The sequence below is a fragment of the Anopheles marshallii genome, chromosome X, assembly GCF_943734725.1.
Source record: "Anopheles marshallii chromosome X, idAnoMarsDA_429_01, whole genome shotgun sequence".
Classification (NCBI taxonomy): domain Eukaryota; kingdom Metazoa; phylum Arthropoda; class Insecta; order Diptera; family Culicidae; genus Anopheles; species Anopheles marshallii.
The window spans coordinates 18,322,054-18,466,232 of NC_071325.1; the positions used below are offsets into that span (position 1 = coordinate 18,322,054).

General features: G+C 40.4%; 3 protein-coding genes and 1 pseudogene across 3 annotated transcripts; all 4 read right to left on the reverse strand.

Annotated features, from left to right (window-relative positions):
- Positions 1-24,921: 24,921 nt before the first annotated feature.
- Positions 24,922-27,501, reverse strand: LOC128711178 (uncharacterized). The gene has a single exon (XM_053806045.1). It carries the CDS (start codon positions 27,499-27,501, stop codon positions 24,922-24,924), a length of 2,580 nt encoding a protein of 859 aa, XP_053662020.1.
- Positions 27,502-34,947: 7,446 nt separating this feature from the next.
- LOC128711189 (uncharacterized) lies at positions 34,948-39,137 on the reverse strand (annotated as a pseudogene).
- Positions 39,138-53,218: 14,081 nt separating this feature from the next.
- LOC128714578 (lachesin) lies at positions 53,219-108,590 on the reverse strand. The gene is made up of 9 exons (XM_053809454.1): positions 108,530-108,590; positions 106,146-106,255; positions 86,516-86,701; positions 80,514-80,614; positions 76,804-76,895; positions 55,094-55,222; positions 54,631-54,750; positions 53,794-53,964; positions 53,219-53,733 (listed from the first exon to the last, which is right to left on the reverse strand). The coding sequence occupies exons 1-9, from the start codon at positions 108,588-108,590 to the stop codon at positions 53,219-53,221; spliced, it is 1,485 nt and encodes a 494-aa protein (XP_053665429.1).
- Positions 108,591-113,719: 5,129 nt separating this feature from the next.
- Positions 113,720-116,517, reverse strand: LOC128711198 (uncharacterized protein K02A2.6-like). The gene is made up of 2 exons (XM_053806067.1): positions 113,791-116,517; positions 113,720-113,740 (listed from the first exon to the last, which is right to left on the reverse strand). The coding sequence occupies exons 1-2, from the start codon at positions 116,515-116,517 to the stop codon at positions 113,720-113,722; spliced, it is 2,748 nt and encodes a 915-aa protein (XP_053662042.1).
- Positions 116,518-144,179: the final 27,662 nt, after the last annotated feature.

Sequence of the window (144,179 nt, forward strand, 5' to 3'; positions counted from 1 at the left end):
TGCTTGTCAAATCAACGTGACCACATCTTCCCAACGAAACTACCGACGCTGAATTGAAGTCCCGTACTGCAGCAGTTTTGTCGTCACAGGCATCGACACCTGACAGCATATTCCAAACTGCCTCTCCATTTACATCGCTAATTCGTATAGTGGGTTACATGTTGCGATTCTACAACAACACCAAGATCAAGGCTGAACTTCGAATTATAAATAGGAATTTATCCGTGGATGAAATGCAGTTCGCCAAGTATACCTTAGCGAAGCTGGTTCAATTTGAAGCATTCAATGAAGAGCTAAAATACTCACGCAAGAATCAATCTATACCTAAAGCTTCATCTCTTCGTTTGCTAGCACCATTTATCGACAAAGAAGGATTGATACGCGTTGGTGGAAGATTGAAACGTTCGAGTTATCCATACGACGTCAAACATCCAATTGTACTTCCGGGTTTCCATCCTTTTACCCGACTTATGTTGAAGTTCCATCATCTGAAGTTGATCCACGGGGGAATATCTGTGACACTTTCTTCGGTTCGTGACGAGTTTTGGGCTTTACAAGGGAAACGAGCAGTCCGAAGTGTTATTCGATGCTGCTTTCGCTGCAACCGAGCCAGTCCCACGCCGATACAACAGCCTGAAGGACAGCTACCTCCAGTAAGTGTAAATTCCAGCAGCGCATTCGCTTCTACCGGATTGGACTATTGTGGACCGTTATTTTTAAGTGTGGATTTTATTTGTGGACCGTTTTTTTTTTTTTTTATTTTATGTACATCGTAAGGCTGCTTCACGAAAGTGCTATATTTGCGTATTCGTCTGTATGACCACCAAGGCGGTGCACCTCGAGTTAGTGCCGGATCTCAGCACGATGTCATTCCTTATGGCACTCGATCGATTTGTTTCCAGAAGAAATAAGCCATCGCACCTTTATTCGGACAACGGTACCAATTTCATCGACGCCAACAACTCTTTACATCGCATCTACGAAATGCTACAGAAGGATGAAGGCATGATTTATCGGCATTCGGCGGATCAGAATATTCAGTGGCACTTCATACCTCCGTTCACCTAATTTCGGAGGGTTATGGGAGGCCTCGGTTAAAGTGGCCAAGAAGCAATTGGTTCGTCAACTGGGATCCGCAATGCTTTCGGAGGAAGAAATGGTCACCGTTCTTGCTAAAATAGAGTCTTGCCTGAACTCACGCCCGTTAATGGCATTATCGGAGGATCCCAACGATTTCTCCGCGTTAACTCCATCCCACTTTCTCTTTCAAGAAGGTTTCACACCTCTTCCTGAACTGGATATGACGGCACTGCCATTCAACAGATTAGGTCACCACCAGCTTCTTTTACGGCATTCGCAAGGCTTTTGGCAGAGATGGCGCAACGAGTACTTAAAGACGTTGAACAAACAGCATTATTCTCCAGGAAAAATACAACGTTTGGATGTGGGAGACATGGTGATCTTGAGAGATGACCCGCCGCACGCTGGCCCTTAGCTCGCGTTCATGAGCTACATCCAGGAGAAGACGGAATCATTCGTGTAGTTACAGTTCGTACTGCCACCGGTCTTGTGAAGTGAGCGATATCGAAACTATGTGTTCTGGAATGCGCTAAAGAACTTGAAAACAAAGTTGTTCAAGGGGGCCGGGATGTTTGACACTGAAGTGTCAAATGCAAAATGATAGAACCTGGCGAGAGAGAGGCGTCAGTTTGACAGAAAGAAAAGTAACTGTACTTGGTTGACGCGTTTGTGTGACTGAACTTTGGTTGAGGCCAGATCGTTTTTGTGCAAGATCAGCGAATTTTAATTAAAATAATAAATTGTTAAACACAACGTAGGGTCGAAAGACATTTCTTTTTTCACGGTACAAAACAGCACCTGTTTACCAAAAAAGCTATCCCTATCCTATTGCGTACAAAAATCTCGCGTTCTGCTTGGAATTCTCCTGTTTGGATTGTTCCTAAAAAAGCTGACCATTCGGGTGAGCAAAAGTTTAGACTAGTTGTTGATTACCGTAAACTAAATAAAAAAACAGTCTCGGAAAAATATCCTATGCCAGAAATTCAAAATATTCTCCACCAATTAGGTGGAAACACATACTTTACCACATTGGACCTAGCCTCTGGTTTTCACCAGATTAAAGTAAACGAAGCTGACGTAGAAGAACTGCATTTTCGGTCAATATCGGAAAATATGGGTTTTTGCGAATGCCGTTTGGCTTAAAGAATTCGCCGGCAATTTTTCAACGTGCGATCGATGATATTGGTTTCTTGGTGGAAGAAATATCGGTGCGATCAAGGTCGCGGAGAACCTGGGTTGATTTAAGTCTATTTGCACGCCGTTAGATTTACGTAACTAATTACGGACACAGTGGTAACCGGAGGCTTCACGCAACTTTCGTAGTAATCTTAGTGTGCGATCCTTCGTGAAGATTTATCAGTGCGAATAAGTTTGCGAACTTAACCCGTATCAAAAACCGTTTAAACAATGGAAAATGAATCGAAGAGTGATGCGAGCGAGGACAAAATGCAACAAACTGTGTGTGAGCGAGAGGGAAGAAGTGAAGCTTCCGATAAAGACAAAGGCGATTTGAAAGTGGCTTCATCGGAAAAAATGTGGCTTGAAGAGTTCAGCTTACAAAAGCGCCAGCTCGAACTCGATCGAATGGAGTTGGAAGTGGAAAGGAAGAAGGTAGACCTCGAGAAACGTGCGCTTGAGTTAGAGACAAAATTTAGTAGAATTTCGCCGCGCAAAGAGGACAATATTAGCGCATGTGGTAGTGAACGCGTTCTAACGCGCACAGCTCTCGATAGTGTCATGGACAAAGGCGGTAAATTCGAACGCATGAGTGTGTGTAATGGCGGTGGTAACAACGAAGAGCGTTCCAATCCCCAAGTGACAAAATTCGAATGCACGGAAGACCCCCCGTTGACAAAACGACAAATTGCTGCTCGCCAGGTGACAGGTCGTGAGTTGCCGATATTTTCGAGTACCACACAGGAATGGGCCGTATTTATAGACGCTTATGAGAATTCATCTGTAATTTGTGGCTATACGGATAAAGAGAATCGTCTTCGGCTGCAAAGAGCGAAGAAACGACCGGCGAAGCTAGCTGTAGAACATTTGCTGTTGCTTCATGCGAAACCAGCGTATGTCATCGCAGTGTTGCAAAAGGAGTTTGGGCGACCTGAGCTTATGCTCGATGCACAGATAGAACGTGTACGTATGATGTCGTCTCCAAAAGCCAACAAGTTCGAATCAATGGCATCATTTGGGACTGCTGTGCGAAATATGGTAGCGGCAATAAAAGCGTCCGGTATGAGTGTGTATTTTTACAATGTAACTCTGCTGAAAGAACTAAGTGCAAAGCTGCCATCGACAACACGACAAGATTGGACACTGCATAAAACTAAATTACCCAAGGTAACACTTTTGGAATTTGGTAACTGGATCGGAGACATTGCTGATGATTTAAAGCAAGAGGTTCCACCGAGGCTCACGTAACAGTTTCAACAAGATGGAGCAGAACGGCAGCAAAAAGTACGCGGAGTGGCGTAGTGTAATGTTCATTCAGCGGAAACTACCCCTCTTGCTTGTGCGTTGTGCAAAGGAACCTGTGCTAGGTTGATTACCTGTCGTAAGCTTCTGGATATAAATGTCACTGCCCGTTGCAATTTAGTACGCGAAAGGAAACTTTTAAGCGGTGTCTGACGTCACATAGGAATTGGTGTCGGATCAAGACGCCATGCGGTAAAGACAATTGTCGAGCCCTGCATCATGGTCTGCTACACGAAGAAAAAGTTAGTGGTTCCAACTCAAATGTACAACACTCTCCCACTCCTTTAAACGCACATTCGGGAACAAATGAGCAGGTACTATTTCGTTACGTACCAGTTCTAGTACACGGAATAAATAAAACAATAAAAACCTTCGCGTTTCTAGATGATGGCTCTTCATCAACTTTCAAAAGGAAGAACTTGCGCTTGTAGGTGAGCCACATCCCCTACACTTGGAATGGACGGGAAACACCACGAGGGAAGAGAAAGAGTCAGAACTGCTGAGAAAGGTTCGAATATCACGCCAGGGTATCAATGCGAAAACGTTTGAATTGACAAAGGTACATACGCTACGTGATCTAGCATTACCAGCCCAGACCGTTACAGCTGAATTGTCAACTATCCCCATCTTAAAGGTGTGCCCTTAATCCCCTTTACAAACGGCAGACCCAGAATTTTGATCGGCATTGATAACTGTAAGTTTGGGAATCACTAAAGATAAAGAAAGGTGGAGGTCAGCCAATCATTTGTAAAACTCGACTAGGATGGGCAGTGTTTGGACCATGTCCATTAGTTAAATGCGCATCACAAAGTGTACGAAAAAGTCTTGTGGGACTACATATCTGCGCATGTAGTGGGTGTGGGGGCACTTAAGATACTTGCTACAGAAACTCATTTGAAAGATGGGCATTACACGACAGGGTTATTGTGGAGACATGATATTTGGAAACCGCTTCCGAACAAAGATATGGCAATACGACGACATGCTGGTTTGAAAAGAAGGATGGAACAAGATCCTGATCTGGCAAAGGCTGTGCATGAGAAAATGGAGTATTATGAATCACAGGGATATATAAGACGTCTCTCAAAACAAGAAATGTCCCAAGATCATGAGAGGGATTGTTTCATGCCAATTTTCCCTGTTACAAACGCTAATAAACCAGGGAAAATCCGAATGGTATTCGATGCAGCGGTCGAAATGAAAGGAGTGAGTTTAAACAATATGCTTCTTACGGGACCAGATCAGCTGACAAACCTTCTATCGGTCCTGTTTAAATTTCGTGAAAATCGAGTAGCAGTTGTGGGCGAAATTAAAGAAATGTTCTTTCAAATACGTATGAAACGAGAAGATCTACGAAGCCAGCTTATACTTTGGGAAAATGAACGCTCTGCCCGAGGTCCAGAGGTGTATGCGGTGGCTGTGATGACGTTTGGAGCAGCTTGTTCTCCAAGCACTGCCCAGTACGTTAAAAACATCAATGCTGAAAGATTTAAGGAAAACTATCCTCGAGCGGTTGAATGTATTCAACAGAAACATTACGTAGATGCCATGTTAGTGAGCGTTGAAACCGAGCTTGAAGCCGTTACACTCGTAGATCAGGTACGCACTATACATGCGCAAGGAGGTTTCGAGATAAGAAATTGGTTATTGGTATTTTCTCAGAAACGATTCATTTTTTACCGCCTTTCACAAGCTCGGCATGGTATTAGTGTCTTTCGTACACGGTACGTTGTACGCTTTTATCATCACCCATCATTTTAGAAAAGTTGGGTGATGTGGCCCCCTTAGAAGTGCTTCTATCACCCACGAAATGGGTGATGTGGCAGTCAACGTGTTAATGGATTCATACCACATTACCGATTCATTCGACTTTCGAGATTATCTTTGTATCGAAAAAGGTAACCGATATATTTTTGCTTTGCAATTCACGTAATGTTCTAACACACCTGCAACAGAAGCAGCCAGGTATCCATGGCAAAGATATATGTTTTGAACAAGGGACGGATAAAGTTTTGGGCATGTGGTGGAACACAATCACCGACGTCTTTACGTTTCAAGTTTCCTCGCAAATGCTACAGCAACTATTAACTGGAGACAAAATTCCAACAAAAAGGGAGGTTTTTGGAACCTTAATGAGTGTTAATGACTCTATGGGATTAATTTTCTCATGTATCTTAAGATATTGTTGCTGGACATCTGGCGAGATGGATACGATTGGGAGGATGCAATCCGAGGCGATCTGGCTGAGAAATGGATGAAGTGGATAACTGCACTAAAGAACGTAAAAAGTGTAAGTGTCCCACGGTGTTATAGAACGTCAACATCAGTCGAATTCGCCAGTATCCAAGTGCATATCTTCTGTGACGCGAGCGAAAAAGGTATGGCAGCTGTGGTATACATAAGGTTTGAGGAGAAAGATCAAATAGAGTGTGCACTTGAAACAACTAACTCCGATAATTGGCGTTGGATCTCCACGAAGGAATACGTTGCTGATGAGCACAAAATGGACCAAAATTTCCAACATGTACCCATCGAGCAGATGGTTTCATAGACCACATTTTCGCTGGCAACCCGAAGATAGATGGCCAGTACCTGTAAATGATCCAGGAGAGACTGTTGAAGAAATTCGAAAGAATGTACATCATCACGAGGTGACAGAGCCTCTGATTCGTCTTGATCGCTTTTCCAGCTGGAAGCAAAGATATATCGGTTACCTTTTTCGATACAAAGACAATCTCGAAAGTCGAATAAATCGGTAATGTGGTATGAATCCATTAACACGTTGACTGCCACATCACCCATTTCGTGGGTGATAGAAGCACTTCCAAGGGGGCCACATCACCCAACTTTTCTAAAATGATGGGTGATGATAAAAGCGCACAACGTACCGTGTACGAAAGACACTAATACCATGCCGAGCTTGCGAAAGGCGGTAAAAAAAGAATCGTTTCTGAGAAAATACGGACACATCACCCAACGTAAGGGTGATGACAAAAGCACTCAACGTACCGTGTACGAAAGACACTAGTACTATGCACTGCTTGCAAAAGACGGAAAAAACAAATCGATTCTGATAAAATACGGTAGGCAAAAATTAGTTGCAAATTGATAACCACTTTCAGTTTCGATTTGATCTTGTCGAATTCACACGTTATTCTGTTTTGGGAACAAAAATATAATCGTCTAAACATTTTACCGACCACCAACAAACATGGAAAAATTATTCATTTGTAATGCAGACAGTAGCGACGAAGATGTTTTTGGAGCTATCCAAAACATCGATAAAACCACAGGTTCTAGAGAGGAAGATATCATACCGCAAAAAAAAGAATGCGTCGCAATCTTATATCGTCAGATTCGGTTTCAAATTGTGCTGAAGACCAGTGTCATGACGTCGAAGATATTTTCCGTGAGCTAGTGCTTGAAGAAGAACAAATTCTGCATAGCATTGAGGGATCAAGTATCGAAAGTGTTGAATGGAAAGAATTTAGTGGTCGACAGAAGTCATTTTTGTGTGAGCGTACGAATTGCCTCAATGTGCAGTTACCCGACGATATAAGTCCATATGATGTTTTTTCATTGTTCGTAGATGACGATATCATCAATTTAGTCGTTCAAGAAACAAATCGTTATGCACAACAAAAGTTGAGTTAATTGAAGCTGTTACCAAACGCCCGTATGCAGTAGTGGAAAGAAACTAATCCACAAGATATTAAACATTTTCTTGGATTACTATTGTGGATGGGGTTAGTAAATGTTAGCCCTATGGCCAATTATTAGTCCAAAAATCATTTATATAATTTCCAACTACCTTCGAGCATAATGTAGCGCAACCGATTTGAATTATTGCTGAGATAAATTCATTTTGCTGATAATACAAGTATCACTCACGAAGATCGGCTTGGAAAAATACTGCCTTTATTCAGCAAACTTCAAGTAAAATGAAAAATGAAAAAAATTATACACCTGGCGAGCATATAGTTATCGATGAATCGTTGATTCCTTGGCGTGGAAGACTCATCTTCAAACAGTATATACCCAGCAAAGCTCACAAACATGGAATAAATATGTTCAAACTTTGTTCGAACGACGATTACACATGGGGAATGAATATATACTCAGGAAAATCAGCCGAAGGCATTCAAGAAACTGGGTTAGCGCATAATGTCTGTTTGCAACTTGCAAATAAGTTCTTCGACCAGAGGCGTACTCTATACATTGATAACTTTTATGCAAGTTATGAGTTAGCAAAATCATGCCTAAACAGGCAGACTCATGTTGTTGGTACGTTGAGATATAATAAAAAACACTTCCCAAAAGTCGTCATGGACAGTAAACTAAAAAAGGGAGAAATGGTAGCCAAAGAGGATAGTAATGGCATTGTAGTGCTGAAATGGAGGGATACCAGAGATGTTAGATTGCTATCCACAAAATACGCGCCTATCATGGTGCAAATAGACAAAAACATTGGTGCTTCTTCAAGTGTTTCAGTTACAAAATTAAAACGATTAGCCACTACGGAATATAACAAGGGAAAATGGTATCTTATGCGTCAGCTTTGAGAAAAGGAATTAAATGGTAACGTAAACTGGGAATACATTTGTTGCTAGGAATTTCTGTGGTTAATGCATTAGTGGTTTACAAAACAGCTACTGGCAAAGGAATGAAAATTAGAAAATTTAAGGAAATCATAGCGGAACAACTATTAGGGCTGGCTGCCAGCAATATTACCAAATCTTCTGATAAAAAGCATACTTTCGCCATCCGGAAGAATGATTTGGGTAAACCGATACACCGTGCTTGTAAGCGATGTTATTCCTTACGAAGAAATATAATGGACTATTCGAAGGCTCAATGTAAAAAAACTACAACATATTGTGCTCGTTGTCCGCATCAGCCACAAATGAGCGAGGATTGCTTCAAATTTCTTCACCGCAATGAATCTCAATGAACTATGTTTTGAATAAAAAATTGAATTGAAATGTTGAACGGAATGTAGTATACCAATAGTAGATATTTTTGAAACAAAAATATAAACCATGGTAAACCAAGCGCTGGGTACCTTGGTTCCTTTTGCAACCTTGGGTATCTAAGAACCTTGCAGGAATGTGACATAGGAAAATAAAGAGAAGGTGGTCGTTAACAGACGAAAGAGCAGTGCTTTGTGCTTTGGGAGAAATATAAAAGGGATTTACACAATAAAGATTTTTTTATCGTCCAACACAACTTATAAGAACGAAAATAACATAACAGGGCTAGCCTTTTCTCTACTGAGCACAATAAATTTGTCTTTCTTAGAACCATTGCTGTAAATTTACGATGCGCCGCGCACCAACACATACGCTTGAACCGTGGCATCACGAAGATTTTCGCTCAAAATTGCTTGGCAGTCAACGTGTTAAACCATAACGAGCTTCGTCGAGCAGAAAGGCTGATAATCACAGAAATTCAACAAAGTGCGTTTTTTAATGAGATACGATCGCTGAAGGAGAATTCGTCAAACGCTTGTTGGAAGCACGTAATTGGTAAAAACAGTTTGTCAAAGAAATTGTCACCGGTGATTGACGATGATGGACTGCTCAGGGTACGTGGACGACTGGCTAATTGTCCTTGGATTGATGGAACGGTGAAACAACCGATTACACTACCCAGAAATCATGCTGGTACTGACCTTTTGATTATGTACTATCACGTAAAGTACAGACATTGCAATCACGCAACTATAATCAATGAAATACGTGCTATTACATCCCACGTATACGGTCAGAATATAATCGAGTCCGAAAAGCATGCCAATACTGCAAAATTGATCTAGCAAGACCAGAGCCACCAGCAATGGGAGACATACCATATCAGAGGCTTGCTGTATATCAACGCCCGTTTTCATATACTGGGATAGACTACTTTGGTCCTATATCAGTAGTTGTTGGAAGGCGAGTAGAAAAACGCTGGGGGGTTATATTCACGTGTCTAACCACCCGAGCCATTCATCTTGAAGTTGCCAACTCGTTGAACACAAGTTCATGTATACTAGCCATACAAAGATTCATAGCAAGAAGAGGAACACCTTTGGAATTCATAAGTGACTGCGGCACTAATTTTATTGGGGCTTCACGGGAGCTTGCTGCTGCTGCAAAGGAGATTGACCGGAATGCCCTGATTAAAGAATTCTGCACCGCTGAACTGAAATGGAGTTTCAATCCACCAAGTGCTCCCCATTTCGGTGGGTGTTGGGAGCGCCTGATCCGATCAGTGATGAAGGTGTTGAGCCATTTCAATCTACCTCGACTGCCCAGCGACCAAGTTCTACAGTCAGCGCTCGCGAAAATTGAACTGATGATTAATTCGAGGCCGCTTACTTATGTACCTCTAGACGGTGAGTTTGATGAGCCTGTGACACCTTATCATCTACTTTTAGGTAATTCAACCGGAATCAAACCAAGTGCACCGCTGGATGATTCCCCAGTGGCCGTTAAGAATTCCTAGAAGACTTCGCAGGCCATTGCGGACCAACGTTGACGAAGATGGGTGACGGACTATCTATCCACCCTCAAAAGACAAAATGGTTTCAACCAGTACGACCGATCAATGAAGGGGACATCATTGTCATAATAGACGGAAATTTACCGCGTAATTGCTGGCCAAAAGGTCGTGTAGTATCAGTTGTTTGTGCTAAAGACGGACAAGTAAGACGTGCTACAGTGCAAACGGCACATGGCGTATTAGAAAGACCGGCTACTAGACTCGCGGTGTTGGATATCTCGAAGAGATCCACGTCAATAGGGGTAAGCGAAAAGATCATAAGTTAGGAAGGAATTAGAAACGGCGCTAGATATTAGTGAAGCACCACTAAGGGGTATTCACTGTGGGGAAAATGTTGCAACAAAGCGCCTATTCATTACAATACGAAGTTGACTTTGGAAACGGGCGAGAATAGGGAAGACATAAAACGAGAGCAAAACGCAGGAACTGACAAACGTGAGACTGGACGGAAGATACTCTTTTCAGCCACCGTAATCAATACCCGTATCCAGTACCTCGCGCCCCGTGTATTGTAGTAAAACTTGAAATATATCTTCAATTTCAAAAATCTTTCGCGTGTCGACTGCTAAATGGATAGAAAGAATTCTTATCCAAAAAGACATAACAAGTATTTTCAACCAATTCTTTGTTCCAAACAAATTGACCGGATTACACACAACAGAAAAAATCTTGGGAGAATTTCAATGAATGTACCAAGAATATTATAGATCATTAAAAACGTACAAGATCAGGTTCACACAGAATATTCTAAACGATGTTAGGGACGTCGAAAAACAAGAACAAATTATAAAAAATGAACAAGAAAGAGCCCATCGAGGCATTGATGAAAACAAGAGACAGATATTAAGGAAGTATTATTTTCCGAAGATAACCGAAAAGGTCAGGAACTACATTAAAACATGCGATGCATGTAATACGTGCAAATACGATCGACACCCATTCAAAATACACCAACAAGAAACGCCTATACCGAAACACCCATTCGAAATACTCCACGTAGACATCTACCAGATAGACGGGGAAAGTTTCCTCTCAAGTATAGACAAATTTTCGAAATTTGTAAAAATGCTACTTATTAAAATCTAGACAAATAGTAGATATTCGAAAAGCGTTTGAAAAAACGATCACGTCATATCTGAAACCTTCAATGATTGTCACCGATAACGAAAAAAACTTTTCTATCAGCAGAAATTCGAGCAATTATGCTGGACCTAAACATAAGAGCCACTATATAACGCCAAGTAATAAATCAGAGGTTAATGGCCAGGTAGTGGTCAGAGTTTAATGGCTCAGTTACTCGACAAAGAGAAGGATGACGATCGTGATTGGAAAGTACAACGACACACACGTAATTCACATAAAAAACACAAAACACATAAAAACACAAAAAGTAATTCTTTTAGGAATTTCTTGTAATCCCACTACAGAGGAAGACATCGAAACAGTGCGACAAAAAGTGTACGATGTAGTGATAGTTCAGCTGAAAGAAGCTCAACAGAAGCAACAGAAACATCACAACAAAGTAGTGATGGGAAATGATCCCAAAGTTGGGATCGGATCGTGTAAATTTACACGATACCGGGATATCGGATATCGATATCGGATGGGATCGAATGATACCTGATCTCTGGTGGAATGGTTGGCGGGGGGGGGGGGTCGCTAGGGATCACAATCCCCATGAATCGCTAGGGATCACAATCCCCATAGCAGGGATCACTTTTTCTATATAACGATGATCCCGGATCGATAGGGATCAACAGCGCTATTCAACAGTGATCCCGGATCATTCGATTCCATATTATAGGATTGGATCAGATTTTTCAAGCCTGGATCGGATCCGATCAACCGATCCACCTCCAACTTCTCATCACTACAACAAAGGCAGAAGGGCACCTCCAGAGCTAAGGGCGGGCCAAGAAATATTTGTAAAAGACAAAATATTTAAAGGTAAATGTAGAGTATAATGAGAGGACTCAGAGAGAGCTGGCAGGATCGAGAGAGTGAACTCAAGAGTTTAGAACCTACAGGGAACTAACGCCGAATACCGGCAGTACCAATATAACGGTCGAAGGGTGCGGAGCTAAAACACGAATCAATTACTTAATTGAGCATGAGTGGATTCTACAATTGGCGCAGCCGGTAGGATAGTGAAAAGAGGTACCTTTTTATTTTCTGTTAAGGAAATAGTAGAAACCCTAATAACCGTGTGCAAGGGGAAGTGTGACCGCTAGGAACGTATTAAAACCTTAACAAACATGAGAAAAATTTGCGTTAAGAAAGTAAACCGAGCAGAGAAGTTTTAATTTGACATTAAAGTGAGGCCGGCAAAGCCGAAGCATATAAATTGCCTCTTCGGGAAGGAAATGGAAACAATTGTTAAATTGTGGTTACACGTGGGTAACGGCGGTCAATACTCAAAGTTTCAAAATTTTAACAGTAATGAATCAAAGTGAGTATACCGATTTTTTTTTATAGAAAGTGAAAAAACAGTTTGACTGTGAGGCCGGCTCAGCCGTAGCACGCAGAATGAGTCTGGAGAATTCCGTAGCGTCTTGGGATAACAATGTAAAACTGCGGGGCCACGAGCGTTGAGACTGCGTCTCAAACCTCCTCAGTCACTCATTTACCTCAAAAAGTCACTCAAAACCAAAGTCTTCGTTGTTCAATTTCAATTTCAGTTCAGTGAATTTCAGTTCAGTGGGCGACCTTAGTGAATTTGACGTTGACAACACACAGTGTGTGACGAGTAAAATGTTTTTCATGTATTTTTATTTCTTGTTTCTACTGTATTTTTGTTTCAATGTTATGGAAAATATGGCCAAAAAAAACTGTGGTTTGTTGATCAAAACCTAAATCATCATTTTCTTAATACCGGGAGCTTCATCGATCAATCATATTGCAGTTGAAAAGTATCAATTTAATTATAAAACATGTTCACAACTTTTGTCACACATTGTTCCAAAAAGTACGTTGCGGAGACATAAAAACATCATACCGTACGCCAAAACATTGTGCTTGTACAATCCTAATTACGCATAAAACACTTCAGAATGTAGTTACATTCATAATAGTATGCAAAAATTGTACTTGTATAAAAAAATAAACTGTGGCGAACCGACCACAAACACTACCCCAACAACTACAACACACGGCATCAGAGCCAACAGCAACAACATAGCGTCTTCCCAGGAAATTCACCAACGTAGCAATAGCCATCCGAGCAGCAATTCCCTGAATTTAGTTCCCCAACCTGCAAGGCGTCAGCGCATGCAGTAGCGCTGAAGACAATGCACGGGATTGTATTCAGTAATACAGCACACACACACACGTTCCTGTGCAAAGCAGTTCTGCACACACATCAGCCAGTCTACGATCATCTGCCCACGAGTAAGGACTGCTCTCCCGGATGCGTTCAGTGTTTATACTGCGAATACAAAGCTACACTCATTCCATGATACACAGCACTATAATATCCGTACCAAATAAATATATGATAGCCTACAAAACCCTTAAACATACACTGGCTACAAACCATTATTCTTTCGACATACCATCGGCAGATACAACAGGTTTTGTTAACATTTTGAGTTGCTGACTGGCCGAATCTGTCAAAAAAGTCTCAAATTTTTTTGAGACTTCTGTAGATGAACCAGGTTTTCCTCAAAACTCAATTCACTCAATGTTTAGAGTTTTGAGGGAATTCTCATCGCTCGTGGCCCCGTGGCTTAAACCCATAAAGGTGAGACTGGTAGAGCCATTGCACACAACGAATTCGATGAATCCCGAGTGTGATAGTGGGGCCGGCACAGCCGTAGCACACCGAGCGAGTCCGGAGAATTCCGTAGCGTGCGAAGTATAACAATGGAAACACACTAATGCGTGATTTGCACAGCCATAGCACACAACGAATTCGGTGAAATGCATTGTCGAAATTATGGGAAGGAAATTGTGGAAGTGAGACCGACGTAGCCGTAGCACGAAGAATGAGTCCGGAAGATTATGTAGCGTAAGAAATAAACATACAACAATAAGTGAGACCGGTAAAGCCGAAGCATAGAAAAAAAACAAGGAATATTTTGAGAAAGAGAATTCAAGTGAGACCAGCACAGCTGCAGCACACTAAACGAGTCCGGATAACCCGGTAGCGTCGAATGATAGGAAAATCGACTAAAGTAATATAAAGTTAGACAAGGTCTCCAGTAGCAAAAACGTCATGTTTTCTCGTTTTGACAAATTTGTTTCTTAGTGAGGCAGAGAGTGGAAGTTTTAAGATTTTGTTTGTTGGGATGCCTAACACCATAGGGGATGTGCGAACATTTATGTTACTTCTTCATCACAAATTAATTTAATGGAATCCTTTCAGATGGAATCGGAGAAATTTCCGTTAGAACCGTTCAACAGCGGAGCCAACTGTTAGGACCTTCGAACAGAATGGGAGGAGTGGCTTAGAGCCCTCACATTAATACTCGAACTTAAAGGAACGAGAAATCAGCACGAGAAATTTATATACATACTGGCACGAGGAGGAAGAGGCCTACAACGTATATATTACAATTTGGGACAATCCAAAGACGAAATTCACCCGCCACAACAAGTACCTTATATTAACAAAGAGATACCCAAATTCGACAACGCGATTAAGCGACTTAATTGTTTTTTCGTTGGCAAGCGGAATGAAAGGATTGAATTGGAAGTGTTCCGTAACATCAAACAGACTGATGAATCCTTCAATCAATTTGTACTAAAACTTAGAACATAAGCATCCAAATGCGTCTTCGGATCTCGAGAAGAGAAAGAAATCTTACACCAAATAACAGCAGGTGCCAGAGACGTTAAAGTTCGCGACAAAGGATTAGAAAATACGATGAAACTAGATGAGCTGATGAACTACGCGTTGAACCGCGAGATACTGGATAAGCAGAAAAATGCGATGAAAAGCTCAGACAACCTCGAAGCTGCAGCAATATCATATGTTAGCCGCGGAAACAGCAAGAAAGAGTGGAATGGGCCGTTTAAGAAGAGACAGGCGGTGGAGTGTGATCGATGTGGGTCTAGAGATCACACTAAAGACGCACCCAATTGCGCCGCAGGCAGAGCTCGTTGCAATGGTTGCGGACGCATAGGCCATTTCGCGAGGAAATGTGAATCCAGCAACGGTGTGGTAAAACGGCGGCAGCCAACCACGGCTTATACATGGAAGCGCCCCGCTTCAACTAACGCTATACAATAACGAGAACAAAATATTCAACAAACTGACGTAAGTATTAACTATACAAATAGTTATAACCTATTTGATGGATAGTAGCATTCACTATAAAATGGACCACCATAAAGCGGTCTGCACTGCAACTGGCAAAATAAGACAATCCACAATTAACATTTTATATTCCACTGTAGGTTGGATCAGAAAATAATGGAATTATTGTGTGCAAAATCGATACTTTTCCTATTAAATTTTTAATTGACTTGGGAGCAGCCGTAAATACTGTCACGGAAACAATTTGAAACACACTCCAAGCAGCCGGCATAAAAATCTATAAAAAGAAACGCTGCGATCGCAAAATAACAGGCTATGCAAGCCATCAGCCCCTAGAAGTGATTCTCATGTTTGAGGCATGGATTTCGGTGAATGAAATCAAACCAAAGACATATGCAGAGTTTTTTGTTGTCCTAGGAGCACATAAATCACTTTTAAGTAAAAATACTACAGAAGAACTCAAACTTTTAAAGGTTGGCCTTAGTGTAAACAACTTATGTGCCAAGCATTGACCATTTCCTAAATTTCCAATGTGCAGGTTAGGTTTTCAGTAGACAAATCCATCGTACCTAATTTTACATGTACTTATTTGGTACTGAATTTACAATCTTCACAGACCACAAAAGCTTGGAGTACATATTCGAGGGGGAACACCAAGATGGGAAAAGAGCATGCTCGAGAGCTGAAGGCTGGGCACTTCACTTACAACCATACAAATACCAAATTAAACATGTACCAGGAAAGACGAACGTAGCGGATAGCCTTTCGCGTCTATGCTCTGGATCACCAGAGATGGTAAAACCTTTCGATGAAAATTCGGAACACAATCTATGGTGATATTGGTGATATTGATATTGGTGAATATTGGTGATAGCATGTCTGCAATTACGCTTAGAGAAATTCGTGAAGCATCTACCAAAGATGACACGTTAGTCGCAGTTATGAAAGCTATTGAGGATAACTATTGGCCTCCGTCCCTAGTACGCTATCAGGCCTTTGCTAAAGAATTAGGTATAATTAGCGGAATTGTTGTTAGAAACGACAGAATAATGCTTCCAACTGGGTTGAGAAACAAAGTTCTCGATATAGCGCATCCGGGACACCCAGGGACAGTGAACGTGAGTAGAAATTTGAGGGAAAAGGTATGGTGGCCGTATATGGACCGGGACATTAACGACCGAGTTCAAGAGTGTGTGGGATGTTCTGCAGCTAGTACTCAAACCCCGGCAGAGCCCATGGTAAGGAAAGGAATGCCTGAACGCACGTGGCAGGTCCTAGCTATAGATTTCTTTTCAGTAAAAGAATGTGCAACTTTTCTTGTGATCGCTGATTACTACAGTCGATATATAAAATTAATTGAGATGAAATCTACAAATGCAGCTGTAACATTTAGGTTTGCAACCTTTGATAAATAACACATAACAATTTAAAGTAGCTAAGACACAAAGATTAGTGAAACGTCTTAGGCATTAAAGCCACATGAATTTTCGATCATCCTAGACACGAACCACTTAGGATCAAAGTAAATTAATGCAGTCAGGATTAGAACAAGATAGCTAATGAGATAGCATGAGAAGTGGCGTCCTCAATTCAAACAAAGTTATTTTTCTGTTAATAAAAACTTAGATCAGAAGTTATCACAACATAAAATACCACCAAAAGATGCGCAGGAATTTTAGACACAGCTAGGTAATATTTTTATAGCACACTCGATTATGCAAATGATGTAAATTAGAGAGAGTTCATCCAATTGCGCAGCAGGACAATAGGAATTGTTATCAACATTAAAATATGTACAAACGCACCTGTGAAAAATCACGTACGCATGACACACTCGTTAGAAGGGATAGTTAATTATGTTCTTGCATAACAGAAGTAGAGGGTCAAATACGCCCATAAGGACAATGTAATTATTTCATATAAAAGGAGGCTCGCGCGGAGCCAAAAATCAGTCGCAAATCGCAGTCGCAGTCACAGTCATAGTCAGAACTAAATATAAGTGTACAGTTAAAGTCTAAAAGTAATAAAGTTTAAAAGTGAAAAAAATGAATACATCTATCCACATCCTATCCGTCTGAGATGACATCGAAAGGAAGTCCGCTACATGGCGACCGTGACATCGGAGACAATGAAGAATTCGAACCGATGAACTATCAGAAGGAGGATATCGTAGACGACGAAATTTTACAGTGGGCTGGGGACTGGGGACGCAGAGCACATGATCAAGGAAAACTTGGTTGGCCACCAACAACAACTTGGTTGGAAAACTTGGTTGGCCAAAGAACAAGACGTACTAAACGTTATAGACAAAAAAGTGCAATCGTCCATAATCAAAGTACTACAGTTACTACGATATACCATCGAAGCAGGATCGACAAATGAGAAAAACTTGGTAAGATTGTTGTGTACACTACACTATATAGAACTTAGCACCGATCACAGTATTAACGACGAACCGGACCGTTAAGCGCTTAAACACAATAGAAAGTGGTCAGGAATACGCAACGCGACACGTACACGAATAGTGAAGCACCGTTAAAACGAAATACGAGCATACGCATAGTGTCGTGAAATTACCACTACAGTGAAAAACTCACCTCGGAACTAAAGTGCACACGTAATATCCCAGTAATAAGTGCATCACAAGCTAAAAGAGAAACAATAATAAGAAGATAGCAACTGTTGCGGACGCGGGCTGCGTCGCACGAATTCGACACTCCTGGCTGTCGCTTCATGCGACAGCCTGTGGATGGGGTCGTGTTGGCGGCGACGTACGCTGCCAACGAAGTTTACCGACGGAGCGGGGGTCATCGCCTCGAGATGATCCCGGTGACGCTCCCAGACGGAATTTGGTTCTCGATCGTACTGGTCTATGTTTTAATAAAATATTGTGATAAGTTTTATTCTAATGAGTGTTTATGTCTTGTGTGTGTGTGTGCTGATTAACGATCCGAAACTATTCCCCCGCACCAGGACGTAACAGCAACAACACAACGTATACAGTGATACGCAAATAACATTGTACTCAGCCGTTTAAGTGCACAGAAACTATTTGTGACACCGAAAATAAAGTGAATAACTGAACCAGTGCAAAATAAGTGCATCGCAGAGCATCTTTACTACACATCACCATACACTACACGAGGAAAGTGTAACGAACGAGAACAACACGCATAGCAGCAGTAGCAGCACACAAGCTGTAGACGCCATTGCAGTATACGAGAAGCTGCTGTCAAGCGGCACAACGAGGATCCCGCAGGACACGAAAACGATAAATAGCTGTCAGTAAGGTATTTTAATCATAACTATGGGATATATACGTAGATAATTTGAAAAAAAGAGATTAACAAAAAAAAGTAATTTCATTGGAATGTAGAAACTAATTTATGTTATTTATTTATTGAATGATTAAATTTTAAATTATTGATTAACGAGTCAAATAGAGGATAAACTTTTTCAATTACGATTAATAGAACATAAGTTGGAGTATTTGCCCAAAAATTTTAGAATTTCCACTGTTACCAAGTACAGAATTTTGGCTACGGAACTTTTAACTTCCATCCAAGCAGGTTTGATTGAACTCGAAGAAACAATTACAATTACCAAATGCCAAATGCTAACGATTCAAAATTAAGCGAAACAAAAATCGACAAAATGGCGCATTTTGATATTAAAACTGCTACATCTCTTGTATAAATATACAATGGGTCATCTGAGAATCTGGATATATTCATAGATTCAGTAAACTTATTAAAAGAAATTACTCCAGCTGATCAAATGGTAATGCTAGTTAAATTTAATAAAACACGAATCACAGGCAAAGCTAGAATAGGATTACCAAAAGACATTGAAAAAGTTGATGAAATTCTAGAAAATATTAAATCTAGATGTGAAGAATAAACAAACCCTGATAAAATCACTAATCAATTAAAAACAATAAAGACAAGAGAAACCACGAAAATCTGTGAAGAAGTCGAAATTTTTACAAGTAAATTGAAAGGACTACACCTGGAGCAGAAGATTCCAGAAAAAGTAGTGAACGATATGGCCGTCAAAGTAGGAGTGGATACACTCATAGACAAAATTAACAATTCAGAAACTAAAATCTTACTTAAAGTAGGACAATTTTCAACAATTACTGCAGCCACTCAAAAAGTCTTGGAAAATGAGACAAGCATCAATAGTTCTGCTCAAATATTAACATTTCAGAGGAATAATAAAAATAAAAATTATTCTTCTGGTAGTTATAATAGTTTTCAAAACAATACACTCAATGACAAACACCCAACGAATAGAAACTTCCAGAACTATAATAGAACCCAAACAAATCAATTCACATATAGGAATAATCGAAACAAATGTACCCCAAATAGAAATACAAACAGAAATTTTTATGGAAATTTTAGGCAGCAAAACCAATATAGGAGACAAAACATTCAGCCTGATAGACAACAAGCACGAAGAATTTTAACTGCCGAAGCAGAAACAGAAGAAGAAGAAGAAGAAAATCATTTTTAGAGCTATCCCGGCAGGAATAAAACTACTACCGGTAATGACTGTCAATTTATCAGCCGAAAATTCAACTACTATCAAAGTAGAAAAGGCTAATAGTACATATAGTACATTGTTCATTGATACTGGAGCAGCAGTATCATTATTTAAAATTGGAAAAATTAAATCTCAAGATGAGATTAATAGCAAAAACAGAGTTAAGCTAACTGGAATCACAAATAATTTGTGGCGACCAGAGCGTCGTAATTAGCCAAGACACAAAAAAGCGCCACCTATGCAAAAAAGAGGGTACTAACCAAATTGCTAGTTGGGAAGTTTTGCCTGGACAAGACGAATACAATGAGTTCTTTGTTCCTATGTAAACCCAAACTAACAACCGGTAAAGCTAGGACAATAGGACAGGGAATCGAAACGAATATGACAAGGAAAACGAAAAGAACGAATACCAAAACATACGGACGAAAATTGATATAAAAACGGCACCATGTCCGTACCCAAAATCAGTCATCGCTCCGCTCTCCGACGAGGAAGACCTTCTGCTAGTTATCATTTCCTCGTCAACCGACGAACATCTCGCTGCAACCTCAAGGAGGATCGAAGAGTGGCAAAGTCCCAACAAAGAAGGAAGGAGGAATAAAATAAGGGCTCCGAACTACGGAAAACCCCCTAAAAACTCTTTTATTACTTATGGAACAATTATTACCAATCAATACCAATACCAAATACCAATGATAACACATTTTTGGTACCAGCAAGAAGTGAAGTTATTCATAAAATTTCACCAAAACTTATTAAAGCAGATTCAGTAATACATGCACAGAAAGTAAAACCTGGAATGTTTTGTGCTAATACAATAGTTTCTAAAGAAAAACCTTATGTTAAATTTATCAATACTACTGAAAAAGATACAATATAATGAAATATGAAATATAAATATGAAATTCTTCAATCCTATCATAGAACCAGTCAATAACTATGTAATTTACAAATCTAAAGACAGTAGCGGTGTTCAGACGTATGTAGAAACAGACGTGAACTAGGCGCGAACGCTGTCAAACGGGCCGTTCATGCTCCGAAACGTTCAACGTACGTGTGAACACCTTCATTTGGTCGCCGTTTCAAATGGGTGGATTTTGATTCAATTTTAATTATAGGATGCCATTTCTGAGGCAAACAAAAGTATACACTAGTTATTTACAGATTTCCATGGAATAAATAAAATATTAAAACAATATTATATTTGAAAAAGCAACCGATGACACTGTTTTCCTTTTATAATTTTAAACGAATTGAGAAAAACTATTTATAGATTTAAAAAGATATATTTTTTTCTTAATTTTCACTAGGATATTTCATCCGATTTGGATCACGCATTAAAAAGTTATTTAATTTTAAAGTTGGCCGTTAACGGTTCGATGGCAGCGTCGCGCTTCATTTTTCCTGCATTGCAGGATATGGCATGACGTCGCGCTAGCGTGAAATCTGACAGCGTTCACGCTCGATCACGCCTGTTTCTACATATTTTTGAACACCGCTAGTAAGCATAACAAATATAGAACTCAAGAAATATTAAATAAAATGAATTTGACAAGTTATCCAAATTATATTACAGAACAAATAAGTGAGTTAGTTCACAAGTATTCAGTTTTATTTTGCCTGGATCAAGATTCAATAACAACTCATAACTTTTATAAACAATCAATTACTCCTAAAGGTAATGTTCATTCCTATATTCCGAACTATAAACAAATACATTCTCAGAGTGAAGAAATAGATAGGCAAGTTAAAAAAATGTTAGATAATAAAATAATCGAAAATTCCATTTCCTCCAATAACTCACCAACTCTTCTTGTACCCAAAAGAACAGGTAATGACAAAAAATGGAGATTAGTAGTAGACTTTAGACAATTAAATAAAAAGATATTACCTGATAAATTCCCACTTCCAAGAATAGATACAAAACTGGATCAACTTGGAAAAGCAAAATATTTTAGAACATTAGATCTGATGTCAGGATTCCATCAGATACTGTTGCAAGCGCAACTTGTCGGCTCTTCGACGACCGTAATTAACTGTTCTTAATAACGACACTTATTTTTGGTTGAAATATACTACGTTTATTTCTAATCGTATATTTATATAGTATTGGGTGTGTTTTAAAAAACGCGGTACTTTTCACGGCTGTTTGTAGATAAGAGACCGAGATTGCCCTACGCGCGTGCTATATATCACTTTTCTCCCGCGAGACCGTTGCGCCATCGGCTTGACGCGATCATTGCCCTTTATTTTCGATTTTTGAAATATGCGCTACTGTCACCTTGGTGCTCAATGTTCTTACAAGTAAATATTCCTGACAGCTGATTGTTTATGTCAATCTGGTATAATGTTGTATAGCCATGCGTTTCGTCGGCACGGTTACAACGTAACATTCTCCTCACCGGTATGCCGCTTTAGTGGCCTGCCTCCGTTGTGCCGACATCTAATAACGCAATGTTAACAGCTGGTCGCTCTAACAATCCGCTTTTCGTTTGCACCGTCACGCGCCGCATCTGATTGTCGGTCGTACGACACACCTTTACGATCCGTCCCCTAGGCCTGCAGTTTCTTGGGTTGTTGCCATCTGCAATCAACACCAGATCACCCTCTTCCAGCGGCTTCGTCGGTTGGTACCACTTGGTCCGTCTAGTCAGCGTCGGTAGGTATTCGTTCACCCATCTTTTCCAGAATATATCTGCAAATTGTTATGCTGCCTTCCAGGACCTACGAATGGACGGAATGGAATTGTCGAATGGTAGCGGTGGCTTGCTCCCATTTGAGCTACCTAGAATGAAGTAGTTTGGCGTTAGTGGTGGGTCAGTTTCGTCTTCAACCGGAACGTCTGTCAATGGTCGCGAATTTACTATCAATTCCACTTCACTCAACCTAGCACGTAGTAGCTCGTCGACGGGATGATGGGGAAGATCGAAGGAGGAAAGCGTCTTCTTTACCGATTGTATGAGTCTTTCCCATGACCCACCAAAATGGGGTGAGGCCGGAGGGTTAAACACCCATTTCGTTCCTGGTTGCACAAATTCCGCCATTAGCCGATCAGTATCTACTAGCACAGACGCTTCCTAAAGCTCACGTGATGCGCCCACAAAGTTGGTGCCCCGATCGCTCACGAACTCCAGAGGCGTTCCTTTCCTGGCTATAAAATTGCGAATCGCAAATATACACGAGTCAGTAGATAGACTGCTGGCAACCTCAATGTGAATGCCTCTGGTCGTAAGGCAGGTGAACATCACTCTCCACCGTTTTTTGGTTCTCCTGCCCACTGCGACTATCATCGGTCCGAAATAGTCGATTCCGGTATAGGAGAAGGGCCGCTGATAGGCAGCCAGTCGTTGATACGGGAGGTTTCCCATCGCAGGATTCTGTGGAATCGCATGACGCACCTTGCAGTACTAGCAGCTGCGTCTTACTCGGCTGTAAGTATTTTTTAGTCGTGAGAGATAATACTTCAGCCTTATCTCGTTCATCGCAGCTTGGTGGTTCGCGTGTCGATACTTTTCGTGGTACCAGTTGATCAACAGATCGGTCACGTAGTAGTGATTGGGGATGATAATGGGTCTTTTTGTTAAAATACAAATGTGCCAATGTGTCATACCTCTACTGTATACACCTCAACTGTCAACACACAATAAAAGTCAAGTTAGTACACATCCATCAGCCACCGCGTGTGCACACAATTCTTTACCGGCTCTAACACTTTTTGCGTCATCGCCTACCCACACGCACTTGTCGATCCTTCCCATCATACGGAGGACTCCTCGTTTGTCGATTACATGGCTCAGCTTGTACAACGGGCTCGATTTTTTAAGTAGTTGCCGCCACGGATGTTTTTGCAGCTCACTATCGCTCTCGCTTTAGAATTTCCTGTGCGGGAGTTGCGTATAAATCGGTAAATATATGCAACCGTTCTTTGTAACCTCTTCCACTTAGAAAAACGAGTGAAATCTATATTCGGTGCATTAAGTGCTGGGTGTAGTAGATGGCGACGCACTTCTTCGTCCGTTTCACTTGGCTCTATTTTCGTGTCCGGCCACTCTCTGGATGGGTTCCATAGGAAGTCAGGTCCACGGAACCATCTACTACTTGGGCTGAGGTCTGGTAGTTTCTGCCATTTCGTACCCTCATCGGCTACATTTGTTTTGGTGGATATCCAGTTCCAATCAGCAGCTTTGGTGGTTTCTACGATCTCGCTTACCCGTACTGCAACAAATTGACTGTATCTTCGGTGGTCTACATTTATCCAGCACATGACAGTCTTGGAGTCGGTCCAGAATACTTCTCGCGCAAAATGTAGACGATGTGATGCCTTTATTATGTTTGCCAAACGCGCTCCTATTACTGCAGCTCGAACTCACCAGCGCGCACTCTATCAACCCGCTTCCTTCAAACCTAGGATAGGCGATAGCAACAATTCCGTTTTCGCTGGCGTCACAAAAAACATGTAGTTCTACGCTCGCGTATTTATCCGTCGTGGCTTGTCGGTAACATCTAGGAATGCTCACTGCCTGTATGTTAGGTAAGACAGATAACCAAACATGCCACTTATCGAGAAGAGTACCGAGAGTATCTTAGTGCGCCAAACTTCCTGCAGCAGGATCTTCAGGTACATTAGAAGGTGGCCGATTAATCCCATGGGATCGTATATGGACATTAGGATCCGCAATATTTCTCTCTTTGTTAGTGCTTTCCCGTTGAGTAATTGTTGTGGTTGGTATCGCGGAGAGATTTCCGTTCATCACACTCTTCACCCTTGTGGAATTAGACAACCAGTTGCGGATCTCAAACCCGCCTTGTGAATGGACGAAACGGACATCACGTGCTAGTTTTATGGCTTCCTCCTCTGTCTCTTCGCTGACGAGCATGTTATCCACATAATGCTCGTATTTGATACACTCGACGGCTCGAGGGTATTCTTTAAGAAAACGGTCGGCATTTATGTTTTTAATGTGCTGCATAATGTGCTGTGCTTGGCGAACATGCAGCTCCGAATGTCATCACACTTAGTACGTACTGTTCTGATGGGCTACCGATCTTACCATCGTTCCAGAAAAAAACATCTGGCTACGTTGGTCGCGCTCGTTCATTCGGACCTGAAAAAACATTTCACGAATGTCACCGGTTACGGCAATCTTATACTCGCGGAACTTGTAGAGGACAGTCAGAAGTCCAACGAGTTGGTCCGGTCCAGTAAGTAAAACCGAATTCAAGCTCAGTCCATTCACCTTCGCAGCAGCATCAAACACAACTCGAACCTTTCCCGGCTTATTTGGGTTGATGACGGGAAAGATAGGCAAGTACCAATCGTTTGGGTCTTTGGTACTTCGCTCAGTAGGGGTAAGCTTTCTTATGTACCCTCGCTCTTCGTATTCTATAATCTTGGTGTGCATTGCCTTAGCCAGGTGTGGGTCACGGCGCAGCTTCCTCTCCAGGCAGTCATGACGTCTCAATGCCATAGCACGGCTATCTGGTAGCTTAATCGTTTCGTACTTCCATAAGAGGCCAGCCTCATACCGACCATCTATCAACCGAACTTTGGAGGCAAGAATGTTGAGTGCACGCTCTTCATCACCTGAACGAAGCTGTTTAACGGGATGGTACACTCCCAGTGACTCAAAAGAGAAGTATTTCCTTAATGCCAGATCCATCTCACTATCTCTATTTTCACTGCAGGGGCAAATATGCAAGTTCATGGATTTAACGCGCTTCGTTATCGCATCCTTCGATGTCTGTTGATATGGACCATACACCACCCAACCAAGTCGAGTTTTCGAAGCGGCCGGCTCGTCCGCTCTTCCTTCAACGGTCTTCAGTATTTGGCTCAAGAAACAGTTATCAACCCCAATCAGAATCCTAGCGGAAATATTGTGATACGATGGCAAGGGTAACCCTCTAAGATGATCGTATTCGACGGCCAGCTGGGACGGTGCTAATGACTGCTTACTCAACCCGAGAGTACGTACAGTGTGTACAGCACGCATATTGTAGATACCTGGTATGCCTACACCTGATATCCTTACGGATAGCTCGACAGACTTGTCCTCAACCCTGCTCTGGTTACCGGTCCACGAAATGCACAAGGGGCGAGGCTTGCCACTAATACCCAGCTCTTTCAATAGATCGTGCTCCATGAAGGTGGCCGAGGATCCATCATCCAGAAGCGCCATCGTATCCACCTGCGTACCGTTGCCGTACAGCGTAACCGGAATGTATTTCAGCATTACACCTCCGGGCGGAACAGAGTGTACGTTGCAATTAGTAGTGACAGGACCTCCTTCTTGGCTGGTATTGGGTTGAACCTGATTACTACCAGGAGAATGTAGCAAACGATGATGTCGACGCTCGCATCCATTTATACCGCACAAAACACCAACGGGACAAGCACTTGAGTGCTTGCAAAGACACGTTCTGCAAAGGCCCTCACGCTTAATTAGGGTCCAACGAGCGTTAACACTCATAGCCTGGAATTTACCGCAGTCGGACAAATTTACACACTTCTCCTGACACGCAACACACCGCTTGATGTCAACCTCAACCACCGGTGACTTCGATACTGGTTTTACGGACAAACCTGTGGAATGAACATTTTGGTGAGCGTACTTACGGTCGTGCTGACGATTGTTACCGTCATGTTTCACCTCTCTACGACCGCTAGTATGTTTCACTCCCCGGCTAGCTGCGCGGACTAGTTCCTTCACCCAATCGTTGAATGTCGCCAGCGTGACATGCGTGCAGTCGTTTTGGTAGTAATACCAGTTCAGCCTCACGTAAGTCGGCAGCTTGTCTACGAGTTCTTCCAGCAACGGACCTCCGTCGAAGTAGCTATGCAGACCGGAACCCGCTATCGATGCACAGAAGTTCCGCACTGCTACGCCATAGTTCACCAACGCGTCGAAACTGTCATCCTTCGGGGGCGGCATGCGTCTTATGTTGGCCATCAGAGTGTTCACCACTATTTCCGGGCGGCTATAACACTCTTTCAGGATCTCGATGGCTTCGGGAATGCTATCAGGATACAACAGGCAACTTCCAACTGCTTCACGCGCCTTCCCTTTCAGGCACGCTTGTAACCGCAACATGTTCTCACCGTTTGTATAGCCACATATCGCGGTAGAGTGCTCATAATATGATATGAAAGCCATCCACTCTTTAGGGTCGCCACCGAATATTGGCAACTCTTTACTCGTGCACTTTCGTGCGGAGATTTGACTCTGGTTAAACGACGGAAATATGGTCGAGTTGTTGCGAATCGATCGATGCATCGTTCGTTCGGGTTGCACTGGAACGAAACTAACGGATGGTCTATACGGCTCTGCTCTATACGTTTCTTCATGCTGCCTTGCAATGCTCGTAGAAGCGTGTACAGAGTCTTCCAGCAATCGTTTCTTTTCGGCCATTCGTCGTAGCTCACATCGCTCAATTGCACGCAACCTTTCTTCAAGCAACTGATCCTCACACTGCTTGTCTATTCTCTTCAACTCTTCCTCGATCGTAGTAGATCGCGCTGCGGGAATCCTTACGGACGGATACCCGAGCGGTGCCTCGGTTGTATAAGGCGGCAGAGCATAATTCTGCTGGTGCATCGTCCTGTTAGTGGGTGCTTGAGTACGAACCCCAGGATAATGTGGATTTACTTCTCCCATACGATCAGTATCGTGTAACCACTGACTTATCTCTTTCTCCTTTACAGCAATCGATGACGTTGAATCCACCATAACGTCAGCTATTTCACGTTCGATTGCTCGCAGCTCGCGTTTGGCTTCGCGAGCTCTCGTCACTAACTCGTTCAGGGTCTCGTTTCGCGTGCTTGATGCTCTCGAGGATGGCCGTCCAGCTTCCATAGGCCTGATTGTAGAGTTGGCCAATGGGTCTGTGCTGTTTCTGCCGGATCCACGGATGCTGCTTGGCCTATTGTCTACGGAGGGGGGAAGCGGTTCCAGCCCTTCGCAAATAGGCTCTCCTTGATGCGAGATCGGTGTACGAGACATCCTATTCACAAGCTTCACTATACACTCGCGATACTTTAACGATGCCTGTGGGCTGGTTCAATGCGCGTCGTAATCACGAATTATACGCGTTTTTTTTTTAAATGTTGCAAGCGCAACTTGTCGGCTCCTCGACGACCGTGATTAACCGTTCTTAATAACTACACTTATTTTTGGTTGAAATATACTACGTTTATTTCTAATCGTATATTTATATAGTATTGGGTGTGTTTTAAAAAACGCGGTACTTTTCACGGCTGTTTGTAGATAAGAGACCGAGATTGCCCTACGCGCGTGCTATATATCACTTTTCTCCCGCGAGGCCGTTGCGCCATCGGCTTGACGCGATCATTGCCCTTTATTTTCGATTTTCGAAATCTGCGCTACTGTCACCTTGGTGCTCAAGGTTCTTACAAGTAAATATTCCTGACAGCTGATTGTTTATGTCAATCTGGTATAATGTTGTATAGCCATGCGTTTCGTCGGCACGGTTACAACGTAACAGATACCATTGGAAAAAAGATTCTAGAAAATTTACAGCACTTTCTACAACCAAAGGACACTACCAATTTACAAGATAGCCATTTGAACTCAATATAAGTCCAAACAGTTTTCAACGCATGATTCATCCAATTGCGCAGCAGGACAATAAGAATTGTTACCGACATTAAAATATGTAAAAACGCACCTGTGAAAAATCACGTACGCATAATACACTCGTTAGAAAGGGATAGTTAATTATGTTCTTGCATAACAGAAGTAGAGGGTCAAATACGTCCATAAGTACAATGTAATTATTTAATATAAAAGGAGGCTCACGCGGAGTCAAAAATCAGTCGCAGTCGCACTCCATTAGAACTGAATCGTACCACTAAGCCTATACAAGTGTAAAGTTAAAGTTAAAACAACTAATAAAGTAAAAGTGAAAAAGGAATATACCAATATTCATCCACATCCATTCGTGTTTGAGATGTTCTCGAGAATAAGCCCGCTACAGTAACATTCGTCACGAGTGCCTGAGTATCGTGTGTAGCGCCAAAAAACTCTTTTGCCAGCGCCTTCGATTAGTACGGTAAAAAAATACAGTAGTGTATAAGTATAATGCCGCGCGTGACTAGTGTACGTAACACACACGCCAGCGAGTGCTAGGGCGAGTAACGCACGCTACGCACGCCGCATCGTAGCAAGTGAACAACACACACACACACGTACCGAAATCGAGTGGCGTACCGTCAGGGCCGTCAAACGCAAAGCAGAACGACGTTTTTTTCTCTGCTGCGATCATCATTTAGTGCAGTTTACTTAAGGTGTGCACCATCATCGCCGTAGCCGAGCACAGTAAAGCTGAACAGTGAACGACCATTGCTTTCCCCACGAGTCACCGCCATCGACATCGTAGCTGGACCAGTGCTGACGATACCGGACGAGGCTAACGACCTGAAGACGCCGCCATCTTTCCCTCGTGCAACCGCCATTGCTACAAAGACACCATCATCACACAATTAGCCTTCATTTCAATAACCACCTACCCGGATATGTTTTACACTTTTAATTCTTAATAACATTAAATATAATAGAGCTATCCGTTTGATACTTTAGGAATGCCTAGTAAAACATGTTTTTCATCAATTCGCAAATCCTCAGATTTTTTAATTTTTGGATTAAAGATTGAATCTAATGATCGTCTACTCCACTGCGTGGTCCAAAATAACGCATTATTTGCATGTTTTCTGAACGTCGTTGTATTTCTTTTGTTACTAATTGCTCGCAAAGGTCTTTTAGAAAAAGGCGTCTGTCATATAAAATGTATGACCTACCAGGGTGGTCTCGGAAGACAGGGGTATTAAAAGCTTCGAATAAAAAATTTATATGAAAAAGCATTTTTAAAATTATGTTTTTTTTTAATAGACTAGAAAATAGTATTGTGAAGCTTTACTAATAGATTGAAAACATTTCATCAGCTAAAGCTGAAGACATCCGCATTTCAACGCGAAAAGGTGCAAACTGCCATACGAAATGTATGACCTACCCAGGTAGGTGGTTATAGAAGTAAGGGTGTATTTTTGGTCATTGAAACAAAGGTTAAGGTAAGATCTATCCTTATTCTTACTACTAACCAACGAGGATGATGCATAGTCCACTGATCACAGGGGTTTCAGTAGGAAACCCCGCCGCGTCGACAGAATCTAGTTCCGGAGGAGCAGTCCCTGGCTCACTGACAATCGAACCACCTGTCTCGCGAGATTGCTTCAACGACCCGCCGGAATATCAAGTGGAAATTGTCAACAACATGCGCCTCAGACCACCCGAGTTGGACACAACCGACATCCATACCTTTTTCTATGCGCATTGGAAAATTGGTTTGACGCATGGAATATTGTTCCGAGCCACCACGTCAAGCGATTCAACATACTGAAAACACAAATTCCGACGCGAATCCTACCCCAGCTACGCCATCAATTGTTCAACATTTCAAGGAGTCCTAGCGTAGCCTATAGCCTAAGAGAGCTATTTCCATATAACGATGATCTCGAATCGCTAGGGATCACAATCCCCATACAAGGGATCATTATTTCAAAGCAATGGTGATCCCGGATCGTTAGGGATCAACAGCGCTTTTCAACAGTGATCCCGGATCATACGATCCCATATTATAGGATTGGATCAGATTTTTCAAGACGAACCGCAAAACGAACCAACTATTTTTGATAGATACTGGTGATACAGATATGATACAGATACAAAGATATCATACAGATATGATAGATATTATATAGATACAGAGCACAATGGTGCTCTCCATAAACCGTCGTCCATGAAGCTTTTCGCCGCTAACAGCACGCCAATCGCGGTATACGGTGAGTCGCTTCGGACTTTAGACCTGGGTTTGCGACGAAATTTCCTGTGAAATTTTGTGATCGCCGACAAGCCATTATCGGTGCCGATTTTCTCGAACATTTTCACCTGCTAGTTTATCTTCGTAGCAGATGCCTTGTAGGCGCCTTCACTAACCTCGGCACGCCCGGTGTCACAGACTGTAATCCAGAGGAACCAACTGTCAAGGTATGCGATTCAACGTCACCGATAGCTTCCTTATGAAAGGAATTCCCTGGGTCAACCTCGCCTATCGCCCCAGGCATACAGCTGCAATCCGAGATCACTTATCGCATAGAGACATCAGGACATCCGACCTTCACTCGTCCGCGTAGATTGTCCCCCGAAAAATACGCAGCCGCCCGTGCCAAGTTTGGATCGTTGGTACAGATGAGAGTTTGTCGGCCTTCCAGCAGCAGCTGGGCCAGCCCCTTACACATGACTAGAAAAAAAACTCTTAGCCGACGAACAGACCCGCGATTCCGAGCTATACTGAACCAGAAGATGCCATCCGATCTTTTCCTCCAAAAGACGCCGATCCCCGGAAGTACCAAAGCGCTGTACGCAGACTGCCCTGGCGGAATAGTTCAACCTTATATTACCAAATCGTTCCGCAAACAGCTGCTCCACGCCGTTCACGACATAATTCATACCGAAGCACGAGCCACAGTACGACTGATGACAGATCGATTTGTCTGGCTGGACATCAAAAGGGAGACGCGCGAATTCGTGAAAAACTGTTTGGCTTGCCAACGTGCTAAGGTCGGTCGCCACACCAAAAGCCCGCTCACGCCGTACCCGGCCACGCAGGACAGGTTCAGGACAGGTACATCAAAGGTCGACATAATCGGACCTTTCCTAGTAAGCAACGGAAACCGATACTGCCTCACAACCATCGACCGATTCACCCGATGGCCTGAAGCAGTGCCGATACCGGACATCACCGCATCAACTGTGACCACAGCGTTGCTGTATCATTGGATCGCATTGGATCGCATTATCATTGGATTTGGAGTTCCAACTATAGTGACAACGCACCAAGGTAGACAGTTCGAGTCGTCGTTGTTCAGCGGGTTAAATCGAGCCCTCGGAACGAAGCACATACGGACGACTGCCTACCACCCGCAAGCTAATGGGCTAATTGAGAGATGGCACCGCACTCTCAAAGCAGCAATTAGTTGCAAGGACACGACTAGGTGGAGTGATCACCTTCCGTTAACACTGTTTGGCTTGCGCACAATGTTTAAAAGCGACATCCAAGCATCACCGGCTGAACTCGTGTATGGTACGACTGTCACCATTCCCGCCGAATTTTTCTCCAGGGAACCACAATCAGTATTGGTCCAGCAATCCGATTTTGCCAGGGCACTACGGGATGCAATGAGTAAAATCCGACCACCTGACACCGCTTGGCAAACTAACCGAACTGCTTTCGTCCATCGCGATCTAAACAAATGCACGCACGCAACGACACCGTCCGTCCCGCGCTAACAACCCCGTATCGCGGTCCATACAAAGTACTTACACGAAATCTTAAGTCTTTTCAGATACTACTCAATGGACGACCTTCGCTAATATTCGTCGACCGACTGAAACCGGCCTACATAGTTGAGGATACCAGTACGACAGCCCGGTCTCAACCGTTACGGGAAACACTACCAATGGACCAGGTGCATGCGTTCCCGACAACCCAACGGCCATCACCTGAGCAACCGCTAACGAGCCATAGACAAGCAACCACGTCGCCTGGTTCGACGTAGCACGATCAGAACAACACGCCTAGCGCTTCGCCGACACAGCAGTCTCGCGCCGTGCATCCGTCGCTTGCACCGTTACCCTAGCCACCGGCACTAGGTGTTACTAGGTCCAACCGAAGAGTGAATATTCCGCTGCATTACCGATAACACCGCTCTAAGAGGGGAATACTGTAGCGACTAGGACGACACCTGGCGCAAAATAGACGTAGCAGGGAAATAAGATCCTTGGGGAGTTAGGAGACAGGGACAGCAGGAATACTTAGAATAGTACAGCTAGGGGGTACACGTTTCACTGTGCGTATAAAAGCGTTGGCGTGCTCAACCAAACTCTCTATCTGCTTCTTCCCACGTTCGAGCTCGCCGCAACTATTGTCCATACCACTTCGCACCGCGTGTTGCCGCTGAGGCAAAAAGTAAGGTAGAAATAAAAACGTTCAAATTAAAAACGTAAAAAACAATAAAAAAAATATTCCAAATTCAAGCGTTTGTGGAAAAGATTAGTGGTGTTGTATTAGTTTGTTGGATTTACTTGTAGCTTGGATTTAGCTTGTTCAAATGTAAACAGGATTTAGATAATTTCAATGAAACATTAGGTTCAAATGACGTATTTAAAAATAATATTATTGAGTGGTTGGATGAAAATATTACCAAAGGTGATATGAAAAACAGGATGATTGAGGCACGTGATATGATCTTCAGTTCAGAGTTGTTTGCAGGTTGCAGCTAGAAAGGTGGTCCGACTTTTAACCCAAAGATACCTATCGCTACTTATGCAAACCTTTAGAAATTTTCCGATTATTTGGCAGTAATTTGTATAGTCAGGCCACTGAAAAAGGAGAAGGCCACTGAAAAAAAAGGTTTTTTAAACTAAAACTACGCTATGGAAAAGATCGGTTAACTTTAAAAAACCCGAAAATAAATCCTGCATAGGCTTGTATCGGTAGCTGCATAGGTGAAGAAAATGAGCAACAAGACAAATCATTATTCTTGTTATAATTTGCAACTCTATGGACTTTTTCAAATCAAATCACCTGCTTCAAGCGTTATGTTTTTTTCCAAACCTTTGTCTCCTATTGCTGCTTTTACTTTGATTACTGGTATTTTTTTTTTCGTTAGAACAGCCTGGCCGTGTCGACTTATTTTACCACGTAGCCGCATAGTCAGTCCTTGCTACGAGGGATTGGCCCGGATGGGATTTTGGTCCGGTACGTTCGTGTGAAGACCGGCGCTGCTACCATCATGCAACCGAAGCCACCGGGATTACTGGTATTAATATTATTAATTATCCATTATAATGTTTTTTTGTTAAAAAGCCTAGAAGTTAATTATTATTAAGATTAGAATGGAATTAAGTTTATTTGTGTTACATTTTTATTGCCGTTATTTAATTAACATGCAGGACTTGTTTAAATTTATTGAATTTCATAGAAAATACATAAGTTTAAAATCGTGTTACATCCTATGTCCCACATTGTTTGCCAGCTAGAAAAGTAGAAAAGATATATTCATTGTAAACCAAAGGCTCACTATACAAATTTCAATCAAACATTTGTTTTATTACATATCAATCTTACATGCTAGACTACAATTTATAATAATTTAAAAACTAAATCGAGGCAGAGTATTTAGTTCTGCATCTGGATTAAATCCGACCTTATACCGGGTCTACTCGGTTGCTTACAATATACACCTGACCTAAGACATAATTAAGGCAGAGTATTTAGTTCTGCCTCTGGATTAAGTCCAACCTTATACCGTCTGCTTGGTTGTTTATAAACTATACTTAACCTACTTAACCTATCTTTTATTCTGTTAAAGTGTGAATTAATGGATTAAAGTGCAGTTTAGATTCGTTTCGAGTTTTCTTAATTGCTACCATTTTACATTTTATGTCATTGATGGAAATGACTCGTAGAGATCCTGATAAGTCGTTTTCATAAGCTATATAGTTATAAATCATTTCAGAGGAACAAGGAGTTGCAAACGCCTGAAAACGTCTTATCAAAGGATAGCCGTATACAATGACGGTACCTGATTCTTCGGTTGCTTTGTCGTACTTGACAATAACATTTCGTTTAGTTAAAACCAACAATCCTTGAATCGATTCCTAAGCATAAATCCTTTTCTAAAAAGCAAAATCATCTCATCCTTCTTAATTTTTAATATGGGATACTCAATGTTTTCACGCCTATCTGCAGTTTCAATATCTCTTAACAAAGTAATTTTTCCTATCGCTTGTTGTAAACTTCGGTAGCCAGATCGTACAAAACTATGTTTAATATGTTGGAGCTTATCTTCAAAAGGATATGAAATAGGGTTCAAATGGCCAAATCTATACACGTGATCGTATACATGAATTAAAAGATGAACGTTACTGACTAGATATATACGGTTGTACACTATCTTGTAATCTTCAACAAATTTCCACAATAAAATAGTGCCAGTGTTCCTGAAAGGCCGTAGATGATAATATAGTTATAGCGCAAAACAATAATTTAAAATGTTTGTACGCTAGTCTGCCCATTCTATCCTGTAGAACTACTATTCCTCCGTAGTGTAAAAAACTAGCTAATTCAAAAGCTTTCCAGTAGTGCAATGAATCAAGGGACCTAAATCTTCTGTGAATTTCTGAGGGCAATTGAATGCTTACAAGCTCTTCTGAAATTTCGGTTATCTCATCTTTGAACCATTTTTTGAAGGGCTTAACATCACCTTCGGTCCTCCCTAGCAGAAGCCTATGTACGATACCAACATGAACCAGATGCAAAATATCGCTTGTAGTAATATCCTTTACCATGTCAAAATGATTCAGGTCCGTTAATGGTGTTTCGCCTCTGCGACGCCCTTTTGCGCTAAATCATTCATTCCGGAATTCTACGTCGGTTCTTAAATCTGCTGTAGTGTCCCCAAATATCAAACGTCACCTCTGCTGTTTAGACGCTGTTTGTTTGAGCTCTGTCTGTTGACCGTTCTTCCGTGGGTTATTATCGATATCCGCGTCCAGTTTGTGATTCTGTGAATACAATACACATTTGAGCAGCTTTCTGTAACAGTTTTTTACTCCCCCAGTGCCTCCTGTACCCGGTTTTTTTTCCCAACCAAACAACAAAGTTTGGTTCATGGATTGGAGCTTGTTCACTGTCCTCTTAAATATATCAGTGTTTGTGATCGCAATAACTATGGCTGTATCCTGTCCTTCGTGTTCGTCAGCTGTAATCGACGATGTGTATAAATGTGATGGTGTATGCAACGCTCCTTATCATGTTGGTTGTATCGACATCAATGATAGTGCTTTGCCGGAACTTTAACCCCCGAATTCGCAAACCTTTTGGTTGTGCCGCAATTGTATGAACCTGCGATGTACCAGCAATTCGACATCGCTAGATTTTATTTCGTCAACGTTTGCCGATTTAAAGGAGGAACTTCTCCAAGAATTTGACAGCCGATTATCTTGTGCATTGGATGCTGTAAGGATGGATGTGTCGACGCTGTTTGATAGAGGAAACGTTCACGCACACTTAGGGCATCATGGTCCAACACTAACACCATCCACTAACTTGGCACCATCCACTAACTTGGCCGCCGTCACATCACTAAGTTCGCGCCTATGTGAAATGGATCGTGCTTCTCAAAATGCTCCACAACGTAATTCGCCTAAACGTAGGCTAGTGGATTTCACTCCGCCCGCAACTGAACCTACCGCCTCTCTTCAACTTGGCACTGCACCGATATCACCTTCGTCTCGGACCGTGTTGACTGTCCCGATTCTCGATTCCAGGCAAGCCAAATTTTGGTTGTATCTGACGCGTATCGCTCCGTCGGTTTCGGAGCAGGATATTCGCAAGATGGTTAGACAACTGGATACTGATGACGTCATCATCGTTAAGCTGCTGCCACGTGATCGCGATGTAAGCACGCTAACTTTTATTTCATTTAAAGTCGGGATGTCGCTTGCACTTAGAGAGAAGGCACTTTCTGCTTCCACTTGGCACCGAGGCATCGTCTACCATGAATTCACTGATCACCGTGCTAACTCAGCTCAAAATTTTTGGCTACACACCGATTCCCAACTGTAAACGTGCCCATTCGAAACCGATCTAATTAGACCGCTAGAAGGGAATTAATAAAACGGACACGGGAAGGATAGGCTCGCTTCATTCCTGGACGTCGAATAGTACAGACCTAAGCAGAGGTTAGTCTCAACTTAACAGCCTACGCACTAAACTAGATGAACTTCGACTGGCTTTGACGGAAACTGATTTCGAAGTATTGGTTCTGACTGAAACGTAGTTGGACGACGATATACCTTCGTCATTGTTTGCCGATGAAAATTTCTTTGTGTACTGTTGCGATCGCAATCCTGCAAATAGCTCCTTGCGTCGTGGTGGTGGAGTGCTCATCGCCTGCGCGTCTAACCTCTCCTGTTCAATCGTTCATCACAATTACTCATCACTTCAGCATGTATGGGCGAGCATCAAATTTCAATGCTTAGCGGTGTACATTGGTGTCATCTACCTACCCACGGATCGTAGTTCATCTGCAACTGTATTATATGATCATATTATATATCATATGATCTCTTACTCCTATTTGGCGATTTCAACACTCCATCGCTCTCGTGGATACCTGCTCTTTCGCCGCAGAAATTCTACATCCCTAGCGGCGTGCAAACTGCAAACTCTATGTTTGTGGATGGTATGAATGTTTACCGTCTTACGCAGATTTCGGACGTGAAAAATTATCGTGATCGTCAACTGGATCTAATTTTTGCAAATGAGGCTATGATTGAGACTCGTCCCTACGTTTGTTGTTCAACACCGCCTTTGCTCCCGCTGGATCATCATCACCCTGCGCTTGAGGTGTCCCTCACTATTCCTACGGCTCCCCGACCATCGAGGGAATAGGCAGTCCTTCATCGTCATCTCCGGTTCAACTTTAAACGGATGGATTTTCGGAGATTTTCGGAAATCATCAAATACTCCAACTGGTCGTTAATTGAAGAAGCTCGCGATATTGATGAAGTTGTTTCCATGTTTTGTGATGTTACCGTTGCGGCATTCCCTTTATGCTGCTCTCTCCTAAGGTCCCTTCATTATCCCCCGTGGTCAAATAGATCGTTGAGAGTTTTAAAATCGGACAAAAAACGTAAGCTTCGTCTATATACCATCGCAACCGTAATCTCTATATTATTTGCGCCTTTATAAATATGCAGCAAGCGCTTTCCGTGTTCATTATCGTTGGCTTCACAATGCTTATGTAACACGAATTCAAGATCGTTTTTCTTCTCCTCCGAGGACATTCTGGCGTTACTGCAAGTCCCAAGTTAACCCTTCGCTTTTTCCTACCCTTATTTCCTTGGATGATGTAGTACTCCTGCTGAGTCACATTGTCACAAGTCACATTGTTTAGCCTCTAAGGCAGACTTATGTTTTTTTTAATAAATAAATATAACTTTTTTGGGTTTTTTTTAAGCTGATAATGAGTCCTTTACATTTCATGCATCCGTGAACGCCGTTGTAATAGCAAACCTCTAAAAACCCAAGAAGAAAAATTGTGTACTCCATATAGATATTTTTAAAATTTTAAATACTTACGTTTAATGTAGGCGCTTGCTGGAGAGTCGGCGATGAACACTCGTACAGAAATAGATATTTCTTGCCGTTAATATTAATTTTTTTGTCCTGCAGGTTATTGAGCTCCGTCACCAATGGCCTTAGGAAAGTCTCGACATCTGATGGTATGTTAGCGCCACAAAATATTCCTACAACCATAACGGGAACTTCCGGAATATTATGTAGCTGCATTAGTATGGGCCACATCTGTATAGGGCTACGAGTGTACACAGGAACTCCATCTGTTGAAAGATTCAGCTCAAATTTGTTCCTTGTTATAACCACATTCCTGAGGAATACACAAAAAAGTTGTTGATAGAAGTAGAAATTGCACATAATAATATAGAAATAATTAAATTACCGGAAATAATACTGCTAACAACATTCTACTTCTTGGTACCACATTTGATCTCCTCCTGGAACTGCAACGATCTGTTCGCTAACGTTTACCGAAGCTTTTAGCAATGTCCTTACATCCTGCGGAAGAGATGAAAAAGCAGAAAGAATAGACACATTACGCAGTATCGAAAGTAAATTATTACTTGCATTGCGAGGAATTTTATTGCGAATGAACCAAGTTCGCAAAGAGTCTCGCACCTTCAAGGCTACAGAATCGATTTTTGAAACTTCTTCGTCCAAATATTCTTCCTCAAACCACTCCCCTTCATCACAGCCGTCGTTGAGGATTGATGCTTCATCGCTGATATATTCGTCATCTTCAATGCCTTCCAAATACTCCTATTCGACATATTCGACTTCCATCGCGATTTACAGCAACATCTTCAAATGCAACATAAGATGCACTTACTGGTGAATGGTTTGAAATAATGTACAACGTTTTAAATCATTACCTTCCGGAGATTTCACAACTGTCGATTGGCAACTGGATCCGGCTGAATTTTCCTTCAACCCACTCTTTTTCAAACTGCGCCTCTAGCTGCGCACACCTCTTGTAGAGAGTAGCCACTTCGCTTAAATTTTTTAGGGACATATTAAACTATTAACACCCGTGATTTTCCGTTTGAAAATGAAAAACTAAACTAAAACACTTTCTCGAAACTGTTAATGTTCAAAATAATTATTTTTCGGGAAGCGTTCCCACCAAATCATCCGTATAATTATATAAAATCTATTGATAATTTTGGTAATTTTTTTATAATTATCGCAACGATTTTTGCACAATCCAGAACCATCTAATGTTTTGGCGGTTATGAAGCTCAGCTGATCGTGTCAGTCCACACACACCGTACACATAGCCACATCCGTGGGTGCCGATGCAAAATCCGATCTCATTACCGTGTGAGAGCTACACACAGCTAGTCATAGCAACTCAGTATGGAAACCTTCTGCTGTCATCACGCTCGCCATAGTGAGATGCTGTCTGATTTTGCTAGATGATTTGCTAGCTGGTCTGAGCCAGATTAGGCCATGTTTCCCATATGCAAAAAATGTAAGCAAAATTATTTTAACGATAACAACTGAAAAAGGGTTATTTTAATAATCAGATTTACATATTGTTTCATGTGTATTGAATTTCGAATTACATTTCGAAACTTTTATCCATTTTGCTCAAATTGTAATTTAACAAAAATGATCCCTTGTATCATTCTTTATGACAAAATGTTATGTCCTTTACGAATCGGTACATCGGTACCAAGGCTATTGTAGGAGACAAGGTTGAATATTAACGATTTTCCGCAAAATTCTTCTTCCTATAATTTGACGTTGGTGGGTGTGGGGTCATTCGTTTATAACTACAGTTAAAGCGATTAAAACCTATAGGCAGTGTAACATTTGAGAAGGGGGAATTTAATAATTATTTGTAGAATATATCATTCATTTCATTGCTGGGCAATTGATACCAGCTTATCTATTAAAAAATAAGAATATTGCAAAATATGCTTGAATTATATGTCCAAACGCATTGCGGTCAGCAAGATTTTAGATTTGGTTTGACGATTGTATGACTTGAAACAAAATTGTGGCGGTGCTAAATATGAACGAATGGATGTTACTGTACCAAGTGCATGTGGTTTTTTTCGTGTAAAAAACATCAATTAATCGGAAGGTATTCATTTCGTTATAACTGAATCTGCGCACGAGTTCATCCTTGGGAGTGCCACTATCTTAAGATGCCGCTCTCTTAAGATCGAATGGAAAGGGACATTTCACGGACGATTGTGGCTAATCGATATCGATAGATAATGATTGTACAAAATGTTATGAAATGTAATCATCATCAAAAACTGTTTCACTTATGCCTTTTCACTCCTCAAATTATTTTGGATGTAAATGATACAGTTTTGCTTGGTAGCAACTTTGCATTCACCAATAGCGTTAACAAGATAAACCGTCCTCAACGGACATTCTCTTTTATACTTTATTAGTTATTATCATTACTTCCAATTAAAGCGCGAAATTTTGTGTAAATGTACAATAAGAAAAACATAGAAATGATTAATTTTAATCGGACAGAGAAACACCGTTGCAATTCAAATAGCCAGTGTACCATTTCTGAGGGAGTTTGCAGGCTGTCAAACGCTCCCTCCCCTGTCAAACGCACCTTCTAGTTTTTCGTCTTCTTTCTTTTCAAAATACTCTACATTCCACCACCTTGTCTTCTACAATAGCCTTGGGTACATACAATAGTACAATCCGGTACCTGTATTCTTTGACAGATACAGGCTACAGCTTAAGCTTTTGAACTTATAGTATGATCTGTCACATTGATGGATTTGACTACTGGCTTCCATCAAATCGATATGCATGCAGATGATTATGCAAGAAGAATATTAACATGTTTTGCGAACATTTATGGACAATGATAAACTTGCAGTATGTTGTTATTTATTTATTATCATTATAACGGCTCTTAGCCGAATGTAGAATGATATTATTATTGCATCTGATGACTTTGAAGATCATCTGCGTACGCTAAGCAACGTACAACACTCGCTGCGAAAAAACGCGTTTGAAGTACGAATGGATAAGTGTAAATTTGCTTACGAGGAATTAGATAATCTGCGTTATAATGCCAGCTCCAGAGGAATTCAACCAAGCGGTCATCATATTCAAACCGTACAGAATTGTCTTGAAATTGAATGTCTTTTTTCATACTTCCGTAGATTTGTTCCTTTGCTTTCTACATTAGCCAAACCATTAAGTATTTTTTTAAAGCAGATAACATCATTTTTCTTTGACGACTCTTGCCTAAACGCATTCAATACATTGAAGAACAAGTTGATTAATATCCTTGTTTTAGCTATTTATATCCCGCTGCATGAGACGGAGCTTCATTGTGATGCTAGTGCAATAGGGTTTGGCTAAATGTTACTCCAGAAATAAACAAAATGCGAAATACATTTAATTGCATATTGCTCTAAGACCGTTTTTCCAGATGAAGCAAAACTTTATAGTTACAAGTTGGAAACACTCTCAAATATAAATGCATTTAAACGATTCCACACATATGTGCATGGCATTCCTTTTAAAACTATTACCGATTGTAATTCTTTGCTCGAAACTTTAAATAACCGCAATGCGTCTGCTAAACTAGGTGGAAAAGAAGCGAATGAAGCTGCCAAGCTCAAAGTCTCTATAAAAACAATAAACAACAACAAACAAAATGACAATTATTCTACATCGCATAGTTTGATAATTTTCATGGTTTGATAATGAACTGGTAGAAAGATAAATTAGTTTGCGAAAACATATGCTTTATTTTACTTTTAAGCATTCGGACATGTTATAATGTTACATAATATATCAATAGATAAATCTTATACATGTTTAAAGCTTTTCTACATAATTGAATTAAATAAAAAATATTGATATACATGGATTATATTCCTGTCAGCCTCACCGATAGGTTGCATCTTGCATATTCGACACCTGATGGCACATAATATGTTTAAGATAATTTTCCATTCTTGCCGATGTTCCTGTAAGATGCACTAGACACTTTTTTTACACAAAAACCCGGTTGTAATCCGCCCAGGTGTTGCTCGCTTTGTGTAGGTCGTATCATAAAATATATAAGTTAATCACGGTGATAGCACCCAATACACAACTAAACGTTTGGCGCCTGAATGGAATAATGAATGTACTCCAATATTTATATGTTATTTCGTCAGGTATGTGAAACAAACAGCTCATGAGTATTTAATTTTTTTACGAATATCGGCTTAAATTATGTAAAAATCAGTGGAGGAATTACAAGTCGTGTACAGTTTTCCTGTCTTTCGTTTAGTAATTTCCTGTCTTTCAAGTATTAATGTTTTCAACATGCTTGTGATCAATTTTTACTGATTTTTGTTCATTTTAATTCACTGCGAGACTTAAATAATTCATGCAAAATTTTATCGTATGGTCCACTAAACACAGAATTATGTGAAAGTTTCCTTATTGATTTCAGCTGTAGTATTAATCCGACATTCCTGTGTTACATGCTCATTGCTATTTTTTCGTGCGATGCACGAATAGAAAAATATGCGCCATGAAATAAGCACACGTTGAACTGTTTCTTGCTATTTTTTTTACATGTATATCGAAACAAAAAGAACGTTGACAATTTCGTAATCAATAGTATCTAAAACAACGCAAGCATAAACTGTAGTCAGTTAGTTTTACAAATAGCTCTAATGTTATTGTTTCCTCTATGCAACTATCTCCTAGATAACAATACGCTCTTATTAAAATATGTTATATTGAGCACACGGGTTACGCACGATGATTTCATCACATATTTTTTGCGTGTATAGACTAACTATTTGACACCAGTAATTTTAATTGATACTCCATAATTTCTTTTGGTAAATCCTCTTGGCAGATATCGTTGATATTTTTTTAATAATGCAAATAACATTAGTCAATGAAAACTACAACTGAAGCACCAACGAGTTTATTCTACGTTAAATAAGTGGTTCATATATTTGTGCCCGGCTTCTCTTTATTGAGTTTCGTCTATAATACCGTGCGAGCAAGGGTTTTGTGGGGTTTCACAATAAACCTGCATTGGAATCGATTACATCATGCATCTTTTTATTATATTGATATTATATCCTAAACCACTTAACAATTTTACACTGTGAATACACGTTTAATGATCCCTGGAATCAATCATGTCAGGTATCGTACCAGTACCAGTTGTTTTAGATAAAACTGTTCAGCGGTATTGCACGAATAAAGTAGTAAATAAATTGAATTTGATTTAAATTTATGTACTTTTTTATCGCTGTAGAGAATGTTTGAGTCGACACGACCGTAATGATTCATTTTTGAAAAATAAAAGCATTACTTCTGAGAATAATCTTTTATGACATTTAGCTTTTATACTCTAACAGAACCCAACGGGGAAGGCAACCTCCGCCCCGCCCTCCCATTCACCCCGCGTACACCATACTCAATGTATGAGTTTTCGCAATAGACGATCGTTTGGAAAAATTACAGCTCATAGATAATCAAAGGCATTCTGCTAACGGCAGTTATCAAAACTTGAAATAGCAATAACAAAATAAAGCAAATGGAAAGTTTTAAGTCATTAGTTATTTGTCCAGAAAGTGTGATAATTCCTGTTATTCACACGCAATTTAATTGTGAAAATTTTGCTTACCCCTTAGACATGCTTATATTACAAATTTGAAGAATAAACTTCTTCAATTTTAGGTATAAACAATGACATGGTTTCTGGCGAACAATTGTTCACGAACGATCGTTCGTTATATCAAGCCCTTCAAAAATAAATGCTTTTTTCGTGGCAATGGAACGAATTTGACTACTTGGGTCCACTGTTTTGTTCACTTGAGTTCATTTTTCACTTATTTTGATTCATACTTTTCCATTTTTCTTCATTTTGCGATATTATTTTTCTCAATGGGTCTGCTCTGTAACTTCAACATAACTCAAATACTGGGTAGTGAAACTAACAAATTTATACTGTAAAGTTAAAACAACTGAAATTAAAACTGTTTTAGCTGAGCATTTTAATGTTTTATTTCCAGTGTACCACGGTTGATCGATACAGGTTTAAATGAAGCTCTCCAGTTATTCCATGATCGATCGATCGATCGATTGGTTTGTTTTTGCATTTCTCCATATAAGGGTGCAATGACCACCTTTAACTTTTTTTAATGAGAACAATATTGAATACCTGAATACTATGGAAACTCTTTTAATTTAGGTATTATCATTTTTCTAAATTACGATTAATCAAATCTAAATTGATTTATTATTCATTATAAAACAACACTGGTTACCGATTTTATTTCCAAAACAATTTTCGTATAAACAACGGAAAAAACACATTCTAAATGTTTTCCAACCGTCGTATTTGTCGTGATCCGTGTTCATATTTTTAATTTACATTACTTTTCGGTCACTATCCTGTTTGGAACAAACCATACGACTACTCATCCTCTTCCGCTTTTGGGATGGTTAGCTCCTCGTTTCTATTGTTCGTCCGTTCACGTGTCGTTTTCTCGTTCTTGAGGTTTCTTTCCTTCTCTCTTGATTTCGCCCTGTTTTCAATTTTTCATTCGTACTTTTTTTTAGCTTTAAACTTAATTATTTCTCATAGATAATCAAAGGCATTCTGCTAAAGGCATTTATCAAAGCTTGGAAAAGCAATCAAAAAATAAAGCAAATAAAGGAAAGTTTTTAGTCATTAGTTGATGGTCCAGAAAGTTTGATAATTCCTGTCACTTACCCGAGTTTTAATTGTGAAAATTTTGCTTACCTAAGGGGTAAGACTTAGTTTTCTTCTTGAGTTAACACGATCCTATATTTTATTCCCGAATACCTCTCAACCCCTACAGTAATGACATTATTTAAAATTGTGGAATGCAAACATTGAAGTATGCTATATAGCATACTATATGCAAACTGAGGTGTGAGTTCATCACGAACGATTGCTCGTGAGTAACCGTTGTTGGGAAACCATGCCAATATGTCTAAGACCGTTAATTAATTAAATGAAATTAAATTTAACTTTATTTCATCACATATAAATTAGTTTCAATTTAAACATTTGAGTCTTGGCAAACTTATCCCGTAAGGACAGATAAACTGTCATAGCGCCGAAATTGCACAAAGTCTCACACATCGCGCCATTTCGTTTTTTTTGTTTTGTATAGAGTTTGGCAAAGTCGCAGTCGATATTGCGACAATCAGTAACTGGGAAGGAGCGGTTTTCGATATACAGCAATACTCGAGTTACGCGGTTCTCGACTTACGCGGGTTCAGAGATACGCGTATTTGAAGTATTTGACATTTCACGGAGGTTTGCTCGCAGAATTCAATTTTAAAATTGCAAATTTCCAAAAAAAAAGTTACATTCCATTAGTATAAAATTTTTCGTTTGTTTTATTTTTAACATTTTATTATAATTCTTAAAATAAAATTCTAAAAATAAATTTCAAATTTAAATATGCTTCGCAACGTGAGCATAAGTATTCGATCCCTTAATACGACATAAAAATGGTGTTTTAGAGGAAACTCGAGATTTGCGAATGTTCGAGATACGTGGATTTCTCTGGAACGCATTAACACGTATCTCGGGTATAGACTGTATAGTCATTTCCCAAATTATCTGTTGGCCTACCTTGGTTGCGGGCAACACAGTTTCGCAACATGTTGCTGGCAAGGTCGTCTATGAAAGTTGCTGCAACTTTTAGGATTAGGCATCAAATCCGGTGGGCTACAATCGCTCACCTCTCTATTTGTGGTTTGGCATGATGATATTGACAGCCCTTGTTTCACCAAAATTTGCGAGAATTGCGTATAATTGTTCAAATTTAGTGCCTAAGTCTATTTTTCACGGCATCATATTTTTAAATATGCAACACGATTTCGACACTGACAAACTTCATACATCTCACCAAAAAGAGCAGAAAAATGTTGCCGATAGTATGACAGGAATAATAAAAATTGAATTGTATTACTGGCATCATGTTGCCAAAGCTATCAAATCGCATACATTTCACCAGCAACATGTTGCACGCAACCAAGTTGGACCATTGCCTTACACGACACTCGAGTTACTTGATTCTAGATACACGAATCCAAGGTTTATTGAGTAATGAGGTCTCGTAAAAGCCAATGATTACATTGACAACTTTGTTTTAATTTTGACAGTTAGATATCCTAGACTATGTATTGGTAGATGGAAACGGTACAGGTAGTCCCCAAAATTTATGACACCAGATATACGCGGATTACACCAGATTACACATAGGCGGGTTCTAAAATTTAACATCTTATATAAATTATTTATCTTATTTAAATTTAACATAAAATGTTGAGCTCATGCGAGGCAATAGGAAATCTGCTCTATATTTTTCCAGCGTAAATAATGCTTAATTATATTGTTTTGCGCAATTCAACATTAGCGAAAATTCATCAAACGCGATTCTGCACTGATCTCCTATATCCGTAGCGTGGAGTATTTTGGCTACAACCTGTACTGAGAATAGTAATCTTCACACACAAACAGCACACCATATTTACGCTTCGGATACCCAATCGTCATCTTATTTTCCATTATTATTCCATGAGTTGCCAAACGTCATTACGAGACCTGTATATTCAACAGACTTTGCAACAATCGCAATATTTTGCCAGATTATGTAATTTTGTACGTAAAATTAAATTTTTTATTTGTCAAAATTAAAATTTTCCTATAATTACGTTACATATTAATACTATAAACATTAATTCACTCGTAAAAAATCACTCTAATTTTCGAAATATCTGTAAAACTATCAATTATTACAGTGTTTCGTTACGTGAAAAGAACAAATCGATCACTGATATAAACGATATTAAAAATCTGCAAATCGCGCAAATCCGAGTCACGCGAATTTCTTTGGCACGCATTTTTCGCGTAACTCGAGAAAAAACTGTACGCGAAAACTCGATGTACACTAGGTGCTTCGTATACGTGCATTTTCTCTGCCGTAAGATTTAATTTTCTTTCAATGTGTGCAGGCGGATCAAGGAAGATTGAGTAACACTCAAACACCACACACTCGATCGAGCAACAAGATTAACACGAAAATTAATCACCATTGGATACCAAAGCCTTAACAGCAACTATCTTTAGATGCATAAAAATGTAGGACACATTGTCCACAACATGTACCGAAAGTTTTTTCCTTACTCCAATATCTATGCGCTTGCCGAAGCAAGTAAGGAGTGTAGGAAGAAAACAAATACCAAACCTTTATGGCTTTGCAACAAACAGGCACACAATCTCCTCCACTTCACAAAAAGCAATATCCAGTATCGATACGCATTGCACAAATCGCCAAAAGATTTATTGTAGTCAACTCCTTCCCATAGGGTTTGAAGCTACCCTGTACATATTTGTTGCTCTATGGGCTCGAATTGGTGATGGAATGTGAAAAATTAAAATTTAAAGCGGTAGTTTGAAATTTTGTTTCCGTTGCTCTAATAATTAACCCTGTCACTGGCAACCAATAGAACGCCCTATATCTAGCAACTGGGCTTCCCGTGCTGCCAGAAAGTTTGGAGGCTAATAACTGTTGTAAACGTAACCAAATATCGATGAAAAATTCATAACAAAATTTATTTGACTGGTCTTATTTACATTACAAGTGATATGTCCCCTCAACTTAAAACCGTTTTCATTTTATGCTTCAAAGTTGACATGATTGTTTTGGAAAAAATATAAATCGTCGAAAATATTTATTTCAGTACTTTACACATTTTCTACTACAAAATGCTAATGATAGTTGTTAGAGCTGTGTACCTCGAGTCTAACATAAATTATCAGATATATTTTTTGGATATCATAGATATCTTTTTTTAGCGAAAAAAATTATCAAAAACAGTGATAAAACAACTAAAAAATACAAAAAGCTTCACATAAACTTCTTGGTAAAATATCGTGAGTTTCATATGTATCCCAAGTTTTGAATAGCCACGATTCGTAGAAAAAAAAGTTATAAGCGTATAAAAACGTCTGCGCTACCCGTGAAGGCGGTTGCTAGGAACAGGGTTCAAAGCAATGCTGTTCATGAAAATTATGATAAAATAAGGAAATATATTTTTAATATTCAATATTTAATTTACGATAATTTAACAACATTTACGATTATATGAGAATTATTATAAAATATTATAATATACAATGAGCAAAAATTCTAAAAGAATACAACTACAGCGTCTTTTACAACAATAAAATCTACAGAAACAATATTGTCCACAGTATAAAAAACCCACGGTATATTATGCGCCAGGTTTATCATAAAAAAGGATGTGCCTTTTATCCGAGTTTTCCAATTATCCGGTAACCGTTGAGTCCCGCTGAGATCGGATTATCGGCGCTCCATTATATCTCCTGTTTCGTACTTTAATAGTGAAATTCTTATCTGGTGATGGGGCAGATTATACCAGAAAACTTAAGTTAGAAAACTAAAGTTTTCAGCTTGTATCTGTTAAATAATCCAGGTACCGGGCTGTCTCATTCAGTACAGATTTGTAAAATATATAGCAGTTTGTCATAAATTATGACATAAGAGATCATTTTCGCGGAATAACAATTTGTAATTTGTTAAGTTCAGTAATTAAACTTCAAATTCAATTCATTTAAAACAATAGAAAAATCTTGAAATTAAAACAATCCTTTTTTGTTGTTTTCGTTAAAAAAATTGTTTACATTTTTTGCACACGGAAAATATGACCCAATCTGGTTCAAATGCCAAAACAAATGCCAGGATCATACTCTAAGCCAGTTTTTTTGTATATGTTTTGACGTTTCCAGGCTTATCCGCTTACAACTACCCATTCAAACGGCTTTCCAAGTTAAGGCTACACACATGACATTTTCCGAAGTTTGTCCATGTACGGACATGAAATGTAGCGCGATTGCTAAGGTGTTGGTGTTGAATTTACCGTGCCGTGCAAAACGGATGATGGTTTTAGCTGGTTCTATTTAGGTGGTGGCTTTAGGTTGAGGCATGCTGATTTTCCCTTAATTTTTCACTTCCCAAAACGATAAATTAAGGGAAAACTTTTGACTAAACATGCACCATTGGTAGAGTAAGTTTTGTTAAATGTTTTTTGAAACCATAGCATAAAAACACTGTTATATTTCATGCATCTTGGCACGCCATGACTGCCTCCACAACACACGAGCGAATGAGTTTGCCTGACAGAGCAAACTGGTCCCACTGCAACCGCTGCTGCTGATTCCCATGAAAATATCAGAAAAAAAATTAGCGAAAGCAATTAAAAAGGTTTATCCTAACAAAAAGATTTATATATTGTTTCAATTGAATTGAATCTAAAGTAGCATTTCAAAACATCAGTCAATTTTCAAAAATCTATCCCATGCCAATGCTTGATGAACTATAATTCAACAAAAATGATCCCTCGTGTCATGAATTCCAAAATGCTATGTCCTTTACGAATCTCTGCATAATGATACAGCCCGCTGTCTGGATTATTTGACAGATACAGGCTAAAAGATTATGTATTCTAATTCAAGGTATGATCTGCCCCAAATTTTTTTTTTTGTGCAGCTGGCCTAAGCTTTTATTAGGAAAGCAAACCAAAGCTATTTTTCCCAGGCTTAGCTTGGCTTGCCATGAAACGGATACGCCTGGAAAAGTCAAAACGCATACAAAAAAACTGGTTTATAGTATGATTCCGGCCAACATGTTCATTAAGCCCTTGCTTACATGACAAATCAAAAAGTTGTAATCAGGAGTTTCGAAAACAACAGGAGTAACCCTGCTCCGAAACGATATAATTGGTAAGCGCGAAGTAGCTCGATACGAATAGGGACATTCACGAAACAGCGATATAGAGAGAAGGACGTGCGTGTGAATGATCGGAGAATAAAGTGCCGTTACACAGTTGTTACACTTTGCTCCTTTCTTCAATCTGTTTGATTCGACTGCACGACGAACCTAGCAAATAGCTATTTAACATTCTCACGTAATGAAACTTTAATTTAATTACTAAGTAAAATTTCAAAGATGGATAAATATTGTAATATTGACGCATAAACATATCAACATAACAATCATGGTTTTTATATTAATTTGAATTTCCATGTGTTGTATTGTACCATTTTCGTGAAACAAAACTATTATTTAATTATGATTGAACTATACAAACAAAACCTAACCATTACTCTATCTGTAAAATAATGTTGAGAATCTTAAGCAAAACGAATTTTTTTTCTTCTGCCTTTTCTGGCTTGCTTTAACTTTATTTACCCGTACCGGTCCTGTCGTGTAAAGACCGGCGCCGTTTCCAATACACCACTGGACCACCCCGAGTTGTTCAAGTAATAAAAAATATTTCAGTAGAGTCATTACAGGATTTAACAGTACAGAACACAACTGTCCACATGATCATAACAACCGACCCTGAGACTTGACACCACTGTCTACCACTTGTACACACGACAGACGGCGTAAGCTACTCTGTCCAAATGATTAACACAATATTCATCTTGTTTTGAACAACTGTCATCTTCGCCATTTCGGTTACATGTTTATCATGTACACGCACATGTGTACCCGATTTCCAGATTGCTTAATTTATGACATAAAGGTGAGTTCTGCGAATCCAATTTGAGCTTTCAATTTGCTGTTATGCCATTTAACCATTTGTATTAAAATTCAATCGCAAAACTCATCTGTATTAAAATTAAGCAAGCGGGAAAAGCTAGGTATACATGTGCATGTACATGATAAACATGTAGCCGAAATGGTGAAGATGACAGTTGTTCGAAACAAGATGAATATTGTGTTAATCATTTGGACAGAGTAGCTTACGCCGTCTGTCGTGTGTACAAGTGGTAGACAGTGGTGTCAAGTCTCAGGGTCGGTTGTAATGATCATGTGGACAGTTGTGCTCTGGACTGTTAAACCCTGTATGTAGTAAATATCTAGTTATATAATTTCTTCACTAGCAATATGCATTCTCTTGCAAGTATATTTTTAAATTTTGCATCAACTCCCTATTTTTTTTTGTGCCACTGTAGTGTTTGCATATGTTATGTCTAGCTGTCGTTGTCCATTTATTCGTATTTGGATGGTCAAGTCCTGCGAACAGAGGAATGACTCAATTGTGTTTAGAGCCAAATCAGTCGTGTGAAAGAATAGCACCGTTAAAACTACATCACCGAGCAACGATGGTGCACAAACAATACATTGCAAACTGCATACAATAGTAATTAGATCATAAGTAATTGATGTACCGTTGTCTGTTAACGTTAACAAGCATTGTCACACCAAATTAATCCCTATTTACTAAGCGGGTGATTCGAACAGCACTTGAAAACCTAGTAGCAAGCAGCGTTTTATACTCTATTTATGTTCAATAGCAAACTTTTAGTAATCTAATTAAATTTCAATACAATTACTGCAAATATGATTTATTCATTCAAAAATTTGGCTTACTTTCACAACAAAACCACGGCAAACTATTATACAAAAAAAAGAAACCGTTATCATTGTTCTTCATGTTTGTTTACCTTGTAGAAGATTGTTTGGAAAAAGCAGGAACATTATATTGGAAAACAAATTTCTAGGAATATTTCTAGAATATTCAAAAAAATCTCATATTCAAGGCTCATGTCCATCTCATCATTTCATGCTTTTCACATGCTGAAATATTTACAATTTGATTCAAATATATGTCCATAAAAAACACCATTGCAATAAGAGCTTGCCATTTTGCTTGAAATAAATATGACAAAAGCCCAACCGCCAAGGATTCTGGTTCCTTTTCTGATTGTTGTTTAGGTTGGTCTGGTTGTTGTTATGAGAGTTTATATTTAATCCAATACGACCAATGGCTTTACACACTTTTGAATTATAACAATTACGTATAAGGTGAAGAAGGTCGAAAAACAACAAAAAATAAAAATGTAAAAATCAAACATAACTCGGAATAGCAACCGAATTGCATATTTTTTGTCTTGGTCAGTCCTACCAAATACAATCTAAAAATATGTTTTAATTCGTCAGGCTGAAGGAGCGTCCAGACTGTAGACCATAACAGTTATACATAACAACATTTGGTTATGTTATACTTGTTATGCGCAACAAAAACAGAATAGCGAAATGTTGAATCCGTACCATAACATATGCTCGAATTTGGCACATTCAAGTTGTTTTGCAATGGAAGCAAGTTTTAAACATTGGCGATTCAAATAATCACTGAATTAAACTTTTTTTCATGGTCTGGGTATGGAAAAGATATATTTTAGCAATGAAATAGAAACTTTTTATGCTATGTGAGAGGTCCACACTTGTTCTACACTTGTTGCGGTCCGTTCAGTGTTGCCAAATCATCATAAAACGCAATTTGCTGTCAATTTGGTTGCCAGAAACGCCGAATTTCTGCTCGAAGACCATTCGAGCACATGTTATGGTTACAGTCTGGACGCTCCTTAACACAAAGTAAACATATCAAAAAGTTATTAACTAAATTTAAAAACTGGTTTACTGCATGTAATTAATTCCAAAAATAAAATAGCACGAAAATCCCCACTGGGTGAATAAGATACGCAGATTTATCATAAATTCTCATAAGTGAGGGTTTAATTGAGTTCTTAAGGATTTAAGAAATTGAATTGCGTAGTATTGATATTTATGTGAATAGTTTAAAGATAACAGTGGAAGGGATAATATAATGCTGGAAGTTAATATGAAGCTTCACATAGAATGAATTTATCTAAGAACAGAGGTACATTCCTACAAAAGTACCCAGTTTAAAAGAAAGCCATTGCAATAGAAATGAAATGAAATATGAATAGAATAGAAATGACGAAACAGCATCAATTCAAATATTTGGCGTCATATATTGATTTCCTTCAAACAGTAAAAAAATCATAATGATTGCAGTACCGCAATTTAATGGATCCGTTGACTGTCAATGCGTATATGATTTAATCAAACATTACCTAGGAAATCAATCATCTAGGAACAAGAATATTCCAAGAAATTTCATATTCTAGGCTCATGTCTATCTCGTGTTGAGATTACATTGCACTATATATACAAATTAACTCTATTATATAGCATCCTTTCGATGTTAATGTAGTTTAAGCATGTTTAGAGGGAGCACTAGAAGTGTAATAAGCGCAAATAATGAAGACCAAAAATAGATGTTCACCTTTGCAGCAACTGAATTACTGTAGGAAGGTCCATGATTACCATCAGGTCCATCAACCCCAGTGCGCACGGTTGGAATTGCGAACGGTTTACGCGTCACAATGTCTATAGCTGGAATATGTTTGTTTCCGTGTACATTTCCTCCTGCCGATCCTCCGTTAATGCTGAATCCATTCACACTGTTTGGATGATCATGTGGACTTCGTGACGAACCAGCATGTTTGAAGGATCCTAATCTTCCATGTTGATTTTGATTACCATTGCTACCAGCTGACGTGTCCAATGTGTCATCCAGATCTTCAGCTGAACCATATTGCTGTTCTTCGTCATCGGAAGGAAACATCACCTTCGTTTTACCCTGTTTATTGCCATCTTTGATTACTTCATTTTGGTTCACTTTGGGGGCGTAAATTTTTCTACTGCGTCCAGGAATTTCTGTAATACAAAAAAATAATGAAAGCAAATGACTCAAATCTCTATTTGTTTCCCACTTACCGTACAGTCGAATGCTGCTATCTACTTCTCCTAGTGAATTTTTAGCAATGCAGCGGTAGGAACCAACGTCTTCCTTTTGAAACGAGCGCACTGTCAAAGACATCTTTGCTTCATACAATGATTTTGTAGCATCCTGTACTTGATATTTAGGTGATGATACAATCATTTCACCTTTGTTGCGAAATAAACCAAAAATAAGATGCATTATAATTAGTTGAACATTTGATTTTTTTGCAGAATATTGTATGGTTCGTTTGCGTATACTCAACTCTTTTTATCCTTAAACTAAACGAAATCGTTCTTGCATGTCTAGCAATCGTTTGCATATACCGAACTCTTTTTATCCTTAAACTAAACGAAATTATTCTTGCATGTCTTGCAATCGTATACAGGTTTTAAGAATTTATCTTGAAAATTTTGGGGCCATTTCTGATTTCTGTTCTAATACATTGTACTGATCTGAATCTGAATCTGGATCAGAAAAACTTCGAATTTTTTTAATTTTATTCAAAAAGAAGTTCATTCTGTTTTAAGCTTTCACGACTGAATTGCTTCGGTGAGTCATTAAAGAATGCTAAAATTAGAACCGACTGGTTTTTAAACAGATTTCGAAATGCGCAACGTATTCCTGATCTATTTTGGCATATTCTAGATTTATGTAAACTATTACCAGACAAAGCTAACTCAGGAATAGTCAATTAAATAAATAAATCAGTTCGAATGGGCTAATATTGTTGTAATATAATAATTGTCTGGCTAATCATACTTTTCTTATCGTTTATGAATTATGCTGAGAGAGTTTACTTTGAAGATTACAAGAAATATGTGATCACATACCAGTGTCTTTTATCCAGTAGTTGATTGACTTCGGCGATGCTTCTATCTGGCACTCAATTGTTACATCTGTCCCAAGTGGAGCTCCTACCAGTTGGTTAGGTACTTGGATTACTGGGTGGACTAAAATCAAATCACACAAATCAATCAGAACAATTACACAAAATTATGTAAGAGATAATAACGCAGTATTTCTATGGTAATGCTACCCGAAGGCAAATGCACGCATAGCTTCCAAGAATACTGCATGAAGAATATAAGGAAATTGATAAGTATGCCGGGCCGGTATGACTAGGTACAAAACCAGTACAAATTCTTTTATTTAAACACAAAAAAAACTATTCGTAACGTATCCAAAACAATCGGAACGGAACAATCAGATGCAGTACTGAAGGCAACGCAGATCGGACCGTTTGGTTAATGAAAAATACATATAATACAATAATAGAAATCAATTTCCACTTACAGTGTATACTTAACGATATTCTTTTGGATACTGAAGGAGGTACGCCGTTTGATGCTATACATAAGTACGAACCCATCTCACTACGTGAAATTTTTGTCAGTTTCAATACCTCTCCTCGGTACGATGTCACTGTAAGTTAGAGGAAAAAGAGATTGATTGAAAAGGAATTTAACAATATAATTAGCACATTTATTTTCATTAGTATTCCACACATGTAAAATTAAACTTATATGTCTAAAAGTGTTAAAGTGTTTTAGGGGGTTATTCCGTAGTTCGGAGCCCTTATTTTATTACTCCCTCCTTCTCTGTTGGGACTAGGTCGCTCTTCGGTCCTCCTTGGGTTTGTAGTGAGATGTTCGTCGGTTGACGGGGAAACGATAACTAACTTTTCGTTCGGACATGCCACCGCTTTTATATTGTGCTGGCCATGTCTCGAACTTTGCTGTCTCCTTTCGTGTTTGATCCTGTCTGTTTTTAGTTTGTTCGAGTATTCCTTCGTTCCTTTCCTACAAACAAGGATCTTATTGTTCTAGCCTTACCGGTTGTCTAGTTTGGGTTTTACCTCGGAACAATGGACTGGTTGTATTCGTCGTGTCCAGGCAAAACTTCCCAACTAGCAATTTGTTTAGTACCCTTTTTTTGCCTAGGTGGCGCTATTTAGTGTCTTGGCTATTTGCGATGCTCTGGTCGCCACAGTGTAAACGGTTTTACTACAAGTTCTTAATACACGTGTTGTCGTTACGAGGCGTTTCAGCAGAAGAGAGTTGCTCTGGTCGTCTACAAACGCTACAGATTTTGCAGCAGCAGATAGCCCAACAACAGCAGCAGATGGCGAAACAGCAGCAAAGTATTTACCAAATACTGTGCCAGGGTGTAACGAATCAATGCGCGGTTGCGTTTCAACCGGAACAAATGATAGATTCGCTAGCTAGGAGCATCGATAAGCTCCGGTATGATGATGAAGGTGGTGTTACGTTCCGTGCGTGGTATGCGAGACATAAGGAGTTATTCCAGTCTAACAACTAACCAGTCTGTTTGATACACGAGAGTCTTTGCTTAGCATAAGTTTTAAGTGTTTGCAAATCTCTAAAAAGCGTAACGAAGATCATTTAACCTATTCCTGTCGATTGAACAAAGTGGATTTTGAGCAAAGCAAGCTCACGGAAGAGGAATTTAAGTGGCTGATGTTTGTCTGTGGTCTTAAGTTGAAGCATGATGTTGAGTTCCGTACAAGGCTTTCGCGTCAAAGGCAAACGAAACGTCAACAAACACGCAATCCAACTCGCTCTGAATTAATCGATCTATTGTGGTAAGAAATCACCAATTTTTCTCTTAATTTTTGTGCTACAAAGTCTGTAACTATCGTCAGTTAACTGAACAGTTAAAGTGTTGTGCCGCTAGCTCGGAATATCTACGAAAACTACGTTTTCAATAGTTGCAGTCAAGGCGTTGCTTTGTTCTACTTCTTTGCAATGGCAATCAATTGCTCGTACTGCAACACACCCAACAAAGTTGACGCTTTGAGTATCTGTTGCAGCTACTGTGAGCATATTTTTCACTCTGGTTGCACAAATATTCCGGAAGTATTTCTGCTAGGCGTTAATCAGCAACCTGATCTACACTGAAGTTGTCCTGCCTGCACCGCCGTAATTATGAACCCACGAAGCAAATCAATTAAGGACACGGGGCTGCAAGTAGGTTTCCAAGCTGCCTTAACCGCAGCTGTTGACACTATGAAGTCCATCATTTTGCAAACTCTCATTACTGAACTACGATCTGGATTTGCTGCAACAAAAAGAACTGTTTCGTCGCCCCCTTGCCACGAAAATGTGCAGTCACGCAAGATACGCATATTTCAGGACGATGAACATGTTGCTACGAATGATAAAGCTACAGATTACGCAGACGTTGTCATCAACACCAATTCAACATAATCATCTGTCATCGGCACTAACACTAATTCAACGGCATCATCACTAATCGTTGCCAAACAGAATCTCAACACCAAACGCATATGGATACACTTGTCCGGACTAGAAAACACCGTTACCGCCGATCATGTTGTCTCGTCAGTGGTTGAACTGCTGGGAACGAAAGATGTGATCGCATTCAGCCTACTGCGAAAGGGCACCGATCCCAATACAGTACGATCGCGATCTTTCAAAGTTAGAATTTCCGCTACATTCCGTTATAATGCCCTTAACCCCAGTAATTGGCCGGCTGGTCTGTATGTAAGAGATTTTATATTCGACGATCGGCATGCTAATTCGAAACCGACAAACACAAACGCTACTACCAGGACATTCAACATGCAGCACACACCACGGCAAATGGAATTCCGACGACTACACGCACCGAGCACCATTCGCACGCCAGCATCCACCACTAACACACAGAACAAGAACGACGCACTGTCAAAGACAAATCAACCCACACTAGAGCACTTCTTTCGTAAATAAAGTTTGTGTTTCGAAAACAATACAAATGCCACTTGATGTTGATCATACGACGTTAAAACTAGCACAAAACTGCGATTCGCAGTCTATCATGCTTTATTACCAAAACGCACGTGGACTTAACACTAAGCTGCATGAATTTTTCCTCGCTGTTTTTCTGCACGATTACGATATCATCGCATTAACGGAGACTTGGTTGGACACTTCTACACCATCTGGCTTATTCTTCGATAACAATTACTCTGTTTATCACACAGATCGCAACACAACAAACAGCACTCGCTCTCTCGGCGGCGGTGTTCTCACTGCTGTATCGAACCCCGTATGTATCCCGTCTCTGTTACGCTCAAACGGACTCGCTAGAGTGTGTATGGGTGAAAATTTCTCCAGCCAAAGGTTTTTCTATGTTGGGAATGTTTACCTACCACCGGATAAAAGTGCAGATTTAAATACGTTATCACGTTTATCGTCATCGATCGACAATATTGCTTACCTAATGAGACCGGATGACAAGATGATTTTACTCGGTGATTTTAACCAGCCACACATCACATGGTCTGATTTCCACCCGAACGACTCACATGCACACAAAACATTCGTGGACATAGTAAATATGTATCTTTTGCTGCAATTGAATACAATAACTAACACGCGGGGACGTATTCTAGACCTAGTGCTTGTTAATCAAAACGCGGCCAACTCGACAACTGTACATGAACCTGTGCCTGAAGAGTTTTTACTCGCTGCTGACTCACATCATCCACCGCTAGTGATGCATTTGCTTTCCTCGCAGCCTTTGAGATCGAACACTCCAGCACACTTATTCGGCAGATTGAATTTCAGACAGGCTAATTTTGATAACATAAATGATGCTATATATAACGCGAACTGGGACTTCCTGTACTACTCTGCTTTGACAATAGATGAGATCGTAAACGCATTTAATGCAACGCTCACGCGAATTATATACGATAACGTGCCTTGTTGCAAGCCTTCGCGCAGCCCTCCTTGGTCTAACCGAACTCTAAAACGACTCAAAAGAGATCGTAAACAGGCTCAGAAACGGCTACATCGTAACCCCAGCATACCAAACCGACAAGAAGCTCGGCTCGCTCTCCACACTTACAGGGTGTACAATAGGCATCTGTATCACTTATACATATCTCGCGTTCAGCGTGGTCTTCGATCGAGTCCAGCTAGTTTCTGGTCCTTCATGAAAGCCAAACATAATAACAGCTCCAGGCCCTTTTTTTTTATTCAATAAGAACGGCCAGGCCGTATTGCTTAAGCTCCAGGCCCACATCAATACAAAGGAAGAACTGCTACTAGCGATGTTGATATTTGCGAAACATTCGCCAAAAGATTTTGCGATGTTTACCAACCGCCAACAACAGACTCCACATTTATCAATCACGCCATCAGCAACGTCCCTCAAGGCTGTATCGACTTACAGGACCTCAACTTGAATGAAAATTCAGTTAAAATAGCACTGGTGAAACTAAAAACTCCTAACAAACCAGGTCCAGATGGCATACCGGCAGAAGTATTGAAATCTTGTGCAGATGCTCTCTGTCCAATATTGCTACAAATATTCAAGCTGTCTATCGCAAATGAGATTGTTCCTGCGATTTGGAAAACATCATGGATGGTACCGTTGTACGAGTACCGTATAAGAAACGAGGCAAGCATCTCGCTACCAGTTACAGGGGTATTACTTCCTTATGCGCATGCATGAAAGTTTTGAAGATAATGGTTCACGAGTCGATCCTGCGTGCTTCAGCCGGCTACATCGCGAAAGAACAACACGGTTTTATACTCAAGCGTTCCACCTCGACAAATTTGGTGAGATTTGTATCTGAGTGTGCGAACTGTATGGACCAGGGTATACAGATGGATTGTATCTATACAGACCCAAAGGCAGCCTTCGATAGTATATCCCATGAAATACTACTCCGTAAGATCCATGTGTTAGGGTTCTCCATTAAAATCACGGCATGGTTAAGCTCATACCTCCTTAACCGCACATATCGCGTTTAGTTTGGCCAACATACCTCTCGTCCTTTCACCAGCACTTCAGGGGTTCCACAAGGAAGCAATCTGGCACCGCTTCTATTCATTCTGTTTGTCAACGATCTGTATTCTGTGTTACCCGGCGGTTCCTACCTTCTCTACGCCGATGACGTGAAACTGTTTATGCCTGTAAAAACTACCGACGACTGTGAGAGACTAAAGCATGCTGTTACTGTTTTCAACCTATGGTACGTACAGAATTTATTGACGGTTTGTACGGAAGTGCTTTGTGATGTCTTTCACTCGGACGCGCTCACCTGTAAGGTACGACTATCAGATAAACGGAGTCAGTGTAGCAAGAACTAAAGAAATGCGTAACCTAGGCGTTTTGATTGACGATAAGCTGACTTTTAACCATCACTATGACAACGTTCTTAACCGCGGAAATAGAACATTAGGTTTACTGTTTAAATCGACGAGGGACTTTAATGACCCACATTGTCTAAAATCTCTGTATTGTTCGTTGGTTCGCCCGTTGATAGAATACTGTTCAATTGTGACTTGTCCGTATACTATTATATCTATAAGAAGACTTGAGACAATACAAAAAATGTTTACAAGATACGCCATTAGAAAGTTAGGTTGGGCAGACGGATTCTTGATACCACACTACAAACAGCGTTGCCTTCTTCTGGGCATAGAAACATTAGAAGTCAGGCTCAATAGAGCTCAGGTTTATTGCAGGACTACTACTATTTCGTTTGCTGCCCCGTGATCGGTATCTAGACACCGACAAATGTTGCACGAACCTCGCGCTAACACAGTGTACGGTACTAACGCCCCACTTAAAGCCATGAATAGGCGATTCAATTAATGTTCGTGTCAGTTCGATTTTACGATGTCCCAATTTAAAAGTTCTTTGTGTTTATGAATGGTGGATGGATTGGTGGATGAATTATTTAATAAACATTAAACATTAAACATTAAACATTAAAAGCTTTTGGCGCGTATTGAGGATAAGGCTGTAAGCACACTTCAGCAGTTGTCAGCGGAGTGCAACAGGTTAGTGCACCTCAAACGGGATAGTGCAATGATCGAATCTCCAACGCAAGACAGTGTACTAGCCGTCCAGTCGAGAAGACAGCAATTTCAACGAATGCAGCCGAGACATTTTATGAATTCAAATTTGCCTTGTTGGTCATGTGGAGACAATCATTGGGCACGCAATTGTCCATATCGTTCAAGCAAATTTGTTAAGTGTAACCGGATGGGTCACAAAACGAGCTATTGCTACAAGCAGCGGAAACCAGATAGGAGAGAAAAGCTAAATTATCTTCATGGCTACGGGAGGAATACTAATAGAGGCGCTTCACGAGTACTGTAAGAGTTCAGAGTGTACCATCCAGAAGAAGATATGTTGAGGTTAAGCTCAATGGAGCACCAATACGCCTTCAGCGCGACACAGGGTCGGACATTTCTATAATCGATGAATGCACATGGAAGCGTATAGGGAGTCCCAGGTTAACTGCAACGTCGATCATAGCAAAAACTGCTTCCGGAACGGGACTTTACCTCAAAGGCGAATTTTTGTGCGAGGCCAAATTGAATGATATTACGGCGGAAGCAATAATCAGGGTGACGAAGCAAAATCTGCTATTGTGCGGGGCAGATCAGTTCGATGTGTTAAGTCTATAGTCAGCGCCCATCGACAGTTTTTGTTGTTATATAGAGGGCTCGTTTACAAAGCAGCAGGATACGCATCATCGTTTTCCACAAGTGTTCCAAGGAACGGGACTATGCACGAAGGCAAATGTTAAGCCTGTAGTGAAGGACAATTGCCAGCCAGCGTATGCGATGCAGGAGTTAGTGGAAAAAGAGCTGAAACGCCTGGAAGAACTTGGTGTAATAACCCCGATAAGGCAATCGATTTGGGTTGCTCTAATATTAGTGGTTAGGAAAGCAAGCGGGGCTATAAGAATATACGGTAATTATTCTACAGGGTTGAATGATGCGCTACAGCCCTATGACTACCCATTACCGCTTCCTGAGGTTATATTTGCACGTTTAGCCAATTGCAGTGTTTTTAGTAAACTGGATTTATCAAACACATTTCTACAGGTGGAGATTGATCCTCAATACCGATCTGTGCTAGCTATTAATACGCACAGAGGTCTGTATAGCTATAATAGGCTACCACCTTGTCTGAAGATGCGCACCAGCTGCGTTTCAGAAGGTCATGGATGAAATGTTAGCTGGCTTGAACGGAGTATTTGGATACCTGGATGATATAGTTGTGGCGCATGCACATTAGGCAATCATAATATTGTAGTAAAATAAAACATAGGTATATTATAGTAGAATTAAAGTAGAATTACGGAAGGTAGGATTACAGAATTATTATAGCAGAACTATGGATATGTACTTGGAACGAAGCAGTTCTGATTGGTAGAAGAAAAGCAGTATAGGTTAGAATAGGATAAATGAATAGTTAATGATAAGGATAGGATAAATTAACATTAGAAGTTACATAGGAAGTAAATAAGGTAAGCTAGGATTAGTTGATTAAGGAATTGGTCTAAATAGCGGTTTAGGATAAAGCTAAAGTCAGATTTATTTTATCGTACTAAGGGGAAACGCTGCCCGAGCAACATTCAAAGGGAAAACGCTGCGCTAGTAAAAATGTGAAATATAAAAGAATACAAGTGAAAAGCTAAACTGGTGACTCTTTTAGTTTAGCTTTAATACGTAATATCACATAGTGATTGGCGGGTCAACAGTGCAGGAACATGATAAGAACCTAGAAGATGTTCTAAACCGCATGAGTCAATACGGATTCACTATTACGTCTGAAAAATGCGCATTCAATGTGAAGCAAATTAACTACTAGACCATGTGATTAAAGGTTTGAGACCAGACCCAGCGAAGATTGAGGCTATACTTAAGCTCCCCGAGCCTAGAGATGTCACCGGAGTTCGTGCATTTTTGGGAGCCGTGAATTACTATGGAAGGTTTGATACCCTCTTGATAACCTTTTAAAGGCAGATAAGCAATTTTGCTATTATTTTTTCCATTACAAAATTCCATAAGATGATTTTTGGCCGGTGTTTCCATTTACAAATTTACGGATTTACATTTACGGATCATAAACCGTTATTATGTATCTTTGGATCCAGGAAATGAATTCCGGTTTATACCGCAAATCGCTTGCAGTATTTCGCCCTTACATTGTTAGCCTACGATTTTGACATCCAGTATGTGCGGTCGGAAGAATTTGGAGGTGCAGATGTGTTATCGCGCCTGATTGAACAACATAATAAGCCGGTGCCGGAATGCATAATCGCAAGTATCGTGACTCATAATGATAAGGCCTACGTGGCAGTTAGTGCACTCAAAGTTTTTCCACTTTCTTTCCGTGAAGTCAGCGAAGCTACACAACGCGATGTCGTGCTGTGCAGAGTATGTGATTATATCGTCAATGGTTGGCCGAATAATAAGGGTTATAATGTGGAGTTTGCTGATTTGTAATGCCGAAAGGAAAGTTTAAGTATTATAAAAGACTGTGTACTTTTTGGAGAGAGGGTGGTGATACCTAGACATCTACAGAAGCGATGTTTGTTCCAGTTGCATAAGGGACACCCTGGAATTGTACGAATGAAAGCGATTGCACGTAGTTATGTTTACTGGCCAAAGATGGATTTGGATATTGCTGAGACTGTTGCCACCTGTATGCCGTGCCAGTTGGCGTCTAAATCACCTCCTAGAGTAGAATCGTCGGCTTGGCCGAAACCGCTAGGTCCGTGGCATAGGATACATATAGATTATGCCGGGCCTATTGAAGGAGTATATTTCCTTGTGATTGTAGATGCATTGTCTAAATGGCCAGAAATAGTTTAAACCACAACTACATCAGCAGCTGCGAGGGTTGCTATTTTACGTGGCATATTTGCCAGATATTTACACTCGTAAGTGATAATGGTACACAATTTGTCAGAGAAGCCTTTGAGGATTTTTAAAACGTTAGGGAATAGCACATATAACTACGGCTCCATATTATCCGCAGTATTCCTCTTAAAAAATACATAGTACATACAACATACATACATATGTAGAACTGGTAACTACTGAGAGCGGTATGCTGCAGATGAGTTTAGATACCCTTAGGCTATACTTAGTTTAAATTGATGTAAATATGTGTGATGTATAATGTACTGTATATAATAATTAATTATTAAATTAGTTATTAAAAATTAATTAATTTAAAAATAAATTAATTAATTAATAAGGAAAAAATTTCACAGCATAAAAAAAATCCGCAGATTTACGGACAGGCTGAACGTTTTGTGGACACATTCAAGAGAGCCTTAAAGAAAATAAGAGTAGCTGATGTAATGGTAGAGGAAGCTATTGATATCTTTACGCAAAAGAGTTTTTTAAATAGGAGACAACATTTTAGCAAAAGTGCACGCAGGCAATAAGTATAAGTGGATCCCTGGGAAACTTATAAAACGTATAGGCAATGTTAAGTATGAGGTACAAACAGCGAGGTAATCTACACAGACGGCATGTTAATCAGTTGCGCAGGCGCACAATATCTAACCGTCCAAGGGAACCAAGTGATATTAAATTGCCGCTTGATGTTTTATTGGCTAAGTGGAAGTTGCCTGAGCAGAACAGCCCTTCACAAGTTTTAACAGCTAGGCCACTGACCCCGATGTTAGTTAATGCTAACTTAAGTTAAGCCTAACGTCCGATCCGAGTTGATCTGAAACATCAAACGAGACTTGCGCGAGAGTTTCAAGGTAGACCAATCTTTGCTTGGTCGATCCGACCAACGGCGGATCTCGTATCCGGTTTGTTCCCGCAGCAACACAGTGTATCATTTGAGCAGGGGGAATTAAATTTTTTTTTGAATATATCATTCATTTCATTGCTGTTTTGAGACAATTCATAGATGTTTTAGAGACAATAAGCCACTATTTCTCCATCAAAGCTGATTTTTTCTAACTGGGCAAAGATTATGCGCAAAATCTAGCATCAAAGAGAATTTAGTTGATTCACGATCGTTGATAGTTTTCTTCATAAAGACACCGCAGGGGACAGTATATGTTATATGTACCGAGCGAAATGATAAGTGAAATATTAAGATGCGCACACGAGCGTTTACCTACTTTGTTTGGCCATTTGCAGTAAAAACAACGACGGCAGAAGAAGTAATTAACAAATTAAAGACAATTGCGAATACATTTTGACATCCTAGAAGAATTGTGTCTGATAGAGGTACTGCGTTCACTTCGAAAATGTTTGAGAACTATTGTGCGGAAAATAATATGGAAATGGAATTACTGGAAATGGAATTATAAGATTGTGGAATTACAGGTGTTCCGTGAGTAAACGGGCAATGTGTCGCCTAAGTTAATGCAATTATATCACTTGCGCAAATTATGGATGTTAGGTTTATGTCAAATTATAGTTATGTTTATGTCAAATAAATTATAATTATAGTAAATAATTAAAGCTAGACAGATGTTCGTTTGTATTTGTTAGCCTGATAGTATATCATAGAGAAGATCGTGATTGGTAAGGTTGGTTGTTGGATTGTTGTGGTTGTTGAATTGGTTGTAAGGTGAAATAGGGTAGAATAGGATAGGGTACATAAAGATAGGGATAGTCTTTAAACAATACGAACAGCCTGGCCTATTGTTATTGCTATATATAACTATATAACTATTGCTTATAACTATAGGGGTAGCTTAATCTAAGATACAACTCATATTCATTTGAAGACATTTCCTTCTCAACAGTGAAAGGTCACCTTATCCCGGGTGTACTCGGTCGACTTGTCGTAGATCACGACATCCCATCAAGTGTAGAAGAATTAGTGGAGCAGTTTACTCGTACCTGCTTGGTAAAAAGGTGTGAGTCCTTGGGACTAGGCACAAGCGGCACGAAGGAAGAGCTAGCAGGCAGGATAATAGAGCATAGTGAAGGGGCAGATCAAGACACCACTGGGATGTGTGATTATTTGGATGCGATAGCAGGGTCCAGCATGACGGCGCATGCGAACGTAGATCGTGAGGCCCGGGGCGTGTCCATCTCCTTCAAAGATGTGCAGGACTATTTGCCTACTTTTTCCGGAACGGAAGACGAGTTTGAAACGAGTAGCAAACTGTTCAAATGGCGCGACCTGCACAAGCTGGTCTACGCCAAGCGCGTCCTGGTAGGCGCAGCCAAGGCTTTTGTGAAAAGCATCCCAGAAGTTTGTTCGTGGGATGAACTGAAGTGTGCGCTCGTAGACGAATTTGAAGAAAAGGTGTCCAGCGCAAGTGTTCACGAATCGTTGCGTAAACGAAAGAAAAAGGCGGAAGAAACATACACCGAGTATATTTATGCTATGTGTGAATTAGGCAAAATGGGACATGTTGACGAAGAATCCCTATGTGAGTATGTAGTGCAGGGAATTGACGATAAACCTTCAAATAAAGCGTGTTTGATTGGTACGAACACTGTAAAAGAGCTGAAAAGTCAAATAAAAACGTATGAAAAATTGACCGCGCTGATCCGAGAACAGTAATCGAAACGACCGGGTACTGCTAAGAACCCAGAAGGAAACAAACAACAGACGCCAACTATTAGTGTGAAATGCCGTAAATGCGGGAAAACGGGGCATTTCGCAAAAGATTGTCCGAACAAAGCAGATGGACCTGTGTGTTTTGGGTGCGGCAAGCCAGGCCACCGTGCTAGGGAGTGCAGTGAAAAATCTAGTGCTTCGGGGAACGCGAACCTAATCAGTGGTGATAAAGGAGGAACGGTCACCATGAAGATCGTAGAAAAAGAGTTGATCACTCTTTTTGACACCGGAAGCCAGTATAACCTCTTGTCAGAAGGTGCTCAAAAGGCTATCGGTTGTTTGAGCGTCACACCCACCGAAATGTGGTTTAACGGATTCGGAGGAAAGCGAACCGCAGCTTTGGGCACAGTGAAATCGAAAGTGACAATCAATAACGACGATTATCCGGAAATTGAATTTTACATTGTTCCCACTTGCAGCATGAGCTATAACGCAGTGCTTGGGAGAGAGGCGTTGAAAGTGATGGACGCTACCATAACACAACACGGGATAGAAGTACGCCCCAAAAAGAATAAGGAAGAGGAGCGTGATAGTGACGTGTTTGTGTGTGAAACGGACCAAATAACGGTTCCACCTAAATTTCGTGAAGAAATCGCTAGTGTGGTGAACCAATACGAGGAAACGCGGTGTGAAGACAATTGTCCAGAGAGTCCGGTGAAATTAACAATAGTGCCCAACGAGCGTATGATTCCTTTTCGACACTCACCAAGCCGATTGGCATACCCAGAAGAAAAAGCGGTGGACGAACAGGTGGAAGAATGGAGAGTGAAAGGAATTGTACGAAATTCATCCTCGGACTTTGCTAGTCGTGTGGTCGTAGTGAAGAAAAAGAATGGTAGCAATTGTGTGTGTGTAGATTTTGGGAAACTGAACAGTATGATTCTAAAGGATGGATTCCCGATTCCAATAATCGACGATGTTTTGCAAAAACTTCAAGTGTTTATGCGTTTTGTGAACTTTGTTTTTCGGAACCTGATAAACGAAAATGTGATGGAAACCTACATGGATGATTTGATAGTGTTCGCGAAGACAGAGGAGGATTGTTTACGCAAAACTAAAAGAGTGTTGGAGACGGCAGCTGCACATGGGCTCGTGGTGAATTGGAAAAAATGTAAGTTCATGCAGTCCTCGGTACAGTTTTTAGGACATAACATAGAAAACGGAACGATTTCACCGAGTTCTGAGAAAATCAAGGCTGTTACTAAGTTTAGTGTTTCGAAAAACGTAAAAGCAGTCCAAGCCTTCTTGGGGCTGACGGGTTTTTTTCGGAAGTTTGTGAATAACTACGCACAGATTGCGCGTCCACTCACCAATCTGTTGCGTAACGGCGTGGAGTTTAAAATGGAGAAACAAGAGTTGGATGCGTTCGAGCAACTAAAGCAGCTACTGGCAAGTGAACAGGTGTTGCGGCTGTACCAGAGAGAAGCGGAAACAGAGCTCCACACTGACGCATCGAAAGAAGGATATGGTGCGGTTTTGCTTCAACGCTACGATGGTAAGTTTCACCCTGTATTCTTCTGGAGCAAGAAGACAACGGATGCAGAGGCACGAAAACACAGTTATGTTTTGGAAGCTAAGGCGGTGTATCTTGCGATCAAGAAGTTTCGTCATTACTTACTAGGTGTTCAGTTTAAGCTGGTAATGGATTGTAGTGCGTTTAAGCAAACGCTTCAGAAACTGGAAGTTCCACGAGAAGTGTTACCGTGGGTAGTTTACTTGCAAGATTTTTCTTTTGAGACAGAACACAGATCTGGGACCAGGCTCAAACATGTTGACTGTTTAAGTCGTTATCCGCTGCGTGTAATGATCGTAGGGAGCGAAGTAACAGCGCAAATACGAGATGGGCAAAGAAAAGATGAGATGATAAAAGCGGTATGCGAAATACTTGCTAAGCAACCATATGGATCTATATATATAAGCTCAAAGGAGGTCTATTGTATCATACAGTTGAAGGAATTGATTTGATAGTAATTCCAAAAGGAATGGAAAGAGAACGAATTGTGAATGAGCATAACAATGGGCATTTTGGTGTACAGAAAACTATACACAGCCTAAAACAAAAATACTGGATACCTCATGTAGAACAGAAAACCAGACGAATTATTGATAACTGCGTGAGATGCATTATTTACAACAAAAAAGTAGGGCTCAAAGAAGGATATTTACACCCTATCGAAAAGGGAGATAGACCGTTGCAGACGTTGCACGTAGATTATGTAGGGCCAATGGATGCGACTAACAAAAGATACAAATATGTTCTAACCATAGTCGACGCATTTTCGAAATTTGTGTGGTTGTATCCCACAAAAACAACAAGTGCTGAGGAAACAGTTAAGAAATTAGAATGTTGGTCCACCATATTCGGAAATCCAGAGCGAATAGTTAGTGATAGAGGGACAGCTTTCACTTCATTACTCTTTGCGGAAAATATGGCCTTGTAGGGGACTATAAACAAGGCGTCAGGAAAGGCCGAATGTAAGGCGAAATTTTTGACAGGTGTACGAGCGAGAGTAGGAGAAAGAGAAGCAACGATGTGACGATGGATTATAAAACGTGGAATTTGGGTAATAAAATTGAGAAGTTGCGATCACGTAGCGGCAGCAAGACGTTCGTTGTCCAGTTGTCGTTATTTCATCATCCAGATCCGAAAACTACTCCTTTACATATATATAAGACGATATAAGACGATATTGGCCCACATGCCCTCCTCAAGGTAACATGTGGTAATTGGTCAATATTTCTTCAATTTGACTTCTTCTCGTTTACGCATATATATTATTTGTCATCCAACAAGTTGAACAACAAATATTAATCAACACCTGCACCTCAGTACACGTTAGTTGCGTATGTGTTTTGTTTTGACAGGTTTTGCGATTTGTAAAGAAGAAGAAGAAGAAGAAGAAGAAGAAAGAATCACGTAAAATATTCACAAGGAACTACACCGCACAAAACGACACGAAAAGGAGCAGTTTTGCTATTCATTGTAGCAATTTAGAAAACCTAGAAAAGCAGTATCCTACATCAACAGAAGTTATAATAAAATGGCGGAAATACTAAAAGTCAAGCAAACATTTGCGATCGCTTATCAGCGCCAACAGCGCCAACTAAATTGTCCGGCTACGAGTAAACAGCGGTATACAGCGATTATCGGCAGGAATATACGATTTAATAACTATGCCTTTACCTATTTATTCACCATAAATTTATAAATTTATAAGGATAAATTTGACACTTAGCCATTTTGTTGCGGATGGTTTTAGCACCAATGGGAAACAATAATGTAGATTTAAAGTGTTGTATTATAAAAAAAAGAAAATCACAAAATTAGTGCATTTCCCGATGGTTTGCGGTCAAAGAGGACGAAGGCGCGTCCTTCGGCCCTATTTATGCCTTTTTTCCTGCTTCGTCGCCATCGCAATCGTGGTTATAATGATGGTGGACACTGTCACCATCCATCCATCCTCCTAATCTTAGAATCCTACAACAGCGCAACTGTTGTAGGGTAACACTGCTAACTCAATACGTAAACAACGCGTTGTGCTCGCATTCACAACATTCTCCCCACCAGTGTAACGCTCCCGTGCGTTACACTATCCTAACGTTTGTTTACTTCTGATTCGTACAATCTGTCAAAACCTACGCGGCCTACTATTCGCTTATCCTGCTGTTCCCACGTCCAAAACCGCAATTTTTGTCGCTGGTCTTTCCAAAATACCATTGGCCGTTTGTACTCTCGCCCGCCTAACCTGATCATCCTTGGCGCGGGTCACCTCGAGTACGCGTCCCATAGGCCAGGTATTCCGAGGTAAGTTCCCATCCACAATCAACACTACGTCTCCCACCTTGATCGGTGGCACCGGGTGGAACCATTTTGTCCTGCGTGTGAGTGTTGGCAAATATTCCGCTATCCACCGCTTCCAAAAGATATCCGCGTTCACTTGCACAGCACCCCAAGACGTCCGTATGGCTGTCGGCGAATCGTCGAAGCAGACGGCCGGCTTACTCCCGTCGGGGCTTCCCAGTAGTAGGTGGTTTGGCGTTATTGGGCAGTCGGATTCCTCGTCGAGTGGTACGTAGGTCAGCGGTCTAGAGTTGATCATCATCTCCACTTCAGCCAATGTTGATATCAAGATTTCATCCGTAGGGAGACGTGGTAGATCAAAACCGCTCAAGATTTTCTTCACTGACTGCACGAGACGTTCCCAGCTTCCGCCGAAATGGGGTGCCGCCGGCGGGTTGAACTTCCACTTCAGCTCCGGACCGCTGAATCTTAACTTCAGCGCGTTCTCGTCTACATCCTTCAAGGCGACCTTAAGCTCTTTCGCCGCACCAACAAAATTAGTGCCTCGGTCGCTGATTATTTCCCGAGGGGAACCTCTTCTTGCGATGAACCGCCGAATCGCTAAAATACACGAAGCAGTCGTTAGTGCGTGTGCTACCTCTAAATGCACTGCTCTCGTCGTGAGGCAGGTGAACAGTGCTCCCCAGCGCTTCTCCGAGTGCCGCCCCACTACCACAAAAATTGGTCCGAAGTAATCCAGCCCAGTGTATGTAAATGCTCGCTGGCTTACTGCTACTCTCTGTCGGGGAATATCGCCCATTAAGGGTGGATTTGGTGCAGCATTTCTTATCTTGCAGTGCTGGCAACCACGTCGAACCCGGTTGAACTCCACCAGCACCTTCGGAATGTAATACCGTGTTCGGAGTTGGCCTACCACCGTACTATGGCTCTGATGGCAATATCGCTCGTGGAAGTCCCTGATGATCAGATCCGTGACGGGATGTCGCCTAGGTAAGATGATAGGCTTCCCCAGTGAAGCACCCAGTGGTGTATAATTATTCAACCTCCCCCGCATTCTTAAAATACCTCTTTCGTCGATTTCAGGAGATAATTTATACAGCGAGCTATCTGGTCCGATCACTCTCTTCCAAGGATGTTTCTGCTTCGCGCCACTGCTCAGCCGTCTGATGTCAGCGGCAAATCCATCCAACTGTACCCATATGTACAATGACCGCTCCGCAGCAAACAGCTCCTCCTGCGTCAGCGGCCCTCCAACTTTCTCTTCTCGCCTAACTCGTCGTTGCAGGTTCCCAATGTACCGGTGAATGTAGCCCACCGTTCGCAGCAACTTCTTCCATCGCGAGAAGTGGGTGAAATCAACTATAATGTTGACTACAGCGTGGTGTGATACGCTCTTGCGTATTTCCTCCGATGTTTCACCAGGATCGTTGTTATTAATTGGCCACTTTTCCTCCGCCTCCCACAGGAACTCTGGCCCGCGAAACCATCTGCTGGATGAGGTCAGGTCGGGATCTCCTTGCCATTTCGTTCCGTCATCTGCTACGTTGACCTTAGTGGAAAGCCATCGCCATTCATTAGTGTTTGTTATTTCGAACAATTCACTCACCCGGAAAGCGACGAATGTGCTAAACCGCCTATGGTCCGACCTAATCCAGCTCACAACGTTCCGTGAATCCGTCCAGAACATCCTTCTGTCGATCTTCAATCGATGTGTCTTGGTGATATGGTCCGCAAAACGTGCTCCTATTACAGCTGCTTGAAGCTCCAGCCGTGGTATGGACAGAAGCTTCAGTGGAGCAACCCGCGTCTTAGATCCAATCAGGGCGCACTCCACAACACCATTCTCTTCGAAGCGTAGGTAAGCAACCGCGGCCATCCCACTCTGGCTCGCATCGGTGAAAACATGTAGTTGCACGTTTGATTTATTCGCTGACGTTAGGGTTCGATAACACCTCCCGATTGTCAGCTTCTCTAATTCCGGCAATAATCCAACCCATCTTAACCATTTCCTTGCAGCTTCACCTTCGATTATTTTGTCCCAGTGTATGCCGGATCTACATAAATCCTGCAGGAGAACCTTGAGGAACATGAGGAAGTGGCCAATAAGCCCCAAGGGATCGTAGATCATCATAAGCGTACTTAGCACTTCGCGTCTTGATGGTAATCTACTACCTGCCAACAGCTTCTCGTCGATACGCGGATTTATACGAAAGGTAAATGTATCATCAGCCGTATTCCACCACATACCTAAGACTTTTTCGGTGTCTTGATTCGAGCTCATGTCGATGCATATATTGTTGTTGGCTCCCCACCGTAGCTTGTCCACAACTTCCTTCGCGTTAGACAACCAATTCCGGATCTCGAAACCGCCCTTCGAATGCACGAACCTCACGTTCTCCGCCAAAGCAACTGCCTCATCGACAGTTTCGACACTCGCCAACAAGTCGTCTACATAATGCTCGTACTTGATACATTCCGCTGCTCGGGGAAAGCGTTCAGCAAATCTATCCGCGTTGAGATTCTTTACGAAGTGAGCGGCCGCAGGCGAGCAAGCAGCGCCGAAAGTCATCACGGAAACGGCATATACGCTAGGTTCTCCATTCTGCTTGCTGCCATCGTCCCAGAAAATCATCTGGCTTCGTTGATCAACGGGATTCATGCGTACCTGGAAAAACATTTCTCGTATGTCTCCAGTTATGGCAATTCGATTCTCTCGAAATTTGTACAGCACCTGTACAAGCCCCACTAGTTGGTCCGGACCGGTAAGCAGGAATGTGTTTAAGCTCACCCCATGCACTTGCGCAGCGGCGTCAAACACCATACGCAACTTCCCGGGTTTATTAGGGTTGTAAACTGGGAAAATCGGCAAGTACCAGTCCCTATCCTTCCTCTCCATAATTTCTTCTTCCGGAACGCGCTGAATGTACCCTTTCTCTGCATACTCGTGCATCTTATTGTTGATCGCCCTCGCTAATTCCGGATTTTTGTCACATTTCCTTTTCAGGCACGCGTGACGTTTAAGAGCCATCTCGCGGCTGCATGGGAGGCGCACATCATCATACTTCCATAGTAAACTTGTTTCGTAGCGGTCTTCTAACAGGCGCGTTCCGGTATTTAGCAACTTGGTCGCACGTTCTTCTTCCTTCGAAACAAGTTTACTTGAAACGCTTACTCCAATCGAATCCAAAGAGAAGTATTCCTTTAACGCCATGTTCAGCTTCTGATCGCTTTTCCCATTACAGGTACACAAATGGAAATTATGATACGCCGTAGTACTTACGGAGGCAGGTGTGTAGCACGGACCAGACACTGTCCACCCGAGTCTCGTCTTAGCGGCGATCGGCTCGTTGAAACTCCCTTCCACGCAACGCAGCGGCTTACCCAGATGAATATCATTGACGCCGATCAGGATACGTGGTGTTGCATTCGTGTAGGGAACAATCGGGAGTCCCTTCAGATGTGGATATAACTCCACCAGCTTCCCGATCGATAACGTCTGCGCCGGCAGCGAGAGATCACGCAAGGTGTGCGCCTTCCGAATGTCGAACACCACTGCTCCTTGGTGCACACCCGAAATCCGCAGCTGAACTTCCCTCGAATTGGATTCGTCGCGCTGTGTATCGTCCGTCCACTTCAAACACAAAGGGTTCAACGTGCCCTCGATTCCCAATTCGTCAATCAGCCTACGATCAACAAATGTTGCCGAAGACCCTTCATCTAGGAATGCAAATGTTGTTATGGCAGTCTTCTCTCCGTGCACTACAACGGGAACATAGCGGAAAAGTGTGTTATTGTCATTGCCAACGTGAGAGTTCAGTGAATGAGTAGTTTGTGTGTTCTTGCGTGATAGTGGTTTTTGTTCCGTGTAATGTAACAGTTTGTGATGCGTTTCCGAACAACCGTCGGTACCACATCGAGTCCTTACGAAGCAAGTGCCCCTATGTGTTCCCAAGCACGTGACACATAGTTTGCGCCCTTGAATGTGCGATCGCCTCTCCCGCACCGTCATTTCCATAAACCGTGCACAATCGGCCAGTGTGCGGCAGGAATCGTGACACAGCGCACAATATGTTTTCCGCGTAGTGTTGTGTACGTTAACGTGCGCGTGTGCTTTTCTTACCGGTAGTGGCCGTGATGTTTCGGGTCGCGTCGTTGGCTCGAAGGTTTTCGGAGCGGCGCTCGCAGCCACCGCAATCTCTGAAAACCACTTGTCGAACTCCCTGATGGTTTCCCGCGACAGTTTGAGCTTGTAACGAGCCCACTCTAACCTGCGCTCGGCGGGAAGCTTCGTTACCAGTTCTCTTAGTAACGTGACGTTGCAGTCGTAGTCCTGCAGCCCCGAAACCTCTATCGTAGCGCACATTTTCCGCACCATTTTTCCAAACGCGGCTAGCGTCTCCAATCGTTCGGTCCGAACGGGGGGTAGCCTCCTCACCTTTTCCACCAGATCGTCCACTATGAGATCCGGTCTACCGTACTCAGTGCACAAAATCTCCATCACTTTGGCCAGACCATCCGGTAGCAGCATGATGTGGTCGACCGACTCCAGTGCTGGCCCCCGTAGGGCCTTTTGTAGGCGGATCAGGTTCTCATCATCACTAAACCCACAGAGAACAGTGGATCGCTGATACGTCGCGTAGAACAGTCCCCACTGCCCTACGTCTCCGGAGAAAACTGGAAGATCCTTCGGGATTGACCTCCGCGCTTCCTCTTGACTTGGCGTCAGACGGGACACGCGAACCTGCATCCCGGGATTCGGCGCCATTGTCGAATTCGGCCCCGGATTTTTCTCCTGCTTGAAATGCCGTTCAAGCCTTCCTTCACGGTGCATTTTAATGGAGTCTTCCACCGCACGCCTCCACTGCGCGTACTCTCGTTCTTGCGCCGCTGCTTGGTCCGCTGCCCATGTCGTGTCGTACTCCGGTGGACATCGGGTTGTTGCCGGGGTCAAAGGTTGATGACCTCGGGCGTCGTCCACCATCCCGCCATCGTACCGCAACGGTGCCGGAGCTCTGCGTGTTACCCACGCACCCGCGGTCGCAATTGGGGTCACCGGTGGATGACCCGAGCCGCCATTATTAATATCGTCGTCATGGTGACGACTCAACGGCGTCGTTCCGACGCGGCTCGTTTCCTGCAACCAGGCTGCCGTTTTAGCTACATACGTGCTTACCTGGCTGCTGCGGTCCGAAATTTCCTCTTCGAGCTCGATTTCGCGCAGCTCGATCTCCAGCTCCTTTCGGGCGTTTTCTAGTTTGAGCTGCTTTTTCTGCAGCTCGATTCGCCTTCTCCTTACCTCCAGGTCCTGGGGTAGAATGGCGGGTGACACATCCCCGTCCTTCGGTGGTTCCTCCACGACGCTCACACGCCTTCCCGACGGGTTTGCCGATGTGGTCGCCTGCTGCTCCGGCAGCTCTACGACTTCCTGGCAGCTAGTGTCCAATGCTCTGTCCATCACAACTTAACTTTACTTCACTTCGCGAATTACACTACTCCCGATGGCGAGATTTACATGCGCGCGCGTACCGTTCGATCGCGATCTTTACACGTACTACGTTTTCGACGATTTAAATACGTTTTTGAATGTACCGAACAAGTGAAAGTGATCTAATTTTGTGAAATGTTGCGGATGGTTTTAGCACCAATGGGAAACAATAATGTAGATTTAAAGTGTTGTATTATAAAAAAAAGAAAATCACAAAATTAGTGCATTTCCCGATGGTTTGCGGTCAAAGAGGACGAAGGCGCGTCCTTCGGCCCTATTTATGCCTTTTTTCCTGCTTCGTCGCCATCGCAATCGTGGTTATAATGATGGTGGACACTGTCACCATCCATCCATCCTCCTAATCTTAGAATCCTACAACAGCGCAACTGTTGTAGGGTAACACTGCTAACTCAATACGTAAACAACGCGTTGTGCTCGCATTCACAACACATTTCGTTTATAGTTCGTGTATGAGTTAACGTATCAAAACTACGTCGATATGTCATTCGAAAGCCACAAAAATATACAAAAAGTGAAAAAAATGTCAAGTGCAATGAATAAGGGGAACCCGCCCGAATTATGGAAGAGGATAACACAACAACTTGAGAACAATTCGATAGTGACGTTCTTGAGACAATTAAGAAGATTGTTGCCACAAAATGTCGCATATATCGCACCCTCATTTTTCTGGTAATCTTTTATAGCCACATACTTTTAGAATGCTGGCATAGGATGCCAAAACTATCAAAATTTTCAAGCAATGATTAGAAAATGCAGTTGCCTGGGATGGATCAATGGAGAAGCCCAGTATGTTACAATGATTAGGGGATGCCAGATACCCGTTCGGTACTAGGCGTGAAGGAGCACATCGATCTCGTTAGCTACATCAATTAGATCTAAACTAAACTCAGGACAAAGTTTGCAGGAAATAAAATACGCATAAAAAAGTAATCGCCAGAACACAACCATTTTTTTTTTTTATCAATTTTGAAGATTGCAATAATCGATGAATTGCCGTCGAAGGATGCACGGAGCTGATTTGTTCCGAAAAGTTGTATTAATATCACATTTACTTTGATTGTTAAAAAGCTATTACATTTCTAGTTTGAGGTAGTTATTTCAATACATTTTGTAAGACCGTGATAATGAGATTAGATTTCAAATTTTGGAAAATTTTATTCCTTTTCTCCGTTAAAAACAATAATCTGATAAACCAGAAATAACAGACATGAAAAAGTAGGCTGTTGTGCCAAGCAGAATCCATGTTACAAATATTGATAAAATAATGAGTGCCTAACGTAGATTATTTCTTTTTGGAATGTAACTTACCCAGCTGTTTAGATCCACTGGCATCTTTGAGAATGATATCCGTACCATCTTCACGCCGCCAAGTTACAATTGGTTCCGGATAACCTTTTGCTCTAATAGTAAAAGAAAAAAAAATATGTACATAGTTAAGGTAGTATTTTCCATTTAATTATTGAATTTTTATACCAAACAATAATATTTGAATTGCAATTTTTAATATTTATTCGTGTATTCGTTTGAACAGGGTTTCTTTTTTATATCAATAATTGCGGTCTAGCTACATTCTTTATAATTAATCGTTATAAACTATAACAAAAACAATGCTTTTGAAAAATAGAGTTTGAAAATAAAGCAACAGGCATGTTGTACAGTCGGGAATAGTTGGAAATACAGGAAGAATTTGATGTTTTGGGCTCAATAGCTAAGAACACAAAACCCTTTAAAAGATATTTATGTAGGATCTTAATCATACATGTCAAATATACGACCTACGAGGTTCCTATTCAGCTCGCGATGACATTTTCAACTATTGTCTGAATTAATCAGAAGTCTGTTTACAATATGAAAATGGAAGGTGGTAGAAATAACCCCGGTTGTTCTCACGAAACTATGTACATGATCAAATAAAAATCACTCAGCAGTGACTTACAGTGGCTTGCATCATTAATTTGGCACCGGTTTGTAAATCGTTGAAGAATTGTAAATTTTTCATTTCATATGCGATTATCTCGCGTTATCTTGTATAGTAAAAATTCACAAATTTACGAATGCTTTTGCGCCTTTAAAACTTTTAACAAAGCTAAAATAAGATTCATGCACGTCTGAACGAAATATTCCATTTCCAATTTTTTTTTAATCAGTAGCTTATTTTTGTTAAAAATCTTGCTCTTGGCTTTCTGTGACATTATTTACCCGTAGCTGGATAGTTAGTCCTGCGTACAGGGGATTGGTCCGGATGGAATTTTGGTACAATTCCTAACGGAACTGTCAAATTTATCGTGTAATATGTATGAGTAATAGTGGTACCTATCGCGAAACCAGTAGGTAATATTTTTCCACTAGTTTGGTTATATAGACCATAAACTTTTACCTACTCGAAATGGTATCGCGAACGAATTTCACGTACCGGTTGGTAAAAACATGTCCACCGGTATAATCACACATCTAGTAGTTTCTTCATCTGTCAAAAAATTTTAGGGTTTGTTAAAAACAACGACCGCAGTTAGCAGATGGAAAAGTGTTGTGTGTAGTAAAAGTGCGGGGTTAAAATGATGAACGTACTATTTTTCATGGAGGGTAATGGCGCCGGTCTTCATACGACAGGACCGGTCCAAAATCCCATAGGAACTAAACCTACCGTCCGTACGCAGGACTGACTATCCGGTACCGGGTAAATTAAGTCAAAGAAAACCAGAAATGGTAGACCTTTTCATTGTTGTTATGACGATAAAAATAATGGAGCTAAAAACCTACAGTCGAGCCTCAGTAATTGGGTCAATTTTGGTTGGGTTAGTCGATAGTTCTGCAGTGATGACAGAAAGAGGACGAACGATCACCGCAATAGGTAGGAGAAAGATAGCATGAACCAGCGTAAACAAATCTTGGATGAAAGTACGCGCTTGTGGGTTTCCGCGGAGGTGAAACTAGCCCGGCGGAAAAAAGTCGCTCATTTTGAGTGACAACACTCAATTTCCATGCGTTTCATGCCACTTTCACCTGTTGTCTCACTTCACATACCCACAAAATAGAATACCTCATTTGGGTCTCGCACACTACTTCGCTCTTGCTGAGTATAAAGCATGCAAAACATGCAAACACATGCAAAGATAGAGTGATTTCATGCAATGTTCATCGTGCCGCTCTTATTCTACGCATCACCGTTGCAATGTCAAATATCATTACAGGGTTAGAGGTCATGTTTATATGCGAAAAGCATTTTCACTTTTACAACCAAAAATCTATGTTCGATGAGTACTTGATAAATTTAATATTGATTTATGCATCCCATTTTAGTTAAACTCATTAGGTGTAAAAGAACATGACGAAAAGGGAAAAAACTAACAGAAACAATGAATCCATCGGATTTCCATCAAAAAATCATATCAAATTTAAACAAAACTAGCATTCAAAAATGCCTAACAACCTGCAATGGACCTGCAGTTGTCGTTGAGCTTTAGACGCATGCATTTTGACAGCTACGTCAAGACTAAACCGGGAGAGTATTGGTGTTTAACATAAGCGAAAACAGAGAATGTGGTTTTAATTCATTTTTATTATGTGAAATGTGAATTATTTTGTGTTGTACCTGTAGACAGTAGGTGAAAGAGTCAATTGCAACTGCTACGAGCTCAAAAAATGGTAAGTTTATTGGACTACCGGTTCCAAATACCTGTATCTGTAGCCGGCGTAAGTGCAGGGACAACATTTCTTTAATGTTTTTCATATACCTTTCTCGTTTCAGGAAGTGTATAAATAATGAAAATAGTGTAATTGTGATTTTACGCGAAATATATTACAAATAAATAAAAGTGTGATATTCTTGTTTACATTAATGATGACATTTTGCGGGAGCGGAAAAGAAGGATGGAAAAAGAAGGAGAAATGGGTAGAGGGGGGCCACTTCGTCTGAAATTATTTCGCACTAATACACTCAAGAGCTCTCAAAGTCACTCAAAACCACTCAAAGTGTTCATGTCCCTTAACAAAAATAGTGTTGTTAAGGGGTTTCTTAAGGATCTTCTTAAGGGAGTTTTTAGCCGCGGGGAACTTGTATCGATCGATCGTGGTACACTGTAAAAAAAACATGAAAACAATACAAACTGTTCTGGGTAGAATAGTTTTCATTTCAGTTTTTTACCTTTACAGTTACATTTACAGACGTTGGTCATTGTCATTAAGAATTTTAAATAAAAGTTTTTGCAAAACGTAAATCTGCAACCTGGCGTCTCCATCAAGCGAAGATGGTGATGATGATAAAATAAAATATCTTTCAACCACACGTCCTATACGTCCTATACGATTGAAGCAGTGATTAGCCAACCGCCGAGTAGATAGGATAGAATAAATCACAATTACACTTCACTCTTTTCCTATGCCTTTTACGTTCATTTTTCCCCGTTTCTCACTTTGTGCATCAATATTTTTCGTCAGTCGCTGAGAATTTCTACCAATCGTGTCTTACTGTTAACAGCTCGTGATCGTGTTAATGACGATCGATCGATTCGGATAAATGTCCCTAACCTGACCGACCTTATCGTTTCGCCCCTTTACGCCCCGCTGTCTGCTGTCATCGTTGTAACAACGTGTCGACCGCTGTTTATAAACAACATGAATGAATTGAAAATAAAATTAAATTTCTAAACTTTAATCGATTTTTTGCAAATTGTAGTTTCACAAAAATGATTCCTTGTAGCAATACGGCCTGGCCGTTCTTATTGAATAAAAAAAAACACTCCTTGTGTCGTTGTTTATGTCAAAATGCTATGTCCTTTACGAATCTGTACAGAATGATACAGCCCGATACATGGATTATTTGACAGGTACAGGCTAAAAGCTTAAGCTTTATAGCTTTTGGAATGATCTGCCCCAATGTTTATAATAAGAAGCTTACTACCAATGGGTGATGGGTAATAGCTTAGGGGGATTTCGCTATATTATTGATATTAGTTATTTAACAGATACAAAATGAATTTTGTAAATAAAAATTAAAAAAAAAAACAATGTTAGCTTACCTGCATGTTAGCTTCACTGAACTTCCTTCTGGAACTATAACGTCAGACGAAGTATCTTCTGAGATGAAGTCCGGTGGAATAACTACATCTAGATATCCAATCTGATGTACGTGTAAGATTCGATTTTATATAATAATGTTAGGGTTGTGTTTAGGTGATAGTACAGGACCATAAAAGAAGTTTTGAGGTTGGAAATAAATTAATAAAACAAAATCATTAGTAAACAGAAAATATCTTGGTAATTATTATAAAACAACTGTTTGAGTCGAAAGAACAGTTCTTCAAATATATGGACGATTGATCCTCAATTTATCGAAAAGCTCCTATTACTATTGTTTCAAAAGTATTAAATACACATGGCATCGCATTGTTGTTGTATGACAACTTTTCTTTAACACAGTTCCATATAACTTGTTGTTGTTTTGCCAATCATGCATAACGACTAGCTGTGATTAAAACTACTCTATCTCTCTCTTTCTCTTTCTCTCGCTCTCTCTCTCTATCTCTCTTTCGCTCTCTCTCTCTCTCTCTCTCTCTCTCTCTCTAACATTAAGGAGATAAGATGATGTAAGTGGTAAAGACGCCGTCTTCCACACGATACAACCGGTAATATATCTCATTTGGATTTTTTTCTTGTAGCAAGAACTGTTCACAGCGCACTCTGCATTTTAGGGTCATTACAGGGTATGGCAATAGATAAGAAGTGGCGTGCCCAACTTATTGAATTGCGTGCACATTTTAGTGAATGCCTAATCGGACGGACTGGCCGAGTACACCTGGGATAAGGAGAACTTTTACTGTTTGGTGAAGGAAATGTCTTCAAATGAATGTGAATTATATCTTAGATTAAGCTACCTTTAGTTACAAGCTGTACGCAGAATATAAGAATGTATAAGCAGAACGCCGTATCGAATCATGGCACAAATGACTAATATGTTCCGAGTCCTTAGGTATGGGACGTTGATGACGGCCGCCGTTTTCCTTGCTGGTCGTCCTTTAAGCGATGCGATTTAAGCGCATGCTGACGTTGAACCCCACTTCGTCCAAAGTGGTTAGGTGATTGTCCGAAATTTCATAAAACTGTGTAGCGTACAATTTCCGATCTGCGATTGTTGAAGTTGTGTTGCACCGCTCTGGAATCAGCTGCATTTTCAAGGAGTAATTGAAGACTTTTATTTCCCTCGCAATGGAAATAGTGGAAACTTGTATACCGTGTTCCTGCAATACTTTTTCTGGGAGTGTTTTCAGCGTCACCGTACAATAGCCGTTGATCCAGCTCCATAAATCCCTTATGGCTCGCTGCCACAGCACCTTCTGCCTGTTGCCACCACGTGAAGGTGGGCGACTTAGCGTTTGTCATTAAAGGCGATCGCAAGGAGTGGACCAGAGCCATGGCCGTAGAGGTTCACGCAGGACAAGATGGACGAGTACGACAAGCGATTGTTCGTAACGCACAATCGTACCGAAAAACAATTAAAGCGACCGACAGTATAGTTAGATGTTCTCGATGTAGAAGTTAGGGATGAAAAACACTAAGCACAAAACCCGAGTATGTTAAGCGCTAGACAACAAGACGAGTTGTTTACACTTCGCGAAAACCTGGAGTAAAAGGAAATCTGGTTGCACTATCTGACAAGGAACCAGTTCACGGGGTGGGGTGTTGCCACAGTTCATATAGCGAGCAAAAGTGTAAACAAGGACTGAGGAGTTGTCAGAGTAGTGACTTCTCAAGACGTTAGACTGTCTCTACACAGTTAGCGATTGTCGCAATTGTCGACTGCGACTTTGTCAAACTCTATACAAAAAAACAAACGTGAAATGTCGCGATGTGACGACCCATGTATGGAGTGAAGCTACTGGAAGAAATGATGGATAAATTACCTGCATCACGACAACGATACAGTCAAAAGTGCACAATGCCTACCATGAAAGAGTTCGGTGCTTTCATGTGAATATTAGTGGACGAGGCATGCGTAGTGACCAAATACAACCCATAAAAGTCTGCTGCAGATAAAACGGTACATCGTGCGAATGTGCACAGCTCTACTCTACATTCTGAAAACGTCGAACGTCTAGAGGCTGTCACTAGGATGAAAATCTGCAACAATTGTTTAGCTGATCATGGGAGCAAGTCTTGCAGATCGCGATATTCCTGTGCGTTCAGGGGTGTGGAGAACGACATCACAGCCTGCTGCATCAGAAGAAGGAAAATACAACAAAATAAGCCAAAACCGCACAGTGCCAGACGCATTAACACGTGGCGAAAACCACCCTGTTTCGCGTGGTGCCCGTAACCATCTACAGCGGGAAAAGGCGAGTCGACACACACGCATTTTTGGATGCAGGATCATCGGTGACTTTGATAGAGGCTTCACTAGCTGCGAGTCTGGAGGTCAAAGAAGAACCGGTGCCACTGGAGCTTAATTGGACGGCCAGCGTGAAGCGAATGGAAGATGCCTCTCAACGGATCAGCCTAGAGATCTCAGCACGTGGGGAAGAGCAGCGCTTTCATAGCGGCCGCTCATTCCGTAAAACAGCTAAGTTTCCCTCCCCAAACCGTTAAAACAAATACACTGATATGTTCTTATGACTACTTGCAGGATCTCCCATTCAACCAAAGCGAGGAAGGCGTTCCACAAATTCTCATCAGCCTGTAAAACGTGAACCTGACGAAGCCGTTGGATACTCGGTCGGGTCAGCTGGGACAGCCAATCGCCGTAAAAACGGTATTGGGCTGGGCGATTTACGGTCCCCATGGGACAACCAACCCTGTCCGTCAACCAGCGATATGCAGCGTGCACAACGTAGAACATTGCGCCGAGAGGGAAAGTGATGCACTGAACGAAATGCTTCGTCAGTACTGCACGTTAGAAGAAGCAGTCCTAACCAACTTCAGCGAATATTTGCCAGAACCGCGAGACGTAGTGCAGGCCAAACATCTTCTCGAAAGTACAACGGAGAAGCGTAACGGCCGTTTTACAACGGGACTGTTATGGAAATCGAATGACGTAGCTTTCCCTACCAGCCTTAAAGCAGGAGCGAAAACTAGAGCAAGACCAATAGCTGAAGAAAACAGTGCACGAGCAAATGCATATGTACATCGAGAGAGGCTATGCACACCGAGCAACAGAAGAAGAACTAGCAGCAGCTGACCCTAAACGAATCTGGTACTTCCCCCTAAACGTGGTTGGGCACCCTCATAAGCCCGATAAAAAAGACTAGTTTGGGATGCGGCAGCAAAAGTGCAGGGAATCTCTCTGAATTCGTGTTTGTTGAAAGAACCAGATCTGTTGGCAATGCTTCCTGGCGTATTGTGCGTGTTTAGGCAGCGAAAAATTACATTCGGAGGGAACATAGAGAAGAGCGATTTTTGTTTCGCTTCGACCAGAATAAAGATCCTGACGTATATCTGATGGACGTCGCTACATTTGGAGCAACGTTTTCCCCCTGCTCTGCCCAGTACGTCATGCACCGTAATGCCGACGAACACGCAAACCTATCCGGTCGCTGCCGACTACTAGACTACTAGACGACTACTTTGATAGCTGTGATACACGAGAAGAAGCAATCGACCAAGTAAAACAAGTGAAATTCATACACTTGCAAGCCGACTTCAACATGCGCAACTACGTGAGTAAAGACTCGTCCGTATTATTGTTGGCAAAAAATAATATACATTTCTATTTCTTACCTACAAAACTCGATATTTCACACAACATTAATGAGAAAAGTTTATTTTTAAATTTCAACTCTTTAAACGGGGTAATATATACCCAACTCCCAATTCGAGCGGCCGATTTGGGATTCACTAAATTGTGCACGCGATTTCATATCGAGTTCTTACGACACCGTAAAGTGTTTTATGTTTCACTATCGATCTCACCATTTATCTTATTCGCGAATTTGGATAATAAAGAAATCAGTCGCGATCACGTAGCGGTTACAAGACGTTTTTGTTCGTTGGACGTGTTTCATTATTCCATCAATGCACATAACTTAACTTAAATTATACCATCCGATCTATCATATCGCAACATCCTTAGAGCGCTTACACACTGGACAAACTTGACAGTTCGAGCGTTCGACGAACTTTACTGAAATGCAGATTTATCATTGAAATATAGATATCGCTGAGTTCTCTAAATGTTCGTGTGTGAACGAGACAAACAGACAGAGTTCACAAAGACAAACAGACAGTTCTAACAGAGAACGGTGCACGAGCTCTGTTTGGTACCAATTTAAACCGAATCCAATACATGATTTCTACTAGGCCCAATAAATTCTCAAATTGACGGTTGCACATGTAAAATAAATAATGAACATTATTTGCTGTGGAATCTTCATGCAGAATGAATCTTTGTAAAATAAAAAGAAAAAATATTGTTTACGTATTATTCCTATCCATACGGTTTTCATTCCAATACATTTTAATAGGTTGACGGTGCAGTGGCTCGCCTTTGTTTTGTTTTATTTTTATTTTTTGTTTACTTGGCTTTGTGCTTGTTACCTCTGAACAATCAATTTCTCATTTGTATTCGGTGAATTTTGTGTGGTTTGTAGCGATTGCGTATTTTTTTTACAAGAGCAATATTATATTTAAACTTGCTTGCTTGCTCGAATGAATCAAATTCAATTGTATCATATCCGACAGTAATTGTGTTGTGTCCACCGAAGGTTTGTTTACGTTAGAAAAACAGGTTTTTGAAAGCAGTTCGCGCCTATTTCACTAAAATGACCTCGACGAACTGGCGAACTGTCAAAATCGTCCAGTGTGTAAGCACTGTTACTAACTACGCCTGCCTACACGTAAAGTGTTGTGCGTACCAGGGCGAGGGCGAATTGTGGCTTAATGCCTACAACTACCTATAAATTTAAGATTATTATGAAATTCAAAAGTTTGTGCTCAACCATACTCGTTTCGTGATGGTCGGTGGTATTGAGCCATGAGGGCAAAAAATATCACAAAAGATATGGTTCGAGGACTAAAGTAGTAGCAAATATGGCATATTGGTCCGACGATCAAAAGTTGATTATGCGTAGAAAGAAAATGGTTGGCACAGCACGTATTTTTCATGAAATCGAGAAGTTAAGTGTCGCATACACAGCTTTACGGGCTTTTCTGGTCGGGGAATTTGGCAGGTTTGTGCGTGTCAGTGATGTGCATCGTCGGTTGGTTACTCGTACGAAAAGAGAGAACGAATCCGCATTACAGTACGTGTACGTGTACGCGATGCAACAAATCGCCAAACATTCGCCGTTAGCATTACCAACGATACTCGATCGCGTGCACAGTTCTACAAATCTAAAACTGTTGAATAACTGGAATTGTAAGGAGCAATTCATGCATATGGAGCCGACTTCTTTCCGGCTCCTGATGCGTCTGAGAGCCTTGGTGATCGGTGCGAAAGTGATCGGTGCGAAACCAACGACCGATATGATGTGAGAAAAAATTGTTGGTTAAGGACCGAAGATGTCGTCGACGGCATGAAGATGTATATCGTGGGATTTAAATTGATAGATCCTCCGGGGCGGAATGATGAAATAAAAAAAGCCGTGTGGAGAGAGTATGGGCGTTTGGAAACAAGAACGATAATCAGGAGAAATAGAGAGAGAGAGAGAGAGAGAGAGAGAGAGAGAGAGAGAGAGAGTATATCGGGTGATAAGCGAAGCGCGATTCTTTATGAAATCAGATTGATTTTTGAACTGGTCCTGAGTACACGAAATAAAGTGTTAAACATTCCAAATTTTTGCCTCAATTATCTCGTTAGACTTTTGCATATATCTTACAGTTAATTATACCAGCCCATATTTCTTAATGCTTATCAATCAATGATAAACTCTGATAGCCTGTGATTTGCCTATATTATGATCATAATTATGTTCTTCTTCTTTTCGATTCGTGTAGGAACTATACCATACAATGGCTGGGCATATTCATTCCTTCCTTAATTCTGTATCACCTCTCGACTTCTAAGAGTAACATTAGCCGGCAATTTACTTACCTGACTTTTCATGGGATCTGTATTTAGTTGGCACATATATCCTCCTCGATCTTCTTCGGTAACTGATTTGATGTGTAGGTTCCAAGTATTTTGATCAGCGTGAGAAACCGTAACCCTAGAGTTATGCGTGATAACGTGTTCGTGTATCGCTTGAATAGCTTTTGTGTCTGCTTTCAACCATCCAACCTGTAAATATAGGAAGATATTTGTTTCAAAGCACAGCATACTTTATTGGAGTGCGCTCTTTAATGATTATTTATTATATACTAGCTACAGTACTGGACAATACAAATTATACGCTCAACGTAAAAATGCTTTTTGGGGGGTATTTTCTTTATTTTTCAAATAAATACCATGATTTATTCGGAAGAATTCTAGTATATTAACTAAAGTTTTAAGTATTACAGAGAAAAATATTAAAAATAGCATTATATACATGTGAAAAAGAAAGGTGATAGCGTCACCTGTAAGCTATAAAAGCAGCGAGCGCGGGTAAGAAGGGGCAGTCGTTGTCCAGAGTCAAGAGAATAAACAACATCGAGCGAAAACTAGATTCCTGTGTGTGTTCTTTTTCCCCCTCCGTCTATACTTCTTACATTTGGTGTCAGAAGTGCGATAGCCAATTTTCCAGAAACGGTTATGTACCGAGAAGAGTTTTGTGCGGTATCGGTGCTGTGTGCGCTTGGTAGAGCTGTGTGCGTGTGTGTTATCAGCGCTGTGTGCGCGTGATTTAGCTGTGTGTAATTGAGCGCTGAACGCGCAGAATTGTCGTGTGCTGCGCTCGCGGGGTGAAACCGTTTGCGGTGTTATTGCTGTGTGCTAAGCAGTCAAAAAAGTGACAATGGAAAAATTAGTGGAAGAATTTACGCGCACAGGATTTGTGCGAAAGTGCGAAGACGCTGCATTGTAGAGATGAGAATAATCACTCTTTTCAATGATTTGAATCAGAGTCAAAGAGTGGATTTAAAGATTTGAAACCTTTACTCACTCTTTTGAGATTCATTAAAAAATATTACACTGTATTTATGTTTTTACCACTCTTTTGCGTTTATACTCACTCTCACTTCGTGTGCCGACTAGAGACTCACTCAGCAGTGAGTAAAAGTGTTTTATCACTCTTTGGATTATGATCATTCTGTAAGAGTGAGTATAAGAGTATTATCACTCTTTGGATTATAATCACTCTGTACGAGTGAGTAAAAGAGTATTATCACTCTTTTGGGATTTTATACACTGAGAATGAATGAGCAAACGAGTTTTATCATTTTCTTTGGATTTTATTCACCGTCCGCCAGGGGATTTCGGGTTAGTAAGAATGAGTAAAATGTGTTGTTTCTCTTGTTGGATTTTAAACATTAAGTAAAACAGGCAGAGAATAAAAGAAAGTGTTTTATTTTAGTGTTTATTATTCTTTTATTGAAAATGGTTTATTATAAAGAGAGGAAACAATTGGATGCAATGGGTAATTTAGAGGGACTGATGGAAAACAAGATTTTTTTTCGTTCATTTTGATACGGAAAACCGAGTGATAAAACACTTTTACTCACTCCTATTCATCAATCTCAACCCAAAACGGATAATAAAACATTGTCTCAATCTTTTACTCTCTCTCTGTTTTACTCAATGTTTACAATCCAACAAGAGAGACAATTTACTCACTTTACTCACTCTTTCTAACCCGACATCCCCTAACCGGGCAATGAATACAATCCAAAAAAAGTGATAAAACACGTTTGCTCACTTATCCTCAGTGTTTACAATCGAAAAAGAGTAATAATACACGTTTAGTGACTCTTACAGAGTGATTATAATCCAAAGAGTGATATACTCACTCTTACAGAATGATTATAATCCAAAGACTGATAAAACAGTTTTACTCACTCCTGAGTGAGTTTCTAGTCGGCACAGAGAGTAAGAGTGAGTATAAACGCAAAGGGTGGATGAAGGAGTCATAAAAACTCCTTGTGCTGATTCATACTCATTCACTCTGTCGAAGGTTTCAAATCACTCACTCACTCTTACTCATCGTGCACATCTCTACTGCATTGGCCGTAACGGGCACCAAGGAGGATCTGGCGGCACGCTTGATCGAGGCGCAAGCCAACGGACAGTTCGACATGAATACCCACGACAACGATGTTACAGGTGTGACTGATTTTGAAAATGCGGAGGCTTCTATGTCTGAAGTTGTGCCGAAATCCGTACCAAATAGTGCTGGAATCATGCAACCTTACTCGTTTCGTGATGTGGAAGATTCGATTGAAGCATATGGCAAGGACGTAAATCGCGACATCAAAGCTTGGTTCCGAGAATTCGAGGGAGTTGCCACCATGGCAAGGTGGACTGATGAACAAAAGTTCATTATGACGCGTAGGAAAATGGTCGGAGTAGCCCAAAGTTTTATACTGACTCTAAAAGATGTTGCGTCATATGCTGCCCTGCGTGCGGCATTGATTAAAGAGATTGGGCCTATCATCCGCGCGTGCGATGTACATCGGCGGCTCGTTACGCTGTATAAGAAGCAAAGCAAATCTGCATTAGAATATGTGTACGAAATGCAGCGAATAGCAAGCAAAGCCGAGATTGACGAAAGCAGCCTCGTGGAGTACATTGCGGATGGCATAACAGCTGAGGCTAGAACAAGAGCGACGCTATATAGAGCAAAAACGATCGTGGAACTTAAAGAAGAATTATAGTTCCTCGAACGAGCAGAAAAGAAAAATATAGCTTAAAGGAGTGTTGGACAAAAGGAACACACGAATATAGGTGACGTACGCAAGTGTTACAGTTGTGGCAAAATTGGACACGAAGCCCGAGATTGCTTCAAACAAATAAGGTGCTTTGCATGTGGTAGCTTTGGGCACGGTTCTCAGGATTGCTCAAAGGAATCTCGATCATTAGTTGACGGTCGCGCTACGGGCTCCAATACACGAGAAGGAACACGTGGAAAACGCTTCGATAGTGGTTGCCCGGGCCATGAGGCGAAAACGTGTGGTAACGCGTCGCGCGTGAAGTGTTGTGGGTGCGGTGCATTTGGGAACAAGGCAAGCGAGTGCACAAAAAGTCTTGAGGCAAGAGTTCCTTCGAATTTAGTCGTAGACGGAGAGGAACCAACGGTAAATATGTCAATCAGCAATTGTGCGTTGCATACTTTGTTTGACTCCGGGTGTTACTTTAATCTGATCACAGACACAGCTTTTCGCCGAATCGGAGCACCACCTGTAAAGAACATCGCTATTGAACTGCACGGCTTAGGAGGAAAGCGTTCCCGTGCCGAGGGTAGGATTTTTACGGATGTTTCGTTAAATAACCACACCTATCAGGCAGTGCCGTTTTTTATTGTACAGGACGGTACAATGAAGTACGAATGTATTGTTGGCAGAGAATTCCTGGTATTGTTCGACGCGGAGTTAACAAAGGATGGTGTAGGGCTAACTCCTCGGCATGTGGAGAAAGACAAAAACAACGTGGATGATGCGCTGCTCGCGGATGTGTTTCAACTGGAAAGTGATCAACTAATAACAGTTTCAGAGAAGTATCGCAACGCGATCGAGACAATGATACGCGAGTTCAACCAAAACAGTGTCAGTGGTTTTCAACAAGAAACGTGTCCAGTCAAGTTGGAGATAATACCTGACGGACAAATAATGCCTTTCCGACATCCACAAAGCCGGTTGTCATTTTCGGAATCCAAGCAGTGGATGATCAGGTAGACGAATGGTTGAAGAACGGCATTGTTAGACCATCTACATTAGAATATGCTAGCCGTGTTGTGGTGGTTAAGAAGAAAGACGGAACCAACCGAGTATGCATCGATTATCGGAAACAGTTTCGAGTTTGAAGCACTTGTTTGTATGCAATTTTGTTTGTTTTTCTAGCTACTTGATATTTTTTGTTTAAAATATATTTAATAAATTATGAGAAGATTTATAAAACATGTATTGGGTTACGTATTTGAAGTATTATACCCAAATCCATCCCTGCATATAAACAAGTGCTTCAAACTCAAACCAAAGTTTCACTGGGGGGTGTTACAGCGTTTCTCACCTGACATTGTAATATTGTTCCCATTTCTTGTAAAGTTCTTAGTTGAAATGACACACGTCACTAGATGACACTGCAAACGCTTTAGTTGTCATTGTAGGCCAAGAAGCTTTTTTGTAAAGCTACAGCATGAAATGGCATCTGTAGCCGATGACATAGCACGCGGGTTTTGGAGCCCTCGAGAAAGTGTGTAACTTACAGGTATAAACACAATCAGGAATATGACACAAGCTTGTTGGTTTGGACAATTTGAAAGCGAGTACCCCATACTGAATTACTGTGTTATTTCATCAAATTACTAAAAATTCAAGTCAATTAAAGTCAATTACAGCTCATACAAGTAAGTGTTTGATTGGAAATGTTTTGAATTGACCCGATTTCCTAGCTATATTTTCACTACATTACAGCCGTTCCGTTCGCTTTTGCTGTATTTTACCTCGTACCATTCTACATAGAACTTTCATAGAATTTGGTACAAGATACATGCAAGTAAGTATTACATGGAATGGATTCAGATATACGTTGAATTTTTAGATACACGTTTGTTCTTTTTTGCAGCAATGAGTTCGAACGAAGAAGAAACCGTGGCGGGTCCATCGCAACCGGCACACACTGCGCGGAAGACAACAAGCGATGACGACAGGCAGCGGATTGTATCTGCGTATTTAAGCGGATCGATACCAAAAGTCGTGAAAAGTTTGTGATTAATTGTGTGTCATTTCATCTGTTGATGAAGTACATAGATCGTAGGAGTTGCTGGTGACTGCAGTTTTTCGAAAAATATGCATTAGGATTTCACCATTAGGTTGTTATGCGATATTAGGATCGTATTGCGGTAGCAGAACTCATCTATTTTAATGACTCTGGTTGTAACAAAATTAGCGCATGTGAAATACAGGCTCTTAGCTGCGGCAATCCATTTAGAATAAATAAGCAAATAAATAACAGTTTCCTGAAGCATTTTTGATATTCTTTTACATTTAAATTCAGGTATGATTTTAATTTCAGTTGATTTGTGTTGTATCTTTGGTTACACTATACAATTTATGAAATAAAACAAAATGAATATACGATTTTACAAACAACGGTTAAAACTTTTCTTAGGACGGAGACCCTCAACGTCCGATCGTTGGTCTGCTGTTCAGCAATCTAATAGACCGTTCTCCTTGAGTGTGTCAACCGAACGCACACATCACCAGGTGGCAGTCCCTGTCACCTGTGAGTGGAGATTAAGTACGGTTTCCACTCCGACGTGCTTCATCCCGGTTGGCACACACTCTCATGTTGACATCCCCCCTTCTTAATACCGTTGGTACGCTGCCAGCCACTGCACAGGTCTTCGAACTTGCGAAGAACGGCGTGGAGGCGGTACTGGTGAAATCGTGGCAATACCTGCTGCTGGGGATGTTTGGGTAGACGCCTTTAGATCACCCTGATTGTTGGATAGGCTTCTTTGGCGCATTTGGTTTATGTGTTCGCATTTTCCTACCATCTTCTATCCTTACTTATTACATCACCTTTCCAACTCGCTGGGTGATTTCTCCTAAAACCCATGTCCATTTGTTCCTACGACACAGCTTTACATACACAGGATCTCGCTCTTTAAATTCTCTGCATTGGACCTTGGAGTTTATACATGGAACTGGTTTTATTTCGGGGGTTTCACTAACTCCATACACGTGCGTATTTTGCGTGAGAACATTACTTCTGCAGGTGTTTTATACTCTAGCAGCTTGCTTGGTGTGCTTCTCCTATGTTAATAAAAACATGTCGACTGCTTCCTTTACCGTACATCCGTTTTCCTTGAATTTGCTGAATGCTCTCTTAAACGTATCCACAAACCTCTCTACTTGTCCGTTCGACTGGGGGTGAAAAGGAGCCGTGCGTAGATGTTCTATGCCATTTGTGTTGCAGAAATCACCAAATTCTGCACTCGTAAATTCCGTTATCGCTAATCAGCACTGCAGGCATACCAAACCGCGCAAACATGTTGCATAATAAGCTAATCGTTGTCCCCAACGAAATGCTAGTTGTTTGGATTACTTCTGGCCACATCGAAAAGGAATCAACAGCCAAGAGAAAATACTCTCCATCTATCGGACCTGCAAAATCTCCATGCACCCTTTGCCACGGTGCGCTCCCTTCAGGCCATGGTACTGGTGAACTATGTGCTGGTGTTTTAGCTGCTAATGCGCATGAATGACACGATTTGACCAGCTCTTCTACTTCCTTGTCTAAACCAGGCCAATATACATAACTGCGGGCGAGCGGCTTCATCCTTTCCATTCCTTCATGCCCCCGATGTAGCTGTTTCAAACACTGATCCCTTTGCGATAAAGGAATTACTACTCTTTCTCCGAAAAGAATAGCATCACCGAACGTCGATAACGAATCACGTCTTGACCGGAAATTCTTCAGCTTCCTTACTAACACTGCCTACAATCGACCGTACGTCGTTCTCTATTGCCATACTCGCAATAACGACATCCTCTTCCGGTCTATTATGTCTTGCAATCAATCGAGATAGCACATCGGCATTTCCAAACTTCGATGTTCGAATGATCGCACTCCTGTAACATCTGTAGGGGGCGGCAATTTCGTTATGGCTATAATCTTTTCAGGATCTGGCCGAAATCCTTTCTCATCTATCAGATGACCCAGACACTTGATCTGTTCCTTGTTGAAACTACACTTGCTCTCTCGTATAGTGAAGCCATATTCTTCAAGCCTTCCTAAAACTGCATTTAGGTTTTGTGCATGAGTTGCCTCATCTTCCCCGCCTACAACAATGTCATCCATATATGCTGCTACTCCCACCAGTCCAGCCAACATCGTGTCCATAATCTGTTGGAAGGCACCTGGCGCTGCCTTCACTCCTGGTGGAAGTCTATTGTATCGATACAACCCTCGGTGCGTATTAACGGTTAGCAGCTAACGGTACTCTTCATTTACCTCTACCAGCAAGAAAGCGTCGGAGAGGTCAATCTGACTAAACAATGCGCACTTACTTAGACTGGCAAAGATCTCCTCTGGCAATGGCAGCGGATACTGATGAGGCATCAGCATGTTATTCAAACCCGTTGAATAATCGCCACAGATTCTTATGGTACCATTTGCTTTCCGTACCACTACAATTGGCGCTGCCCACTCCGAAAAATCCACCCTCGTGATGATACCTTCTTCCTCCAGCCTTTCCAGCTCACTTTCAACTTGCTGCAACACAGCATACGCCACTGGACGCTTCGGCCGAAACACAGGAGTCGCTCCTTTCTTCAGCTTAAGCAGAACATTCGCCTTTGTACAGGCGACAATATTCTTCCATTTGCTAAAAAGATTCTCAATTGGGTTGAGAAATGGAGAATATGGTGGCAAATATACCACACGGTCCTGCTCCTCGCCGATAGCTTCTCTAACTTAAACGCATTTATGGAAACGCACGTTGTCCATTATTAAAACCGATCTGTTTATCTGTTTTGAGCGGAGTTCTCGCTTTAGCTATACAACGTAATCTTTAAAAGATTGGCGGTTGATAGCTTGGTGATGCACCGAATAGTGTAATATTCCCTGCTTGTTCATGGCGCAGATTATTTAAATGTTTCGTGAACGAATATTTGGAACAACTACCGTTGCTGGAGCACTCTTCACAGATCGCCCTAAAGAAGTTCGCATGCTGACGTTGAACCCGACCTCGTCAACGAACACCATGCCACTATCCGGGTATTGATGAGATAGATCATATGAATTGGTTGGGTAATCTTTTCTTTCAGCAACGGTGTTTCCTGTATTCCGACGCTCAGGAATTAGATGCAGGCGTTTCATCGGGTAATTAAAACCCTTTATCTCTCTTCCGATTGTCGAAATACTTGCACGGATTTGGTACTGTCCGTAGATTTTGTCCGCCAACTTTTTAAGTGTGATAGTACAATCCTCATCTATCCACTTCTGCAAACTAACAACGGCTTCGGGGGACAACAATTTCGGATTATTCCCGCCACGTTTTTTTGCCTCAACTTGTGCCGTTTTCTTGTAAATTTGCAGGATGTTGTAGACCGTTGACAAATTTATTTCGAACATACGACTAATGACTTTTGGTGTCGATCCGCTTAAATACGCAGATACAATCCGCTGCACATTGCTGCTCATTGCTGCAAAAAAGAACATACGAGTATCTAAAAATTCAACGTATATCTGAATCAATTCCATGTAACATTCCATGTACTTACTTGCATGTATCTTGTACCAAATTCTATGAAAGTTCTATGTAGAATGGTACGAGGTGGAATACAGCAAAAGCGAATACGGAACGGCTGTAATGTAGTGAAAATATAGCTAGGAAATCGGGTCAATTCAAAACATTTCCAATCAAACACTTACTTGTATGAGCTGTAGGTAACAACAAGAACAACGGCAATGCACAAATTGACTTGAATTTTTAGTAATTTGATGAAATAACACAGTAATTCAGTATGGGGTACTCGCTTTCAAATTGTCCAAACCAACAAGCTTGTGTCATATTCCTGATTGCGTTTATACCTGTAAGTTACACACTTTCTCGAGGGCTCCAAAACCCGCGTGCTATGTCATCGGCTACAGATGCCATTTCATGCTGTAGCTTTACAAAAAAGCTTCTTGGCCTACAATGACAACTAAAGCGTTTGCAGTGTCATCTAGTGACGTGTGTCATTTCAACTAAGAACTTTACAAGAAACGGGAACAATATTACATTGTCAAGTGAGAAACGCTGTAAAGGCAAATTTATCGTAAGAATACCCAAGACATCCAACCCCAATGTAACCCTTGGCGAATCAAGAGGGATAGCATTACGAAGATTTGCTAACATCGAGCGACGACTGCAGCAGAATCCGTCAACGTACGAGCATTATAGGAAGTTTCTGAAAGAGTATGAAAGACTAGACCACATGGTACCACTTCCAGAACATGTAGAAGATTCCATACTGCATTGCTATCTACCACATCATCCTGTCGTGAAGGAATCAAGCAACAACAACGAGGGTAAGAGTCGTCTTCGACGCCTCCTGCAAAACTGAGTCACGATATTCACTTAACGACACGCTGCTAGGAACCTACAGCGCAGAACAATTTAGTTTCGATCATCATTCATTTCCGAACCCACTCTATTGCTCTTCGCGCTGAAATCGAAAAGATGTACCGACAAGTAGAAGTACATCATGAAGACCAATCGCTTCAGCGTATTATGTGGTGATAAATCCAAACCTATCCGCAGTTTCTCTGAAGACTGTTGCGTATGGCACTGCTTGTGCACGATTTCTGGCAACTCGGGCATTAAATATAATCGACAATGTTGTTTTAGAAAGCTACCCAGCAGTAGCGAATGCCATAAAAAATTATTTCTACGTAGATGATTTTCTATCTGGTGCCAATAATGTGCAAGAGGCAATTGCCTCTACAGCAAAACAACACAAGTTCATTGAAGTAATACGGGTTCAGTTTCAGGAAATGGGCGTCAAATGAGAAACAGGTGTTGGAAGATATTACGGAGGAAGGTTTGGCATCCTAAAGATGTTTGGAGCAAGACAATCTAATCACTACTCTAGGTTTCGTATGGAACCCACAACAAGATACGTTCAGCTATAACATCAAACATCACAACGCGCCGATCGCAACTGCGAAGCGTCAGCTCCTATCTTCAGTCGCACAAATATTCGATCCTCTAGGGTTGATTGGTCCTGTCGTGTGGAGGGCCAAGCTAATGATGCAGCAAGCATTGAGTATAATTGTTGTAGAAACCGGTAAACCAATTCATTTGCACAAGCATCTTCCGGAAAAACTCTCAGGCTCGTGGAAATCGTTTTAACAAACAGTTTATCTGTTACAGCAATATTCCCATATTCCCATATTCCCCGCTTCATCTTTGGAACCGACGTAGAAGATCATCTATCATGTTGTTACGTAAGATTCAACTCCAGTCGTGGATTATCTAGCCAGCTTTTAACCGCCAAATCAAAGCTAGCTCCCATCAAATCACGCCTAACCATTGCCAAACTTAAACTATGTGCCTCCTTATTAAACGTCCAACTACTCCACAAGATTACAAAAGCACTACGTTTTACCCAGACGAAGATTACGTTTTGAAGTGATTCAACTACTGTCTTACATTGGCTGAACTCATCACCATCTAGGTCAGAGATGTCAAACATACGGCCGCATCCGGCCCACGAGGTCTTTGAATCCGGCCCGCAAAGGAGTAACGAGACCATCGATTCCGGATAGATTGGATTGAGGTCGAGCCGAGAAAATTGAACAATTTGTTTTTGTTGTGTGTACTCTTTTTACAGTTGACTAACATGCTCTTGAATCCCTCTTAAAATCCAAAAAACTGTTGAGTTTCATTTCCTTTCGACTTCCCCACGACTTTGCGCGTAAACAGCTATCGACCTTTTTTCTGTATGTGCTCTTCCTACGAATAACTCACCGTAGCATGTGTGATATCTATTCCGAGAATCTAAATCGGCGCAGCTTGAATGTTCTGTTCGATTCTGTTTTAGCCCTCCAAAGTAGAGATGGGTTGATCCGACCATTTGTCGTATCGGATCAATCCGGAATACTCCGGAGCCGGAGCGCGCTCCGGATCATGATTCCGCGATCCGGATTTTTGTACGTAGTATCAATAGACGGATAGTACTTCCGGTGCCTAAAGGATTCCAATCGATTTTTCGTCCTATTTTAAATTTAATCATATGGAAGAAAAAGTATGCAATGTGTAAAAGGTAACTCTTTGCAAACAAAAATCTGAAAATTTATGTGCTTTGATAATTATCATATGAGTTAAAAGCTATAACTTTATATCAGGATTTTTTTAAATTTTTATTCCATGCTGTCATTAAATAAAAAAAAAATATTATTTTCCTGAGGTATACAATATATCTTAATTTCCACTACAAAGATAGTTGTTATGTTCGTTTCAATGCATGTAATTTTGTTGAATAAACAGCATTTCTTTGAATTTCTTCGGATGTAGCCTATTTCTACTCTCTGTATAAATGGCACCAGCTTTTGAGAAGATTCTCTCACACGGAACTGATGTTGCCGGAATACAGAGCCGTTGTCTCGCTATAGAACACAATTTTGGGAAATTATGCTGTTCCTGATTCCACCAGATCAACGGATCTTCGCTAAAAGGTTGGGGCTTAGCTATCAGGTAACGGTCTAGCTCGTTTTTGACCGCAACTTTAGGATCCACGCTTTCATGAAAACGACTCATTTGGTTTATGAAATCGCCAAATATTGAATCTTTAACTATTGTTGCCGTTTGCTGTTCTTGCACTTCTCTAGTCCCTGATGTAATTTCTTCTTCTTCTCTATACAAATTTGTAAGCATTCCTAGGATAGATGAGTATAGTTGCCGGTATCTAGATTCATTTGTATCGAATGCATATTGCTTGATTCGAGGATCCAACAACATCGCCTGTGTAACTAATTCTGATTGTCGAATGGGAGCAAACCTATCTAACAAACCTTTGATAAGTTGCGCAATTAGTTTACGAACTTCTTCTATATGTTGTTCATGTTGAAAAAATCTTGTTTTATCAATAAGAATTTTTACTAGTAAACCCATTTTCGAGAGTGTTACAGTTTTTTCTGCCGACATGTTTTTAGTTGCATCGTCGAAATGGGCAAGTATTTAAATTGATTGCTCGATTATATCCCAGTTTCGGTTTGCTAGGTCAGAGTTAATTTTTGAATCGTCTATACAAGCAGAAATTGCTTTTTTTTAATCTTTCTAACATTTCGTACGTTGAGTTCCAACGAGTAGGAACGTCCTGTTTTAATCTGAGCTTTGGAAGATTAAACTTAGTTTGCACTCCTGTAAGAGCTTGCGTAGCCTTTCCACTTTTTTAAAATGTCTTACTATGTGCTTACCTTTATCTACAGTTTCATTAATTGATTTTTCTATTGCCTGTTGAACAACCAAATTCAAACAATGCGCAAAGCATGGAAGGTGATGAACGCCCATTTCTGATGCAGCATTTATCATGTTGGGGGCATTATCACTAATGATTGCAACCGGAGGATTTGAAATATTAAACTTTCCTAACACTGTCTTTAACCAAGCTGCAATGTTAACATTGCTATGATTTCCCACAAAATCTGAACATTCTAATAGAAATGATACTAATTGGAAATCATTATTAATAAAATGTGCTGTGATCGCGAATGAATTATCAATCAAAATCAAAATAAAATATATTTTGAATATTTTGAACACGTTAATAGAATTAATAATAATAATTTTGATAGTCATCATTTTATCAGTAACGGTTACAATTATTATCATCAATTGTGCATGCTTCATCTAACCGATCCTATTATGCGTGGAATGCATACATTTACTGGAAACTGTTTACCAGCTTTCATCATTAATTTTTGTGCACTTAAGGGATAAGATGAGCGAGAACACATAAATTCGAGAATAGAACGGCACGAGTAAATGAAGCGATCACTTGACGTGCTTCAACAAGTGAGTGTAAGCAGGAAAACCATATATTTTAGAGAGAAAAAACGATTTCGTTCTTCGTATGCTCTCACCTAGTTCATCTCACATGGGAAACATTCTCACTACAGGCGCTCCGGCTGGTCCACGAAATTTCATACAAAATGGGATGATCCGGACTCAAAACAGCCGGACCTACCGGAATCATTCTCACTATAGAAATTCCAGCTGCTCCGGATATTCATAGAAAAGTCGGACCTACCGGAATTATTTTCGCTATGTGTGCGTTTGTATGCGGCGTTGCGCGTAATTTTACTTTGACTGATATTGTGATTGTGTGTATTGTGTTTTATTTATTTGGTGTACATTATGTATTATGTTAATGTTTTACATTGAAACTAAACAGTTTTAGCAATTGATTTGGGAGAATATTTTATTAATTATTTTTGAGTGGCAAAGGATTCTATGTTTTTTCTAAAAAATTCCCAAGGGTTTATCAGCAATATTTAATGTTTGTGATTCAGTTTTCTACAGTTTTTCACGTATTTTAACCGTTTTTTTGTTCATAAGTATAATGAAATTGGATGTTGCGTTTTGTTATGTTTTATTCAAAATTCGTAGAAAATATAATTTATTTTTAAGACAATTTCCTAAGGATACTCCATCTATAATTTTTCAAGGGTGTTTCAAGATTTCAGCCTTTTATTTTGCCGCTATAAATGGGATGGCCAAAAGTTTTCATGTGTTTTTAACTGAAGTTTTCGTTGATTTTCCAAAAGTATTTCATGAGCTTTCTAGAAATCTTTCACGGTCTTAGAGAAGTTTCCCACGGATTTTCCTGAAGGTTTTATTACATTTTAAATCACGTTTTGACTCATTTTAAATCAGATCACTTAACGCCACAGACTTTACTTGTAGTATCTTTAGAATCATTTTAAAACCGGATCACTCGGACTCAATCGGAATCATATTTATGGATCGGATCGGGCTCATTATTGTATCGGATCGGATCGGAATCATGATTCCAGCCCGGAACGCTCATCTCTACTCCAAAGCCATTTCCATGGTATGTCTTTATTTGCCTTGAAAAACACTGCTGCCACCATGGATTCAAGGTGATAATGTGCTGCTTCTGTGCTTCAAACTTCCGAAAATGAAGTTGGCAAACGATTTTTTTCCGATATCGTTACAACTGATTTCGTATTTTTTCTTTAGTGTTCATAAGTAACATTTGTAGTTTTGAGATTTCTCATGAATCGGTATCTAATAACAAACAAACTCGACAATACAGAGCATTGGGAATATAGAACGTACAGAAGTCAAAACTGAGTTGGATTTATTATCAGTATCGCTTCAACCACCATAGCGATCGCTTCAGACACGCGCAACAAGTCGCACAAGTGAATATCAGAGATCAAAATTGCCGTTCAAATATCGGTGGCGAAAAAAAAGAAAGTCGGCAGCGAGTGTCGAGTTTTTAATAGTGAATGAACACTATCCTACTTATTTAAAGAACAAAATGATAGGCCTGTTTAGTGTGTGGCAAAACTATTGCGGTAATGAAGGAGTTCAATCTTCCTCGGCATTATGACTAACATCACAAGGATAAATTTGGAATTTGGAAATTTTTTGGAATAAATTTGCATTTGAAAAAACAACAATGTTTCTTTGTCAAACCACAACAAATTAGTGAAAGTGCAGTAAAAGCTAGTTACGTAATAGCTAATGAAATTGCTATATCATCAAAACCATTCACGGAAGGCGAGTTCGTCAAACAATGCATACTACTAGCTGCAGAAAATATTTGCCCCAAGAAACGACATGACTTGAACTCTATAAGCTTGTTCAGAAATACGGTAGCCGAGAGGATTTCAGAACTTGCTGCTTATCTGGATTATCAACTGAAGGAAAAAGTGAAAGATTTTGTGGCGGTCCCAATTGCCTTCGACGAAAGCACCGACATCACTGATATCGCTCAGTTAGCTATATCTATTAGGGGCGTAAATGCATCGCTGGATATAACGGAAGAATTTGTCCAATTGGCACCGTTGGTGAATACTACAACAGCAGTGGATATATTTTGCGCAGTTCGCGATTCGTTAGATAAGATAGGATTGGATTGGTCACGTGTTGTAAGCGTAGCTACCGATGGTGCACCAGCAATGATTGGAAAAAAAGTACGGTGCCGTTACGAAAATCAAAGAAAAAGTAGGATCAATGAATGGAGGACATGTTTGGGGTTTTCATTGCATTCTGCATCAAGAAATGTTATGTGCGAAAAATATTCAAATGATTCATGTTATGGACGTGATTGTGCGCACTGTCAATTTTATAAGCGCTAAAGGTTTAAATCACCGACAATTTGAAAACATCCTTAAGGTATGGATTGGAAAAGGAATTTCACACGGTTTACCGTATTATACAGGAATTCGGTGGTTAAGCAAGGGAAAAGTGCTACAAAGATTTTTTGAGCTTCGTGAGGAGATTAAATCTTTCATGGAAAGCAAAGGAAAACCATATGTTGAATTGGACGAAGAAGTTTGGGTTGCATACCTGGCATTTTTAACAGATATAGTTGAATATCATAAACCATAAACCTATCATTTGAATGTCTTAATCCTAATGTTACAAAAAAATTGTAACCCAGTACTATGACTGTATTCAGGCACTTCAAACTAAACTCATGCTTTTAAAAACACAAAAAAAGCAACAAGAATTTTTCACATTTTAGGAACCTTCGGACATTACCACTGAATATCATTAATGTGAACAAAAATGTATACATAGAGAAAATTAATGAGCTGACAATAGAGTTTGCAAAGAGATTCGAAATATTTCAAAAACTTAAAGTAGAGTTCAGTATTATTTGTTCACCGTTCGAAATAGATCCCTCAATTGTTCCTGAAAAATATCAACTAGAACTCATAGATTTGCAAAGTGATACGAACCTTAAAGAGAAATTTATTTTACTTGACGTGCATGAATTTTTTCCATATTTGGTACCAAATTATCCTCATTTATCTGAACTAGCTGGTAAAATATTTTCAATGTTTGGTACAACATATGTTTGCGAACAACTTTTTTCGCAAATGAATATTAATAAAAACAAAATGCATTCCAGATTATCACAAAATCATCTCAATAGTGTATTAAAAGTTGCTTGCACTCACACAATGAAACCTAATATTCAAAAGTTAGTTGAAGATAAGAGAAAGCAGGTGTCAGGAAAATTAGGAAATTTTTAATGTTAAACATTTACAAACGGAAAAATATAATTTTTAAAGTTCTTTGCTGTTACTGATACTATAATACGACTGAATTAAATTTTCTTACTAACTTCTTCCTATAATTACTTACAATGAAATAAATGTATCTAAGAAACATAATAGCTTAGATCGTAGAAATGCATGTTACGTGTATATTTTTGGAATTTGAATGTCTTTGCATGAGTGTTATGTACATATATATTAAGTATATCCAAATAAAATGGGATATTACCTATGCCCTGTATAACTATTATTTTAAATCACGAAAAATGGTAGGTTAGGCAGGTTTTGCAACACAGAAGTGATATTTTTATAGTTGGACCGTAGGATCATTTTTGTTAGCAAACCGGCCCGCAAGCCAAAATGAATTTGACATCACTGATCTAGATGGAAGACGTTTGTGGCCAATCGCACGTCTCAATCCCTTCAGGACACAAGCATCAGTCAATGCCGTCACATCGCGGATATTCCAATCCAGCAGATGACATCTCAAGGGGCATGGATCCAGCTGACATAATCTACACATCAAGATGGTGGACCGGTCCAGGATGGTTATCTGAACCCTCCGAGGCATGGCCCACAAGATTGTTTTCAATCGATGAAGCGACTATTTCCATAGAAGAGTTTCGCAACCTTACGATCATGTTTATGGCCATTGTAGCCACTACGTTTTGCGATGAGTTAGTGTCGAAGTATTCTTTTTACACAAAACTTCAACGTGTATTTGCATACTGCCTCAGATTTATATCAAAGTGTGGATATCATCATATTAAGAAGGCTGTCCATGATGTCGTTCAAAAGTTTGGCACTCCATGGTTGACGTCAGACGAGTTACAGAAGGTTGAAACTACCCTGTGTAAATTACAACAACAACAAATGTTTCCAGAGGTGTTGCACGCGCTTAGAAAAGGACGAAATATTCCGCGGTCATCCAGTTTACGATGGATTTATCCAATAATTACTGAGAATGGTCTCATCCGTGTGGGAGGTCGACTCAACAAGGCGAAGATTGCAGTGTCATTTAAAAATCCGATAGTGTTATCTAGTAAGCATAGATTAACTATCGTTTTGGTGGAAGAATACCACAAGAAGCTTCTTCATGCTGATCCTGAACTAATGATTTCTACGTTAAGACAACGCTTCTTGATCCTCGGTGCTCGGAAAGTTATTCGAGCTATGGTTTTTTAAGAAGAAACCATCATTCATTCAACAAGTAGTAGCTGATCTGCCTGCAGCAAGAGTGACACCGACACGTCCGTTTTCCTTTTCCGGAGTTGACTTTTGTGGACCTTTCTACGTCAATTTTAGAGCTCGACGAGCAGTATCACGTAAGGTTTACATAGCCATATTTGTTTGTTTCTCTACTCGTGCAGTACATATGGAGGTAGTGACGGATCTTACAACTTCCGCATTTATCGCCGCACTACAAAGATTTGTCTCTCGACGAAGAAGAGTCAAGGAATTGCACTCGGATTACGGAACCGCCTTCAAGGGAGCAGCAAATTAACTTAATCAATTGCATCATCAACTGAAAACCGCCGAAAGGTCGAGAGAGCTGATCTTTAACTGGTGCGCAGTCAACGAAATAATGTGGAACAACACGTTGACGCATTGGCAATGGACTCGAAAGCTATCTGGGCTCGTTGGTATCTCTGCAACAACTGCAAGCTAGAACCACCCAGCATTGCAAGCCGCCAGTCGCCATAGAAGTAGGATGTGTGGTTGTCGTGGAAAAAGAAAATGTCCCTTCAGCTCAGTGGCCGCTAGCTAGGATCACCGCAACATATCCTGGAAATGACCAAGTAGTACGGGTGGTCACGCTACGAACCGCTGACCACAAAACGATAGTGCGGTCAGTAGTTACACTAGCCCCCCTGCCATCGACTGATTAAAGATTTAAGAAATATCGTGACAGTTCAAGGTAGCCGGGAAATGTTTACGCATTTATGGTAATATTTATGGTAATGGTAATAAGCGAAACTCACTATCTGTCCGTGAGTGCATCCAGTGTGCGGTGCTGCTTCATGGACAAGGATTAGTACTGTCAAATAAGTGACACAATAACAATAACCACGTGAAGAAAAAAAAGGGGCATAAAGGCAACACCGTGTAACACTACAACCAAAAGGGAATTCGACTTCACTTAAAGTGCATAAAACCGCAAATTCCAAACATACATCAAAATCAGTATTTTTTATTCGCAGACAGCCTTAATGTTGTCGAAGCACTGAAATCCGTAGAGGCTATAAAGAACTCCGATTACTTTATCCGAAAAATCATGGGTAACCTCTAAGATCTTTGTTTAACAAAGCGTTTCGAATATCAGTTATCTGGCTGCCAGCTCATTGCGGTATTCCCGGGAATAAAAAGGCAGATCTCTTGGTCAAACGAGATGCCTCTGAGGGCAGCTTTCTTGCGAGGTCGATCCCTCCCGAATTTCTTCGCACCAACTTTGCATGGTACGCTGGCAGAGCATGTGGATTGATAATGAACTCGGTAGGTTCCTGTATTCCATCTCACGATATCCCTGCGTCCCTGTTTGCACAGGCTCTCGGTAGGTCGTGCGTTCATTCGTATGATGTGTACACTTATGTCGAACCATAACCATAATAACCATGTCGAATGAAATGAATGCGCACCTTCATATATATGCGCACCTATAGGTATGTCCGACTATAAGGTTTGTAGCTGTAGCGTTGGATTCCATGACATCGACCACATCCTATGGTCATGTAAGGAATTCAATGCTGCAAGACACGGATTTCTAGCAGCCGTTCGAACATTATCAAGGACCCCTGCAGTGCCGATATGCGACATTCTGGGTCAGAAGGACTACGAGTATGCACGAATTCTGTTCGACTTCGCCAAAGAGATCGGAATCACCCTATGATCCCTTCCCCTCTCTCCACTCCTGTAGACTGTACGTACTATCGTGCTTTTTGTTTTGTTGTTTCCCGTTCTTTTGTTTAGTCCTTGTTACACATGTTTGTCGCTTATTAAAGTTGTTTGTCATTGTTGTTATATATTCTATTGCTTTTGTCATGGATACACTGTGATGCTTCGACAGTCTAAAGTATATAGGTTGGGGCTGACGCTACCACGACGCAGTCCGGTTCGCTTATAATAAATACAAACAGTATTTATCTGGGACACCACTCTCACAGACGACCACGAAGGCAAGGCCTCCCAAAGCGGATGACTTACAAGCTCGTCAGGATGCCGAATGTTCTTCACCGAAGAAACGACGAAAAAGAACGAGCCACAACTCAAGCTTATCTCCGACCAAAGGACGCTGCAGATGGCCCGTCCGATTGTTGGAACCAGTCGAAATCAAAGCCCTCTGAAATCAAAAGGAGGATAGGATAGAGATACCCTAAAAGGATGCAGCTACTGCTACCGACTTCACCAGGGATAAGGTGCACGCTAATGGCGAGAGAAGCAAATGTCCCAACCTTAAGCAATTAGTTAATTGTTGTACTACTATACATTAACAGTAGTTCATAAGATATACGGTCTGACCGTTCAATCGATAAAAAAATTTGAACATCGCGAAAAACGAGAAATATATGTACAGCAGCTCACAAAGTAAATTGTATCTCCTATCCGGAGGAATAACTTGACGTGTAACTTGACAGGGAATTCAAAGAAACAGTGAAATGTCAAGAAGTTAAAAACAAATATCAACAATTATTGACTCAAAAATTTACAATACTCCAATTCCTTTGACGCCTGTTTATATCGTTTATAATACAGATAGTCTGGCCGTTCAGTTGTGAATGTTGTTTGAAATAAGAACGTAAACAAAGAAAATAAGAAAAATATTACAGCAAGTTGTAGAATTATTTACCCGGTAACCGCCTAAGTGTCGGACATGACATGTGAACGTTGCATCTCTTCCAATAGCTATAGAATTGTTTAGAATCGGTTCTGCGAAGTCGGGTTGAAATGAGCATACATCTGAAAAAAATTAAAAAAATCACTTTGAATCACTTTTGAACTATTGAGACAAATATATATGTACGAATGATATGACGCAATATTCAAGTAAACAGTCTAAAACTACACGTTTCGTTGTCTGTGCGATGTTGCAATTTCTGTTGTGTTGTGTTGCAATTTCAGAAGAAAACCCTGGCATTTTCAAAATTGCGTTCTTTCGATGAACGACCTAATCACAAACTAATGTAAACCATTAGCAGTTTCGTTTCCTCGATATAATATGTTCTCTGTTCTACATATGCATAATTTCATGAGATCCTTGCTCTGAAGTTTACTCTTCTTGGAGCCTCTTATAGTTCATTATTGCAAGAAGGTTTATAATCGACACGTACAATTTAATGAATGTATGAAGTTATAAGTATTATGGGCCACCCAATATGGCATCGGTGAATTCGACACGGTATAAACCGCTCACGGTCGAGCGCCTTCGTCTGCCAATCCATTATCTCGGTCTTTCTGGTGGACGCATCAACGCCATCACTCCTTCTCAGTTTACACCTACCACGTCTCCTCTGCCTATGTGAACGACTTAACAAGATTTTATGGGGTGAGTCGTCCGGTGTCATCCTCATGACGTGACCATTCCACCGGTATGCCAGGTTCGAGCCTGGCGAGTCGAATCCGCGGTACGACAGTAAGTTTACCGTACAGCTCATAGAGCTCGTCATTATAACGGCTCCTCCATTGTCCTTCCACACATACGGGGCCAAAGATCCTTCTGAGCATCTTCCTCTCGAACGCGGCTAAGAGGGTTTCATCAGTTATGAACAAAGTCCATGTCTCAGAGGCGTATGTAAGTACTGGAACTATATAGGTTCTATATAGGGCTTCGTTCGTCGCAACAGGGGTTTGGAATGGAAAAGTTTCCTCAGACCGGAAAAGTTTGTAGTATGACCGGTTGGCAGCCACCAGCCAAAAAAAAATTAGAATTAATTAGGAACAACAGGTGTTCAACAGAAGAAACGAATGACGCCGGGAGGTCAAAGTCTGAAGGACGTTGAGCAAAATCAGAAATGGTTAGGTTAGTAAAGTAGTAGTAAACAATGTTAGCGGACTACAAAGAAAAGATGAAACGCATCATAACAGGTGATGAATTATGGATTTACGCATACGACCCCGAAACAGCCGATCAGTCGAGCGAACCTGCTTAACAAAATGAGACATCACGAAAAACGATAACTGTACGGGTAGCAGTTCACAAAACAAATGATATCTCCTGCCCTTATGAATATTCTGACGTGCAATTGCTGCTTGCAAGCTCCCGGACCATACCAGTATTTTCTCGGCAGAAGCGATCGCCATGATATATAGCAGCAGAAGAAGCCACAACTTTCACCAAACCTAACGTTATTTTTATCGATAGCGCTAGTGTCTTGGAAGTCCTAGAAGGGGACAAAACAAACAATCCGTACATAAATTCTACAAAATTTGGGGCTAACTACTCAAATCACGTTTTGGTGGATACCTGGTCATTAAAAGAAATACATAAGCAGACTGCGCAACCAATGAAGGTCGAGAACTAACATCGGGACTAAATGAAACTCTCTCCAGACCGGATTTGAACAAATGGGTAAAAAATAGCAATTTAGTTTGGCTGTAATGGTAAAGTAATTCTGTCAAGCGTTTTTGTCGCCTATCCGTCAAATCGTGTACGACCGATAGACGATAATCCCAAAATCAGAGTCGAGCATGCACGGTTCCGATTTGCTTTAGGCAGTTGTTTACATGTCACAGAGGCGATTTGTTTACTGTTGAGTTGTTTTCATATTAAATTGGTGGTACGCGTTTCGAAAATATTTTTTTCGTACGACCTTTGAAGTTTTGAATAAATAAAACAAAATTTATTGATGATGCGTTCCGTAGCGTTATTACACTTGCAAACAGCATCTATCTGTCAATCGCCCTGCCAGAGTCCCTTTAGACAGATAGACGACATAATCATTTGACAGAATCGGTCAGGTCTAAGACAAGCGAGCATATTAATATGAAAGTAGATAATTATTATGGTTATTAACAAAAAAAACCTTCATTGAAAATTGAAAAATTTGATTTAATATGCTTACTTGGGGCGGCCCGGTGACATGATGGTAGCGGCGCCGGTCTTCACACGAACGGACCGGACCAAAATCCCATCCGGGCCAATTCCCCGTAGCAAAGACTGACTATCCGGCTACGTGGTAGAATATAGCGATACGGCCAGGCCGTTCTAACGAAAAAAAGGATTTGCTTACTTACCATTTACTTGCAGCAAAATAGCGGTAAGCAGTGTTGTTCCTATGTAGAATTTTAGTTGCATTTTTAAGGTTTACTATTTTACTTGTTGATATTCTATCAAAGAATATTATACAACACTATATAATTACGTTTTTACACCACATGAACTAACTTAACTTACGCACACCGGAAAACCTTATGATTGCTTACTTATTTCAGAACGAACATTTCAAGTTTATTTTTATTTTATTGATGTAAGAGTTGGTAAATCGACCAGTATTTTATTATAAGCTCTCGTTGCATATGATTTTATACTTAATACGTAAAAAACACTAAGAAAAACATAATTCTAAACTTGTCACTGATTATTGTGTTGTAGAGTTAAGACAACAACTAAAACTGGCACACATTATCATTAGGGTAAGCGATTTTTTTCATGGCATAAGATTTCAAATTAGCACCTACTAAACATGTTATGGTTCACTTAGCGTTTTATGAAGCACTTTCTTTGATCAACATGTATTAAACATGTTTTACTAGTTAGTTGAATTATATTTTAGAATATGCCGGAGCTACATCACCAACACTTAATAAATCACCACGTTTTCGTTGTCGATTTGTAGTCTATGATGTTTGCTTACACGTGTAACGAGACGATTTATTGGATGTTGTTGATACCACTTGTGATAATTACAGAGCGTAAATAGGGAGTACATAGCAAGCAACTATTAATATAATAGTTCTGTCTTTCACGGCAGTTGCTTACAGTGCATGTATCAAATTGAGAACAATTCGGTTCACAAAAATCTGCAACGAAAAAAAATATTATAAGTGCTTATAGTAGATAATCTTCCTTATTCTTATTCTAATAGATTTTTCTACATCATTAAAAAGGGTTCAGTAGCACAATTCAAGTATTTAGCAATGAACTTTTCGAGGAATTGGAAGATCAGCTTAAAAATACCTAGTTGCTAAGTTTACAAATATTTTCAAAAATGCTTGAGCTTTTACCAAAAAACACGATTATTGGTCTTTTCAACGAGATCATTATATGCGTTATAATTTGGATTGATTTGGAAAGGCAATAAAAAATGCAAATAAAAATAATGCTGAACACAATCAAGTTTTGTTTGAATCCTACGAAAAACAGTTCCAGAAAATTATGTCCTTCGCATCTGAGCGCCATAAGGGGAGTTGGTGATGGCAACTAATGATTGAAACAAGACGTCGGCAAATTCCAGCTCGTTGACTAATTTTATCCGGCCCTTGATAAAATATTGGCAGGAATTAAAAAGAACACAAGATCTCGGTACCACAACTCCAGGAAATTTCCTTGTGAGTTAAAGTCGACTTTCGTTAACGTATCGATTCTTATTTTTTCAATTTTTTACAATTGTTGCTCATTCTTAACGTATAATGAGGTTTCTGTCTAGAAAATTCCGAGAATGCCTGCGACAGTGAAAATATTAAATTTACAATACATACAACATCCTAGAAATTGAAGCATTTATCGAAAATACTTGTTCAATTCCTGTATGTTTTAAGACATGTAACAATTTCAGCGATTTTTCTCACAAGTCTGCTGCCACTTAGAGAAGAATTTAGCACTATTTCATGTTTCATAGCTGTCTACTTATGCACAACCAAATTTTGACAGTATTATCTAATACCTTTGACAGTGTTACTTAATGTGTAATGGCGGCTACCCGAATTGTAAGGCAGTTGGTTTAAAGGCTTTCTACAAACTACGAGTCATCTCTGGAAATAGTAATAATCGGCAGTTAACAATGAAGAATTACTTTGACTAGATTACTTGGACTTCGTTTTGCAAATTTGTTTATCATGTCTAGTCGCATCTGCATCTCCCAGAAGGAGCGACTAATAAAAATGTCTTCAAGGCCAACACGGAGTGACTTTCGATAACCGTGACCACGAAAAATATACCAACATTAGTGTTTGAGTTACGTTAGCTAATGTTCTTGCCTGCCAGTGCTTGGTGATCGCCAGTGATCATCATTAGACCAGTACGGTTGTGCCTCTCTTCACTGCATTTTCGTAATCAATTTTCAAAGTGCTTTAAGCAAGTTTTACGTGAAACTTTATTCCAAGTCGCTACGCTTTACTCACTGTTACGTAGAAGCTCACTCAAATCGGTCTACGTGGAGAAGCCACATCAGGTAGCTTGAGTTTGCAATTCTGTTTACGTTCTTACTACTAAATGCTATACATATATAATGGCTCGTCAATGCAAATGCTGCTCTAAACCGATCCACGAAGACAACTAAGCTTACGTCTGTATGATGTCTACTAGGGAATATTTCACTACTTTTGCACTGGTCTTCAGAGTGCCACTGTGAAAGAGCTTTCACATTCTAATGGTCAATTGTCTTGGTCTTGTTCCTCATGTGCTGATATGAAACACAATGGATCTGATTTCAACTTCATACTCAACGAGTTGGAATCTTTTGTGATGGACGAGTTTAGCAAATAGAAACCGTCACCGTTTTGAAGGATTCGTTGATGTGTGAGTTTGATAGTCGTATAATGCATTGGATTATGCATTGACCTCGTACCAATATCGGTGTCGAACCGGCAATTGGTCCCGGAACACCTTGCATTCAAGATTACATTTATTCATCAGACTTATCAGACAACAGAGTGAAGCACCCCAACCTCATCCTGAAGTGAATCGGCCCACGACATCTTCTCCTTTCCCGTCACTTGTCCAAACGACCAACTAGTAACCAGGCTTATAACTGCTTCCGCACGCTCTACCGTCAATAGGTCGATAATAAAACGATAACTGTACGAAATAAACGATAACTGTACAGGTAGCAGCTCACAAAACAAATTATATCTCCTGCCGTTATGAATGTTTTGACGTGCAACTTGGAAGATATGTCAATAACACTACTAATGACAGTTGAATGTCACCTTATTTATTGCACAGAATAGTATGTTATAGAGTTGAGCGCTCCGGATCGGAATCATGATTCCGATCCGATCCGATATAATAATGAGTCCGATCCGATCCATAAATATGATTCCGATTGAGTCCAAGCGATCCGGGTTAAAATGAATCTAAATATACTACTAGTAAAGTCTGTGGCGTTAAGTGATCTGATTCAAAATGAGTCGAAACGTGATTTGAAATGTAATAAAACCTTCTGGAAAACTTCTCTAAGACTGTGAAAGATTTCTAGAAAGCTCATGAAATATTTCATTGATGGAAAATCATTGAAAACTTCAGCTAAAACCACATTAAAAACATTTGGACAATCAATTTATAGCAGCAAAATAAAAGTCTGAAATCTTGAAACACCTTTGAAAAGCTGTAGCTGAAGTATCCTTAGAAAATTGTCTTTAAAATAAATTATACTTCCTACGAATTTTGAATAAAACATAACAAAACGCCACATCCAATTTCATTATACTTTTTTTTTTTGTTTTCGTTAGAACGGCCTGGCCGTATCGACTTATTTTACCACGTAGCCGGATAGTCAGTCCTTCGTGTGAAGACCGGCGCCGCTACCATCATGCCACCGGACCGCCCCATCCAATTTCATTATACTTATTTTTATGTTTTCTTTCGCGCCAAATAGGAGGACACTATACATGCACGAAAATGAATTACACGTGAACCGTTTACAACACACGTATTATAAAGTAATATATTCTATACCGAAATTCGACACCTTACAACATGCACACTCCCGCCTCTCAAACGTTCATCGCGGTCGCTTGTCCGAACCGAAGTGTCTGGCCGCGCGCGCCCGTACGCTGACCTCTCGCTGGCACCGGTGGATCGCACTTACACCATCGACCGCTGGCCGTTACCTGTCAGCGGTGAGTTACCGTGTCGGATCCACAGATGCGACATAGGGTGGTCCATAACATCTCCCCCTTTTAATTTGCAGGTTATACCCCTCGAGCCTACGCGGAAGTCTTCTAGTCCTAGAAGACCGGCGTGGTGATCCTACTGGTTGTTGTCGCCTTCTCGGAATGAGGGGTATCGGTCTGGGAGATGGTCCACTCGGTAAAGGTATTTCTTCAGTGCCTCCAGCAGGCACTAGCTGTTCGTCGTCGGGAGCACTTTCAATGAGAAAGTCTATGGGTAGCTGGTGGCGAGGCGCTAGTGTGGAAGACTGGCGAGTGGCGCTAGTATTTCGCTCCCTCAATTGGTTCAGGTGGCGGCGATGTAAACGACGATCCTCGGTCTCGATCTCGTATACCACGTTACCAATTGCACGTAGGACTTTTGCAGGAACCCATTTCCATGAGTTCCGCGTATACCACTTTGCGTAGACAAGATCACCTCCCTGGAAACTACGATCTCGTCTTACTGGTTCTGCTTCCGGTGTCAAAGGTGGTTTTAACAGCTCCATTGCTGTCCGGATCTTTCTTCCGAACATAGCCTCCGCTGGCGACCGATGCTTTTCCAACGCTGGGTTGGGGGTTGCTCGGTAAGTTTGCAGGAATATTTCAAGCGCTTCTGAACGGGATGCTCCTCCTTCTTCAATCTTCTTTACTGAACGCTTGAAAGTGTCGACGAAACGTTCGGCTTGCCCGTTGGATTGAGGATGAAATGGTGGACTGGTGACGTGTTGAATACCGCTGCTAGCACAATACTCCGCGAATGTGGTACTAACAAATTGCGGTCCGTTGTCACTTACGAGCGTTACCGGAGACCCGAACCTCGCGAATAGGTTTCGTAATATGGCGATTGTTGCCGATGAAGATGTGCTACTCGTCTTAATGACTTCTGGCCATTTGGTGTAGGCGTCCACTACTACTAAAAAATATTCGCCCTCAATCGGTCCTGCGTAGTCGACGTGTATTCGCTCCCATGGCTGTTTCGTAGTTGGCCAGGATACTGGTTTAGTGTGCGGTGGCGTTTTGGCGGCAACCGCACAAGCACTGCACGTTCTGACGCATTGTGCGATGTCCTCGTCCATCCCTGGCCAGTACACGTAGCTTCGGGCTAGTGCTTTCATCCGCTGCATTCTTGGGTGCCCCTCGTGCAGTTGCTTAAGACACCTTTGGCGCAATTTTGCGGGAATAACCACTCTCTCCCCGAACAAAATGCATCCACGTACTGTGGATAGCGCTTCGCTTCGATTGAAAAAGCGTGCCAAATCTTGGCCGTACGTTGTGTCTTGAGGCCAACCTTGCAGGATGTAGCGGTGAACTCGTCGCAGTACCGTATCAGCCCTAGTAGCGTTCGCAACGTCTCTAAAATTAAGAGGGAATGCATTTATTGACTGTATGGCAATGTAACTTACGTCCTTTTCGAGTTCAGTGCTGGCTACGATGTATTCCGGATCCGGCTTCGCATGCTCGCTTATCAACCTCGACAGTAGATCCGCGTTTCCAAACTTTGTCGAGGGAACATATTCGATGCTGAAGTCGTACAGCTGCAAGGACAGCGCAAAACGTTGCAGTCTGTTAGCTGTGTAGACCGGTATGCCTTTTTTGGATCCGAATATCCGTAGCAACGGACGATGATCTGTCTGCAGACGAAAATGCCGACCGTACAGCATTTTGTGAAACTTCTTCACCGCAAAAATGATGGCAAGGCCTTCGCGATCGATTTGGCTGTAGTTGTTTTCCGCTTTCGTGAGCGCCCTCGATGCGTGCTGAACAACCTTTAACGAGCCATCTGCGAATTTGTGGCTGATCGTGGCGCCAAGTCCCACCGCTGATGCATCTGCAGATACTACGATTTCGGCGTTTGGATCGTAATGTGTTAGGAGCAGATCCGATGATAGTATCTCCTTGAAATGCTTGAAAGCGCGTTCGCATTCGCGAGTCCAGATAAAACTGGTTTCGTTCTTTAAAAGAACATCGAGAGGGTATCTAAGGTCGCGCATTTTCGGAACGAATCTACCATAGTAATTTACTGCGCCTAAGAAAGACCGGACTTCGCTTACGTTAGTTGGCGCTGGTAGTTTTAGGATCGCTTCGATCTTTGCAGGGTTTGGCCTGAGTCCACGACAATCGACGATGAAACCTAAATATTCGATTTGGTGCGTTTTGAATGCACACTTTTCCGCACGGATTGTAAATCCGTAATCGCGTATTCTGTGGAAAAGGTTAAGAAGGTTTTCGTCGTGCTCGCTTTCCGTTTTACCACCAACGATTACGTCATCCATGTAGCCGGATGTTCCTCGTAACCCTGCGAGCATTGTGTCGATTAGTTGCTGAAATGCGGCCGGTGCTATTTTGATACCCGGTGGTAGGCGATTGTAGTGGTACAGTCCACGATGTGTGTTGATGGTTAAGAGGGGACGGTATTTAGCATCAATTTCGACCTGTAAAAACGCGTCCGAAAGGTCGATTTTGCTAAAAAATTTACATTGAGCCAGCTTTGCGAATATATCATCTGGGAGCGGTAAAGGGTATTCGTAAGACTGGAGAGCCGAATTCAATCCTGTCGAGTAGTCTCCGCAAATCCTAATACTACCGTTCCCTTTTCTTACGACGACAATGGGCGCTGCCCAATCGGAATAATCGACTGGCGTGATGACGTTAAGTGCCTCTAACCGATCAAGCTCTTTTTCAACTGTTGTTTGCATGGCATAAGCTACTGGGCGCTTGGGACAAAAGGTCGGACGTACGTTTTCTTTTACTTGCAGCTTGATACTCGCCTTGGTGCATAATCCGGTGCCGTTGAAAACAGTCGGAAATCTGCTCTCCCATTTCGCAGATTCACACTCGACTCGATTGCAGAACTGGTCCATTGGCAAAGTTCCTAGCGAAAAAATGTCGACAAAATCGGCCCCCAGAAGCTGTAGATTAGAGGGAACAACTCGAATCGTTGCGGATTTTGTCACACCGTTGATCGTGACTTTCGCCTCAAACTCGCCATCCAGCTGAAGGCGTGTACCTGATGCTGTCTTCGCATGCACTTTTGCTGTCGTTAGAGGCGGCATGCCTAGCTGCTTCCACGTTTTCCTTCCGACTATTGTGATGTCCGATCCCGTATCGAGTTGCAAACTAGCTGATTTGTTACCTATTTGAATGTTTACAAATTTGCGCTTATGAATGTTACGAACATTCACTACCACTACACGTGTCGCTGTCGAAGTGCGCTTGTGAGATCGGATGAACTTCTTTTTTCGGCCTGACGAGCTGCAATGACCCTCGCGATGGCCAAATCTCCCACAATCCTGGCACTTGTGAGAGCCGTACGTACACTCTCTCACCCAATGGGAATCGCCGCATAACCAGCACGGTCTCGGTGGCTTCGATGCCGGTGAACTTCGGTCGGGATGTCGCTGGTTAGTACGCTCGTTTTTCTGAGCGCTGCGCTGCTTATTCTCGCTCTGCAATGCAAGAACTTTTTCTTCCTTCCCAGTGGCGAACATTGTACTTACTACCTTTAAGCCTGTTAACCGTTGGCCTTCGGCGGATAGCTGCTCCAGCGTGAGATCCGGCCGATCCTCAATTCGTGCTAGGAGCCTTGTTCGGACGTCGTTATCCACTTCCTCTCTTAACCCGCAAACAAACATTAAGCATTTGAACTGGTCCTCCGTCATACTAGCGAACTGAAAATCGTTGCAGGCACGATTTACTCTACAAGCGAACGGAAGCAGATCTTCGTTTCGCTCTTTCGCTGTTTGGAGGCACTTGTATCGCTTACTACTAAGCGATTCTACGGTTCCGAATAGCTTCTTTAGTTTGCTTACCGTCTCGTCGAACGTGAGGTCGCGGGGCAGGCAGGGAAGAATGAAGTTTGCGTACCGCGCGTGTTCCGCTGTACCCAATTTGCGAGTGAGCAGGCGGATTTTCGCTGAATCATCGAGCCGGGAAGCGTCTTGTACGAACAGATCCTCGAAGCGCGAGTACCACGCTTGAAATGTGGCACCGGATTCTGCGTCGTACCGAAACTCGCTTATGCTTCCCGATAGGGCGTCCATGATCAGCTCGGGATCCCGTGGCGCTAGTGACTGTTGCTGGGCGGGGGGCTGGGGTGTCGTGTGGTGCTGCTGCTGCATCAACTGAGCCATCATCTGCTGCTGTTGAGCTGCTTGTTGCTGCTGCTGTTGCATTTGCTGCTGCATTACTTGCAGCATTTGGTACAGTAACCCGAATTCAGGACTCTGCGTTACCGGTCCTGACTGGAGTGACGCTACGCCTTGATGCTGCGACGGCTGTTGCTGGGTCGATGCATTTTGCGATGGTGGAGGTACGCGTTGTGAGAAAGCCGCGTTCAAAATGCTTGCACCATTCTGCGACAACCGACGCTGTTCGTCTGTCTCTGGATTTTCGCCGGGACTATACATTTATTTTGCGGTATCTTTGACGGAATTGTCTAGGATTTAAATAGGAAGCACTTCACACGCGAAAAAAAAACTTTTTTTTTTTTTCAACACTTATAGTTCCTATTTTAAATTTCGTTTTCCTCGTCGCCACTTTTATGTTTTCTTTCGCGCCAAATAGGAGGACACTATACATGCACGAAAATGAATTACACGTGAACCGTTTACAACACACGTATTATAAAGTAATATATTCTATACCGAAATTCGACACCTTACAACATGCACACTCCCGCCTCTCAAACGTTCATCGCGGTCGCTTGTCCGAACCGAAGTGTCTGGCCGCGCGCGCCCGTACGCTGTGACCTCTCGCTGGCACCGGTGGATCGCACTTACACCATCGACCGCTGGCCGTTACCTGTCAGCGGTGAGTTACCGTGTCGGATCCACAGATGCGACATAGGGTGGTCCATAACACTTATGAACAAAACAAAAATTTAAAATACGAGAATAACTGCAGGAATCTGAATAGTAAAGACAACTGCGTTCAAAATTGCTGATAAACCCTTGGGAATTTTTTTTAAAATACATGGAATCCTATGTCACTCAAAAATAATTATTAAAATATTCTCCTAAATCAACGCTAAAACTGTTTAGTTTCAATGTAAAACATTGACATAATAGATAATGTACACCAAATAAATATAACACAATACACACAAACACAATATCAGTCAAAATAAAATTACGGCGCAACGCCACAAACAAACGCATACATAGATCTAACGATGCGGACTAGTCGGAGTTTCCATAGCGAAAATAATTCCGGTTGGTCCGGCTTTGTATGAAGATCCGGAGCAGCTGGAATTTCTGTAGTGAGAATGATTCCGAAAAGTCCGGCTGTTTTGAGTCCGACTTTTGTATGAAGATCCGGAGCGGCCGTAGTTTCTATAGTGAGAATGACTCCGGTAGGTCCGGCTGTTTTGAGTCCGAATCATCCCATTTTGTATGCAATTTCGCGGATCAGCCGGAGCGCCTATAGTGGGAATGTTTCCCATATGAGATGTACTAGGTGAGAGCACACGAAGAGAGTAATGTGGTTATTAGACGAGTCCGAATCTATCAAAAAGATCTTGTCGTCTATCTGTCTAACCGGGCTCTGACAGGGTGTTTGACAGATAGATGCTATCTTCCAGTGTAATAACGTCGATCCGATGGAAATCAATATCGGAAAGTTCAATTGTGATTTCCACTGTCATCCATGAAGAATACATTTAAATATTACGTTGTTTAATGGAATGATTATACAAATTGCAATATATTAAACTGAAATAAATTGAGCTACTTGCAGGCGACATGTTTGTAACCAAATATTATGGTATTTAGTTGTATTAAAACGATTTACTTATCCAATCCGAAAGCAAAGCTTAATAACTAATGAGAAAAAAAACAGCATTTGTATTTTTGTGGATAATGAACAATTAACACGTTGAGCGGCCTTCTCTTCGGTCGCAGAGCAAATAACACCCCCAAAGCCATCAAAACATTTTCATCAATATTCATTTTTCACACTTTAACATAACATTAAATGAGCGATAGCACATGTATAGAAAGTAAAGCAGCGCAAATGTATACAAACCACTGCTTTGACAGATAAACGACTGCCCAAAGCAAATCGGAATCGAGCATGCTCAATTCCGATTTTTCGGACCGGCATCTATCTGTCAAGGGCGATTTGACAGATAGACGACAAAATCTTTTGGCAAAATCGGACCCGTCTAATAACCACATAAGGATGAAACGACCTCGTGGTGTTCCTGTTGCTTTATTTGAAGTGTATATCTTTCCTACTTGCTGATGCTCCTATTACAATTTTGACTACAGATAGCATTAGATAACATACAAACTCAAAAAAATATTAGGTTACATTACTAAAGGCAACTACATCACTAAAACCGAAATCCGAAGCGCGGAATCATGATCCGGACCGCACTCCGGCCTCGGAGCATTGCAGATTGATCCGATCCGGCAAATGGTCGGATCAACCCATTTCTAGTATGTTCCATCCCGTCGTTTCCCCTTGCTATAGTGAAACGTCTTTGGAGTAAACGATCCATTACTCACATGTATTCGTATCTTTAATGGGTTTGCTAATTTTTTCGACTATGGTGCTACTCTTTCTGCATATCGAAATCGTCTTCGTACCTACATTTCCTCTTTATAATATCTCCTTACCTCCTTACTCCTTTACTCTCCTTACCTCACTCCTCCTTAATATCCTAGAAGGGTGACCTTCTTATATGTCCATCATTTGCTACTCTAGATCTTCCTTTCATTATAATTTAGTTTCCTTAAGGACACACGCCATCTCTGTTTTGTTTGTTTTGCTTTTGTTCGTCAATCATGTTCTTGTCTCGCTCTTTTCGAGTTTAACGAAAGTTCCGCACCGTACGCGTTGAACTCATGAAAAATGAATGCTATCTTAGAGAGACTTGCAACTTTTGGAAACAAACACACTTGGATGGTATACCATTCATGTATGGCAAAAGTCCTCAACAATATACTGTAAACGCAGCCATCACGATCTGTCATTGGCAAACCCCTAAACGCGGCTACCTTAAGGTAGCCGGACACGCTAGCTACAAGTAGCCAGCTACATTTGACAGCCAGCGATTTTCCTTTGTTCTTCAACGGGGTTCATTGACGTAGGGACAGCTACAAGTAGCTAACGTTTTCGGGCCTTCTGCGGTCGCTGCCGCTGTGGCTGTCAATCGTCGGTCAAGCGACATGTCGGTGTGTTTATGTCGTAAAAGTTGATGGATCCGATGACGTCTTCAATAATAACGAATTCTTCATGTTAACAAACTATTAACACTTAGTTATACAAGTTGTAATTACTATTTACTCTCGAATCTATTAAATGTTGAAGAAAACATTCTTGTTTAGACGAACACAGTTATCTGATGTGTATACAAGTTTGCGCAGTACGCGATTATGTTAATATGTTATATTTTGTTTCATCTAGCGATTTTACCATTAGAAATACAATTAACGGGGAAATTCTTTACACGTAATTTCTTTCAATGTTCAAAGGTAAAGGCTATGCGCTAACCAAGTGTATTATTTACGAAATTACTTCCACGCAATAATTTCCCATATAACACGTGCAAGAATTGGAAGGTAAACTGTAGTGTGGCCTTGAAATGCATCGGCAGCGTTTGTGTGTATACTGTGTTTAACAAATGACATACATTCAATAATACTCGCCGTAATGCTCCTTTAAATCATAACAATTGGAAAATCATAACAATGTTCGGTTTCAAAACGCCGGTTTCAACGGCGGAAATTCAAATCCGCGAATTATCTTCTCACCGAACATGCATCAACTCGTTAACCCGACTAGTATAACCTTTGCGGTCGTTGAGCTGTCAGCAGCGTCGCTGGCTCGTATCCCGCCTATCTGGGATACAAGCCGGCGACGAGAGAACAATGGAAAGCTATAGACGTCAAATGTAGCTGGCTACTTGTAGCTAGCGTGTCCGGCTACCTTTAGACTGTCTCAACACAATTAGCGATTGTCGCAATTGCAACTGTTAGTTAGTTCAAGGTTAGTTTTGATATAAATTGTTGAATGGTGTTTATATTAAGGTAGCCGAGTTTTTGTGAATTAAATGCGTCCTATGGTGATATATTTAGTATGGTTTCGAGGTACTACTTTTAGCATATTTGAAGTTTCTTTACGTGAGTTTTGGCACAATTCATTCAAACTGGGGAGGCATACATTAAAATATGTATTATCAAAGCAGTGTAGAGCTTTAACTTGTTTTTTAAATCCATTTCAGATTTCCTGTTTTGAAAACAATAAAGGATTCGGAAGAATGTTTCGCATTTGATAATTTTGTTCACTATGTGCTGTCCAAATGTAATTTTCTTATCTAGTATTACTCCAAGATATTTAACATTACTCTTCCATGGTATATGTGAGTTATTTATTTGTAGTTGTGTATTTGGAATTTTATTATTCTTGCGGAAACGCGTGAAAAATATAGCTTCCGATTTGTCCCCATTTAGTTTTAATTTCCACTTTTTACAGTATTTTGAGTACCTTTGGAGGGCGGAATTAAGTGTCCTAATTATTGTTTTGGCTCTTTTTCCAAATGAACCGATTGCCACATTGATTGCAGTTTTTCATTTTTGGTATGTCAGACATGTAAACGTTGAACAAAATAGGCGATAGTACGCTTCATTGCGGCACACCGGCTACCGGGGTGTATGGATCTGAGGTGCTATTTGAAATATGGACAGCATTTTTCCTTTTAGTTAAGAAATTTTTAATGATATGTATAATATATTTAGGAAATTTAGATAAAATTAATTTATAAATCAGAGCGTTATGCCTGATAGTGTCAAAAGCTTTTTCTGAATCTAATAGTACTCATCCTGTAGAATTTTTCTAATTCTAATTCTAATTCTAATGTTTAAAATTATGTCATTTTTACGCCTGTTTTAATTTTACTTGGTTTTTAATAATTCTCACAAATTTCCATAATCTGTCGGGGTTGTTTGGGTTGTTCATCGATTCCAGATATTTCGACCACGCTTTATTACGAACTTGAGTCAACCCAGCTTCAATCTCTGATGTGAGTTGCATGTATGTACTTTTATATGTGGAATTGTTTCGATGTCTTTGGATTTTTTTCCTGTACATATTACGCTTTTTAATGCGACTAAGGATCGTATCAGGTACAACTATGTTATACTTTCCTAGAAGTCTTTTTGGTACAGCAAGATCATGCGCTCTGTTTATTCCCTTCGTAATTTCATCAAGCAAATTATCAATTTGTTCATGGTTGTTTATGTTACTAATATTGACTTCCATTATGTGGATTGTGTTTTTCAGATGGTTTTTGAACATATCCCAATTGGCATTAAAATTATCGAATATTAGTCCTTTGGGTTTAAGAGTAGGTGAGAGATTTTCAATATTAAATCTGACTGGTAAATGGTCTGAAGTAAAATCAATCGACGTTAGGGGATCTGATAAACTAATGGAGTTTACTGGAAAATATGTTGGTGTATCTGGGTGGTACATAGAAAAAAGTCCTTTTTGCAATTCATCAAAGAGGATTTTTCCTGCTTGGTTTGAGAATACACAATTCTACATCCTGTATCGGGCATTTAGATCTCCACAAATAAAAAAGCTATTATTAGTATTTGTAATACCTTGGATGTTGCTTTTGAACTTTACCGTGCCGGTATTAGCGCCAGGGTGATATACTCCAATAATTAATAGGACTATTGTTCGATCGAACTTGAACGCCTATGGCTTGTCCCTATGCCTATGTTAAATGAGGGTAGTAGCTGTTAGCACAATTCAGAACACGCGGTGTTGTTTACCAGCTGTCATCTGGTGGTCGATTCAATCTCGATGTGCGATCTATATTCAAAGAGTCGTGCTACCGACCGCTAGATGGCACTGGCCACTCCTGAGTGGAACGGGACAACATCTGCGTTGGAGCAAGGCAACAAACGGACGCAGGACGAACGAATCAGTGAAAAGGGCAACCGAGGTCGTTAGGTTCAGGGACAACCGGCGCCCGATAAGCGAATCAAGGAAATATTGGTCAGGGTAGTAGCAAAATTAATCGCCGCGAAGGAAGACGTTTTTTACAGCCCATCTTAAAGTGAACTTTACTCAACTAACGCTAAATAGAAGTGTAAAAAGAATTCGTGCATTACGACTATTTAGTTGCAACGTGGCAACAGTAGCTTATGCTCTATGTTGCTTTGGACAAGTATCATTTTGCCTCCTTTTGTAGTATGTATTTTGTCAATTCTGTAAGTTATATAATTAGCCACACTAAATGCTTGTTCGGATTTGAGGAACGTTTCACAGACGGTCATGATATCAATGTTGTGTTCTTGTAACTAATTAGAAAGTTCATTTTTTATGTTGGTAATGCTATTTGCATTCCAGTATTCCAGTATTCCAGTTGAAAAAATCATTTTGATTACTTGCTAGGTGGTATATGGAGATCGCTGCGTTATTGTCATCTTAGTATTTGTGTTAGGTGTATTTGTTGCGGAATTTTGTTTTGATGGGAGATATAGGAATTTACTATTCAAAAAGGGTACCTGTTTTTGTGCCTTTGGTCTAGTCTGTGATTTTTCAGCAGCTGTTTTATTCATGCGAATCGGGTATCCAAAGTAATTCGCAGTATGCTTTCCTCCGCATTTAGCACATTTTAATTTGTGCGTCGGTATAATTCCGTCAGTTCAGTCCTTCGCCACCGGGCAGCTCGCTGATCCGTGATGCTCAGCGCACTTGATGCAAACTGGAGGTTTGTAGTAGTTCGCAGCACCGTGTCCGTAACGTTGGCAGTTCTTGCACTGCATTATTGAACTGTTGTTCGTATAATAGCGCCATTTCACTATCTGGTGGTCAAGTGCTCTGATCGTCCGCAACACTTTGATGTCAACAGAACCTTTATGAAAATGTAGAAGGTACGCAGCCTGATAATCGTACCGCTTGTTTTTCATATTGAACTTCTTTGTGGATGCTGGTGTGATATTCTCCTCTTTAAGTATATGTGATACCTCTTCCAGCGGCTTGTCGGTCAAACCCAACAGCACGATCTTTGTGGTTTTGTCGTCGTACAGTTGGTACGTATGAAAGTCTGCGTGCGCTTCCTTTAGGTAGTTTATCACCGCTCGAATATCCTTGTTGGTTGTAGTGCGTACCAAAGTCCCGTTATTTATAACAGATGACGGATTATTCAGTTATTCTTCCGTTTTATGGTGGATTTTCAATGGTATCCACCGCTGTATGTAACATACTTAGAGTGATCGATGACCTCCTCTTACTTATTGCGAGCTCTTTAGCACCCATTTCTGGGCGAAAAAGTACATTATTTGCTTTGCTTCTATATGTGTATGTGTTCTGATTCCGAGCTCCCGAAATACGTCCGTTAGCTATCGTGTCTGGCTGTGTACTGACAGAGAATGTATTGAAAATAATGGGACCTTCAAAAATGTTAACCTTAGGGAGACTTGCTATCTTTGAGAGGTTCTAGCTTAGAGAGCCTTATATGTACTTATAACATAGTTTAGGTAACTATCGTAACGTAATTCGATGCAATACGTAGTCTAATCAAATGTAGCAAACCAGGACAGTCGGCATTAACAAACAGGCCGTCACGCTTAGAAGATAAAGACCATACAGCTAACTGTAAAAGCACATAGAGATCCACAAAATAGGCAGAAATGGTAGGCCTAACCTCTTGAGATTGTTATGCTGGCAAAGAAGAAGAAAGTAGTAAAAATATTCTCTTAATTCATTAATTTCTCATAGTAATTTTCTTTAGCAAATATATTTGTTACAATCCTCGTTATGCCATATTTTTTAAGTTTTGATTTTTCATTATTTTAGGCACATTTAAAGCCATTCAGAACGCCAAACAACATTTTTTCATTAATAGTGTAATAGTGTGGGGGCACCCGGTGGCATGATGATGGCGGCGCCAGTCTCCACACGAACGGACTGGACCAAAATCCCATCCGGACCAATACCCCGTACGCAGGACTGACTATCGAGTTACAGGCAAATAAAGTCACAGAAAGCCAGAAATGGCAGGCCTAGACCACGTGAGGTTGTTGTGCCGATAAAGAAGAAGAAGTTTAATAGTGTTGTGTAAATAAGGATAAAAAACTAAAATTTCTTCTTAGCGAATAAAAAGAACTCGTGTAACTCGTGTTAATCAAGCTCTGCATTTTTTTTCTTTTATTCTTAATAAACTAGTTGTTTTAAAATCATGTGTACAGTCCGTACAAAAGATAAAAACACACAAAATATTACTTCACACCACTCAGAACTCAAAGATTTTTGATCGGATATCCGAGCATTTTTCGATAAACCAAAAATGATCGGAAAACCGATCGAAATGCAGTACTTTTCGATAAAACGTTAAGCTGCGGGGCTGCGGGGGCGTTTAGACTGCCATTTTTTGACCATATTTTTCATAAAATTGAAACGAAAATACAGTAGAAACAAGAAATAAAAATACATGAAAAACATTTTACTCGTCACACACTGTATGTTGTCAACGTCAAATCCAGTAAGGTCACCACTGTACTGAAATTGAGGGAATCCTCAAGAGGCAACGGAGACTTTGGTTTTGAGTAGAGATGAGAATAATCACTCTTTTCAATGATTTGAATCGGAGTCAAAGAGTGGGTTTAAAGATTTGAAACCTTTACTCACTCTTTTGAGATTCATAAAAAAATATTACACTGCATTTATGTTTTTACCACTCTTTTGCGTTTATACTCACTCTTACTCTCTGTGCCGACTAGAAACTCACTCAGGAGTGAGTAAAACTGTTTTATCACTCTTTGGATTATAATCACTCTGTAAGAGTGAGTAAAAGAGTATTATCACTCTTTGGATTAAAATCACTCTGTAAGAGTGAGTAAAAGAGTATTATCACTCTTTTGGGATTGTAAGCACCGAGGATGAGTGAGAAAACGTGTTTTATCACTCTCTTTGGATTTTATTCATCGCCCGCCAGGGCGGTCCCCTGTCGTTTCCTGGACGTATTCTCACTCATCCTCGGTACTTACAATCCCAAAAGAGTGATGATACTCTTTTACTCACTCTTACAGAGTGATTATAATCCAAAGAGTGATAATACTCTTTTACTCACTCTTACAGAATGATTATAATCCAAAGAGTGATAAAACAGTTTTACTCACTCCTGAGTGAGTTTCTAGTCGGCACAGAGAGTAAGAGTGAGTATAAACGCAAAAGAGTGGTTAAAGGAGTCATAAAAACTCTTCGTGCTGATTTATATTCATTCACTCTCTCGAAGGTTTCAAATCACTCACTCACTCTTACTCAGCGTTCACATCTCTAGTTTTGAGTGACTTTTTGAGGTAAATGAATGACTGAGGAGGTTTGAGACGCAGTCTCAACGCTCGTGCCCCCGCAGCTTAAGGACGAGTGTGCTTTAAATTTTTCTGTAAGTAAAGTGGAGAGAAGAGTGACGGTTTCGAACCTGTTAAATCCTATTGTAGCTTACCATGGCGTTTGCGGTGTCCGTCGTGCGATGCGCGCGGGACAAGTGTGCAAATAGTTAGGTTTTGTTGTTCACGCAGTGCGTCGATCTAGACACCGGTCGGTGATAACGTACCGTGTGTAGTGATGCGACGGTTTTGGCGTGTATGCTTAAGTATACAAAATAGACATAATCAAATTATGTCGGAAAGTAAGTACAGTCTAGTGCGGCGATTAAGAACACATCCTACTACATAATAACAGTTCTTCTCCACAGTGGACTCTCTGTCGTAGCGGAGACTTGCGCATCACAAAAGCCACTGTCCAACAACCGCGATACGGTCCTGCAGGACATATCGCTGACCCTGTTGCCGCTGAACAGTTCTCGTGATGCCGACTCTGCACGAGATAAGAAAATTGAGATGAGAAAAGCATTGAAGCCGTCAAAGCGTGGGTGGCGCTAATGTGATTTTCGCAGTGAACGGGGGATAATACTGAAATTGCGGCAAAGACGGGTGTGTTTTGCGTGTATGATTGGACATGTAGCGTTCACGCTACTAGCGTTAAATATCTCACAATAAAAGAAGTATCTCCACTTCAGACACATTTGCACAAATCGCTCCGTACATTTGTTTGACGGTGAGTTTGAATGAGCCAAATATCGAACGAGGTAAGAAATTTGATGCTAACGCTAAACACCTATTCGCCCGTTGATCCAGTTCTAATACGTTTTCTTCTGTTCCCTCACCACAACCATCATCACCAGCTCTAGCAGCTTTTGTTATGTTCCACCAACAGTAGGATGCACCAACAGCCTTTAATTTGTAATGTAACACAAACAAGTGACCACATACGGCTACAGGAACAACAAAAATAAATGTCTTGTATTTTTATCATATTATGTAAAACATATCACAATCTTTGCGATGGTCTGTTATCACCACATATACATAACATGCTAAACAGAGATGGTTGAATCCATGCAGGTGTGTTGCAAACGGATTGCTCTCTCGGTGATGGAAATATAACATGTTGTTACGCTTACGCAGTTGCTTGATACATTTTTGATCGATAAACGCCGTTGTCTAGCGCCAAAGAACGATTGGAAGATACATACGCAGAACGCTGATGTGCGTAGTTCAATCCACCGTTATGTTGAGAACACACGGACAAAAGAACCAACAATGAGGAGGTTTACTCATTCATTTACTCATTTACATTTACTGAGGAGGTGAAGCCGTGGCACAAACGTGTATCCTGCCCAGTTCTAATCACCACCTACTTGCACAGTATCTCGACTGGTAGAAACTGAAGGTCACCACCGCCCGACCGCTCACGAATGCATCATTTATCATATCACTATGTCCTCTAGTAGAATCTAGGAATTCTATTTCTAGGAGCGTAGAATGCTAGCATTTTTCGGTCCAGTTACTGTCCTCTCACGATCAGTATCTCTACATCAACATCTGTGACCATCGTGGCAGATTTCAGCTCGGCAATACTGCTGTCCGTGGTCAGAAACCATGCGTTCCCACCAGTGGTCTGCCAAGTGAATCGTGGACTAACGTGCCCATTGGTTACGAACTTGCACTTCAGGGAGGGAAAGGTGATGGTCTGCTCCGGCGGCTTTGGCATGCCTAAAATATCCATCTCCGAGATCCAATTTATAGTTTGAGGTATCCATTATTAACCACTGCGAAGCAAAGGTTTCCAATGTTGGAGGTACCGCTTCGTAATCCTTCACGAATTTGTTCAACATTTGAGCCGCAAGTGGCCACTTTGCTTTGTGCGCATTAATAGACAGCAATGTCATGCCACAAGACAGCAACATAAAGTGTTGGTACTCTGGCACACTCGGGATGGCAGTGTCATGTCTGCCTTTTTAAAGAGGTGCAAATTCACATTGATGGATCGGATGGGCGTTATTAACACCCAGGAGCGGATACCATCGACGATTGACATATTGGCAAACGACCGGTCGGTATCCCCTTCGATGCTGCTGCCGTCCGAAGAGCTATCGCAATTGTCAAGATATGACGATATTCGATCAGCATCTTCCAGACAGCGGTTGTGTCGGATCCACCGATCCAGCCGATCCTGGCGATCCTGGTGATCCAGACGATTCAAGCACCGCCTTGATAGGAACTAAAATACAGATCCGTATTTCTAACCGACACACACACACAATACTTGAACTTAACTATTCGGTTAGGGAAGGCAAGCTGGTCATCTTCTCCGGTCACGTACATCTTCTGGAACTAAGCCGACCGGTGATAAAATCAACCAGTGTGGCGTTCGCGATTTAGATCGTGGGACATTGTAGCGGATAGAAGTGGAGTAAAAACCAGCGACTAAAACTTGGTATGCAACCTTAGAGTGTGTATAATCGCTAGCGTTTGGAGAATCACGGCGCGTCATCTTATTGCCATCGATTAATTTACAGATTAATTAATATAATTTCATTTAAAATCGAATCCCGTTCCGGAATTGGTTTAAATACCGTGCGCTTTCATCAGAAGCTCAACTGATCGACACGGTTGTGTGACAGAGATAGAATATACGTGCGAGGAGGACACATTGTGCACATGCTATCGAAAAATAAATGCAACTCCAATCGCAATTCCCGCCGTTTCGAGAGCTTGAGACAGCCACACATATAAACCAGATGCGCGCGAGCATCTGTTGGGGAAATGTGTTGGAGAAGAGCGGTTGGGCGGTCTGCGGTAGAAGCTACCTGCGGTAAGCCATGCCGTGTGGGAGCAAGCAGGAGGGAAATAGCTGTTAGAGCGAGCACTCTTCACTTTTGTATGGAGAATGATCGAAATTGCTTCGCTGTGAAAATTTCAATAGTTTTTTTTTTAACAGAGAACAATCGACATGAAAAATTGTCAATTGTTATCCTTCAGGCGTTTTAAACTGTTTATATTTGATTTTGAATACTACTAGTATGAGAAAAAAAACTTTTTTTTATTAAGAATTATTTAGTAATCTCTTCAGTCTATCGATCTATGTATCTAATCTACCGTATCTATCTTTTCCATTTTTCTTTTATCTCTGATAACAATTAGACCTTGTATTTATAATAAGGATTCCAAATGCTTTATTACCTAGACTGTACAATTTGGGAAAATGTGTAGCTGAAGATGGCTGTAGGTGGTTATCATTTTTAGATCTTCCTTTTATGCTATATTTTATGTTAGGCTGTTGAATTTTCCTGCAAGTAAATCAATTACAGCCAGAGTATTTTTTATTCCATGGCACAACGGATACAGGAGTGAAATACACGGTTCTAGACATTCTTCCATGTTTTTATGCGTATTCTTAACCTCGCAGATGCAATCAACACCAAGAAACGTACATCTGTGTGATGTCACCTCCATATGTCAAAGTTAACATCGCAGTCTCTATTACCATTATTCAGTGAAACTGTACAAACTACAAACTTTATAATCTAAGACACTTGAACTAATTAAGAATTGCAATACATTATGATCGCATTGTTCTACAGGCTAAAATTCTGAACCATAATGGTGATGTAAAGTAATTCCAATCACACGTTCAAACAGCAACAATTACATACTGTTTATAGCTCTAGTGTGCGCAGCTGGAAAGAAATCGTCATCCGCTGATATTTCCATGTTTTTTTTTTGTCAATTGTTGTATGCGTTTGTTATTCGTTTTTTCCCGATTATTAGGAAAGCAAAGTAAAATAATTTTGTTTTTTTTTTGGTAATTTGTGATCAAAATAAAAATTTGAATAACTGGAAAACATGTAACAGATGTTACTATTGAGACAAATAATTTGTAACTGTGCTAATCAAATGCAGAAAGATACAGTCATTTCCCGAGTTATGCAACACTCGAGTTAAGCGAATTCGAGATACGCGAATCCCAAAATTTTTACAGTTCGTGTAATTTTGTACGTGGAATTGAGTTTTTTGTATGTCAAATTTAAAATTTTCCCAAAAATACGTTACATTTTAACAGTATAAACATAATTTTGGTACAAATTTAATCTAATTGCCTAACTGAACTTTAAAATATCAATTATGAATGTGGTGCGTAACGTGAAAAGAGAAATCGATCAAAGAATACTAAATAAAAATGATATAGTTAAAGAAATACGAGTTACGCGAAAATTCGACTCACGCGAATTTCTCTGGCACGTATTCGCGTAACTCGCGTAACATTTCCAACTAATGAATGACAATCAATTTTTTTTCTATTCAAGAAGGACGGCCAGGCCAGGTATTGCCTGACAAACAATTTTGCACGATAGAATATTTTGTGGTATTTATTATTTATTATCTGAACCGTTCAAAAGCTGACAGATATAGGATATTCTATGTAGCAATTTATTAGTGCCCAAACTAAAATATTGCCAATTTAAGAATCCTGAAATAAATTCTCATAAAAAATGAATGAATATATGAAACTAAAAATGAAAAGAGATAGGGCATACTCTGCGTGCAAAAAGACGAATATACTAGTTGATTGGAATACATATAAGGAGTTTATAGGTTTAGGAATACAAAAGAGTATTCGTTAGCAATTAAATTATCACGAAAAAAATATGTTATTTCACAAATCACTCAACACAAAAAAAAAAAACAAAAAACTATGGAAAGAGCTGAAACCTATGCTTCACCCAAACTAGAAAGATAATATCTCAATGGTATCATTTGATAATATTGTCTCATAATAATAATATATATTCTATTTAGTTAATGTTTTGTGTGAACATTTTGTTAGTAGCATGTGGAGTATCCATGAAAAAATCTCATCAGAACCAGAACCAAACGAATTATCATGTTTGAATTCAACAGTACAAACTAAAACTAAACATGGCTAAAATGCTTCTCTTGACACGACGAAAAACTGTAGCCTGTAAAAAAGCTATAGCCTCAGAAATAAAATATCTGGGAGTAATAGTAGATGATAAATTATCTTGCTCAATTCATATTGATAATGTAATTAAGTAAATGGTTAGTAAATGCGGTGTCCTGCTCAGACTTAGGAATGATCTTAACATGGAGGGCAAAATTCAGATTTTTAATTCACTAGTAAGCCCTCATATAAATTTCTGTCCAACAATAGTATTTCTTCCATCTGAAGTTCAAATGTCTCGGCTACAAAAAATACAAAATCGCGTCATGAAGGCGGTTCTTTGTTGTAGCTATTATACAACATTGGAAATAATACTAGATTACTTGGGTGAGAGAATAATAAGGGGCAGTGAGATTCATACCCATAGTACACAACAAGAACCGAGATTTCCGAAATTGACATCTGCACATGCAAGATGTATATTTTTCAAGGAGCTCCAAATGTATAATAGAATGCCTAGTAGTGTAGTGATTGTATCGTACTCACGTAATTTCAAACATTCTTCTGCGACGTTCATTAAGTCTAGTTATAGATAAATGTTGGTTATATTATGTGTTTAATTGTACTGCACTGGCTCCATTGCTCCGACGATGATGATACTAATAAGATTTTTGGAAACTAAAGTTAACCTTAGAAAAAAAAATAAGTGGACAACGCACATGAAATATCAGGACATTATAGAGTTCATCTAACGTAGAAATGTATATAGCCTAAAGCAGCCTAAAGTGGTCAACTTTATTTTAGGTCTGGTATGGGTATGGTTCTGAAAAAATAGACAACTCTTTAATTTTCTTATACGTATTTTAAATATTTTAAATATCCTAGAGATAAATTCGTTACTCTCAAGCCATTGTCGGGGTAAGAGGTGGGACTCATCATCATCATTATGGAAAGTTATGTATCGTATTACATAACATATATGTAATACAAAATATACATACATGTATGATATGATGTATTGATAGCGACGCCGGTCTTCACACGACAAGACTGGTACAAAATCCCATCCGGACCAATCCACCGTTGCAAGGATTGACTATCCGTTAATGTGGTAAAAATAACTCTTGTAAGCCAGGAATTGCAGACATGAGCTTACAATAGCTCATTACGCCAAGAAAGGAGAGAGAGAGATATAGATAATAGGAGTGATATATAATAGTCATATGTATACATATAGCATATATGCACTAAATGTATTATATATTACATTTGCATCATGGATGGCTACACGATGTATGGAAATTTGGTTTTATAAGATCTTCAACGATTTTCAAATATACACACAACTTTTTTTTGTGTTGCCCTTTTCTACAGTAATATTTAAATTCACATTGATATTTCGATTTATCAAATTCATTGAATGAGTTTTTTCTTGTTTTCCATAATGAATACTATTAGGACCGACCGGCCTTATGGCCGTCATAGCGGAACCAATATAATATTATTAAAAATATTATTTGTACCGTTGTTTTATGTTATTTTTATATCATAAAACAAGAATTTGTTTGTCCATTATTGAACCCTTTTCTACCCTTTTCCTCTGAAGATTGTAATTAACATTATTTAATAAAAACACACTTTTAATAACTTCGAAGGCTACACAGCAGGCATGTCATAATTATTAAACATTTGCTTATCTTTTGTGAGTAGGACATAACAATTGCATTATGTGTATCATATGCGACTTATATAGTAAATGTACTAAACGTACATGTATCACGTACTATATTTACATAGTATACATTTATCTGTATGTTACAACGTGTGATTGTTCTTACAAGTACACATGGTTCTACACACTTATGCATGTAGTAAAACAGACTTGCCGGTATTAAAGAAGAAAAATAATTACAATACCGTCGATAAACTAGCAATGTTTACAATTTATAATTAAATTTTCAAACACGTTTCAATTCAATGGCGTATCTAGTTGCTAGAAAAACAATATCATTTCCTAGATATTTTAAATGAAAAAAATTGTTCCAATGTTTCATAACTTTAAGATTTTGGAAAACAAACAAACAATGACTCTCTACAAAAAGCCATTATGAATAAAAATTTGAGAACAATATATTCCGTAAATTGTTCGAAACACAATATTATTCTTTATAAGTGCAATAAACATGTACCAAAATGAAACACAAATGTTTAGTAGCGTGAAGTATACAATTTTAATCCATAGATGGTAAGTAGTTTCTATTAAAAACACTATGTTTCGTTCGCACTTTCCACTATTAACACTAAACTTCCACTAGTGATTCCACTTTGAGTTAAACATAGGTTCTAAACGATTGATTGTTGCTTTGATGATAGAAGAAATAATCCAGTTTATTTCAAACAATATATATTTTTGTTATACCGTTTCAGGTTTTTATGATCTATATTATAGATGTTATGTAAATATTGCAGATATTAAAAATATTTTCTTCACATATGTATATATATTTACTATATATGTATATATAACCGATGATTGTACATATACATGTACTTTACATATACACGCAAATAAATAAAATGAAATAAATTCAAAATATAACTTTTCACGAGCTGAGGATATTTTTTTGAAATCATGACGTCACAGTTTGAGATAATATCACCAATTGATATTAATCATGTAAAATCATCTAAAAGTTAGTTTAACACAGCTTAAAAATACACTATTGAACGCACTTTTTCAATATAAGTGTTCTTATGCAACTTTTTCTGATACGTTACTGTGCCAATTTCATCATTCAGATAAAAAAGAATCTATATCAACTTAATAGATTTTGTCACCTCAATTTTCACAAACCCACACTTCACTGCGGTACTGCTTAGTACATGAACAATTTACTGCAAAACTGTGTAGCATTTCTGCAGTAGTACAAATGAAACTGATACGCTCGTTTAACATCGTTGGATGTGTATCCTGAATCGTCCTTTTGGCTGAACGACCAAACCCGAGCAGAGAGATAGTGGAAAGGCAACACTTCGGCCGATGAACTGAAGGCTTCGGATTCCCGATCAAACCAAACGAACTAGAACCGAATGACGGCTTTGGGATGCTTCGGTATGAACAACTCCTGAAACACCCAGAACGTGACAATAAAAAATAATCACATGTTACTATAGCCACAACTCCGGCAAAATACGCAGTAGATTTTCATACTGTTTTGGATAATATTATTTGTTTTTGTTTGAGAATAAGGTACTAATATACTACGATAACCTCATGTAAAAAGTTGTGTTGCAAATTTAAAATGAAGTTCCAGCATTAAATTTTTCTGCAGATATTCCGGTACGTGGAAAAGACAACTGTATTTGTATGGCTATGTATAGATATACATTAGTAATATAAATTATTCCGAAAAAAAATCAGTAATGCTATGTTTCAGGAAACAATCAACAACAGATCCACATTCGTATTATGTACACTTTGTTCATTCATTCAACACTGTTATGCAAAATCTCATGTATCCACCAAGGAAATGGAACATACATATATACATTTATTATTTTACACTATTTGGATTTTCAATTGTGTATCGGATTGATTGTTTCTCATCATACAATATAAAATAAGATAAAAGACCCGACCGTTCCACCGATAATAAAAAAAATACACTATATGATGAATGAATTAAAAGAATAACATATATTATTTCGCAACTTACGCTTATTTTTCTGTACAAAATTAATTAAAAATAAATTCTTTAGCAATACCACTGTTTTTTATAAATAAAGACAAATCTTTATTCTTTGTTCTTATTTTAAAACTGCCACATCTACATCCTGCCTACTTTATAAAGACATTATTATTATCATACAGTCTTCATTAATGATTAGAACCCACGATTTGCGTTTTCATTGGACTAAATGTTACACGCGGCACTACGGGATTTTAAAACTGCCACATCTACATCCTGCCTACTTTATGAAGACATTATTATTATCATACAGTCTTCATTAATGATTAGAACCCACGATTTGCGTTTTCATTGGACTAAGTGTTACACGCGGCACTATGGGATCAAACCATGATAGAATCGCTTGTTAAATTCATTTGGTATTTCATTTCGGTTTATGCATTTGGTAGTTTGGATTGTGTTTTCTGCAAGAATAATAAGAATATTGCGTTACATCGTTACTTGTAACATTTCGTGGCAGTATGAGTGAGATTACAGATTGTCTACGCCTAGCTGACAAACTTCTTGTCCTTGCTAACTTTAACCAGCCGTCCATTGAATGGTCCTCTTTGGACACTGCAGTTCTTGGAGCTTCAACTCGCTCTTTCTACGCGCCCAGTACATCATCAACATCCAGTGCGTATTTTATTCATGCTGTTGAATTCAATGGTTTGCGTCAGCTGAGCTGCGTGCAAAACAGCCTTCATCGCCAATTGGACCTAATCTTGGCAGCTCTCAGTAACGACGTTCAGTTACGTTCAGATCAGTTCAGTTTCAGTTCAGTAACGACGTATCGTTCCTGCCAATCGATCATTAGCATCCGACACTTAACTTAACTTTAAACATTTTTTCGACACCTGAGCGTCAAGCTCAGGAATTTTCGTATCAACTAAACTTCAAAAGGACTAATCACTATACAATTTGTAGTTAGTGGTCACGTAACGCTCGTTTAGCGTTGACTCTGTAACGGGGTAGTATCCGATCTCAAAGGTCCCACAGGCTCTCCTACTCAACTCCTATGCCGTTACGTTCTCGTCGTGCAGCGTGGTAACATGTGTCACCGCATATCCAAGCTTGGATACACGGGCTAGTCCCAACCACTTAAGCGGATGGTGACACATGGCCAAACAGGAGAGGGGTGGATAGTCCAACTCTCTGGGCTACCTGAACGTCGGGGGGACAACCAGGCGCTAAACTAAGCTATCACGAGGCTCTCCAGAGGTACTTAAGGGCTTGGGCACCGGGCCAGTCACCCTGCCTAAAGTAACACAATGACTACGGAAAGCTCAAGGAATAAGAATCGAAACGGACTTAACGGTATACGATGCACGCTACGCCGCCGTACTATGTTTTTTATGAGAAATGAACATGAACCTCGTAGCTCTATAAGAAATCCGGTGGCTAGAAATCGTTGTGCAGAACAGGCGTGGCAGCAATCGCTACGACATTTACTATAGCTGTCATGTTCGACCACATGCTCGAAACAGGTTTCGCCGTAGGACCCCGGCTGAAATCCGAGATCATCGGCTTCAAGGTTACTGCTGACAGGCTATGCACCCTGTGCATGCGAGGCAAATTCTTCAACTTTAGCCTCATTAACGTTCATACCCCTACCGAAGAGAAGGACAAAGAGGAGAAGGACCTATTTTACGGCCGCCTCGCAAAAACCATTGACCAGTCATTGCTAAAATCGGTAGCGAACCAATGTACCGCCAATACATTGGTGGTAGATTGGTCCAGCTTGCAGCAGCAAGTAATCTGATTGTTGGAAGTATAAAATTTGTGTGTCGGGATATCCACAAAGCCAGCTGGGTATCCCCGGATGGAGCCACCAGCAATCAGATCGACCACGTGTTGATAAGACGCCGAAGACAATCGAGCCTGTTAAAAGTCAAATAATATCGAGGTGCCACCATCGATTCCGATCACTACTTGGTTGGCCTAGTCCTAGTGATCGAACGTTAGAACTGCGCATACCGAGCAATGCAACAGCGGCATAGAACGCGGGCATACACATGGCGCAGAAGAATACACATGGCTTAGACGAGAGGAGAAAAAAATTCACCATACCAAGATACAAGTATAGTAGGAACAGCGGGGGCGGGAACTTAAAGAAATCAGAGTGCGCTACGGACCTGGAAGAAAGCATTACCAAGAGAAAGCAGATCATCGAAACAATTTCAGACCCAAAGTGACCTGTTGTCGAAATAAGGATAGAGAACTGGTCAATTACCAACCAGAGGTCCTCTCGTGTTGGGCACAGTGTATTGATGAATTCTTAAACGTTCAGTTCAACGAATAGCTAGAGGTTCCACTAGCAATGGAGGTGCAGCACTAGAATACGAAATTAATCAAATTATTACTGAGGTATGGGATAGTGAATCGATACCTTGTGATTGGAATCTTGGTATCATCTACCCCATTTACAAGAAGGAAGATAGAGTGCAGAAATTAAAGGGGTATTAGGGTGTTGAATACCGCCTAAAAAATATTCTCCTTTACTACAATACCGTTTTGCCCCATTAGTGGAAAAGGTAGTTGGAAACTATCAGAAAGAAATTCCGAAACGAAAATCAAACAGTGATCAAATCTTTATCATGGGGCAGAACTTGGAGTACGAATGACATTGACCATCGTCACATGCCAGGTGATGGTGGATAGAAAACTCTCAGGGCCCTTTGCTACCACCAAGGATCTGCGCCAAGGAAATGGGCTAGCTTGTCTACTCTTCAACTTAACGCTAGATAGAGCCATCCGCGACTCAGTGGTGGAAACTTCGGGGACTATCTTCTATAAGTCAATCCAGATCATGGTATACGCTGATGACATAGACATCATTGGTTTACGGCTCTGCTGTGTAGCGGATGTTTACCAGAGGATTGAGCAGGCGGCAGAAAACCTCGGGTTGGAGATTAACGATGCAAAAACCAAGTTGATGGTGGCATCAGCGGCCCTGCTAACCCAAGCGTAACATTTAGACCAGACGCCATAGGAAACATCGAAGTGCTCGCTCTAACCGCTATTTCGGTCTTGCTTGCACTCACACGGAATGGTAACACGCTTCGAAGCTTGGGCCGATTAGATTGATTTTCTCCTAGATTGCAAACTTCTCCGCCGTAACTCTTGCACACTTGTACACGTAGCGCACTTCGGTTTTGTATGTATAGGTGGGTTTAATCCAGCTGAACGTTTTGTGACTATAAATTAGTGTGTGACACCATGTGATAATGCAATTGCTCTACACGATTTGTCTTGTTTTAACCCTACTTATTGATCGTGGATTAGCTCTGCATAGTTAGATACTGTGCGTATTAGCACTTTGCCGTCCGCACGTTTTGCGCAGATCTTCTTAGATTGCGAAGTACAAAATGCTGACACTTCTTGTTGTGTGGGTAGCTAGGCCGTGTAAACGCGAATCAATGCTGTCACGCGAAGTGGCAGCATTTGACGTGAAGCGTCAGGACATCGGGAGCGATGTGAACGATCGCTCGGGTCGCTCTCTTAAGCCACGGGGCCACGAGCGATGAGGATTCCCTCAAAACTCTAAATATTGAGTGACTTGAGTTTTGAGGGAAACCTGGCTCATCTACAAAAGTCTCAAAAATTTTTGAGACTTCTTTGACAGATTCGGCCAAACAGCAGCTCAAAATGTAAACAAAACCTGTTGTATCTGCTGATGGTATGGCGAAAGAATAATGGTTTATTTTTTTATACATGTACACTTTTTGCGTACTATTATGAATGTAACTACATTCTCAAAGTGTTTTATGCGTAATTATGATTGTACAAGCACAAGGTTTTGGTATACGGTATGATGTTTTTATGTCTCCGCAACGTACTTTTTGGAACAATGTGTGACAAAAGTTGTGAACATGTTTTATAATTGAATTGATACTTTTCAACTGTAATATGATTGATGGATTAAGCTCCTGTAATCAAGAAAATGATGATTTAGTTTTTAATCAACAAACCACAATTTTTTTGACCATATTTTCCATAAAATTGAAACAAAAATACAGTAGAAACAAAAAATAAAAATACATGAAAACATTTTACTCGTCACACACTGTATGTTGTCAACGTCAAATCCAGTAAGGTCGTCACTGAACTGAAATTGAGGAAAACCTCAAGAGGCAACGGAGACTTTGGTTTTGAGTGACTTTTTGAGGTAAATGAGTGACTGAGGAGGTTTGAGACGCAGTCTCAACGCTCGTGGCCCCGTAGCTTTAGGCTGGGCACACACGGGACGTCCACGTCCTGCGTACGGTAAAGGATAGGCGTTTATGTTCGGATTTGCACGAAGTTCGATGTGGACGTGGGCAGGACGTGGACGTCCCGTGTGTGCCCAGCCTTACCTTTGGGCCGCGGACCGGGACGGTCGCGTAATGTGTGCGATTAGAATAGAGTGATGTTAATTGACGCCCGTGATCGTACGACTGTGTTATTATAGAGTGTCCGAAACATAACAGTGGCGACGAGAACTAGTAGTAGTAGTAGTAGTAGTAGAAGAGTATATTTGAATGTAATTAGGCTTGTGTACAGAATACATTTGTAGTATCTTTTTATCTAATGGGTTCGAACTTGTCTTTCCTCATTGCTTTGAAATATGGCTGAGCTTGTCGGAGTTTGTTTTACTTTTCCTGTTCTGGCGTTAAATTCGGTTTTAGCGGGAAAAAAAATCTTATAAAAACCCGCATCATAAAATAAAGGGAGAGGAGAAAAAAAAACTTAAATCTATTATCCTAGCCTAATCCTTAATGTTTACTGTAAGTATCTTAATCTAATTATAAGTAAATATAAGTAAAAATAACATAATTTATTTACTCCTAACTCAGATCTGCATATCGATCTATTGTTATTGTTGTGTTGATTTCGCTATCAATTTTTAAACAGTAGTAAGGGATTTAATGGGTGTAGGAATATGTGAAGGGATTATGTTTTAGTGTAATTAACTGCATGCACTGCAGTTCATTGAATTTCTGGAGCTATAGTTAGAGTTTAGTTTTGTTAAGTGTTTTTGAATGGTGCTTATGTTACACATACTGTGAATTATATGAGTTTAGCACCGATTTCCTGTTTAAAAAACTGTATATTGAACGAAATATTTTTTCACATTTAATGATGGTATTTTCAGTGTATTGTTTGAATGTAATTCTTTTATCCAGGGTTAATCCCAGATATTTTACATGATGTTTCCATGTTATGGATGTATTATCTATCTGTAGGTTTGTAGATGGTATTTTGTTTGTACGCGTGAATCGTGTAAAGAAAATAGCTTCTGATTTATTTCCGTTTACTTTCAATTTCCATTTTTTGCAATATGCTGAGTATTTTAAAAGGGCTGTATTCATGTGTTTTATAATAGTTTTTGCGGTTTTACCGGATGCTGTGATTGCTACGTCATCTGCGTACAGGTATTGTTCACAGTTTTTCATTTTAGGAATATCTGCCGTGTAGATGTTAAAGAGTAATGGAGATAGTACGCTTCCTTGTGGCACTCCTGCCTCTGGGGTGTATATATCTGATTTATGGTTTTTAATAAATACTGCATTTTTCCTGTTAGCAATGAAGCTTGAGATGATTTCGACTAAATATTTTGGAAACTTGAATTTAATCAATTTGTATAGTAAACCTTCATGCCAGATGGAATCGAAAGCCTTTTCAGAATCAAGTAGAACCAGTCCTGTTGATTTTTTCATATTTCTATTGACACTAATATTGTTTTTGAGCCTTTCCAGTTGATGGGTTGTGGAAAGACCAGCTTGAAAACCGAGTTGAGATTTTGGGATAATACTATTGGCTATTGTATGTATTCTCAATCTGTTTAAAATAACTTTTTCGAATAATTTTCCTAAACAGCTTAGCAGGCTTATCTGTCTATAGTTAGAAGCCAGACTGCTATCTTTCCCAGGTTTCGGTATGGCGATAACTTTAGATAATTTCCAGTTTTCAGGAAAGTATCCCAATTTCAAACAGCTATTAAATATAAAATTTAATTGAACTATTGTGGTTTTTGGCAGATTTTTTATCGCCCTATTGTTTATATTGTCTAAACCTTGTGATTTTTTCGCTTTAAGATTTTTTATTATTTTACAAATATCTTTAGGTTTTATCAATTCTATTGGTTGAGATTTGGACCGTGAAATTTTATTGAAAAATTTGTTGACTGTTAGGTTCACCTTATTTTCAAACAGACTTCTGTTTAGAGTGGTGGATTGATGAGCACTTTGGAAAACTGTCCTTAGTGCCTCGCATTTTTCTTCAGGAGTTAATAGTGTCTTCCCACTCTCTTTTAAATGTTGAATCGAGTTTGGTTGATTTTTAATAATTTTGACAAATTTCCAAACTTTGCTTGGGTTTTTTAAGTTATTCATCGTTTGAAGATTTTTGGTCCATGATTCGTTTCGAACTAGGTTAAGTTTCTCACTAATGAGGTTTTTGAGGTGCATATACATGGATTTGAAGTTTGTGTTGTGTCTCTGTCGCTGCCATTTCTTTCTATACATATTGCGTATTTTAATTAGTTTGAGAATATACTCAGGAATGATGATGTTAAATTTTCCTGGTGTTTTCTTTGGCACAGCAAGGTCATGAGCTATATTAACCTCTGTTGTTAATATATTTAGCAATTCATCTACTTGTGATTGATTTTGTATTGAACTAAGGTTTAATTCCATCACATTTATTTTGCTTTTTTTTAGATGATTTCTAAAAGCAACCCAGTTGGCATTTGAATAATCAAAAATTTTTGTTTCGGGTTTGGTAGGTAAACAAAGCCCGTTGATATTGAAACTGACTGGGAGGTGATCAGAGGTAAGGTCGATGGATGTTAGAGGATCTGAAATATTGTGGTTATTATTTGTTATTATAATATCTATTGTGGAGGGGTTGAATTTTTGATTAACCGGAAAATATGTTGGAGTGTTTGGATGATAAACGGAAAATTGTCCTTTTTGCAATTGGTCAAAGAGAATTTTTCCTGCCCGATTTGATGAGGCGCAGTTCCAAAGTCTGTGTCTAGCGTTTAGATCTCCACAAATAAAAAAACTATTTCTTGTGTTTGTAAGAGCTTGCATATCACTTTTGAACTTAACTGCATCAGTATTACCTCCAGGATGATATGCGCCAATAATCGTGATCTGAACATTGTTGGATCGAATCTGAATAGCAATGGCTTCGATTATCCTTAAATTGTATGAAGGAAGAAGCTTATGCTCTATGCAACATTTTACAAGCACCATTATACCTCCTTTAGTACTATGTAGTCTATCTAGTCTGTATGTTTTATAGCTGGCCACATTAAAAGAATGGCCGGGTTTGAGAAAAGTTTCATATACTATCATGATATCGATGTTGTTCTTTGTTAAATAGTGAATGAGTTCATATTTTTTGTTGGAAATGCTGTTTGCATTCCAGTATGAAATTTTAATGTTTTTGGAACCTGCCATCACGGGTAACAGTATTTTTGTACGATTTTGAAAACCACTAAGATTTGATCTTCTTTGTTTTTACAATTTCTCAAGCAAGAGAAGGTTTCTTTTACTATTTCAATTATCTCTTCAGAATTGAAAAGTTCACTGTGGTTGTTGGCAGTTACCTTGGCAAAGGTAGTAAGGTTAGATCGTTGCCCTGTGATCATGTTAGTATTTGTGTTAGTAATATGCGAATGGGAAGATTGCGTAGAAGGAAGGAGAGGGAAACTACTGTTTGAAAATGATACCTGTTTAGGTGTTGTGGTCCTGTTCTTTAGTTTTTCAGTTGTGGTTTTGTTCATACGGATCGGGCATCCAAAATAATTCGCGGTATGATTGCCTCCGCAGTTGGCACATTTTAATTTGTGAGCCGGTATTACGCCGTCTGTTGAAATCTTTGCCACCGGGCAGGTCGTTGATCCATGATGCTCAGCACACTTCATGCAGATAGGAGGTCGGTAGCAGTTTGCGGCACCGTGCCCAAACCGTTGGCAGTTTTTACATTGCATAATTGAACTGCTGTTCGAATAATATCGCCACTTCACTATTTGGTGGTCCAGCGCTGTGATTGTCCGCAACACTTTGATATCAACAGTACCTTTTTGAAAGTGAAGAAGGTACGCTGCCTGGTCATCGTACCGTTTGTTTTTGATGCTCAACTTTTTTATGGATGCTGGTGTGACATTTTCCTCTTTTAGTATTAGTGTGATCTCTTCCAGGGGCTTATCAGTTAAACCCAACAGCACGATCTTCGTTGTTTTTTCTTCGTCCAACTGGTACGTATGGAAGTCTGTATTTGCTTGTTTCAGGTAGTTTACTACCACTCGAAAATCATTACTGGTCGTGGTGCGTACCAAGGTACCGTTATTTGTTACGGACGTCGTGTATTTAACTACACCAGCTGCAATTATTTTTCTGTGGACATCACCCACGTTGGTGCTCGCTACCACGATTGGTGGTGGTAATCTTGTCGATTGTCTTACGGTTGTCGTGTTGGTATTGACCACTTCATCATCGATCGTTTGTAGGATGTCGAAAGGGTTTTGATCACCAGATCTTCCGGCTTTTGGAGAGTTTCCGTTATTGTCCACGGATTTGTGGAAAGATCCTAGAGGCACTGAGGATTTCCTCTTGTTTATAATCCGTTTCTTGGCGCCCATTGTTGGGCGTATGGTTTGTACACTGCTCTACTAGATTTGTTTTGTTTGTGTGTGAGATCTCTAGCTCCCGTAATGCGTCCGTTCGCTATCGAGTTTGGATGCAGACTCGGGCGACGAGAACTAATATTTGTTGTACGTTCAATTTTTTTTAATTTGAGCAAATATCAAGCGACGAAGGATGAACACCGAGGAGACGGAAACTACGGATGCTGTAACCAATGAGGAGCAAAGACGGTTATCGTTGGGTCGTTCAAACACCGGCGGAGTGATAAATTCGCAAAACGGAGGAATAATTCATCCACAAACGCGTACGTTAGCCGATCAACGCGTTCTTGGCAGCATGCACCGGCAGCTGCTACGCCAATGCAGACAGGTGTGCAGCCGCCATCGCACTTGGGGTCAACGCAATTGTTCCATCCTGATAGCGCCATGTTACAATATGGCGCTATAGCCCAGCAACCCAGCAGATAGCCCAGCAACAACAACAGATGGCGCAACAGCAGCAAAGTATCAACCAAATACTGTGCCAGGGTGTGACAAATCAAAGTGCGGTTGCGTTTCAGCCGGAACAGATAATAGACTCGCTAGCAAGGAGCATCAATGAGTTCCGATATGATGATGAAGGTGGTGTTACATTCCGTGCGTGGTATGCGAGATACGAAGAGTTATTTAAAAAGGATGCGGAACGTTTAGATGATGCGGCTAGAGTTAGGTTGTTATTGCGGAAGTTCGGTCCGATCGAGCACAAAAGATATTCCTCGTTTATATTACCGCAGCGAGCGGGAGATTTTACTTTTGCGGATACCGTTCGAAAACTAACGAGCCTGTTTGATACACGAGAGTCTTTACTTAGCATACGTTATAAGTGTTTGCAAATTTCTAAGAAGCGCAACGAAGATCATTTAACCTATGACTGTCGTTTAAACAAAGCTTGCTGATTTCTACTGCCGAAAGGAAAGTTTAAGTATTATAAAAGACTGTGTACTTTTTGGAGAAAGGGTGGTGATACCTAGACATCTACAGAAGCGATGTTTGTTCCAGATGCATGAGGGACACCCTGGAATTGTACGAATGAAAGCGATTGCACGTAGTTATGTTTACTGGCCAAAGATGGATTTGGATATTGCTGAGACTGTTGCCACCTGTATGTCGTGCCATACCTACATCAATA

Excerpts from the sequence above, each read along its gene's own strand:
- LOC128711178 (XM_053806045.1), bottom strand. The coding sequence starts at position 27,501 with ATGCACCAGCAGAATTATGCTCTGCCGCCTTATACAACCGAGGCACCG.
- LOC128711198 (XM_053806067.1), bottom strand. The coding sequence starts at position 116,517 with ATGGCTCAGTTGATGCAGCAGCAGCACCACACGACACCCCAGCCCCCC. Across the intron at positions 113,741-113,790 it reads GCACTGAACTCGAAAAGGAC|AGACGTTGCGAACGCTACTA; the intron begins GTAAGTTACATT and ends TCTTAATTTTAG.
- LOC128714578 (XM_053809454.1), bottom strand. The coding sequence starts at position 108,590 with ATGCAACTAAAATTCTACATAGGAACAACACTGCTTACCGCTATTTTG. Across the intron at positions 55,223-76,803 it reads CAGTGGATCTAAACAGCTGG|TGACATCGTACCGAGGAGAG; the intron begins GTAAGTTACATT and ends TCTAACTTACAG. Across the intron at positions 53,734-53,793 it reads TAGCAGCATTCGACTGTACG|AAATTCCTGGACGCAGTAGA; the intron begins GTAAGTGGGAAA and ends TTTGTATTACAG.